Source organism: Haemorhous mexicanus, chromosome 19, assembly GCF_027477595.1.
Source record: "Haemorhous mexicanus isolate bHaeMex1 chromosome 19, bHaeMex1.pri, whole genome shotgun sequence".
Classification (NCBI taxonomy): Eukaryota; Metazoa; Chordata; class Aves; order Passeriformes; family Fringillidae; genus Haemorhous; species Haemorhous mexicanus.
This window is the reverse complement of record NC_082359.1, coordinates 2,550,810-2,661,382: the sequence shown is the minus strand read 5'-3', so window position 1 is coordinate 2,661,382 and position 110,573 is coordinate 2,550,810. Positions and strand designations below refer to the sequence as shown.

Sequence of the window (110,573 nt, the reverse complement as noted above, 5' to 3'; positions counted from 1 at the left end):
GTGAGAGCTAGATGATGCTTAAATCAGTCATGACTTTGACATACATGTTTGCTTCTATCATTTGACCCAAATGAGTGGCTTTTACCAAACATGCCCTGGGTGTGCTCTGGCTCCTTTTCCTGAGCTCTTACTGGTGGTGCTGCTTTAGGTGTGCAGCAAAGGCAGTGACTGTAAATGACCTCTAGTCACTGTGTTCCCTCTTGTTCCCTCAAGAGGCCAGTTTGGAGCCAAGCCTGTGTCCTCTTATTGCCAAACTAAGACTTTCACTTTTCTACTTTTTGTAATTCCACTTCTGGTGTTCCTCAGTGTCAGGCTGGAATTGGGACTAGCTGAGTTCTTTCTTGGCTAGGTGTGACCTGGGAAATAAAGAAAATTGCTGCACAGCAAAGTAAGCTTATTGGAATGAATCTTACAGTCACTAGAGTTAGTCCAAAACTGGAAGGAAATGGATTTCTGGGAAGTGCCTGATAACAATCCTGATTTCTGATACAGCTCTGAGTGGCTGCTGCTGGGCTGCACCTAATGGTTTGTGGTGCAGCAGTTGTTCTTATGTTCCTGAATTTCCTCTTGCTAGTCAGAAAATTCCCCTATTATTTATAACCTGTGTTAAAAAGCTTCCCCTGTGGAAAGCTTAAAACACTCCTAGTTACAACTGTTATAAATGCATTTGAATTCTTGACTCTGCAGAAGTTGCTCTATTTGGTTGTTTTTTAGCAGTAGAAAAAACAAAGGAAGGAATAGGAAGGATTTGTTAAACTGGGCTACAGCTTGCACTTACTCCTTGTGTTTTTAAAAAGCTGTGGATACTTGTGCAAGCTGTAGTTCTCTGCATCTCATTTGGACATATCTGTACATGGAGCAGGCACTTCTGCCACCTGCTTGGACATCACATCCCACTACTCACCCTATGCTGGGGCTGTCTGTGCATCAGCAGCCAGATGTCAGGCAGTGGTTCCTGCTGTAAAACCTCCAACTGCACCCTCCAGGCTGCTCAGTTTATGGGATGTTTCAGCTGCAGGGAAAATCTTCTGGATAGGATGAGAAAGAATGACTTTAAACTGAAAGAGGGTACATTTAGCTTACATATTAAGATTATATTCTTGACTGTGACAGCAGTGAGGCCCTGGCAGAGTCTATCCAGAGAAACTCTGGCTGTGCCATGCCTGGAAATGTTCAAGGACAGGTTGGATGGCACTTGGATAAACTGGGTTTAGTGAGTGACATCCCTGCCCATGACAGGAGGGTCAGAACAAGATGGTCCCTGAGGTCCCTCATCATTCCATGTCCCACCTTTTGAATGCAACCTTCTGGCCCTGCTCCTGGGTGCACACAGTGTGTCAATGTGGGCTGCCTGTCCTGGTGCAGGGCAGGGAGAACAGGACACATTCCATGACTGATTCCAGCTGATGTGAAAGGAAGCTGTACCATTAAAAGGCAATTCAGATCAGGAGCTGGAGGATTCACCTCTTGCCCCTATTCTTCAGTCTGACATTAGTACAAGTTTCTTTTGGCAACCATCCAGCCTCTTCAAGGGAACAAAACTCAGCTGTGAGAGACAAGTGGCACGAGCTGCACTGTTCCTCAGCTTCTCCAGCAGCATATGAGACTCCAGAGTGAACAACTGTTACTGCTGGAAACACCTGCATGGAGTCCTCTGTGCTTGTGTGATGGGGTAGGTAACAGGTTTGGAGGAGAAAATCCCAGACAGGTTTAAAAACACTTTATTAAAAGTATAACTTAAAGACTTCATTAGAAAATAGAGCAGCCTCTGTACAATGATGCTTTTAAAGTCCATGTATGTTGATTTCAGTACAAAAATAATGCTCTCTTGTTGGGAGGAGCAGGAATGTGGAGAGACCAAACTGAGAGGCTCTTGACCCAAACAGATTTCAGCAGCAGTGAGGAAGTGGCAGGGCAAGAGCAGAGGTGCCAAAGCAGGTACAATCTCAGCTTCACCAGGTATTCTGCTAGGAAGGACTGCAGGACTGGAAGTCTCTGCTGTGCTGAGAGATCTGCACTCCCATTCCCTTCTGTCTGGCAAATTAAATCTGTGATGGGTTTTTAAACTGCTTCACTGGCTCCCTTGCAAAGCTAATAGCAAAGCACTTAAACTGCAGTGAGTACTGAGCTAAAGATAATATTCCCATGTCTTCGTGGTGGGAAGTAGCTGTGATACTGCTGCACTGGAAAGGTGATAAGCTGGAGTGCTGCAGGGTGCCTCACCCTAAGCTGTGTCAGAAGCAAAGGTAATGGAAGACTTTGTTAATTGGTGACTCGGGTTTTCTGCAGTGAAACATGATGGAGAGGGACCAGAACACAGCTGAAGGAGGCCCTAAGAGGAAAGCTGGGAGTGCTCTCCCTGTCTCCAGCCAGTGCCACTCTCAGTTGCTGCTTGTAAACTCCCAGCTCAGTGGGGTTAGCTGGAAATAACCCCGGATCTTGCCAGAGACAGCATCTGGTCTGGGCTGTGTCTGGTGCTGCAGACGGTGTCTGGCGCCTGTCAGTGCTTTCCCTTCTGTCAGCTGCTATTCCTGACGCCACCACCGATGCACCCGGGAGCTGCCAGCTGGGACAAGGGAGTTAATCAAGGCAGAAAACTTCAGCAAATTAGGTGGATTTTGTTTCTTTGGTGGTCAGAGTCAATGTAAGCCCATGCAAGTGAACATAAAAACTGCCCCTCGACAGCTTTAGGGACTGTTTCCCATTCACCAGCACTGTGATGCTGCCTCTCAGGGTGCCAGACCACTTCCACAGTGTGAGTGAGGAGCTCTGATGGAGAAATCAGCAGTTCTTGCTGAACTGGGGGATTTAAGATGAATTCCACTTGGACAAGGAGGGAGCAGGCAGTGCATGGAGCTGGCTCCATCCATGAGTAACTTGATTTCCAGCTGCTGATTGAGTGCTTGTGCTTAGGATCTGGTAACTCATCAATCATCCACTGCTACAGCAGGGTCGTGCTGCAGTCCTTGGGGTACAACTTCTGAAGGAAAACACATGTCTGGCCTGGGCAGCTTCACTCCCACCATCACTAAAATGCAAGTGAAGGCTGAGATTGCAGGAAATGGATGGCTTTATTGGACAGGCTTTGTGGGTAAAAACATCGGCGTAAAATCTAGCTGGCCTTGTTTTAATTTGTGTTTTTTAATAGTGTGTGCTTGTTATGATGTTTACAGAGGGATTCTAATTGTTGGAAAACTAGGAGTCTCATGGGCTCTGTGTGTGAGGGGGAGGGCTCTGCTAGTGCCTGGCTCTGGTTTCTTTCTCTTTCAGACACACACACAACACTGTGCCCATAGGGCAATCAGGCTCAGAAGCTTTCAGAAAATGGAATTTTGGAGGATTCTGGGAATTTGACCCTTCATATTTGAAGAACTTTGGGGATTTTCTGGGTTTTGGGTTTTCTTTTCATAAATGTTTGATTCTCTTTTTGAGAATCATTCTCAATTCTGCCATTTTGAGCAGGGCAAGGCTATGGAATAACTGCAAAAGACCTTTTGCATCCAGGTGCAAAATCCAGGACCTTTTGCATTCAGGTCTCTTCTCCAAAGTTTTCTCATTCTGTGATAGTTCTTAGAGTCCTACAATGCCCTCCATGTGGTCTGAAGGGAACACTAGAGACAACAGGCTGTGGTAAACAGGGATTTGGAGCATGTAGGATATGGGAGAATTCTGCTAACTCCTGATAATGCTGCATCACTTCTCAGCAGTCCTGGTGGTTGCCTGGCCAGGCTGAGCTCAGGGCTGCAAATGACATCTCCTGATCATGTATACTTTGCAGTTTGAAGAAAGTTTCCAAAAGCAGCATTTCCACTGCCTCCCTGACCTGCCTTCCCAAAGACTGATGTACCAGTGTTGAGGAGGGAGAACTGGCACAGACTGGGACCCATCTCACCACAGGGAGAGGCACTTTCAGGGAGCTCAGCTGAAGCCTGTTGGTCCCAGGAGCAGGGAAATCACATGCCCCCATGGGAGGCTATTCTCAGAGCCACTGTGTGCAGGGCTGGAGGGAGTGTTGGTGCAGTTACCCTGAGCTTGTGGTTGGGTGAGCTTTGCACCCCCAAGGCAGAGAGCAGCAGGCAGGGCAGCACTTGTGCCATGGTGTGATTTCATCTGCCACCTTGGGGAAAAGCTGGGCTTCTTTGGATGGGAAAAACAGAGGGAGAGTGTGGAATTTTGATCTCTTCCCTTTCCAAATCCATACTCTAAGCCTGAATGCTTCAGATTTTAAAATCCTGACCCTACAGATGCTCCTTGTTCGTGGCTATAATAGTTACATATTTCACATTGCTGAGCCCCAGCAATAAGCTTATTGTGGAACAGCCTGAAAGAAACTGAGATTCCATCAGGAATGGAAGATGCAGCTGGGCCATTTCACAGTGATCTCAGTGGGGCTTGGACCAAGTTTCCTTTCCCATTTTGTATTCTCTCATTCTGAGTATTTGATGTGCTCAAGAAATATGTTCTCTGTGTATCACATAAGTAATGAAAGGTGTAGCTCTAAACAAGGCTGGCTGACCTCTCCTTGAGGGTGACCTGCAGTCTGCTGGAATTAGATGTAATCACAGGCTGTGCCCATGCTCCAGGAGACATCCTGATGGGAACAGGAAATTATGGGCATATCCAAGCAAAGCATGTTCTGAATCTCCTGTGGCTTTGTGGATGGTGATGGCATTTCACACTAATATCCAGCTGACTTCCCCAGCTTTCTTTTATCAGAGTAAGCAGAGATGCACTTTCCTTCCTTGGAAATTCCCTGTACAACATTCATTGCAAATTTATCTTTCTTCTCTTTATGTCCTCTTCCCAGTAGGCCAGCCCTAACCTCCTGTGGGGGGAGAGAAGAGGAAATTGAGTGAATGGGGCAAGGGCCTGAGATCTTAACATTGCCAGGTGTGAAACTGTAGGATGTGTGTGGAGCCTGGTTGAGGAATTGAGGTTTAAACAAGAAGGAGGTGAGCCAGAGGTAAAATAAAGATTACCCAGGAGAGTTACAGAAGCAATCTGCTCCCCACCAAGGCCACTCACCTTACTGAAAGACTCCTCAAATAGGACACTGTCACCCTGGGTGTGCATGACAGGAGCTGAAATGGCGTGTTCCAAGTCATAACCAAACCAGAGCTTGTTTATAATTGCCTGCAATAAAACAAATCCCACACTGCCCAGCTGGACATGAAACCTGGGCTGTCCAACCCAGGCTGCACTGAGCCAGACCCACAGTCCTACCAGCCTGGTGTCCTGCTTTTGTGGTGACCAATACTAGATGTTTGGGGCAAGTAAAAGAATAGGATGAGCATGTAATACTTCCCAGAATGCCTTCCCTGGCCTAAAGTCTCAGCCTTCAGTGACTTCTAAATTGCAAATTAACAAAAGCACTGAGGAGTCAAGATCCAAGGAGAGGTGAGTAGGGACTACCATGGCTAGAAATCTGGGAGGGCTGAAAAAACTGGCAACTTGCTGTGGGTTTCACTTACCATGGTGGTAGCACTGATAATCCAGCTCCCCCCAGCTCCTCCAATCACCAGCATGTCTCCTGACTTGGAGATGAGGATGGAAGGCACCATTGCTGAGGGAGGCTTCTCTCCTAGAGCAGAAGCAGAGATATTATTCTTTCCATGTGGCTCCAAACAGGGTAGGAGGAACACAGGTCCATCTACCTTGCCTTTCTTTTGTCTCCCACAGATAAAAGCGACTCCTTCCTCAAGATGCTCAAGATTTCCAGAAAATTTTCCTTGTACTGAAAGCCCATCTCCCAAGAAACTGGGACCTCTCTTGCACAAGCTAAACAAGCCTCTCTTGATGCAGGACAGGGCATCCTACAAGTATTCAGGACTTGCTGCAGCTCATCCAACCAGATGAGGAAGCCTTAGCAGAAATTCTGCCACAGCAGCACTGGTATCCTCTCCCAGCAGGGAGCAGGGACAGCATATGGCACAGAGCCATGTCTGCACCAACCCTGCTGTGTCACAGAGCTCGGTGCAAGCCTGTAGCAGCTCTATACTCAGGATCAGAGATGAGCCTAAAATATCAGCAGGCTTTTTTTAGCAGTAGTTTCTCCACTTCTTCCCTCCCCTTCCCATCAGCCAGTGATCAGCTTCAGCATTTTTTTTTAACCACTGATTTCTCTGGTTAGAAACCAAAACTCCTGTATTTCCATACAAGGAGATATGTGGGTAGACACAGACACACTATAGGGCTATATCCTCTTTGAAATAAACTGAAATAAACTTGCTCTCATCCAGGCCTAGGAAAGGAAAGAGTACCTGTAAGTTTACAGGTTGTCCCTGCCCACTTGCACACAGCCTGTGCATCCATCCCCTGGCCCTGTGCTTTATTCTGAGGATGAGGATGCTCACCTGGCTTAATGCTTCTGTTTGCTATGCAGAAGTCAGCAAGTTCATTATTTAAAATTATCCCAGTTTGGTTAGAATACACAAAGGAGCCAAACCTGCAGGGAGGAAAGATGAAGCCTTTTAGTGCCCAGGGTTCTCCTGTTGTGGATGACATTTACTGCTGTGAGTAACTTCTCTCTCCTCCCAGCCTGCAAGTGTCTCACTGAAGGTGTCCAAAAGGAATTTGTGCTGCTGCTGGTGACAGAGATAAGTTCCCTGTTACTGGTACCACAGAAATTCAGCAAGAGCCTCAGCAAGTTCTTGCATCCTCCTGAATTATGACAGCCCTTGGAGCTGATGCTCACAGATCTTGGCTGTCACATGGAAAAGGCACTCCCAGCTCAGAAGCTGCCTAAACCAGTGAAACCCACGGGTTTTGTTTTGCTGGTAGCCAGCCCCCACAGCTCCCCTGTGAAGCTGGCACGTGGCCTGTGTGACTGTCCCCACCCTGGGCTACTCACGGGAAGTTGATGGTGCTGGTGGCCGACACGGCGCTGCCGTCTGCAGCGAGCACAGAGATTTGGCTCGTGCCCAGGCTCCTGTGCTGGTCCTTGTGGAGGGACTCCAGCAGGCTGTAGTAGCTCACTGGGTGGTCACCACGAGCATCTATCCTCTGCCTGGCAGACTCAGCAAACTGGTCAGACAACAGGGTCCCCACAGGCACCTGCCAGCACAGCAAGGACATGGAGCTGGTCACCAAAGCACAAGCCTGTCTTTGGGCTCAGCAACTGAGCCCCAACAGTCAGAGCTTGGGGTGGCAGCATTCAGCCCCAGGCCACTCTCATCCCAGAAAATGGACCAAGCTCAGCACTGAGGCACCTCAACATGGGCAGGAGCATGTGCACACCCTTTGTCAGGCAAGTGAGTATCAGCCTACAGCTGAAGCTGCAGAGTAAACAGCCTGATCCTGCCTCTGCCTTGGCCAACTCAGCTCTTCAGTAGCAGCCTAAAGTATTTTCTTTCCTTCCAGGCTGCAAAGAACGAGCATGTCAGAGCATTGCTCAGTGCTGTAGCATTGTACCCACACACCATGGAGCTCACCTGAGCTTCAGAGAAGGCTGGGTCACTCATGTAGGGTCTTAGCATGTTGCCAAACTTCAGGGCCTCTGCAATGTGATGATAGGTTTCTACCTTCTCCTCAGGTGTGGCCAGTGATGCTTTATGGAATTTATACTCTGTGGAGCAGGATGAAATAATTTTGTAAATAGACCAGAGGCATTGTTTTTTCAAGAAGTGTTAAAAAAAAAAGGCTGAAAGAAGGCTCCTCTTCCCACCCCACTTCTATCAGGTTTCCCCTCTGCTTTAGCAGGATGTGGATGCAGAAACAACCAAGTACTAATTTCCACTGTGACTTTAATTTCTTTTGAAGCATTGGGAAAGCCATGCATCCTTTGGCCTTTGCAGCAGATGTGGTGATGCTGGCCCACTGTACAAGTGAACCAGTTCTTCCTCTTGCTGCATAGCATGGTCACACTGCTGCTTTGGGCCCCATTCTGGCTCCAAAACTCCATTTCTGCCCATTGCATTTTATCACTCTGGAGCAATGCTCTCTGAAAACCTCTTGCTGACCCCTTTCCATTAGGAATTTACCTTCCAATACCTTGAGGATGAACATGAGCACTGCACCTCCCATGGGTGGTCCTGGAGCAAATACTTTGGTGTGGTTGTTCAGGGTGATGTTCAGAGCTGAGGACACCTCTGCTTTGTATGCCTGAAGGTCCTCCAATGAGAGACTGGACCCTTCAACAGAGACCCAGGAGCTGCCATTAGCACAGCAGCTTAGACCTGCCTGCGTCAGAGCCTTGGTAAAGCTTGTGAAGACCCATCCCTGTACAGCCCAAATTCCTTGCACCCAGCACAGCACTGCCCTCACACATCCTCATGTGCTGCCAAACCCCAGGATGTCACAAAGCCTAAAGGAGTAAGAGGGGCGAGTGCATGAGCACAGCGGGCAAAGGCCAGAGCAGTGGGTGGTCTCAGCCCTGCTTCTGGGCCTAAGATATGGGAACTGGGGGAAGGTGGCCTCTTCCCATGCCAGGTACCACCCCAAGTGACAAGCAAATGGCATGGGTTGGCTTTCCCCTGGTACAGGCTCACTGTGAGCCGATGGCTGGGAGAAAGGCCAGGTTGTACTTGTATCTGGACTCCCTGTAGCTGTTACTCACCAGCCTTCCTGATGTCCTCCACCAGGGCCCTTCCTATCTCTCCCTCATAAAACGCTGCAGCTCCGTGTTCCGCCACAGCTCGCAGCGTTTGCTGCAGCGCTGGCCACCGGAAAGTCTCGCCAAGATTCAGAAATCTGTCACCAGCACACAGCAGTGGGCTGTTCAAGAAGAACATTCATCAGTTTTACAGCATGAGCTTGTTCTTGCCCAAGGCCAATGGCCTCTTTTTCCTACCAAGAGCTGTTCTGGATTACGGATGCTGCGTACTTTCCAGTGTCAGAGAAAGTGTCTGAAGCCGAGGGAACAGTGGCCCTCACGCTGCAGTTTCATTCATGGGTCTTACCAAAGGCTTTTTCCTGGTTCAGAGAAGGCTGGGTGACGGAAAATTTTTGCCAGAACTGGAGAAATGACCAGTGGCTCTGAAAGCAGCTTGATGGTTGGTTCAAACAGGGCTTTCCATGGTAAGCGGCCGTGGCGCTTATGGGCTTCCTCGTAGCCACGGAGCTCTCCAGGCACGCCAATCCAGCGGGGACCTGAGGAGCACAGCAGCACTGTCACACCAGACATCACTGGCCTGGGGCTGCCACCTCTCTAACAGCTCTCCAACCCAAGTCTGAGTTGGAAGAGGCAACCAAGGCTTCTAAAAGCAGGCTGGGTTTGTTTACTGCCTTTTCCTCCTTCATGTATTTCCCTGTTACTGAACATCAGGGGTGTGGAGAGGCTGGAGCCAGGCCTGAGGTGTGCTGAAAGTGTAACAGGCAACAGGCACGTGCTGCAGCAAGGGAGGTGGCAGCTGGACACTGGAGAAATGGCACTCATGGAGCCTGGGCAAACACCAGAACAAGGGAAGCAGTGAAATTCTCCATCCCTGAAGAAATTGAAAAACGTGACAGGACAAGACTCTGGGCAGCCTGAGCAACACCTGACATCACCCTGCTTTGAGCAGAACTCCAGCTGTCCCTTCCAACCAGAGTTGCTCCTGATTCCTCTTCAGGCTCTTCCAAGGATAAGAACATCTCCAGAATCTAGGGCACACCCCAAAAGATAATGTTCTAGGGAAGGAGAATGAACACAGCAGGAAATGTAGAAAGATCCAAGATGTGTTGGTAAAGCAAGAGTGTCTGAGCCCAGCAACCCCTGATGTGCCAACGTGCTTCCCCAATCTATGGACATGGCAAGCACATGAGATTGATTTCTTTTGCTTCCCAAGAGCTATTGATCTTATTTTTCTCTGTAAGAACTTCTGGGGAATGAGAGCTTTGGGAAATCCAGTCTTGAACTGCAGACTTCCTACAGAGAAGAGAAGTTACACTGTGATTTCTCCTCATGCTGGCTCCCCATTGCCTCGCAGGTCAGGTTGCCAGTGTTATTACCAAACAGGAATTTTTATGTTTATGGACCTAGACTTTTTAGTTATTTTTGCAAAAGGCAATCCAGGTAGAGAGTGTTAAACTAAATAGAACTCCAGATCAAGTCAGTGAGGTGCTCAGTTCCCCACCCTGAGCTCTGTGCACACCAGGAGGGCACACAGCTGTGTCCTTACCAATGGGGAAACCAGCACCACAGCCAGACAGCAAGTCGTGAGGAAACACTCGTGGGACTGTCTCACGGGCGTTGATCACCTCCACTGCTCCTGGAAAGAAGAGAAGGGAAATACATCATGTTGTCTTCCTGAAGCAGGTGATCACCCTTCAGTCAGCTGTAGCACTGCACGTGCTGCTGAGCTGCTCTGGAGCCTTTTGCCAGATATGCCAAGGGCACCTGCAGGGTCAAGTGTCAGCACAACTTGTCCTTGACTCCTGAGGTTTTATTTAGAGCAAACCAAGCAGTGCCTACCTAAAGGTACTGAAAGCACAGGGAGAAGGCCAGGGCTTGTCTCCAGGCAGCTAAGGTTCCCCCCAGGGTTCATGGGCTGGGACATGGGCTGGGATATGCTGCCTCACACCTGCAGGTTCCTGCACTTCTTCTACAGATGGGACATGTCAGAGGCATAATGTGAGCCTCATGCTCCTGGAAGGGCCATTTACCAAATGATGATGAGGCAAGTCCATCATATTTGAAGCCCTCTATATACCAGGGAGCTTGAAAGGACAAAAACAAACCCAAACCCCCAGTTGCATACACTCCTTTTTCAGATCTAGTCTATCACTTTACTCCTTCTCTGCCTTGTATCTATCTGTCCCTGTCACAGTCCACAGAGCCAGCTGTGCTGCAGGACCCCACAGTGCTCCCAAGCTCCTGAGCTGTGCACAGCCAAGGGCAGCTCTGTGCAGCAGCATAACTCAGGTAGCAGAGGAGGATTGTTATCAGGAAACAAAGTTCCATGGCTTTGCCAAAAGGAAAAAAGAAGAAAAATATAGATGGTCTGCCAAAAGGAAAAAAGAAGAAAAATATAGGTGTTCTGCCAAATTAAGCTCTTGCATAAGATACAGCCAAACTGTTCCAGATTTGTGACTCTGTGAAACTACTTGGCAGGGATTTTAAAACTATTATATTGTTACAGTGTTCATTGTTGATATTACTATTAGATATATAAGCTCTGGGGGTTTTTGGAAGCCAAGACTTAGAAACTCCCACACTGAAGACACAAAAGCAAGAAAACAACAGCAAAGTTTAAGCCAAACACAGAAAGGCTCCCCAGCAGACACTGAACATTGCTAGGTTTAGATTTCTGAAGTGGGACAGGAAGTGTCACCACTGCTTTGGGGAGTCACAGCAGCACTGGTGCCAGCAGTGTGAGACAGCTCCAGTGCCCAGCAGGCACTGCCAGAGCTGCTGGGGCAGCACAAGTGCCATCCCAAGGGCTCAGCTGGCACTGCCAGCCCAACACTGCCAGCACACCCCTCCTGCCTGCTTCACTCAGCCACTCACACCTGGCTGCAGTCAGCTGTGTGACTTTGGAATGTACACTGGGATTGCTTTGGAGGGGGAAGGAGAGGCAAACTCAGCCCATTTTCTATCAAAGCTCTTTCCTCCACACACACATTCCTGCTGTGAAATGACAATCACAGCTCCTGGGCTGGATGCTTTGGATTAAGAGCACAAGTGTGCTTTGTGATGTAGCTTTTATATTCAAAATATTGCTGTGAGAGAACAGGCAGGATTCTGATTTGTCCACAGCAGTTGTGTGTCTGCAGAGGGACAAGGCACCATGGAGAGGCCATACCTGTGCTGGCATTATAGATGGTAAATATGACCCCACCACCCAGGCCTGAACTCTGAGGGCTCATCACTGAACTGCAGATCAAGCCAGCAATGGCAGCATCCACAGCTGTGCCTCCACTTTTCAGGATGTTCCTGTGGAGGGAAGGGAAGAAAAAAAGACACTGTTAAAATCCAGAAATGTCAGAATGGAGGAACCACATGAAAATGCCTCCTTGGGACCCCTGCAATACAACACCCTGCAACTTGAGGAGAGCAGCTGGAGAAATGTAGTGGCAGCAGTGTGGGGTGTGAGGGGCACCTTCCTCTGCTAGAGTGAGAAGGAACAGTTAGAAGGAAAGAAAGGAGAGTCCACAGGAGGAAAGAGCAACCAGGGCCAGACCTGTGGGAGGCTGGACTTGCCCTGGGCAAAGAGTTATGGGAGATGGACAACTGCTACTGCTCACAAATGCTGTGGACTAAAAGGGACAGCAAGGAGTCCCAAGACATGGAGAAGGATGCTCTGAGCACAGAAGAGGCTTTCCACCTACTAGGAACCAACCAACTGATCTCTAGCTTCCCAAACACCATTCCTAGTAAAGGCATATGCTGGTCAACTGGACAGGAGCACTGAAGTGGGCAAACTCCAGAGAAAACATGTCAATTAGCTTCATTGTTCCTACAACGTGACTTCCTGGGCTTATTAGCTCAAAAATGCCCCAGCCTGCTCCCTGCATTCCCAAAGATAAAACCAACAAAGAAACAAAATAAACCCTAACAGGAAACAAACCCTCAACTGCTTTTACCAAGGCACAGGCATTAAGGCAGCCTCTTGCTGCTGAGAGCAACGAGGTTCTGTCAGTCTGTCAGAGAAACATGTCTCAACAAATGCTTCCCTCGAGAACATCTGAAAACCATCATTTCCTTGCAGTGGAAATGGGGTGGCATTTCCTGCACAGCTTGCCAGCAGCCAGTGCTGGTGTTTGCTAGGAAGGTTCCTAACTGCTTCATTGGGTTATTGCTCAGATAAGGCAAAGCCAGAGGGGAGACTGGAGTAGTTCAGTAGTTGCTGTGCAGCTGATCCCAGAGTTTGCATGGGAACACAGAGCACACATGGAGACTGGTGTTTATTTTCCATCCACAGACATGGCTGGGACCTGCTGGGTCCAGGAACAGGATGCTGCCAGCAGGCACACTGGCTGTGGCTTTCCTTTGTTTCCCCAAGTGCCTCGGAACCACTGCCTGTAAGGAAATGACACGTGGACAAGTGGGAAGAAAAGGAACAGTAGGGAATATCAGGCTTTCTGTTTGGGATCTGCATGGCTTTTGGCCTCCTGGGAGCTCCCTGGCTGTAAATAAGCAAAGAGCAGATTTAATTGAAATTCAGTCAAGACAGTAGAAGTATAAAAGACTTTTTTACACCACTTGGAAAGAAAGATGTAGGTTAAAAAAGTTCTCAAAATGTCCAGGCTATACACCCTCCGTTTGTGTAACATTTGTCTCTCAAACATTTTGGCTCCCATGTTATTATTTTACTGTTCTTTCAATTATTAAATGCCCGTATCCATGAAAGCAGAAGGATGGAAGTTTACATGCCTGTAAAAAAAGCATCTGAACATGCAGACTGAGGCTCAGGCTCACCCACCCAGCTCCTTGCAGCACAGGACGGACTCACCACACCAATGGCCCTGGGAGGTGTTTGTCTGAAACTGAAGCTGTTAATTGCTGACCACAGAAAGGACATGAGGGCTTCCTAAAAAACTTGGTCACCTCTGCAGAAGATCCAGAAAGTGGTAGAAAGTTGGAAAAAGAGGGAAGAAGGACTGCTACACTGAGCCAGGACAGTGCTCCCCAGAGCCCCTGGAGTGTGGGCTGTGAGGGAACACATGTACAAAGCCTGGTGGCAGGGAAAGGCATGGCTCTGGCAGGGAAAAACAGCTTTGAAAAGAAGCTTGGAGATGGTATTGTGCACATTTCAATGCAATGTATTAAGACCTTAACATGGAACATCAGGATCATTTCCCAAAGCCTGAAAAGCCAGTCTCACCCAAACTCTCAGCACATTCACATTGGCCTCCAGCCTTGAGCCTTTCCCCCCAGGCTCTCCAGAGACTGAAACTCAACAGAAAATACACTGAGCTGGCTCTTGGCGTGTCACACGTGACTCCCTGTGCATGGCTCACTCATTTCCAGTCACAGACCTGCCCCATCCCTGGGAGTGATGCCTGGGGAATTTAGGGCCACTACATATAGCAAAACCACATCTGGATTTATGTCCCATTACTTGGCTCCCTTTAGATGGATCTCTGCTGCAATGAGCTTAGTTATAATGCAAAGTCCTTGATCAAATTGTGGCACCTCACCAGGTCTCCCTAGAGATACCAGCGCTGCAGCTGACACGATCTGATAAACAATGCTTTGTCCCATATCCTTCCTGCCAATTAGCACTGGGGTTTAGTCATTAATGAAGTTTCCTTGTGATAAGGAGCAGAAGAGGGTGTTAACAACCAAGTCCCATTCCAGCAGCAGCAAACAGGGATTCACCTTCCTTGGAAAGGGTGAATGATGGCACTTTGCTCACAGCAATGATGGCACTTTGCTCACAGGGCTGTGCTGGACTGCAGACCAAGACCTCTGCTCTGCCCTAGGCTAGAGGGAGCCCTGAAGCCCCTTTAAACACACTGGAAATGCTAATGTATCAAATTGTATTGAGGTTTTTTTTCTGCTAAAGGCTGGGGACTGGGAGACCACCCATAACACAGCATCTGCCTCCTTAGGACTTATGAAGACCAAAAGCAACAACTGCTTCTATAAAAAAGGGCCAGTTACCAAATTTAAAATGTACAAGAAGGGAAACCAAATCCTTTGAGACGTAAACATTCTTCAGAAATCTGCTGGGCCATCACTGAAAAGGATTTTTGCATCAGATTCTCTGGTTAGAACTGAGCTTCCCAGGGCTGCAGATGTTTTCTGACTGTTAAAGTCTCACCATTCTCACCCTCCCCACCACCCTGCTCCCCCGGGGGTGTTGATTTCGAAGAAGGCTGGTTCCCAGGGTTTGTGCTAGGCTACACTGGAGAAGTGGGATCAGAGATGGCTGCTGGGCCAGGCCAGGCCAGCTCGCCTTGCTGCAGTGATTCCCACCACTGGGAATGAACATTTTTCCTAAATATGTCCTTGTCCTTATGCTTGCTCTTGCTTCTGCCATTTGGGAAACAAAAGAATGCAGAGCAATGAACGACAGAGCTCAAACAGCACACTGGTGGGGAATATAGAGCTTTTTTGCATGCTTGATGAAGAGAGCCTCTTCCAGGAGGGAACAAGTAGTTCAGAGTTGGAGGTGAAGTTTGAGTACTTCTTACTGTCACAGGGCAATCATCTCCTGTCTCCTCAGGGCTCTTGACATGAGGAGAAATTAGTGAGGTGAACTGTGGTACCAAATCCATATCCTTAGATAAAAACTGCTCTGATTCTCCTTTTAGCCTCCCACCCCTCTTCATCAAAGCATTTCACTTCATTCAGGCACAAGTTTTCTCCCGGGGCAGGATCTTAGTCTGGGCCAGACAGCTGTACAAGGTTGTTTTCAGCTCCCAGTTTCCAGCAGAACAAACACAGCATGAGACCCAACCTTGCTGAGCACTGGGAGCTGGGCACTGATGGCTAAGGGGAGGTTTAGCTCAGGACTTGCCAGCATGGATGGTGATAGGCTGAAGGCTCACTGAGATTGCTCACTTTCTGCAGGGACCCAAAGAGTTGCATAAAGATTTCAGAAATCCAGAGTACATGAACACAATCTCCAGAGCTGGAGAACACATGGGCCCTGAGGAGTTTTCCCCAACCCACCATCCCACTCATTGAAATACAAGATTCCTCCTTGAGCAAGAGGCTTAGTTCAGTTATTCTCAGTAAATTCAATTAACAATTCTACTAGGAACACACAAAGACTCCCAAATGGAAGAGTCTTAAACCAAGAGAGTAAAATGTAATTTCATTCCTGACAACTCACAGAGCATTTTGTTTGAGTTTATCTTTAAAATAAACAAGATTTTAAATTAAAGAATAAAATCTGTGAGTAAGTCAGACATTAGGGGCTGCTTTTAGATTCCAAGGCTTCAGGCACCAGAGCAGTTCTCTGAGCATCCCCCACATGGATTCCTGTGAGCTCAGAAGGAATTTGCAGGACGAAAGGGATGGCTGTGGGGTCACAGCAGGAGAGAGGGTCTGCAAGGTCAGTGAGGAAGGGCAGGGACAAACCAGCCCTGTAGTGTGTCTAGGGCTGCCTGGCTTTGCCCTGCTCTCACCTCGCTGCTGAAGTGAAGTGTCACATGAACTGCCAGTTCACAAGTGGGGACAGCAGGCCCTGATGGCCAAGACTGCTCTCAGAAATTGGATTTTATTGCTATTGCTGTAACAGAATTCTTATGGATGCTAAAATCTTATTCAGCAAAGATGAAGCAGGAAGCAGCTGTATGCTTATCATCTCAGGGTGCCCCCATCAGGGACCCTGAGTCAGCCTTGAGGAAGCACTCACCCTGCAGAGTCACACAGGATGACACAGAGCAGAGCAGATGGCTCCGAAAGGCTGAGCCCCTGCCAGAGCCCCTCTGCTGTGGCATCCTCACAGTGTCACTGCCATGTGACACTTCCCCACTAGTGAAAGAATGCCATTTTCTCACCTGGCAGTTTGCTCTGAGAACTAATTTAGTGCTGAGAGCACTAAAGAGCATCATGTGCTAAGAGCTGAGGGCTTAAAAAGTGACATACAGGTATAACAGCACAGAAATGCCTGGGAGAAAATGAACAGGATCACAGAGCATGCAAGGAGCTTCCCAGAGAGAAAAATGTCCCACTGTGGGCTAGTGGGACAGAGAAAGAAATCTGACAACAAGGAAAAGGGCAAATATAATACAAAGCTTCTGGTCCCAAGCTCTCTTGCAGAGGAACATTTTTCTAAACAACTTTACTTTTATTATGTCTCTACAAGGACATGCACAGAAGAAGCTGGGAGAACACAGTGGGTTGTCTCGTTCCGAGTCTAAGGACAGCGTGAAACGAGCACAAAGATTTCCAAGAATGGCTGGAGGCAAAAGATACCAGGAAAAGCAGCAGCAATCATGCAGCAGCAGGGGAGTAGGGCTGACCACTAGGCAGAGGGTGAGCAGTGCAGAGCCCAGGCAAAGGGGGAGAGTAGCCACAGCTGGAAAGGTCCCAGAGGCTTGGCAGGGCTGGAGGAGAGAGCAGGACCTGATGTGCAGATGCCCCAGGATGGGCAAAAGGGGAAAAAAATGAGATGGGAAGGTGAAGCAAGGGCAGGATTTTGTGGGGATCATTGGCAGACTATTTGTAGGAAATTTAATTTGGTCCATCAGAGTGGAGGGACAGCACAGACCTGTCAGCAAGTGTGCTGGAGGTGCAGCTGCAGAAGTGAGGGAGGCTGGGGAAGCCTGTGGAGCTTCTTGCTGAGAGAAGGGGGGGAAACAAGGGAGAGCCCAGCAGCAGAGTAGCCAACTAGACAAAGCTGCTCAGTTGTCCACTGGCCACAGATTTCTGTGGGTCTCATTTCAATGTCTTCCAGTTGATTCTACACTACATCAAGTTAAAGTTTACAATAGCTGCAAAAACAAAAGCAGTGGTTTTCCCCAGCAGATTCTTTGGGCAATCCACTTATGTATTTTCCCCTTTTTCCATTAATAGTGATTTTAAAAATACTTCTGCTTTCTGAAGAACATGTGGCTTCACACAAAAACCCCATCTCACTGCTTGACATACGTGCAGCCACAGTATATTTTCTCCAGCTACTCACAAATGCTGTGCCAGCAGCATTTGTCATTGCCAGAATCAGAGGTGAGACATGGCAAAGTGTGGTATTATGGCACCACATCTCATTTCACTCCCCCAGCCACGAGGCAGAGCACACAGCTCCAGCATCCAGCATCACATGTAAACTTCCATCCTTCTGCTTTCATGGATACAGGCATTTAATAATTGAAAGAACAGTAAAATAATAACATGGGAGCCAAAATGTTTCAGAGACAAGTTTTACACAAACTGAGGGTGTACAGCCTGGACATTTTGAGAACCTTTTCAACCTACATCTTTCTTTCCAAGTGGTGTAAATATGTCTTTTATACTTCTACCGAATTGAGTGAATTTCAATTAAACCTGCTCTTTGCATTTTTCTTCATAGCAGACACGCTTGCTGCAGGCTACAGTCCAGAAACAGACCCCCAAGAGGCAGGGATACCAGTCCCCCTTCCCCTGCCTTCCCTTCCTTGTCTCTGTTGAAGCCTGGCTGCAGCTCTCTGCAATCTCCTCGAACTTTTTAATTTATTCTAAATCACTCATCCGACAGATCTACCATGCCATAATAAGTAAATTTCTTCCTTCCCCACTTAAAACCAGCATTATACTTGTATACTACAAATATTTATACTATCCAAAAGGCCAAGGGTTTGCACAAATTGCAAACTTTTGGGACTTTGCAATGAAAGTAAGCATCATCCGCGGAGGCGGAGGCTCCGTCCCGGCTGGAGCGAGCCCGGGAGCGGCACGGGAGCGGAGCCAGGGCCGTGCTGGGAGCGGGTCCCGTCCGTGAGCCCGAGGCACGCCACGCGAGGAGCCGAGCTCCTGCCGTGCACCTACCGGCCGATGAGGGAGCAGCTCTCGGTGTCGGCAGCCACGGCCCCGTGCAGGTGCTGCTGCGGAGCGCACCTGGGCTGGCTCAGGATGACCACGAGCGTCACGGCCACCGCCAGCACAGCCAGGGTCAGCAGCACCAGGCAGCAGATCTTGCCCGTGGACATGGCTGCTCCTGTGCCCGAGCGGCCGCAGGGCTCTCGCTCCTGCCGAGGAGGCGCCTGTCCAGCTCGGGGGAAGTGGATATATCCCGAGCTGAGAGGGAGGTCCCGCTGCAGTGGGCTCTGCCCCCAGCGATCACATTCTTTCTAGCATTAAAAGCTGCTAAAAAGAGAGCGATGTCCTCTCTTTCCTATTCTCTTTTATAAACTTTTCTTGTAGATCCACAATCCGCCTTTTTTGTGTGTGTCTCTCTGATGAAAACATTTAACACATTCACTCCTGAATGTGTTCACTCTCCACACCACTCCCGCTTCTCACAGCCTCTCTGCCTTCCCATTCTTGACACACAGATTACCTAAAAAAGGTGGCCTATGTGAATCACTGGGAAAATTCCCTCAGCCCTACACTGTAAACTTGGGGTGTTTTGTTCCTCTAAAACTACTCAAACACACTGTACAAAGCTAGAACCTCCATATATACTATTAGTTTACCTTATAGGTTATTATAATCTTGTTTACTTTTTTCAGATGTGCATATTGCCGGTCCACAGCAAACATGTTCTGTAAATGAGCACAAGAGAACAACTGGAATAAAGCAGCACTTTGCAAATGTTGGTGCCAGAGCACCAAGATCTCAGGGGTCCAGCCTGTGCACGGCTGCTCACTGGGACAGACCTGATCCCTCACAGAGCAGTGATGAGCAGCAGGAATTGCTGCCCAAACAGCCTCTTAATTACACAGTTCTCCTTGCACTCGAGAAGGTAGATAGGGCTCCACATCTGCCTGCTGTCTTTCTAAAAGGTGTTACCTGTGATCCTTTCCCTGCTAGATCTGGGAGAAGGGGAATTCACCTCTAGGGCAGATTTACACTTGTATTTCAGAGGAGATTTTGAATTTGTCCCACTAAACTTTATCTTATAACTAAGCAATACTACTTCACAGGTCATATCTCAATAAATGAATTTGATAGGCTAAAATGTCTTTTTTGTGATTGTAGCTTCTCATAAGGTTACCTTGAGGAACTGAAAATAGTTCAAGAAAAAGTTGGCATGTGTAAACAAGCCTCCTCAGCTCTAATGTGACTCTTCACTCCAATTGCTGATTTTGTAGTTTCTCAATCCCTATGTGACTTTGATGTTTCATTTTTGACAAATTACAGTATCACACTTAAAGAATCATCATCCTGATGTTTCTGGGAAAGCTCTTCCCTTTAAACTCATAGCAGGGCCGACCACTCGGTACCAGTAAGACAAGTGGATTTTGCCTATTCACTTTCAACAAATGCTGTGAAGAATTCAACTGCAGTCTCTCCAATTTCTCTTAGTTTCCAGATTTGGGGTTTAACTCAGCACATCAAACCTCTGCATCTGGAAAATTATCATTGTGCAATCAAGGAGGAGACCTGGAAGAGGCAAGAATAAAGGAGTGTCATCTCTCAGACCAAGGGAGAGGCCAAGGATGGCCTGGGAAGGCCAAGACATAGTTATGACTATCCCAACCAACTGCTGCCTCTCACAGGAAAATCCATTTTTCTTTTTGTATGGAAATGAAGACTCAGCCTCTTTGTCTCTTTCATCTTGTAACCTTTACAGTCTTGGTGCAACATTCAACTTTGACCATATGATATTACAAGCTCTGCACTGACCCTCCCATGTCAGAAGATGCTTAGCAGTTCACATGCTGGAATTCAGGACTTTGACCTCTATATTTCTGTTTGTTTGTTTGTTTGTTTGTTTGTCAAAACTTTCACACTTGCCATCGTTGTCCAGGAGCACAGTTTGCCTTGGCAGAAATCTCCATACATAGTCTGCCTTCTCTGGTCTTCTGCTGCCAGGGTGAAGGGCTTTGTATGCTGCTTGAAAGGGGACTCAGGTATTTAAAGACCCTTACAGGCCAAGATACACTCAGGGAAATTTTAACTAGAATTTTAATTATTAACAGAATCATTATTCATTAACTTATAAAAAGGCAGAGTATCTTTAAACTGTCCTTTACATTGTTGGGGTCCTGCTACATCTCTGTCCAAATCTGCAATCAAGAGATCAAATCTGAATGTTACGTAATATTTGGAGTACAGGCATTGCTAAGGTTGATATGAAGACCACAGCTGCCCTTTGTAGGGTAAGAAATTGTCCAAGGGTGTAAATCCTCAGATTTATTTCCCTCTCAGGTTATTACAGAGCTGTTGAAGAGTCTCAGCCCTTGGGCTGAGTTGCTGGGGAGAGTACAGGGAGTCATCTACTGACCAAAGGGACCAGGGCAGGCTTTGGAGGCACCAGGAGCTTCTCCTTCAGCCTTGCTGGGGACCTTGTGCACCTTGGTTAGTGTCTTGCACTAAGCCAATGTAATTTCACCTCAAGCTCCAACATGTCTTGACACACAGAGCTGACATCTGTAGTCACTGCTGCTCTGACTGCAAAACTGGTTTGGGATGATCATCAGCCATGTTTGAGGAGAAGAAAGCTGATTGCTGGTTGAAAAACACCCCTCATAACCAGCCTTGGGAGCCTGGAGGTGAGGAGACAATCCCAAAGAGCCCCAGCATCTACACAAGCTGTAAGCACGCTTTTCATTTGGCAAAATGAGCCTGGAGATGCAAATCAAGGAGCCACCTTCGGGGAAGATGGAGACCTCTGTGTTGAAGTAGGATTCATGACAGTCCAGGACCAGACACAGAAAAAAGAGGCTGCAGCTTTGTGTGCAGCAAAAGAGTAGGTTTGTGGCAAGAATGACATTTCAAGCATTGCATTTTGCCTCCTTTTCTTTAGTGCTGCTTTCCATTGGTTGAGGGAAAGTAAAGAACAGACAGAAAGTCAGGTATTTGTACTCAACAAAGAAAAGCTAAGATATTGACACTCAATTCATCACTCTTCGTCTCATCTTTTAAAAATATAAATTTAAAGAACCCTAAATGCACACCAAGCTCATGAGCCATTCTCACACTAATGTCCTCAATAACCTCATTTGCCTTGGTCTCCACACTGTCCAAATTATTTTGCAACATACTCAGGGGGATGCCTCTTTCTGCTGGTGTTTGTTTGCAGAGCATTGTCTACAGTCATCAAGCTCTTACTGTAATTAATAAGAAGTGCATTTTGTATTTCCCAAAATTAGGTTTCAACCATTGGACAAGAGTCTAGAAAATCTTCCAAGATCTTGCAACCAAAAGCCAAATTGGATGTATTTCACACACTGCTTGTCCCCTACTTCAGTCATGTTTATTTATAACCCAGGAATATCAATTAATTCTATATGATATTCCAATAACCCAATAATAGGCAATATTTAGGGAGTTTATGGTCCAGATTTTCTAAGGGACATGGCTGTGAGCTCCACAGTTGGTGCTCATGATCCATTTATCTCAGTACTCAGTCCATTTGTTGTCAGAAACTGCTACACACTAAACTTTGCACATTGTTTTCCTTCGCACACAAACAAGTTCACTTTCTAGAGGGTCATGGGTCTGCTCCCAAAAAAATCAAGAGTTTCATGCATCTGGAAAAACAGATACTTGGAATCAGGAAATTCTGATACTCAAGAATTTCTTATTCATATTTCTCTTCCCTCTGTTATTCCTCAGAATTCAGGATGATAGTTAAACCCATAAACTGCCCTGATTCAGGAAAGCCAAATGATCTTTCTTTTGTTATTGAAATCAGAAAAGGGAAATATATTCCTAATTTACTCATAGGTTTATGCTTTGCTGAGATTAACATTTAAGTACCTTCTGAATCAAGTTTTTTTTGGTTTTCCTTTTAATTGGAAAGCACACTAGGGAATAACTCTCACACTTTAAGCTGAGAATCTTGGCAGTACCTCACCTCAAGTCTTGAAAACACACTTCTGGCTCCAATGTAATGGCTAAACAGATTCATCCAACAAAGCCTTGAAGGGCTGGAGGGCGATCACAAGCATTCCATGTTTTAGAAGCAGAGCAGCAGGGCAGTGACAGATGACTGGAGAGGACAAACCTACATCTTGAGGACAGCAAGTATCAACAGTTCAATACTACTCTGGCACTCTTTTCCTCAACCACACTGTCCTTCAGTTTCCCACTTAAAGAATGTCTCTTTGTGGGCTGTAAGCATGAGCAAAGGGAAAGCACTTGAATGGGACATCACAGGACACACACCATTTCTCACACCACTGAAAGCCTGAAGGGACCTGCAGAATGTCAGGGACTCCTCTGTCTTTGTTGAATTTTTCAAGGTTAAAGGCAGAGCTGCTGCCTCCTTCTTCCTTTCCTGCTGGTTACAAAGTAATGCCTGCTGGAAATGCTCTGTGGAACCCAAACCAGAACAATCTCTATTTCACAGTGACACTGGCCCAGTGAAAGTCAACTTTTGCACAGCTCAGTGGGACACATGGCACAAACCACTGCCCAAGGAAAACTCTTCTCCATTTATTTTATTCCATGAGGATATCCAGGCACAGCTTACTGCAAACATCAGCACTTTATTCTTTCTGTAACACTGCAGCTATGCTCAATATTAGATTAACAGGGAAACCTTCTGATTCAGTCCTTAACTCTTGAGTGCCCTTCTGGACCAAATCCAGCAGTTTTCTTAAAGACTAAACCTCATTAGTACAATTACTATAACAGCTGAAAATATTGGCAGGAGAAAACAAAAGGGAGCTTTGTGTGCATCCAAAGACACCAACAGCAAACTCTGCCTGAACCCTCTTTTGTCTAAAATAGGCTGGAGTATTACATTAGTGACCCCAAAGGATATCTGTGGAGGGTTTTAACCCACATGGAAGTACTAAATAGAATATATTTATAGTATAGTGTGTGTGTATCTCTATGTAACTACCTACTTTGTATGACCTCAGTGAGCCCCAGCCAGTGAGTACTGGTTCACTGCCATGCTCACCCAGGAGCTGCCTGGATCAGTTTGCTCTCTGAGTCCTGTGCAGGCTGGAGCTCCCTTGGTCTCCCCAGAGCCCAGCACAGGGCAACAAGAGCCACTCTGAACACACGAGGGAAGCACAACAGCTGAGGAAGCTGAGGAGGGATTTTTGCCAGGGATCTTCACAGAGAGAAGTAATATATTCAAATCCTGAACTCTTTAATACCAAAAGCCTTAGAAAGATGTCCAGAAAGAGGAGTGCTGTTGAAATTCAGTTTGGAAGTCAAAAAGGGAATCAAAGGGAATGTGGATGAAAACGCAACACCAGCAAATCTCTGGCTTGGACTAAATTAAGGGGAATGGCTGAAAGGGAGCAGAGCATCACCCACAGGGACCTCGTTGAACTTGAACAGAAACCTCATGAAGTTTGGTACAGAGCAGGACAGAGGTCTGCATGCAGGCAGAGTAAGGTGCTCAGCACAGGCTCTCTCATGGGCTGCTCTCCCTGTTGGAGTGGGATCCAGGTAAATGGCTATTTAAATGCTGGCAAAACCCATAAGCTTGACTGTGCTTCTCCAGCCTCTAACACTCTGGTTTCCAACTCCACAAAGCAGGGACTATCCCCCACCAAGCAATCCCACTCCTCCCTCCCCTGCCATCCCCACACTCAGGGTGCCTGGTCCATGTTCTGGCCCCACATGGTCAGTCAAGGCAAGCGCACACCATGCAGGAGATGAGGGCAAATTCTCCATGGGCTGCTCATACTGAGCCCCAGGCAGAGGGGATGTGATGTCTCATTAGGCTCTTCGTGCAGCTGCTACACCATTTTTCTTTTCACTTTTTACTTTTGTTTTTAAGTTTCTGGTGTTAAGGGTATATAAAAACAATAGGGACTTTTATCTTAAGAGATCATCTGAAAACAACTTCATCCTCTCTGAAAAAGGATCAAGGATGACAAATATTTTCTAAAAAATACCCCTAAATGAGAACTGAGGCTTTTGTGGGATTCCCAGGTAAATGACAGAGCTGCACTGCTGTGCAGAGAGAGGCTTTCCAAAGTGCTTAATCACTGCAATTTCTGAGTCAGGAATCAAGACCAGGACTAGCATCTGGATTTCATCTCCTCTCCAAAATGAGCAGGACTGCTGAAATGGAGCCAAACAGATTGTACTTTCCTGTGAAGTCAGCAGGCCCCACCTCTGCCTAAGCCTGCAGCCCTTCCTGAGAAATGAAGCATCCACACAGCACCCCCACTGGAGTCCTGCACTTTCCCACCATTTCTCTGGAATCCAGTGACATCCATCAGCATCAGAGTGCAGAAAGGGAGAGCAAGGGAGGACATGTGCAGCTGGTGCAGGAAGGATAGGAAGGGAGCAGGATAGGAAGGATAGGCTCTGGGAAGCCACAAGCTGCTGAGGAGACTCCCTCACACCTGCCTCAGGCTCTGCCCTCATGAATCCCACCTTAAACACAGCCTAAGAACTCTGCACCGCTGCCCTCTCCGTGCTGCACCTCCAGCTCTTTGGGAAGGATAAATTCCTGGGAACAGAAGCCAGATGTGTGAGTGCTGCAGGTCAAGAAGGGAGCCAGCACTCAGGGAAAACTAGAGCAAGCTCAGCTTCTTTGCAAGGGAATGGGGGACGAGCAGGTTCTTTACTGCCCTTAGGATCCTCATGCACTTCCCAAGCAAAGCCTCAGAGAGGCTGACAGCAGCATAAACCCAGCTCCATAAACAGCCTTGCCATGTCCTGGGGCAAAAAAATGAATGCCAATGGTACTGTGCAACTACAGATGTAGGCTCCCAGCTCTGTCTTGGCTCCAGGGATAACAGCATTGCTTCACAATAACTTCCTTTCCTCCTGAATGGCCCTGGGAGCTCATGGGAGGTAACCCTTTCCTTGTGCAAGAGCACAAGAAACTGTTTGCTTTCTTCCCTAGAAAGTGGAAGAGCAGCATGCAGGAAAAGAGAAAATCAGTCTTGTAGAGTTTGTTTTCTTTACTTTTCTTTTTCCATGCTTATGTTTCACTGCTGTTTTACTTTGGAAATTCCCTGGTATTCAAATATGGTGTTTCCAGGCTGTTGCACAATTCCCTTTGGAGCTTCTCATTAGCCACTTTCCCACACTGTGATCATTGTAAATGTCTCCTTCCTCCCTTCAAAATTTTACACTCTTTCCTCTAGGGACATGCTGATATTATAGTCCCAAAATTTACTCAGCTGGAGCATGGGGTAGAAAATGCAAGAAGTCAAATTCTGATCATTCATGAGGATGAACAATGGGAATGGAAAAAATCCCTGCTTTCCCACATTCAGAATTTGAATACTCATCTTCATCAGTGTTAAATATATAGTGAAAGAACACCTGAACTGAGATGCCTGAGTAATACATATTTTTATTGTAACAGAAAATAAGCTATTTTCAGAATTTCATGCATATCCCCCCCTTCTTTTCCACCTTGCATATTTAATTTTAAGACCTTTCTTTGTCCAACAGCTGGTTAAGTTTCTTATCATATTGAAGTAAGACATTTTCAGCTTATCAGATGGAAAATGCAAGTAAGTTATTGTTAGCAATGCATTCTAGTTCTCAGCCATAACGTGGTCCTTTCCAGATCATGTGGCAGTAGCTGTACCAGCACAGTACATTTCACAAACCTGCTCTGGATCCAAACCCTAAACCAGTACAGTAATTTCCACAGAAACCATCAGAAGAGAGGCAATTGCATGAGGAAAAAGGTTGACTTAAGAAAACCTTGAGGGTTTGTGAGGGGCTGTCTGGGGTTGGATTTGGTTTGGTTTTTTTACTGTTTGCATTTTTGGGGGTTGCTTGTTTTGATTTGGGGTTGTTTTGGTTTGGTTTGGGGTTTTTTTGGTTTTTGTGATTTTTCCAAAAAAGCAGAGCTGCTGGTCTCCATACCAAAAGGCAGATGGAAGGAGCAGCATTTAACAAAAAAGAAACAATTTCTACATGGCACACTAGGGTCATGTAGAAAGGACAAAATAAATAACAAACACAGAAACATCTGGGGTTTGTCTGCAACAGATTAAAGGACTTCCAGCAGTGACTGGACAGACTGTCCTAGTTTAATGAAAATTAAATTAATTTGAAAGCTTTTGGAACACAGAAACTGGATCACAATGTGCATCTCCAGAGCTCCATGCTAGCAGGCAGAATGGAAAATGGTCCTTCAGCCACACACATCACTCTCTCTGAAATTCAGGAAACCAAAACCTAGCTCCAGGTGCCACAGCCATGAGGCTGATGGCATCTTGGCTTCCCTTCTGGCCCTCTTCTCCTTTCTGTATGCACCAGCAATTTTCACAGTGCTTCCACTTTCACTGCTAGTTCAGGCAGAGTCTTTTGGATGCTGTTCATGAGCAGGGACCAAACTTTCTGTCACTTCAGGCCCCTGGATGAGTTACTGAAATCCACAGCTCTGCTAGCAGGTGACTGCAGGTATTTCCATCACATTATCCCATCAGCATCTATCCTCCTGCCTGCTGCTTTCTTCTCTGAGATCTGCTTCCTGCCCACACAGCTTTCCCAGCTGGCAGTTCCTGGTGCAGCCTCTTGAGTGCTGCACAGCCATAAAGTATTCCACACCCAAACCATGTGGAATTCATAATCGGGTACAGAAATCCTCTGGGCTGCCCAAGAGCATGGAGAGTGCCTTATTACTGAAACTTCACCCCTGTCCTTTCTGGGACAGTTGGTGCCTGGGGCTGCTCTCTCCCTGACAGTTCCCTCCTGACATGGCCATGCCTCCACCACAGGGACAATTCTTTTCTTTCAGCAGCTCTGCCCAGCATCTATCACCTCCTGGACTGGGAAAACCTCATCCTTCCAATCAAGCAGCCATCACCAAGGCCCAAAAAACCAATTTTCCAGATTTAACCCTCAGCAGGCCCTTGGCTCCTGCCAAAAAGATACCAGCACTTCTTCCTTCCTTTGCTTATTCCCATTTCCCACTGCCTGGGACAAGTGAAAGCCAGCTCCTGAATGTCAGTCTCTGTTTCATGTCCCGTGCTAAAATGGTGCCACATCTGTCTTGGAGCCAGCCTGGACTTCCCCTCCTTTGCTCCCTCCCCAAGGTCTGAAACCTGCTGAAGAATCAAGGGCAGATCTGTGCTGGATTCCAAAAAGCTGCCAAGCCTGGACTCTCAGCAGACTGTACAGGTTTTATATTGCCTTGCCTGACATGAAATTCAGTCAGTCTGAACAGAGTTGGACACACACATGAACACACTCATCACACACACATTAGTGGCCAAGATTACCCAACACCATATTTTGGAGGCTTGTTTATTCAAGATTAACCAGAGAGCCATTTTGAAACATAAACACAATAAAAACAAAAGTGTTTATATTGAGAAAATGTTACTATTCTCCATATATTGTTTAGAAAGAGAAAAAAATTCTAAAACCCCCTGAAACAGTTCAATGCTCAAATGTAATATTTCTGTATAATGTGTGTGTGTGTGTATATATGACTATATATATTTAATATGTCTATATAATGTCTGTATATATATATATATATGCAGACATTATATGCATTTTTATATATATAATAGTCTGTATATGTATATATAGTCTGTATATATATGTCTATATAATGTCTGTATATATATAACACCTATACATATATATGCCTGTATATATGTCTGTAATAATGCCTATACAGCAGAAATCTGTCCTGGTTTCATGGTCACAGATATTGTTTCATCTAAAGAAAATTTGTCTCATTTGCTTACATTTTCATCCTTCCTAAACAATAGGCTTAGATGTTGACTATATTTATATTAGAACAAAAAAACAGGCAGGTGGGTAAAACTGAGAGCTCCACAGCTCCTGTCTCTGACAGCAGCCAGCACTGGATGCCCAAGGAAGACTACAGCAGGACGAGTACAACTATAATTGTGTAGTGATTCTTTCTTAAATGATCTCTCAGCCTCCAAATACTTGAAATTCAGAAACTTCCTGAGCCACAAGTGCCTCTTTGTATCTGGTACCCCTTGATAATTTAGTTTAATGGATTTTTCCAATGTCATCCAGCTTCTGATGTACAGGATAATAAAAGTTTTCAGAGGAAAACACATCTTCACTGTGCTGCTTCCCTTCAGGCTCATCACTCTCGATCCCCCAGACTGCTGTTACTCCAGCTGTGCAATAACAGGGGTGAGTCCCTGCTTTAGAAAAACAGGACTTGCCAGAGCAGCTCTATCTGACCCAAGGAAACACTGTCACTGCACCCCTGGAGAGGACTCAGTGCTGCCTGGCCTGTCACCTACTGCTGCCCCTCCAGTGAGCCCAGAGCACTGAGGTGACCTGGAAAGAGCCACTCTCAAAGCAGCAGCTTCTGAAACCCACTGTGAATCGTGTCCCCTTTGCCACCCTCCTGACTGCAGCACCTGGAGCCACGGAGTTGCAGGAATACATGCAACAAGCCAGAAAAGAGGCTTTGGGAACATTACCCTAAATGAGCAATCAGAGGGAAAGAAACCCACTGGGTCTGAGTCTGAGAGAGCTGCCTGTCCTCTGACCCTTTGGGCAACTGAGCCAACTTCTCAGGGCTTTTCTGAAAAGCAGGCTGAAGTACAGTCACAGCACAGCAGGAGTCCTAGAATGTGAGCTATAAAGGGATTCATAACAAGAAAGAAAAAGGGAGATTTAAGTAACTTCTTACTCTGTAAAAAAGCCACAGGCTTTATCCATTTAGCCACAACCCTGCACCTACAGCCAATGTTTATCTCATGCCTCATGGATGTGTTGGACAGTTAAACAGGATCTTGTGATAAATGCAAATACGTTGTGACAGAGAAGTTCAAGACAAACCCAAAACCACCTCTTATCATAGCTTACAAATTATAAACTTCATTTCCCACGACCCACTAGAAACCCAAAAGCAAGTTCCTATCCTGATTGTATTTATGCTGACACATGAAGTCACCTGAGATTCAAGGTTTAACTGTCAAAGCAACAATCACAACATAGGCAGTAACAACTCTCTGAGAACATGTGGTAGACTGGAAATAATTTCCAACAGAGAACATGACAGAGAGTAATACTTACATCAGACTACAGTTAAGAGCTATTCTCCATAATAGCCAGTTTCCACTAGAAATTAAAGATGGAACTTGCTTTTGAGTCCAAGCAGTTCCATTGGAGGCTCCCCAGTGACTCAGAAAAGTGAGGATTAATGGAGACTACTTGCTGCAGAGGACAGGTGTCTACATTTCTGAAACTAACAGTACCCCACTGTCACTGTCATTGTCACTGTCACTGTCAATAACAAGGCTGGATGTTGGAAGTAGCCCTCAGGCACCTCCTTGCTCCAAGCTGATGCCTGCTCCTCTGTGACAGCACAGCAAGAATTCTCATCCTGCAAATATAGCTCCTGTGAGAGAACCAAAGTTTTGTTCTTCTTGAGGTTGTGACTTGACATTTCTGATCAGCCATATAATGTTGGTAACAGTAAAATGATGTAAAAGTTGGTGTTTAGTCATTGCCTTTTACTAGAAGTAAGAGGAATGTCAAATCCAAACACTCAGAGAACAGAGAGAGCAGTATGAAATGGACAGCAATAGGCAGGGAATTGCACAGCTGCAGCTCCATGATGGTGGGGAAGCAATGTGAATGCCTAGAGGTTAAACTATCATGGACAGGAAGTAAGGAAGTATGGAGCTGGAATCTCTCAGCATGCAAGAAATATGAGATATGAATTCTAAGGGTCGAAAAACTGAACACATTTCTGGGAAATAGAGAAGAGTTTTTTTTTAAAAAGATACAGTCTTGGAAACAAAGTTCATTAGTGAAACCAGGAACTCTGCCCTCTCCCCAGACCTCTGCACAATTCTAAACACAATTTGATAGTAGGTCCTTTAGAAGGATGCAATGAACTTAATCTCTGTTTACATAGGAGAGTAGCTCTGTCCCAAGAAAAATAAGAGTGTGTTGAGGGTGATTGTGTTAACCCTGGCTGTGCTAAGGAAAAGTTCATGGCACGGTTCTTTTCCTCTCTGGCAGTGACAGCCCCAGTGCTTTCAGCATGAGTGGATGCCCTGCTGAGGGCTGCTGTGCAAAACCTCTGCTTCTGTTCCCTCCTGGTGGCCTGCAGTGCCTGGATGGGGCTGGTGTGGGCACCACCCCCACTGAGCCCAGCAAATACAGCTCAGACAGAGGCAGAGGGGAGCAAGGCTCAGGCTGAGAAGCAGTGCTGGGTTAATTGCTGGACCTGATGATTTTAAAAGCCTTTTCCACTTTCATGACTCTGTGGCCTCAATGTGTCTGCCTAAGAGCCACTAGACCCCATCCCTCACCTACCCCTAAGATGTCCCTTATCCATGGGGCACTCCAGTCCCCAGTCAAAGGATCACCCAAGTAAAAACTCTCATTTTATTGTGGTATCACCTCTGAACTCCCCTCCTGCCATATGGCTGAATTTCTCATCACCACAGCCATAATCTTGACTCTGAACCTTGACTGGGCTCTAAGCCAGGACCACAGTCATGCTCCCAGGGCACATGGTGAACCCTATCAACAGTCTTCCCACTGTTTTGACAACCCCTCTTGAGTGTCCCTGTCTCACTCCACAAGTAGATCTCTCTTTCTTTGTTCCTAACTCTTAACTCCATGTCTGTACTGACACTTACACAGTGGGATTCACTGCAAAACTTGGGAAGGTTTAGGTGGGAATAGACCCAACTGTGCCCAGTGGCAGAGCTACTGCTGTTGTCCGGTGATGCTTTGATGAGCACACTGTCCTATCAGGTGGGCTGAATTTTGGGAAACATCTGTGCAGGATCAATCAGTGCCTCAGGGCATTTGGAAACTAATATACAATTTAGTGAATAGATTGGGATATGAGGACACCTACAGGAAAAAGGATCTTCCCCAGGCTGTTCCTGAAGCATTGCTTCAATAACAGTCTTGACATGACATCATGTTTTGTGCTACACAAAACAGCTGATAGATCTGGAGATGACTGACAGGGCTCCAGGTTCAGCAATAGCTCTGCTGGCATTGATAGAGGTCATTTTTAAACCCCTGGATTTGACAAACACTCAGAAATTTCTAGGTTTTTCTGCTTATGCATTTCAATAACTTTCAGACAACATCACTTTAGATACCATAAGGTTGCCAATGTCTTTTTCTCCTCTGTTGTGGCTTGTTCAGCAACTCCTAAACTTCTGAACATGAAGGATAGAGGAACAGGATATGGGGCCATAAGGTACCTGCCACACAATCTGAACTCTATCCTTGAATGACAGCCCAGTCCAGGCACAATTCCTACTCTCAGTCAGTCTCTGAGCTCTCTAGAACAGGAACTGTTGATAGTTAAGCCACATACTTATATAGCACAACAGAAATAACCCCACACATGGCGCTTGTCTGAATCCCTTCCTCTTTGTGCAAGAAACTGTATTTCATTTTACCCAACAGCAATCCTACAAATCACATTCATTTCCCACCAAGGCAGCAATAAAAATTTATATTTCCCCTCAGGCAAATATTTTACTTACCCTCCAAACTTGCATGATTTATGGGCACCTATTGTGAAATTTGCTATTCAGTATTTCATATTTAGAAGCAAGATTATAAAGTTTTATTATTTTGGAGAACAGAACAATGTGGTGTTCTGTTTTTTATGGTAGTCCTGTAAGCCCTTATGTACTATCCAGCACTAGCTAAGATCCCACTGTCCTCACTACAGGTATTACAGGCTGACACACAATGAAGGACTGTAGGGCTGATTTTAAATCCAATCTCATGATACAAAATAAACTTCAACCCAGGAAATCTGGCAACTGAGAATTTCCCATGCATAGGATGAATTGTAGGTTGGTAATCTATCTGCTGTGTGCCCTGCTGTCACACACAGCAGGCATCAGCCTGGAGCCCCTGCACACAGTTTGCTTTAGGTTGGCTCTAACACCCCAGGGAGAAGGGCAATAGGGCCTGTACTACTGGGTCCCAAATTTTAGTTCTGGGCCCATTTCTCAGTTCTGTTCAGTACTGCTGGAAATACACCAAGAAATCTGGTTCAGGATAAGAACAGGCTGTTCAAGACAGTTTCTCTCATTTCAACATTTCAAATGCTTTTGAACACTTGGCTCGGCATCCAAAGCAGAAACTCTTAATTCCACCGTTAATTCCATCCCCTGTATCTCTGGGAAATTTTATCATGACAAATTTGGTTACAGAATTGGGCACTTGGAATGAGAAATAAAATTAAAGAAGCAAATATTGGTTTGTGGTAAATCTGTTGCATTCAAAATAGTGTTACATTAGAAAAGCAATTTCAGCTCTTGTACTGCAAGGAAACAAATCCAGCTCCCATCTTCAAGGAACAAGAAAGTGCCAGCTTCTGAGAAGTTAAAAATCATATCAATCCAAACTATATTTAAAAGTGTGTTTGACTAAATACAAATGTCAATACCATGTCTGTAAGCATCTCCATGAATACCTGTGGCCTCCCACATTGTTAAGCCAAATTAAGAAAAGAAGGTGGACAATAAATGCAAGTAAAAGATTTGAAAGGTGAATCTACACCAGAAATTGTTCAGTATTCACAGAAGTTTCTTACATGAGCCCCTACTTTCTGCCTCAGGAGATCTTATGTTTTTGTTCTTTTTTATAGTCTTTTCTGAGGTCCTGTGACTGATCCTCCTTCATGGCTCCATGCAGTTCCCCATTCATGCACACTTCATTATTCTTGTCAGGCTGAAGCAGCCAATATTCAAGGCTTTCAAGTTTCACCTCCTGGTCACTCACCCCAGCAATCTACATTGATTTCTCTCTTCTTGACTGCCAGGAGCTAAAAACAACATGCTCTGAGAGCAAATTATTCACATGGGTAGAAGGCTGCAGAATCAGAAAGGATAAAGATGAAAGCCAGTTGGCAGACAGCCATTAGTGGGAGAGACATTCTGCTTCTAAAATATGGCTTTCAAAAGGAAAGCAGAGATTATTAAAGGTATCATTAAACTGATTCTGTGCTCTTTAAGGGTGGCAGTATCTGGTTTTAACTGGAAGGATAAAAATAACGTTAAATACTGTATCAATTACAAAACCAACCAGCTACAGCTTATTCCATTCATATTAAAGCTCTGAACTGCCTCCCTTCCTTGGGCTATTATTTCTTCTTTATTATATTTCATTTTATTAAGCAGCTTAGAGCTGTATTTACTTGGGGGTTTTTGAGTACTGGGGTTGTAAAAGGACCTAGATGCCAAACTAAGGACAAACCAAGGACCTCTTGCCATGATGATAGCTCAGCAGGTTCCTTGGGAATAGTCACCTACCACAAATCTTGTAGCTAGAGAAGCTGCCTTTCAGGGACTCAGAAAGGGTGACACAGTCACAGGTACCCAGCACTGTGGAGCAAGGACTATCACTGTCCCTCTGCAGGAGGACAGATACTTTTCCACCACACTGGTGGATATCCTGCAGTTGGGAAAACAATGGAAATGTGTAGGAGCACAAAGAGGTCTGTGCTCTAAGTGAGAACAGGAATTACCTGAGAAATAAAGATTCTCTCTGGAAGGCCCAGATTGCACAGCTGGAAATGCATAGGATTTAGAGGCTGATTCAGGGCTCTGTAGCAAATTCCAGAGACAGAGGAACATTTAATCAGGAGCCCACTCCTCCCCTCAGGCTGTGTGGAGCACTGTGCACACCCAGGGTAGGATGCAGGTGCAGCCAAAGGCAGCCCCCTCCTGCACAGTGCCCTGTCCTACAGCCCCAGGGGCAGAACTTCAGCTCATCAGGAGAAGGTGACTCTGCTGTCAGTGGCACTTTGCAGAAATCTGGTGAGCTGAGAAACAGGAACATCAATTTGGCAAAGTATAAATAGCAAGCAGAGCTCCTACTGCATGCTTCAAGTATTAGTTAAAGCTGAGCAATTCATCCTTATACTTGCTGCAACAAGATCTTGTTTAAGAAACAGACAAATTTCTGGAAATGAAAGCAGTTATCAGCTTGAAGCACTATTTCCTTCAAAATCAACAGGAAAAGCTTCTCAGAAATGGCACAAAGCATTTTCTTGCCCAGGCTAATCTTACTTAAAAATAGATTATGGACCACCAGTAACTAGAATGGAAAATGGAACCTTAAGAGTGGTTTTACTTTTCAAAGCTCAATCCCAGACCTCAACCTCAATAATAAAAAAGCAAAACTCAGTGATGGTCACCATATGCAGCTTCCTCAGACTCTTGATCCAAGAGTAGCTTTATCCCCCTGCATAATGCATTATGTTCACACTCTCTGCCACCAGTACTCATATGTTATCCCAAGTGTTGAAATACTGAGATTACTTATGCCTCAAGCTCCTGGATTCATGTGAGTATGCAAGAAATCCAATTTTAATTAAAACCAAATTTCTAGCGCTTCATATGGAGAAGAAAATCTTCCAAATGGGACTGCCAAAGTTTGAAAACTCCAAGTACCCATAAACAGGCACAAAAGACACTACTTATTAAATCAGACTATTCTTAAGGTACTTTCTAGACTGTGGGAGGCAAGCAGGAGCTGGAGTTCCTGATACCATGCTGCCATGCAATATCTTAAGCAATTTCTGCCGGCAGAAACCAGGCAAAAATATAACAAATTTGTAGAAATCGTTAGGAAAAATGACAATGGATGTCCAAAGAGCTGCACACACTCAAACTGGGGGGAGATGGGGATGCCTCACCCTGCAATGCTTCAATGCTGCTAACATTTCCCTCACAAGAGAAGCCATCACAGGCACTGGGTGAGTTAATGTTTTCTCAGACTACACAGAAAGTCTCATCTCCAGCCATGTGGAACTCTGACTGACAGCCTTAGCAGGCCTCTGCACGTCAGGAACAGTATAAAGTTGGTGTCTTCATGAACTGAACAGCTTTGGAGACAGAAGTTACTTTAGTTGGGCTAGACATAATGACAGTTCTGAAAATTCCCCTTTTCTCCCCACCTATATGAATCCAGGCCCTGTTCCAGATGATTTCTCATTAACTGGTAGTCTGGTTTTGTTCCCATCACAGCTGAACACCCTGGATGTTTTCTAATCATTTTACCCATCCCTGACATATCAACACCCAAACAATTCTCCAGCCAAAAAACCACATTTGACAGATCTCCCCTGTTAGAACACTCTAACCTGTACTTACAGGAAGAGACTAAATTATTTCAGCAAAAGCAACAAGGTCTGACTATGTTATCAGGTGCCTATGCTATTTCTCTAAATTAGATTATTTCTAATTTGCCTTTTCCTTTCATTAATCAGCAAAATCAGGTTACAGTTACAGTCACGTGTTCCCATCTTGGACTTGTTTGCTGCATCTGAGTCAGACTTGAAGAGAAGCTGGAGAGTCCCAAAGCTCCTGTTTCTCCCTCTGATGTTCACCAGCTCTATAAAAGATGGCATCTCTCACTACAAACACTTCATTTTGAAGGAGAAAAGTCACTTCCTAAAGCCTTGATATAACACTCCTGAACCCAACTTCTCATCAAAGCCTGTGGATGGTGCACTGGATGCCCCATATGGGTTAATTCAAAGGTTTTTAGTATTGCTTTCAGAAAAAAAGTCTGTATTAGCTCCAGAGCCAGCACTGTGAGCACCAGAACCACACAGTCTGGTTCTTTACTTGTCCCAAATGTTTAACCTGAGCATCAGCAACAGTGCAAACTGGCATTGCAGGATTTAGAGACTCTTTTCTTCATGGATTTTTCTGGTAACTGAGTGTTGCATTAACTCAATATTCTATGCACAAATTTAGTTATTCATCTTTATGACAATTACATTAACCTAATTACCTCTGTACAATTTGATTGATGCTCTAGTGATTACACCAAGGTGGCAAAATGTGAGGCTACCCAGGAGAGCTCTTGGTATGGCTGGTTAGTCACTTCTTTGGCTGTCAGAAACCTCTGACACTGAATGATAAAAAGATAAAACCCAAAAGCCCAAAACCACAGAATCCATACTTGTAGAAAACAGCTCACCCTCCAACTCCCTCAGGTATACTTCTCTCAGGAAAAACATACCAACAACAGAAAGAAGCCTTTCTTGTTGCTGTGGCTTCAAGGTAGCTAAAATTTGGGAGGAAGGAAAAAAGAAAACCTAAATTAGTGGCATATCAGAGGAAACTTAGGTAAAGTGACTTTTCTGTACTTTGGTCTTCGCATCTGCAAAATGGGAAAAAATACATCTACAATCTTGATATATACATGTGAAATTGCTCTGTGTAAGGGGGATAATGAACCTATAGCATCGATTTTAGCAGGCTCCAGAGCACACCAAACTGTCCTTCCACAGGTCTCCTCAGCAGTCCCATTAGTGCTTCAAATAATTGGATACATTTCTCCCATGAAGCTCTGTTTAAACAGGCATCACTCACCCTTCCCCACAGAGCACCTCCAGTGTTGTGTTTCCACATTTTCACCCAATTCTTTATTTCCTCTTGCATTCTTTCTCCGGTCCAATCACCTGTGGCATTCATACTCTCTGAAATGAGAGAGACATAATTCTCTCTCTCAGCGTTTTTTTCCTGGAGAAGCACAGAGAGAAGAAGAGAAAAACAATTCTTATCTCTACCTGTTGCTCCTGTTGTTTTGCACATGTAGAATGTGTAAGGAAGATTGTTTACCTAAAGGGATTTGTCAGTTGGATTCTGCTGAAGATTGTTTTGTTTCCTTGGCAATTACTCAAAGCTGTGTCCTGGCTAGAGACAGTCATGAGTTTTCTCTAATATCTTTTAGTATTCTTTAGTATTCTATGTAGTATAGTATCTCTTTAATATAGTACAGTATAATGTAATATAGTATAGAGTAATAAAGCAATTGTTCAGCCTTCTGAATCAATAGAATCAGATTCCTCACATCGGAGATTCCCTATTTCACTATAATCACCCTCTGAAAACACACCAGCTCTATGTTTCCTTAATTCCTGACACTCACACATAGAACTTTCACAGCCGAATAAACACCCCGCAGAATCCTTGCCATCAAGTCCCAGCAGTTTTTCTGGAGCTAAAGCAGCTCGTTATCCCCACCTGGAGGATGGACAGACCCCTGGAGGAGTGGTGAGCTTTCACTCACAGCCAGTCTGTGTCTGCAAAGGGACGTGTAGGACACGGCAGGAATCCCAACAGGACACATCACACCCAGCACAGGACACACGTGAAAAATGCATATTTTATGATTGGCTGTTAGCAAATATTAAAATGAATATTATATGTGCTATGTTAGAAAGTGACGCTGTATTAATTTTCTTAAGTAGTGTGTTAAATATAGTTTTAGGTTATAACATAATGTTAAAATAGAAACTATGCTATGTAAGATGCTTTTTTAAAGAGGGGACTCACACCAAGACAGCAGCCACAGGACACCTCACTCTTTCAGAGAAAGAGAATTTATTGCTCTCTTATCGAGTTCTTCCCGCCTCACTCAGCCCTGAAGAGCCGTCAGGATTCAGAGGAAGAAGCTGACACTGCCCAGACAGAATCCTGGGTTTGAATGGAATTTCTGCATCATGGATGAGGTGTATGAATATGCAACAGGCTGATGCTTTTAAGGGTTAATCCTCTGTTAATGTGGGTTCTTTTTCGGGCTTATTTTGCCCAGAAAGAGGTACCCGAACTGTCTGTAACTCTTTGTTTTTATTGTCTCCTGTTGTTCTAAATCCTAATTGTCCAAATTTTTATTACTCTAATTATATTACTATTTTTCTAACCATTTTATTACTATTAAACTTTTAAATTTTTAAAAACAAGTGACTGGCATTTTTCTCAATACACACACACATGAGCACTATAGTTTGGACAGAGCTGTCCTTTTGAGCAGTGAGTGCTGCTGTCAGTGAGGTCTGCCTTCGCCCTTGTTGTGGTTTAACATTTAGGGAGGTGACAGAAAGTTTCTAACTACTAGAAAGCTCGACACACAGCTTTTAAACCTACTTTACCTTTCTCCTAATCCTATCTCACAACAAAAAGTAAGCACTCTAGTAATTAACCAACACCAAACCCACCACACTCGTTATTACATTAACCAAGAAATCTCAACATTAATAAAATCTCAAGTTAGTGAACCAAAACTGCTACACAAAATTAGTGTTTCTACCCAGTTTCAAAACCACCCCAGCCCTCATGGCTGTTAATTTGCTCACACAGTGCTGATCCCATGGCAGGATCAGCACTCAGGGGCCTCGCAGGACAGCGGGAGTGCTTCACAGATGGCTGTGAAAGAAAGCCCCAAACACTCCCCGAGGGCAGAGAGCCCTGCAGAGGGACTTCAGTAAAGCAAAGGGCTGGGCAATCACCCACCCTATGGAATTTAACAAGAGGGATGGATTCTGCACCTAGGACAGGGCAGTCCTGGCTGTGTGTATGGACTGGGGAATGATGAATGGATGAGATCCTTGCTAACTAAATGTTCCAGATTGCAAGGCAAGATGTATTCTATTACCATCTGCATGGCAGTTGTCTTCCTCAAGTGGGCAGTTTGCCTTATCTCTTCCACAATCACTCCTCCCTCAGGAGGGGACATCTGCTGATAACAGGCTATTGAATGTCAGTGCAGGGCTGATAAGAACTACAGCATCCCATTGGGAGATGTGAGCCCAGGGGGAGGAGCCAAGCATTCCTGCCTGGATATAATCTGGAGATTCTGAAACACCAGCACAGCATCTCCACTGGATTTCCCAGAGGAACAGCAGCTGCCTCTTCTTCCACTGGATCTTCAGAGGAAGACTTCACCCTTTTCTACAGGATCCCTGCTCCAGCAGAACCACCCCTGACACTGCAGGAGGGCTGAGCCACAATTCCAATGGGACTGCTGCCAACACCCTGACCCACAGGGTGCCAGATTCTACTCTGACTCTGTCAGTGTTGTTCTAGTATACTGCTGTTCTGGATTGCAAGGCAGGATGTATTCTATTACCATCTGTATGGCAGTTGTCTAGGTGTTAAGTGGGCAATTTCCCCTTATCTCTCTCCCTGCGAGATCACAATCACTCCTCCCTCAGCAGGGGGCATCCCGTGATAAGAGGCTATTGAATGTCACTGCATGGCTGATAAGAACTGTAACATCCCATTGTGAGATGCTCCGCCCAGAGGGAGGAGCCGAGCATTGCTATCCAGATATAATCAGGAGATTCTGACACACCAGCACAGCTTCTCCACTGGATTCACCAGAGGAACAGCAGCTGCTTCTTCTTCCACGGATCTGCGGAGGAAGAATCACCCTTTTTCTACAGGACCCCCTGCTCCAACAGAACCACACCTGACACCTCAGGAGGACTGCAGCCACTTTTCCAACTGGACTGCTGCCAGCACCCTGACCAACAGGGTGTCAGGTTGAGTTCTGACTCTGTCATTTTAGTGTACTGCATTGTTTTTATTTTATCATTTTATGGTTTTTCCCCCCTTCCCTATTAAAGAACTGTTATTTCCTGCTCCCGTATTTTTTTTGCCTGAGAGCCCCTTAATTTAAAATTCATAGCAATTTGGAGGGGTGGGGAGGGTTTGCATTCTCCATTTCAGGGGAAGCTCCTGCCTTCTTTAGCAGGCACCTGTCTTATCCAAACCAAGACAGATTTTTGGCGCCCAACGTGGGGCTCGAGGGCAAATAAACAAAAAGGGAATAACAGTTCTTGAGTAATCTAATTTTTGTGTGGCTATACAAACCTCATCAAGTGACACCATGTGGTCCAGTTTACCCTGGTTTGGGTGGCACGTGATCATGGCTGTATTTCTCCCATTTGTAGGCCCTTATCTTAACATGGGTCCTATAACCAAGGCTACTGTGGCTATTATCCGGTTTGTTTTATGGGTGAATAAGGTGAGGAATTCATGGATTTTTAACTTCCTCTGGAAGGCAGGCACATGGATTCACAGCTATCACACCTTAACTATGTGTTTTTGGGGTTACTTTAATAATGGCACCTGCTGTAAGGAAATTACACCAGGGGAAATTTTCTCCCAACCCTTTAATCACCTCTTTGGGTCCACCCCACCAGTTTTTGAAGGGTTCAGATCCAATCTAAACATTAATGATATCATACAGTGGCTGGTGTTGCTGATAGGCCTGTTCTATTTAGCATTTAGAGAGAGAGAGAGACTAACCTGGATAACTACCCTGACACCTGCATCAGAACCTAACACGCCACCAGAGTCCAGGGATGCTGTTGCCCCAGAGCCTACTCCTACCCCACAGCCCGTGCCAGATGTGAACTACCCAGATTGGGTGGGGGGTCTGGTGAAGGAGATGCGTGAGATAGGCCAGATCCTGAAGGAGTACACTTCCCCAGCTGGTGCAGAGCCCTCCCCCTGCTTTGAAGAGAGAGAATCTAATAGTGCAGCAGCAGAACCCACAGATGTTACAACTGTCCAGGTTCCAGCTGAACTGCAGAGGCAGTCACAGCCAGCAGCAGTTGCCCCTGTAGAAACAAGGAGATCTAAAACAAAAGCAGAGCACCCAGATAGGGGAGGGCCCTCACAACCCACAGGGGAGCCAGAGGTTGCAATCATCACCGAGTCCCTGACTTACGAAAGTCTCCGTAATCTACACAAAGACATTGTACGACGGGGACGTGAGGCTTATACAACCTGGCTACTTCGGGTCTGGGACCTTATGGGTACAGGTGTGCAACTGGATGGTGGTGAGGCAAGGAATCTGGGACCCTTAACTCAGGACTCCGGTATCAATCAGATTTTTGTAAGGGAGCCAGGGTCCCTTTCCCTCTGGGAGCGGCTTTTAACAAGTGTCAGAGAGAGATTTGTCCACAGGGAAAGAATGCAGGAGCAGCACCACAGAATGCGCTGGAAGACTCTTGAGGAAGGGATCCAACAGCTGAGGGAAGTGGCAGTATTGGAGGTACTCTTTGGGAGAGATGGACAGCATGATAATGACCCCGACCAGGTCAGGTGCACAGGGCAGATGCTGTGGAGTCTGGCAAATCTGGGGCCATCTCAATACACCACTTTCATTGCAACGATCAATGCTGATACCAACCGAGAGACAGTGGGTTCTGTGGCAAACAAACTTAGAAATTATGAAAGTATGATCAATGGCCCCATGCAAGCTCATGTCTCTGCCGTGGTCCAAGAACTCAGAGAGGAGATGAGGGAGATGAGGGAGGCGGTGAGAAGGAACAATTCCCATATTGCACCAGTGCGAGTCACAGGCCCCAGAGTTAGAGCCCAACATTTTCCACCTAGAGAGAGAGGGTACACCCCACGGGCTGACTTGTGGTTCTTTCTGAGGGACCATGGGGAAGACATGGGAAAGTGGGATGGAAAACCCACTTCAGTCCTGGCAGCAAGGGTGCGTCAACTCAAGGAGGGAAACACTAACCGAGAGAACTCCAGTAAAGTGAAGGTAGCCTCAACCTCCCATGACCGAGCTGCTGAGTATGATCCGTCAGATCCCCTTGAGGGTACCTCTACCATGTATGCCCAGGGAAGAAATAATAACCAGGGTTAGGGGGGCCCTGCCTCTAGCCAGGGAGAGGCACGGGAAAATCGGATTTTCTGGACGGTGTGGATCCGATGGCCTGGCACATCAGAACCACAAAGGTACGATGCTTTAGTGGATACTGGTGCACAGTGTACCCTGATACCATCGGGACATGTGGGGGCCGAACCTGTTTCCATTGCCGGGGTGACGGGGGGATCACAGCAATTGACCCTTTTGGAAGCTGAGATGAGCCTGACTGGGAAAGACTGGAAGAAACATCCTATTGTGACTGGCCCAGAGGCCCCATGTATTCTAGGCATAGACTTCCTCCGGAATGGCTATTACAAAGACCCAAAAGGACTCAGATGGGCTTTTGGCATAGCTGCTGTAGAGGCAGAGAACATTAAGCAGTTGAACACCTTGCCTGGACTGTCAGAAAACCCATCCGCAGTAGGACTCTTGAATGTGGAAGAGCAACGAGTGCCAATCGCCACCTCGACGGTGCACCGCCGGCAGTATCGGACGAATCGAGACGCCGTGATCCCCATCCACAAAATGATCCGTGAGCTGGAGAGCCAAGGGGTGGTCAGCAAGACTCACTCACCCTTTAACAGTCCCATCTGGCCTGTGCGCAAGTCTGACAAAGAATGGAGATTGACTGTGGACTATCGTGGCTTGAATGAAGTGACTCCACCACTGAGTGCTGCTGTGCCAGACATGCTGGAACTCCAGTACGAGCTGGAGTCCAAGGCAGCAAAGTGGTATGCCACCATTGACATTGCTAACGCGTTTTTCTCCATTCCTCTGGCAGCAGAGTGCAGGCCTCAGTTTGCTTTCACCTGGAGGGGCGTGCAGTACACCTGGAACCGACTGCCCCAGGGGTGGAAGCACAGCCCCACCATCTGCCATGGACTGATCCAGACTGCACTGGAAAAGGGTGAGGCCCCAGAACATCTGCAATACATCGATGACATCATTGTGTGGGGGAACACGGCAGTGGAAGTATTTGAGAAAGGAAAGAAAATCATCCAGATTCTGCTAGAAGCCGGTTGCGCCATCAAGAAGAACAAAGTCAAGGGACCTGCTCGAGAGATCCAGTTCCTGGGAGTAAAGTGGCAAGATGGACGGCGTCAGATTCCCATTGAGGTCATCAACAAGATCACAGCAATGTCTCCACCAACTAGCAAGAAGGAAACACAAGCTTTCCTGGGTGCCATAGGCTTTTGGAGGATGCACATTCCCGAGTACAGTCAGATCGTGAGCCCTCTTTACCTGGTCACCCGCAAGAAGAACGAGTTCCACTGGGGCCCTGAGCAGCAACAAGCTTTTGCCCAGATTAAGCAAGAAATTGCTCATGCTGTTGCCCTTGGCCCAGTCAGGATGGGACCAGAGGTAAAGAACGTACTCTACTCTGCAGCCGGGAACCATGGTTTGTCCTGGAGCCTTTGGCAGAAGGTGCCTGGGGAGACTCGAGGCCGACCACTGGGATTCTGGAGTCGAAGCTTCAGAGGGTCCGAAGCCAATTACACTCCCACAGAAAAGGAAATCTTGGCTGCCTACGAAGGAGTTCAAGCTGCCTCAGAGGTGATTGGCACGGAAGCACAACTCCTCCTGGCACCCCGACTACCGGTGCTGGGGTGGATGTTCAAAGGAAAGGCTCCCACCACCCACCATGCCACTGATGCTACATGGAGTAAATGGATTGCCCTCATCACACAGCGCACCCGTATTGGAAACCTGAATCGCCCTGGGATTTTAGAGATAATTACAAACTGGCCGGAAGGTGAAGATTTTGGTCTTTCTGATGAAGAGGAACAAGAGCAAGTAACACGTGCCGAAGAAGCTCCACCATACAACCAACTCCCAGCAGAGGAAACACGCTACGCTCTTTTCACTGACGGTTCCTGTCGCATCGTAGGGTTGAACCGGAAGTGGAAAGCAGCCGTATGGAGTCCCACACGACAGGTTGCTCAGGCTATCGAAGGAGAAGGTGGATCAAGTCAACTTGCTGAACTCAAAGCTGTTCAGCTAGCCCTGGACATTGCTGAGAGAGAGAAATGGCCAAGGCTCTATCTTTATACTGATTCGTGGATGGTAGCCAATGCTCTGTGGGGCTGGCTGGAAAGGTGGAAAAAGGCCAACTGGCAGCGTAAGGGAAAACCAATCTGGGCTGCTGAGGAATGGAAAGAAATTGCCGCTCGGTTGGAGAACCTACCTGTGAAAGTCCGCCACGTAGATGCCCACATCCCCAAGAGCCGGGCTAATGAGGAACATCGAAACAACGAACAGGTAGATCAGGCAGCAAAAATAGAGGTGTCGAAGATAGACTTAGATTGGCAACATAAGGGGGAGTTGTTCCTAGCTCGATGGGCCCACGATGCCTCAGGTCATCAAGGTAGAGATGCCACCTATAGGTGGGCACGAGACCGAGGAGTAGATTTAACCAAAGACAGTATTTCTCAGGTTATCCATGACTGTGAAACGTGTGCTGCCATCAAGCACGCCAAGAGAGTGAAGCCCCTGTGGTATGGTGGGCGGTGGTCCAAGTACAAGTATGGGGAGGCCTGGCAGATCGACTACATCACACTGCCCCAGACACGCCAAGGCAAGCGCTACGTGCTGACCATGGTGGAAGCCACCACGGGATGGTTGGAGACCCACCCTGTGCCTCACGCCACTGCCCGGAACACCATCCTGGGCCTGGAAAAGCAAGTGCTGTGGAGACATGGAACCCCTGAGAGAATTGAGTCGGACAATGGGACCCATTTCAAGAACGGCCTTATCAACACCTGGGCCAGGGAACATGGTATTGAATGGATATACCATATCCCCTACCATGCACCAGCTGCCGGGAAAGTTGAACGGTGCAATGGACTACTCAAGACTACCCTGAAGGCACTTGGTGGGGGGACTTTTAGAAATTGGGAGATGAACTTAGCAAAGGCCACCTGGATGGTCAACACCAGAGGGTCTATCAATCGAGCTGGTCCTGCCCAGTCTGAACCCCTGCACACTGTAGATGGAGATAAAGTCCCTGTTGTACACATGAAAGGTATTTTAGGAAAGACTGTTTGGATTACTCCCACCTCAGGCAAAGACAAACCCATCCGTGGAATTGTTTTTGCTCAAGGACCTGGTTACACTTGGTGGGTAATGCAGAAAGATGGAGAAAGCCGTTGTGTACCACAGGGAAACCTAGTCTTAAGTGAGAACTGTGTGTAAGGATTCATTGTGATGCAGATGGAAATAGAATAAGGGGTGGATTATGTTCTGGATTGCAAGGCAGGATGTATTCTATTACCATCTGTATGGCAGTTGTCTAGGTGTTAAGTGGGCAATTTCCCCTTATCTCTCTCCCTGCGAGATCACAATCACTCCTCCCTCAGCAGGGGGCATCCCGTGATAAGAGGCTATTGAATGTCACTGCATGGCTGATAAGAACTGTAACATCCCATTGTGAGATGCTCCGCCCAGAGGGAGGAGCCGAGCATTGCTATCCAGATATAATCAGGAGATTCTGACACACCAGCACAGCTTCTCCACTGGATTCACCAGAGGAACAGCAGCTGCTTCTTCTTCCACGGATCTGTGGAGGAAGAATCACCCTTTTTCTACAGGACCCCCTGCTCCAACAGAACCACACCTGACACCTCAGGAGGACTGCAGCCACTTTTCCAACTGGACTGCTGCCAGCACCCTGACCAACAGGGTGTCAGGTTGAGTTCTGACTCTGTCATTTTAGTGTACTGCATTGTTTTTATTTTATCATTTTATGGTTTTTCCCCCCTTCCCTATTAAAGAACTGTTATTTCCTGCTCCCGTATTTTTTTTGCCTGAGAGCCCCTTAATTTAAAATTCATAGCAATTTGGAGGGGTGGGGAGGGTTTGCATTCTCCATTTCAGGGGAAGCTCCTGCCTTCTTTAGCAGGCACCTGTCTTATCCAAACCAAGACAACTGCATTGTTTATTTTATCCTTTTATTTTCTTCCCTATTAAAGAACTGTTATTTCCTGCTCCCACATTTTTTGCCTGAGAGCCCCTTAATTTCAAATTTATAGCAATTTGGAGGGGTGGGGAGGGTTTACACTTTTCATTTCAGGGGAGGCTCCTGCCTTCCTTAGCAGACTCCTGTCTTTCCAAACCGAGACACTAAATTGTAACTCTATCAATATTTCAGAAAATAATTGTTGTAAAATAAAAAGGAAAAGTGTGTGTGATTAGTGTTACAAAGCAGATGGGTTTCTTTGCAGATATCACACGTGAAAAACAGGATATAGAATGTAATATTGACATAAGCAAAATCCCAAAACAGAATGGGCCTTGGGATGAGCTGAGTTGGGATGATTCCAGATTTAGAGTCTAAAGTAGTGGCTTTATCTATGAAATATTAAGGCTTCTTTGGAGCATAATGCTTACTTACATTACACAAAGCTTAATGCACATATGCAGCCTGTAAGGTTATTCAGGGGACAGCAAGGAAGATGGTGAGCCTTCCTCTGAAAAGACCACCAAAAGGCAAAAGACCCCTTAGTAACAAATGGAGCATGCACTATGCAGTGTAGTGATGCACATTTCAAGAATCAAAAATAGGAGATTTATGGGAAATATTGATGAATATGTATTAGCACACAGTATATAAGCTGTGTTTGGATTCCTTTGTTTTGTACATGAGGCAGGGTGAAAAGCCCTCCCTGAACCCCAGCTAGTTTTGTTTATGCTTTATACAAACCTTAATCATACTTAATTAATCACTGCCAAATTTTTGTATTGTATTCATTTGAATAAAATTGCTGCTGAATTAAAATTGCTCCTAAATTCAATTTTGTTGTTTATTAATTAGACATACAGAACTTCATTCATAGCAGAAGGGACCTGGGGGTCCTGGAAAGTTGGATGTGAGTCACCATTGCCCTGGCAGCTGGGAGGGACAACATGTCCTGGGGACATCAGAATGGCCAGCAGGGCAAGGGAGGGAATTGTCCCACTCTGCTCTGCACTGGGGTGGCCTCGCCTTGAATGTTGTGTGCTGCATTGGGCACCACAGTGTAAAGATGACCTTAAGCTATTAGAGAGCATCCAGATGAGGGATGGGGAAAGGTCTGGCAGGGAAGCCTCATGAGGAGCGGCTGAGGGCCCTTCGTTCACCTTGGAGAAGACTGAGGGGAAACCTCACTGTGGTCTTCAAAATCCTCACAGGGGGCAGTGCAGGGGCAGGCACTGATCTCATCTCTGGTGACCAAGGACAGAACTCGGGGAAATGGCACAAAGCTGAGTCAGGGGAGGTTTAGGCTGGATATCGGGAAAAGGTTCTAACCCAGAGGGTGGCTGAGCACTGGAAGAGGCTCCCCAGGACAAACTTGACGTATTTCAAGGAATGTTTGGATAACGCTCTCAGGCAGGCAGGCACAGGGTGGGATTGCTGGGGTAGCCTGTGCCCTCGGTGATCCCGGAGGGTCGCTCCCAGCTCGGGACATCCCCCGGCTCTGCCCGCCCTCAGCGCGGGGCCGTCTCCATGGCAACGCCGCGGTGACGTCATCAGCGCGGGCCGTGACGCGCAAGGGCCGCGCGGGCGCGGGGCGCGAGCGGCGGCCGCGCTGAGGGCCGGGAGCGGAGCGGAGCGGCGGCATGGCCGGGCCGCACCTGCAGCAGCCCAGCTTCCTGCTGGTGGGTGCGGGGACACGGTCTCCTCCTGCTGGGGGAATGCAGCGGGAACGGGCCGGGCCGGGCCGGGCGGGCAGCGGAGCGGTGTCTCGGTACACGGTGTTGTCCCGGCTCCTGCAGCCTCGGGTGTGGCCGGAATGCTGAGGGGGGATTCTCGCGGTCATGGCCGCCGTAAGTGCTGTCCTGGCCGGCAGCCGTGATCGGATTTCCCTTGTGGTTTGTACCAGGCCACGCTGAAGGCGGATTGTGTCAACAAACCGTTCGCGCAGAGGTGTCGCGATCTGGAGACGGTCATCGAGGAGCTGCCTGCCAAGGTGAGCAGCCCCTGCTTCTCCAGAGCCTCGCTGCTCGGCAAGCTGCAGGGGAGTTGGTTTTTTGTATTACTGCTTAGATTGTTCCTCTTTGTCTTATCAAGACAATCTGTCTGGAACGGGCTGCCCGGACAGGTGGTGGGGCCCCGTGGGGGTGTTCAGGGAAGTGGCACTCAGTGCCAGGGTCTGGTCACAGGATGGACTCGATGACCTCAGTTCTTTTCCATCTAACCGGTTCTGTGATTCTGAGTTTTGGGGGCCTCCAGTGAAACAGTGGGAATGCAGTGTTGCCAAGAATTAAGAACCTTTTCTAGTCATTAAGGGGTTGTTTCATTAATACCGTTCAGCCCCAGTTTACAAAGAAAATTTTTCTTTTAAAATGTGGCAGATAACTGCAAGTGATGCTGATGAGCACTGTTGTAACTTCAGTAGGATCAGAAATCAGGATAGGTCTCCCATGATTGCCATGTTATAGTGCAATGTTTTGAATGGATGACATGCCCTGTGATAACCCAGAAACAGACATAAATTAATGGCTGACATATCTCTGTGTGTTCTAGTACATGCAGGAGAGATTGTCCAAGTCAGGAATTGTGCACATTAATTCTTTGTGTCTGTTTTCCCTGCAGGAACTACATGGCATCTTCCCGTGGCTGGTGGAGAGCATTTTTGGCAGCCTGGATGGCATCATCGTGGGCTGGAACCTTCGCTGCCTGCAAGGAAGAACAAACCCTAATGAATATTCTGTGGCTTTGGACTTCCTGGATCCCAGGTAAACTCATTCATTTCAGCACAGATTGAGAAATGGATAGATGAACAAATGACCAGTGTTTGGCCTTTTTCCACTGTGCAAACCTGAGCTCACAGAAGTGAGGCAGCAGAGGGTGTTCACCATGGGATTCACTTTCTGGTGCTTGTTTGCAGTGGCCCAATGATGAAGCTGGTTTACAAACTCCAAGCAGAAGAGTACAGATATGATTTCCCAGTCTCATATCTTCCAGTGAGTAACTGAGTAGTTTGTTTAAGAAATAAGAAGGGAATGTAGTTGTTGTGGCAGCTGTTGGAGCTTTGCATGCACTTTGTACCTACATTTCAGTGTAGGCCAAAGTGTAGCCTCAGTGCTCCAGGTTTGGAGCAGACCCATTTCTTGAAATGGCTCTTGAATGGAGGAGGAGAGTTCCCAGCCATAAAATCTCTAGGAGATTGTGGTTCTCAGCAGCTGGATGTGTGTGTTCAGCCAAGAAAGCTGCACTGTGATTGTTATTCTGTCCCCAGAGAGAGTTGTGTGGGTCTTGGTAGTTGCAGGATTGAAAGTAGTTTTCTAAGTTTGTCACAGAGCAGTGCTTTCCCTGCCTGTGCTGTGTGCCTGTGTGTTTGAAGTCTGACTGCTGTCCTGGATGTAAAGTGTCACATTTCCAGCAAAAGTGTTCATCTGCAGAACTGCTTTGTTTCTTCTATTGCAACCACCTACATGCTCCCTAGCAGTTGGTTCAGATAGTCCTACAGGCTTTGACAAAAGGAAACCTCATTTAAGTATATGGTAATTGCTGGCCCACAGCTCAGTTACCTGGACAAAACCAGCAGCCAAACACCAATACTCTGCTGCTCCCACTCCAAGTGGGAAAGTTACTGTAAAGGCTTTTTAAAAAAATACTGCATTTAAATTTAAAAAATACTGAATACTGATTTTCAGAGAGAAAGTTGAGAATTCTCTAAAGACCCTGCATTTGGACACAGAACTACTGCTGTGCAGTAAAATCACTGAGCTGAATGTAGAGAACACCCCAGAATGCTGGAATGCAGAATCTCACTATCTAAAACATGCTTTGCAAGATGCTGAGTACCAGATTAATATTTCATTCCTCTGTCTTTCAGGGCCCTGTGAAGGCTTCAATACAAGAGCAAGTTCTACCAGAATGCTCTTTATACCACAACAAAGTCCAGTTTCCTTCATCTGGTGGTTTAGGTTTGAATTTGGCTCTTAGTATCCTTTTAATTGTTGAGTATCTAATTGGTTTTTTTTTTTTTTTTTAATATCTAAAACTGAGAGATCATGAGTGTTTCTGTTAAACATTTCTTATCTATGTGGGGTAAATCGTGGTCATGCTGAAGAGTTTGGGCTGATTAGAAATGTTTAGATTACAATTTAAAATAAGCATGCCCTCATATGAACCCTTCTTGGAGGAATTTCTGGCCTTAATCAAATCAACAATAAAATTCCCAGTGTTTCTCAGCAGAGCCTGTATTTCACAATTTTTGTTTCTGTAACTGCTTGTAGTTTATGCAATATGGTAGGAAAAGGGCACGTTCACTTTGCAGCTAGAGTACTTTTGGAAGCAGTGTAGCTGCAGCTGAGCTGGTTTCAGTTTGAAATAGTCAGATGTGCCAAGAGTAGCACAAACACACTTGGTCACACAGAGAACACCTCAATCACCAATGTTTCAGCCAGCTGGAGAGCAAGAAGCCAAGGCTGAATTTGCTCAAAAGCTCTAGCAAGGTACATTAGCATTGGCAAAGTGCAAATGTAGTGTCTATTAACCTCCTCCAATATCCAGCAGCTGTACCTGGTTTTTATTATGTGATCCTTAACTCTGTCCTTCCAGATCCGTTTGAATACTACATGTTTTACTTTGCAATTAGTTTGATTACACAGAAGGTTAGTACCTTTCACATTTTTTGCCTTAAAATAGTACTGGCCTTTCTCCATAATACTCTGAGAGCCTGCTGGGGTGCTGTTTAGCTAAATTAACAGCAGTTTCATCTGTTCTGTTGGAATTTGTTATTGCTTTGGTTCACTTGGTGATCCAAGACTGGATGATAAACAAAATACCCACCTTGGATTCACCAGTAAGCAGTCATGGCAGCAAGGAGCAGGCAGTGAATTCCAAATGGTTTCTCTCCCCCTGCACCCAGTAAGGGTTTCTCTACAGTCAGAAGCACAGCTTGGTGCTGTGGGCTGTGGTTATTTGGTTCCTCTGCCTGTTGTTACCTCTCTTCTGCTTGGTTACAGTCATTGCTGCAGCAGCCCTTCTCTCACAGCTCATTTTCCTTTGCTCCCAGGGGTCTTTGCTGCCAGTTCACCCTTTCTAACCACTGAGCTTCTGCTTTTTTATGCTGAGGGGGTCTGACATCACCCCCCAGCACTGGCTAAAAGCAGCAGTGTTTAACCCCAGGTACATCCTGTGTGTCTCTTGCAGAACTCACCTGTCACCCATCATGTCAGCCCTTCCAACAGTGCTTATTTCATCCTGGTGGACACCTACCTCAAGTGTTTCCTGCCCACAGAAGGAAGTGTCCTTCCCCCACCTTCTTCAAATCCTGGGGGAGCCATCCCTTCCCCTACACCCAGGTAATGGCTCCAGTGTCAGGGGCAAATTGTGGGAACAGTGCAGGCAAAATGTGGCTTGTTGGAACAAAGCCAGACAAGCAGAAAATACCTCCCCACTCGCTCTGTATGTACTTATTACACAGGAACAGTGCTGCAGTGTTTGGTTAGAGTTGAAGTGATTGGTAATTGCAGGAAGTTGCAGAAGTTTGAAATGTGTAATCAATTGTGCAGTTTGAAAGACTGTTTTAAAGTTTATAAAATACTGATTCAAACAGTGATGCATTCCTTCATCCCCCTGTGCTGCACCAAGCCCTCCTGACTTGTGTCATTCCATGCATTTGTCCTCCAGGTCCCCAGCAGTGCCTTTCTCCTCCTATGGCATGCACCACACCAGCCTGCTGAAGAGGCACATTGCCCACCAGCCCTCTGTGAACGCTGACCCAGCCTCCCAGGAGATCTGGAGATCAGAAACACTGCTTCAGGTACCTGGCATTTAAGGAAGGAGATGCCCCCCTCACTGAGGGATCTCTTCTCTTTAAAGCAGAGGCAGATGGGCCAGTTTGCTTTAGCTTGGTTTTGGAATTGAGCAGTGCAGCTATTGCTTCCTGTTAATGCAACAAAGAACCACTGGGAGGCTGTTAAGTTGTAGCTTGGAAAGGCACTTAATACCTTTTCTTAGACTAAGGATCTAACAACTGATCTCAGGCATTTCAGTATTTTTTTCTGGAAAACTTTCTGCATCTCATTTTCTTTCTTAAGTATTACATCAATTCTATGCTCTTTTGCAAAGGCAAAGGTTGAACACAGCCAAGTTGGTTTGTTCATTATCAAGGGAAGGAAAAGAAAATGTGGATTTAGCAGTTGTTCTGAAACAAGTTCCTGTCATGTTGCTGAGCTGACTAGTTGATACCTGGCAGGTGCTGAGAGTTTGTCATCTCAGCCATTGGCATAACCTGGCACATCTTGAATAGGTGCTGCCTATTTACCAGCACAGCTTAGTTTTCAAGCCATATACTGTGGTCTTCCTTATGTTATCTTCTGACTGGCAGTGTGGGATAACTTCTCTTTCCCTAGCTGAGAAAATACTTGTTTTGCAGATCTTTGTTGAAATGTGGCTTCATCATTACTCACTGGAAATGTATCAGAAAATGCAGTCCCCTCACGTCAAGGTAATAGTTTGTACTGCACTCCTGAACATCACCTGGTGGTTGAGCTCTTACCTTGGGGTAAATCTCCCGTTCTGTGCAGAATTTATTTTTGTGTGTTGGTCCAAAGGAAAGAAATCTCTTACCAGAGTATCTACCTAAGTGTGCCAGAATTGATAATCCAATTACAAAGAATGTTGTGAATAAGTGTGTCATCCAGATTTGCCTTCATTGCAGAAGCTGTGTTAGTTTTGTTCTGGTTTTTGTTTCTTTTTTTTTTTGTTCAAGATGAGTTTGTGGGATGGTCACAACAATCTGAACATCAATATCAAAGTACTAATGATTGAGAAGATGCCACTCTAAAACCATTGTGTTAAATCCCACTGGGGCAACATCACTGCTAAAAATAGCCCAAATTGAATGCCAGCAGAGATAGCAACTGTTCCTGAAATATCAATTAGTAATTTATAACATCCATAACCATTTTTAGCCCAAATCCAAATTTTAAAAAAATCTTTCTAAAGTGTTATTGTTTCATGTTCCAAAATATGCTTTTCACCATAATGGTGTCAGGAGCAGTTCTGTAGCTGCAGAATTTGGATTATCTGACATGCTCTTGCTCAGATAATACACTCTTGTAAGCAGTTTGTGGTGGCCTGTTCAGTAGCAAACTACTGCATGTAAGAAGTAAGTAAGTGTTGGGGAGGCTAAGATTGAAGGCATTATAAATGTAAAGGGAATTTGAAGGAGAAAATATTGATCCTCTGAATTCCCTCTGGGTCACAGTGGGACTTTCATAGAAGGGGAGAGAAATAATAAAAGCTATCAGGATTTATTCCTGTGTGGAAGTTGCAATATGGGAGTTGACTGAAAAATTCTAATCCTTCACTCCACAGGATATGAAATAAAACACATTTATATTTTGCTAGGGAAAAACATTGGAGAGCTGAAATGTGATGGGTTTTGTCTTTTATTCTCAAAGTTGAGGTCAAAATGCAAACTCACTAATGTTGCAAAGTCTCCACTTGGGACTCCCAGCAGCATGGCTGTGCACCTGTGATGGAAAGGCTTTGCTTGAAGTACCTTTGGTCTGTCTGTCTGTCCAGTCTCTGTGCATCAAGCGCTGTGCTTAGGCCAGAAATGATGATTGCTTTAAACTTCTCTCCTCTGTTCACCCTCTGTATTTCAGATGCTTTCTTCTAGCACTAGGGAGCAGCAGTTGCAGACAATGACTCTCCACGTTATGGTGGAGTAGGGCCTAGGTAGAGCTTACAGTTCTCTGAAATCAGCACTTCAGGATCCTCCACAAGGTGTGTTGAGCCACAACCTGAGGCCATAACTCCCTGATGGTATTTTAGTTTCATCTTTGATGGGAAGTAATCATGAACATGTGATATAGGAAGTCTTCCTCTTTGGGGGGGTGGAGCAGTGGAATGGGGGACTGGAATTCCCCATGAGATACATAATGGATGAAGGATCTCTCCTGCAGGACTGAGGAAAGGTTCCAGATCAGCTGGGGGCAGGACTGTTCATTAGCCTGTGATGCTTAAACTGAGCTTTGTAGACTGGGTGGGCTGAGGGAGAGCAGTCTGCCTTGTTCCTCAGATGAGGAAGTGGAACATCCAGAAGTGGAAGTTCTGTTTTAACACAGGCATTCAAGACCTTGACTGGAAACCCAAGATGGCCCTATACCATATTCTTAAAATGATTGGTAATTATGCAGGTTCACTTGATTGCATTTAGCCTTCTGTGTGCTTGGGAGGAAGGGGAATTAGTGACCATTCAGTGCTGGATCTAGAGCTGTTTGACCATCAGTGATTTGAAATGGCTGCATGTCTGTTTTGGAAGGTGGGATGAGGTTCTGCAGAACTTGCTCACTCTTTGTCCAGCAGCCAGATTTGTTTGCTTTCATGGGCCAAACAGATCTCAGATAAGTAACTTTCTTGAGGAGAGTCATGGATTTTTTTCTTAAGCCTTGGTAATGTCACCATAGACTTCCCTTTATAAGTAGAAGGCAGTGGAATGGGAATGAATAGTAAACAATTTCTTTTGAGAAGATACACATTACAGCTTTGAATTCTTCTTGGGTCTGCTGTGAGCCTGAGGTTGATGCTATTTGCTATGCTGTCATTGTTTTCCCTTTTAATTCAACTATTTTCCAATTCTTTTGTCTGTTTGTTTTTTCTCTCTCTGATGATCTAGAGTCCAAGTGTGCAGCAGCTTTTTTCCTATTCCCTTCTGCTGTTACAAGAAACACTTAAAAAGAAGTAGTTTGATAAAACTTTGTCATGCTTCCTGACCTTCCAATGCCAGGTGTTCAGCCCCCAGCACTGCATGTGGAACACCCATGAAAATCCAGGGGGCTGCAGGTTCCTGTGGCAGGGGAGTCAGTTTGGAAGCAGACAATCTGCCCAAGCTCTTGGGGAGAGCCTGCAGTAACAATCCTGCCACTCCAAGGGTGTGGAACCAAAAGCTGCCAAACTGACAGCAGAGGAGATGGGGTAGAGGCTGTTTAAAGACAGCAGAGGTGTGATCTGGAGAGTTAGTTTAGATGCCTGACAACAGTCATTGGGGTCTGTGTAGTGTACATTTTTTGTTTTATGTTTTTTCATTAATTTCATACATGTGTGTCACTGTTGCTACAGTATCCTCTTCACTGTCATAGTTAGAAAATACTGGTCAGGTTGTTCCTTCAAGAAGGGATCTGGCTGAGGCTTGCAGAGGCTTCAGTGTTATGGCAAGGTGCCTTTTGCATCAGCATATAGTACTATGCTGGGAATGTCTTTGCCTTTTTAGATGTGTAGTGTTTCCCTCGCAGCAAAAGTAATTTCCTTGTTTGAGGAAATTCACAAGAACTGCAGCCTTCCCAAATGGCTTTTAAGTAGAGAGAAGACACAGGATTTCTCTGGACAGGAAAGTCCAGTTTTAACTTCTTCCACATACAAACTGTGCTTCTCCAACAGAACAGGAAGAAATGACAAAGTTTTCGAAATAGATGTAAAAAAGCTTGCAGAATATTGCTCTCTTACTCCATTTTTAATGAACAGTGTGTAAATCCTTGTTGCTGCAGTTCAATTCACTTCTGAAATGGGGAATTTATTTGGCAAAAGTTTCATATCCCCAGTCCTTGCTGTGAGCTCAGCAAAGAGAACAGTCAATTTTTTGATACTTGCTCCCAGTTGTATTTCCAAGTGGATAAGAAATACTATGAATCAATCTAGTGAACACCAGAAAAAAGAGGATACTGTGGCTGCAGTTGTTATTGTGATATGTTGTCCCTGACTGTATTTGTGATGTTCATTTTTCCCCCCACCCTTCTTCCTTGGGCTCATTCTCACTTTTTTTTTCTCTTGCTCTCTTCTCTCCTTTTTTCCCTCCCCCCTTCCTTTTTGTTTCTGTTGTCTCAGCTGGAGGTTCTCCACTACCGACTCAGTATCTCCAGTAAACACCACGGTAGTCCTGCCCAATCCAGCTACCAGGCCCTCCACGCATACCAAGTATTACCATCTTTTCATTTGGTTTCCTTTTTAAGAATCTTGTTCCATCATATAATCTGCGAAGTGTATTGGTGCTGGCTGTACAGCAGCTCCTTCTGCCAAGGTGTGGTTTTATAATTTGAGAACATTGCATTGAAATGCAATGTTCTCAAATTGTTCAGTGAAACAGATTCTGAGAGATATTAGCGAAGGTCATGGAGAAAAGAGTTAAACTCTAGCATGTTATGAGGACTGATTGGAAACTCTGTTTCTAGAGATGCATTCTTGCAATGTAAGACTTACCAGCTATGCTGTTTTTTGGCACCAAAGCTGTCTCCACCAATGGCAGATTTCTGCCTCTCACACAGTAGTCATTTAAGCAAACCTTGCGTGGAAGAAAAGATCAGAATTTGCATGGCTGTCACCCAGATTAAGGTAGGTAACATCTGGGGGTTTTTAGCCAAGGAATTGTCATTGGATAATACCAAATTTGTGGTGGCAATGTCAATTTGGCTGTCCACTTTTGCAAAAGCACAAGTGGTACATTTGCAGATTGTTCAGGAAATGTGCATGCAAAAACATTCCTGTTGGAACAGATTGCTGATTCCTCTTTTCCTACTTCAGCCCTTTATTCATTGGGTCTTCATTTTGGGAATGGGGAGGGTTGAGCTTATGTACTGTAAAGCTCTTTAGCACTACATGGCATTTCCCTGCTCTTTAATCCTTTTTTTGTTTTGTTTTAAATAAGTGCTATGATATCTCAAGGTGCTGTTTAGAAAGGAACACAGAAAGTACTACTTTAAATATTTTTTACTGTTACATTCATTTAATTACTGCATTAAGAATTAACAATGGCACACATCCATTCTATACAAAAAGGTTTGACAGCAAAAACACTTGTGGGGAAAAGTAGTTTTAAACCAGTGACATTCACAATGGTGGTGATCCAGGCTAAGAGGAAATTGTAAGAACTGCTATGTGGAGAAACTACTAACATCCCCCAAAATGATGTATTGAAATAGGGTGGTTTTGTAAATTCCAAAGGTACCTTCGGGAGGGCTTGAGGTTTTTAAAACTGCACCCTTTCAAGGTCTGTAGCAGAGTACTCAGCCTCTCTAATTGCTGTGGAGATCCTGGTCTAAACTCCAAGGACCACACAACTTCTTAGAGTTCTACCTTCTTGCATAAACTCACCAGGAGTGTCGAAAATGTGCTGATCCAAGTTGGAGCTGTCAGAAACAAGCCCAGCCTTCGTTAGAAATGGTAAAGGTTTAACCCTCTCTTAGGAGAGTCCCAGGCCTGGCTGCACTGCAGGACTGTGTCTGTCATGGAGCCTGGAGTGAATGTCACAGTGTATTCAGAATCTCAGAGAGTGTAAAAAGGCATCTGCTTTGCCTCAGGCATTGCTGAGAGAGGACATAAACACAGACACTCACTCCCTCCCTGCCTCAAGCACTGAAAACTTCTTGCAGCCAATCCCATACGCCTTTCCAGCACTTTCCATTATATTTGCAGCTGTAACTTATATTTCCTGTACATTATCCTTCTCAACTTTTGTGAAACAGAATACAAATCTCAAAATCTGCCTTCAGTTTTGGATTGGTATTAGTTCACTACACTTGGAGCAGATGACAGTAGCAGCAAAGGAGTTTGTGTTTGAACCAGCACTTCTTTGCCTCGTTCACCTCCCTGCTGTGTCACACACTCACTCCTCATGAGTAACATCACTGTGGCTCACCACCACTCCTTGTGCTGCTCCCTCCCAGGCTGTTCTCCCCCTGAGGGTGTTGGAACCAGCAGGATCTCACAGGACTCCAAACAGTTCCTGTTCTTGCTGTAACTGTCTAGGATTATTCTCTCCTGTAAGGCCGATGAGTACCAGCATAGGAAGGAGAACTCAGTACAGCCAGCCTTGAGTATAAGCAAAGGACCTGCTGTGCTTCTGCAGCAAGGAACTTATAGCCATAATGAAAGGCTGAATGTTCTTTTTTCAGAAAAGGGTAAGTCAAAATCTACAAGTTATTCTGCTCTTTAAAGCTAGCCCAAAATTCAGTGCATCAGAGTACTGTAGACAGCTTTTCTTACAATCCAAATTTGCTGCTGTTTCTTAGTGAACTGATGGCAGAAGATTGATGCAGCATGTCCTGGGGAGCAAACCTGTCCAAAATCAGGTGGCACCAACCTATGGTGAAGGACCTAGAAGGAAAAGAGCATTTCCTGTATTTTGATCTGAGAATATAATTTTCCTGAATTCCCTGGACATTTAGCAAATGACACTCATTAGGTGCCTCTCTTTTGCTTTGGATCTAGGAGTCATTCAAGCCCACTGAAGAGCACGTGCTAGTGGTAAGACTGCTTGTGAAACATCTGCATGCTTTCAGCAACAGCCTGAAACCAGAGCCTCTCTCCCCTTCAACCCACTCCCACACAGCCAGCCCACTGGAGGAGTTTAAAAGGTTGGTACATGAGCCTGTCTCTGAAATGTATAGAACTGAAAAGCTGAGCTTTCTCCATGAAAATCTCAGCTTTCTTTGAGAGGTTGAATTGGGCTGTTTTGATGCTAAATACAGAAGTACATTATTAAAAGTGTATGAGAACTAATTGATTATGTTTCTCACATCCTCTGAGGGGGAGGGCAGCTTCAGCAGCAGCTATTGCACCAGTCTATAGAGGAAAGAAAATGCTTCCAGAGGATTCTGGCCAAAATTAGTTTAGCATTTGGTACTAAATAATTTGAGTTGAAATTCAGTGGCTTGAAGTAGTTTCAGGTAAAAAAGAACCAGCTTTGCTCAATTCTTTCTCTGTTTGCATTTGTGGAAGTTTGTTGGGTTGTTGGTTGGTAGGGTTGGTTTGTTTTGTTTTTAAAACTTGCTGCCAGTTTATACACGTGACAGTCCTTGAATCTCTTTGCAGGGTTGTGATTCCTCGGTTTGTCCAGGAGAAGCTTTATATCTTTTTGCAGCACTGTTTTGGCCACTGGCCTCTGGATGCCTCTTTCAGAGCAGTATGTACTTGCTTCTCCACGTAGTCTGTACTAACCAGAACTAGTTATTAGTTGCTAGAACTATTAACTAAGTTACTAGAACTGTTAACTAGTAACTAAGTTATTAGTTACTGCTCTTCAGCAGCTGTTTCTTGGTCTTTATCTCTCTCTTTTCTAGACCAGTAGAATTCTTTACATAACAAATAAAAAAATTAACAAAAAACCCTTCCTGCCTTCCTTTCCATGAAGTACTGGCACTCATGTGGGTTTGTGTGTGACTTTGCCCAGGTTCTTGAGATGTGGTTGAGTTACCTGCAGCCCTGGAGGTACGCGCCCGAGAAGCCCCCACAGAGCACAGAGCCTTTGCCTCGCAGTGTCTCAGAGAAATGGTGAGGAGGGGAGCAGCTGGGACTGATCTGAGCCAAACCTCGAGGAGATCCTGAGTAAACCAGCAGGATTTCAGGGGCTGTGCAGCAACCTGAGTTAAATTCCTATACAAGATTAGAGAAGGATTTCTTAGAACACCAGTTTTTGTTTTGAGAGTATTCTTTTGTCTCAGTGTAAATTGACCATCTTTCCAGAGATAGTATAAAACATTCCCTTAGTGGCTTTTTTGGTAGAAGACAAAATAACACTTCTTTAAATAGCTGTACTCACAAATCCTGCACTCACTTTGACAGGGCTGCCTTCATTCAAGAGAACCTGCTCATGTACACCAAGCTCTTTGTGGGATTTCTGAACAGAGCTCTTCGGACAGACTTGGTCAGTCCAAAGAATGCCCTCATGGTGTTCCGAGTAGCTAAGGTCTTTGCTCAGCCCAATCTAGCTGAAATGATCCTGAAAGGTAAAAGGATATTTTGACATCTTGTGTTGTCCTCTCTCAATCTTTCTTCACAATAGTTACATCTCATTAGCACTGAGGTGCACTTCTCTCCCATTTTTCATGCTATTCCCCCATTCAAAAGTCTGTCTTCCCTAATGTTTGTCAATTGGTTTGGTAAGCCTGTAGTTCTCTTCTAATCACCACAGATTGCATTTCACAATTTTTCTTTAAAGGATAAAGAACCCAATTCCAATTGTTAGTTTTTCTTATGCTTGTATTACTTCATTATGTACTTCAGGATTTAAACTTTATATATCTCTGAAAGTCTCTGTACTTAGTAAAAGTCATGCATGCATTTCAGGATAATTACGATATAGTGAATTTGGGAGTGGTGAGATTTGACAAGTATCAGTGTCTGAAGTATGTTTCTCCACTGCCTTTTGTTGAAAAATGTTACAAATTTAAAATGCTGCTTTGTATGGTGCATTTAATGCACACTGACATTTCCTGCTCTGGGCAGAGAGAAGTAAATAATGAACACTAATTAAGGCCTCCTTCCCCTTAGAACTCTCTCTCTAAATAAAGTTGCCCAGCAGCCTTAAGGCAGCTGGACCTTCCCCAGCAAGACCAGTATTATGCAACCATCTTGAGTGCTTTTTTCAAATTCTAGGAGAACAGTTATTCCTGGAGCCAGAACTTGTGATTCCCCACCGTCAACACCGACTTTTTATGAGCCCCACTCTTGGTGGGAGTTTTCTGTCATCACGGTCTCCAGCTGTTACAGATGCCTCATTTAAGGTGAAGAGTCATGTTTACAGCCTGGAAGGACAGGATTTCCAGTATAAACAGATGTTTGGCACAGAAGTCAGGAATTTGGTAAGCAGCAAGCTCCTTTGCACCTGCCTTTCTACTGTGACAGATGTTTCTCAGTGCTGAGCATCCATACCAGAAGTTAAAAGTAGAAAACTTCACACCCTGCATTACTGAATAATTTAGTTTGCTAATTTTAGTTTTCTTCTGGACTCTGAGGGGTCTCAGTCCAGCACAGATGTAAAAATCTGCTTCTCTTTGATAAATAATAAGGTAATGTAACAGCTTGCTGCCTTGGAGCAGGATATGGTATTTCCCCTCAGACATGCTTACTGTTATCTTCTGGTTCATCAGCACCTACCAGCAACTCAGACAAAAGCAGCAGGAAAAAAGAAAGCAGCTGAAGAACCTAAGCAGCTCTGAGGTTTCTTACGTGGTCCAACAGAGCTGCCTCTGCCCTATTGGAAATCCAGCTAAAAGCACAAATCCATGTGCACTAAGGGAGGGAGTTTGCTGGGATTGCTCTCGCTTTCAGCTCTCAAGGCACAGTTTTATCCATGTATTGATGTCAGTAGTCCTTTCTCTTTGTCCCACACCATTTTTGATTTTTGTTTTAGGTGTTAAAACTGGCCCAGTTAATTTGTCAGGCCCAGCAGACAGCAAAGTCCATATCAGACCATTCTGCAGAGACAATGGCCAGCCAGTCCTTCTTCTCGTGGTTTAGATTCACACCATCTGACGTGAATGGTTCCTACACAGGCAATGACCTTGATGAAATTGGGCAGGACAGCATCAGAAAAACAGATGAATATTTAGAGAAGGCACTGGAATATTTGTGCCAGATCTTTAAGGTAAGTAACATCTTTCTAAGAACTTGTGCAGCAAGAGTCAGGATTCATCAAATACACATCTGTGTCTCTTGTACTGTGGGAGCACAAAACTGTCCAGAGACCTTGCTAGTAAATTCTAACATCTTCTCAACTTTGCCTGCTTCAAAACCCATTTGCAGTGCAGATGGAATTAGGTGTTCTGAATTTTTAAGTATCAAACCTACTTTGTTTAAGTGATGACTCTTTTGGACTGTATAATTTATACCAAACCTGTTTATACCAAGCCTGTTCTCTTGTCAAACAGGCAGTTTTAAAAACTCTCTGTATCTTCTAAATGTAGAGCTGTAAAAATACAACTGCAGCTATGGATGAACTGTTAAACTTAAAAACATTTAATTTCTCTGCAGCCACACTCCCTTGTACAGAATTGCCCTAGGAGACAGCTCTTTGATTCTCCTTGGGAGCTGAGGGAGATATAAGCCAGAGCACTAATCTAGAATTGGACAAGCACAAACAAATCTGGAGAGGTTTATCTCATTTCAGTGTCTAACTGAGGTGCTATTAAGCATTTCTTGGTATCTGATCTGGCTGTCCAAGACTTCCAAGGCTAATGAGTTTGTGAAGTGAGAAATAAATTAAATAGGGAATGGATCAAACACCTACTTTAGAACTGTGTTATTCTTGCATAGCTGAGTGAAGCCCAGCTGACCCAGATGATGATGAAGTGTGGGACAGCTCAAGATGAAAATGGAAAAAAACAGCTTCCAGACTGCATTGCAAGTGAGAATGGCCTCATCCTCACACCCCTTGGCAGGTACCAGGTGAGAGAAAAACGATTCCATATCGCTGCCTAGGCTCTTCTTGACAAAACAAGTTCTCCTTCTATGACAACGAGAGATGCAGCTTACCTGGGGCTAACAGAGGTGCCAGTAAAAAGGTGTTTCAGGTGGGAGCTGCAAGATGAGGTGTTTCTTTTCCCACTTCTAGATCATAAATGGCTTACGAAGGTTTGAGCTGCAGTATCAGGGGGACACTGAGCTCCAGCCCATCCGCAGCTACGAGAACGCGGCTCTGGTGCGGCTCCTGTTCCGCTTGTCCTCAGCGCTCAACGAGAGGGTGAGCACAGCCCTGCCCCTGCCCCTGCTCCTGCTCCTGGCCTTCCTGCACATCCTGCTCCACCCCACCTGTACCTGTGGGACTGCCCCTCCTCCTCCTGGCCTTCCTGCACATCCTGCTCTACCCCACCTGTCCTGTGGGACTGCCCCTCCTCCTCCTCACCTTCCCCCTGCACATCCTGCTCCACCCCACCTGTACCTGTGGGACTGCCCCTCCTCCTCCTGGCCTTCCTGCACATTCCTGCTCCACCCCACCTGTACCTGTGGGACTGCCCCTCCTCCTCCTGGCCTTCCTGCACATCCTGCTCTACCCCACCTGTCCTGTGGGACTGCCCCTCCTCCTCCTGGCCTTCCTGCACATCCTGCTCCACCCCACCTGTACCTGTGGGACTGCCCCTCCTCCTCCTGGCCTTCCTGCACATCCTGCTCCACCCCACCTGTACCTGTGGGACTGCCCCTCCTCCTGGCCTTCCCCCTGCACATCCTGCTCCACCCCACCTGTACCTGTGGGACTGCCCCTCCTCCTCCTCACCTTCCCCCTGCACATCCTGCTCTACCCCACCTGTACCTGTGGGACTGCCCCTCCTCCTCCTCACCTTCCCCCTGCACATCCTGCTCCACCCCACCTGTACCTGTGGGACTGCCCCTCCTCCTCCTCACCTTCCCCCTGCACATCCTGCTCTACCCCACCTGTACCTGTGGGACTGCCCCTCCTCCTCCTGGCCTTCCCCCTGCACATTCCTGCTGCACCCCACCTGTACCTGTGGGACACTTGGTTTGTTCTTACTCCATCTTCTTCACTGTGGTCTAGATGGGTATTTTCTAGTAGCATGAGCCTGCTTCTCTACCTGTCATTCTGCTTTTCCTACACAAAGCATTGCATTGTGATTTATTAAGGGACTCATGGTTGATGAACACGGCAGTAACGTTCAGAGTGAATGCTTCTAAACAGGAAAAGCAAATTCTTTTCTTAGTGCAGACTTCCCTTGTGTTTTCATATCTAAGACATTTCTGCTGTTTAAAAGTGCAGTTTGATCCCTATAATCTTCATTGTCTATATTAAGAAAATCGTAAAATAACTTACTTTATGACAGCATTTGCAGGAAGACACTCACTTTTAAATGCCTCTTCCCTCAGTTTGCTGATCAGATGGAAGTGCTTTGCTCCAGGGAGGATTTTGTTGGCAGACTCTGTCGCTATCACCTGACCAACCCCCAGCTCATACAGAAAATCAGGTACAGCCCCGTGGTGAGGGACAGAACGAGCCAGAACTGGGGACCCAGGATCAGCCTGAGGTTTCTGGCCAGCTACAGGACTCTGATCTCTTTGCTGATGATCTACTTCCTTGCATCCTGGTTTTATGTTGGGCCAGTTGGCTGCACATTCATTATCCTAATTGGATATTTTCTTTATGCTGTAATAATGACTTTTTTCTTCGAAGGATGGAAACCACATGAACACTAGATTCCTCTTCCTGGCTTGTAGAAATAAATGTTTTAAGGATGAGCCTGAGATTCCATGACTAAAATGTTTTAATTATATCAGCTCTTCCTAAAATATTTTTTAATACTAAAGTTAATGAAGTTTTATAAACATTGATGTGGCCTTGTAGAGATAATCAATGTAAATTTTATTTTTATAAAGTCTTCCTGTAGACATGAGTGAATATGTTGTTTGGGTTTGGTTTGTTTTGTTTTGTTTTGAGGGGGGAAGAATGAGCTATGAGTATTTATAAAGCTGCAGTCATGCCACAGGTGCATCCCATCACTGACCTCTTGACCAGTTCTTCCAGTTCACTGAGGACAGGAAGGATGTGGTGCATGAGACACAGAGCCATTGTGATTTTTGTCCCCTAACCTTCACAGCCTGTGAGTTTTCACTTCCCACAGCACACAGCAACCCTCATCCCATGGTATCCTAACAGGGGAGGAGCAGCACAATGTTAGCATCCAACACAGGAATAATAATAAATTTATTACAGTAGAAACAAACAGGTACTGCATTAGCCCATGTACAAAATACTGACAGCATTCTGCTGCCTCAGTCAGTGCTTACTAAAGTACCCACATTAAAAACATCCTAAAACTGATGACACCACATGGATTTACAGAGGTCACAGCACTTTCTTGACACTACTGTAAGAGAGCCCAGCTACTCTTTAAGGTTTGCTGCACAATACAGAGAGATGGGCAGGATATAATTGGAACATCTCATATTTGAAATTCTCCTGCAGCAGGAACTCAAGAAGGAGCAACTTAGACACATGGGGAAGTATGAAAAATGCATTAAATTAGAGTTACTTGTGGTCAATGTTTTCATTCCAGGTGCCAGCACTAAGGCAGCTGTGACTGATCTGAGTGCCCATCACTGTTGAAGGCACGATGGATTAGTTGTCAGTTCTACTCCTGAGATGTTGCTTTTTGCCTTTTTTGTTTAAACAAACTGATGTAGTATAGAAACATTTTCAGTGCCCTGCATTAACTCCCACTGGAACCCAGGTGCCTCAGAAAGACTCTGAAAAGAAGAAATTTAGCTACAAACCTGCTGGACTGATTTGTGCCCCTTGGCATTTATACTGTTGGTTCCCCCCATCTTTATGTACACATTTACTGAATTTACAGAGGAAGTCAGTGTGCACATCAGTGTCTCTTATTTCTCACCAGCCTTACTCAGCTGGAGTGAGAAACCTGGTCCATGCTAACCAAAAACCATTTATACAAAGTTGCATTTAAAATAGGCTATAAAAGGTTTTTTAAAATGAAACCTTTTTTGCTCTGTTTGGTTCCACATCCCCACCCCCAAGTATAATTATGGAGATTTATCTCCCATATTTGAGGGATGCCTTAAAAGGATGTAATTAATCCCATCTCTGGACAAAGCTAATAGTCAAAAAGATTTCCTGCACCCACTGGCAAGTTTGCAAGCACATTTGAGTTGCAGCTCATTTATTTCTGGGGCAGTGTCAGGTCACAAAACATACAGTGTGAAAGAAATACTGGCACTGAGCAAATTTTGAAGCAAATTAGGACATTTTTCCCTACCCCCTCTTATACCAGACTCCCTGATGGAAGTCCACAAATAATTTCTTCTCTAAGAAGACAATAAAAAACTCATCCTAAATACAGTCTTGAGAACCATATATACACATGTTGTATATCTGAAAATGCTGGCAAAAGTCCACAGAGGCAGAAGAGAGAAAGCACGAGAGCTAAGTCTAACATCAGGTTCTCTACTGAACCTGCCAACCTAGAAACAAAACAACATAAGGTTTCTTTCTTCTGAAGTAACCTCCCCAGGCTGTGGTTTTCCAGGGGCATGTGGAAGAGGCCAGCTGTTGAGGGTTCCTTCCTGGCTCCATGCTGCAGGTGAGCTGTTATGCAGCAGAGAGACAGGCCTGACGAATGCTTTGTGCCCAGGTGTTCAGGAGAGCTGTGACTGAATGCTTGTCTGGCAGCTGCAGCAGTTTGGAAGTCATGTATCTATACACTGACTGCAAAAAGGGATTGGCTGCTGGAGGAAAAAGAGGGAACAGATAAAGGAAGTTGTTTTAAAATATTATTAAAGCACTAAAATACAAGAAGTGTTCGCACTTCCCCTGCTGCCCCAGACACATGCCCAACCAATGTCATACCATACTGCCTGGGGTTCTTTATCCACAGAGGGCTCTGATCTGGATAGTCTGCTGGGACACTGAGCTGGAGTGGTGGGACATTGGGAAGATTCTTGTCATCTGAAAGGCGAACACATTTCCATCAGAGCCGGGCATTTCTTGCCAGACAGGAGGCTTTTAGTGCATAACTGAGCTTGATTTCTAGCCTGTGAACCCCACGGAGGAACAAGACCGCACACCTCCCCCTTCTTCTTACCTAGCTTGCATATGAGATGAACTGTGCCATTATTACTGCAGTGTGAAGGGTCCAGGTTCACCAGGAATTTAGGATTTAATCTTGCAACTTCTCCTTGTAGGACATTTGGGATGGTCTGTCTTTCATCCTCTTCATATTTCCGCTTCCGAGGGGAAGCAACGGGGGCCCTGCGTACAACACAGCCCACAAAGGGACTCCTTAAATATTCCACGGGGGAAAACAGGTACAGGTCCCCCCCAGCCCTAAACCCATGTGCTGTTGGAAGGAGTGCTGCAGAGGGACTCCCCTGGCAGGAGGAGCGGGCGGTACGTACGCGATGGGCTGCCCGTGGATGGCCGTCATGGCCGGCATGAAGGTGCGGTACAGGGAGTGGTTGAACACCGGGGAGCGGATGTTGGCCAGGACAGCATCCAGGAGGGGCTGGCACAGGTACTGCTGCTTGGTGGGGGGCACGGGGGGAGGGGGCGGGGTTGGCTGAAACACAACAGAAGCCCCTTTAATCGTCACCAAAAATAGATCTGCTGTTGAGTCTGAAAACTTTTATAGCAGTAAACTTCCAAATGATTCTCAGAACTGCACATAGTAACATTAAGGGAGGAAGTAAAGAAAAAAAAAAACATAGTTTTGGTTTAGGGAGGCTGTCCTGAAATTAGCCACAGTCCATAGAAAGAATTACTCCAGTCTTTGCACAGAGCACAAGAAATTGAAAGTTCAGTTAAAAGACACACACAGGGAACTGTTGTCTTAGATGGCACGAGTTCTAATGTCATTATAGTGCAAGGATTTCATATCTCCAGAGCTCCATACCTCCTCGATGGTTCTCACAGGCAGCTCCTCTAAGCACTGCCTGTTCCTGGTCCTTGCAGCAGCCACCTGACTCCAGCTCCCACCAATCCACTCTTTTATACCACTTGTTCTTATTGGCTGCAGGTGTGCCCTGTTAAGATCAAGCCTGCTTCTAATCTTTAGAAACTGGTCCAGCTGCAACTCACTGGGGGATAAGATTACCTTCTATGCCACCTTCATTCACCCACACTGTATCCCCCTACAGGTAACTTACATAACTTGCCCACTTTTTCTGTTTTCTTATTTTGTCCAACCTTTACTTGAAGTTTTAACACCATGAGTAATAAAAACTGCAAAAATGATCCTGCCAAGTCTTAAGACCTTTTGGAATGAGTTGCTTATCTCTGCTGCCACAAAGCATTACATACCACAGCCATATCATTTTTCAGCTTCTCCAGAGCAATTTCACATTTCTGCAGCGTCTTCAGGGGGCATCTGTGGAAGAGGGGAAATTTCAGCCACATCACCCACCAAATGACACCTCAGCTGGAATGTTTCTGCTGTCTGAGCCCCAGAGACAGCCTCAGTGGCAACAGGGCTGGGGGCCAAGCACAGATTTCTGGAACAGCTGGGAAAACTGACAGGAAAAGTTACCGTTTTGAAGGGTCAGTCAGGATATCCAAGAGACTCTTCATTTTACTCAGGTCCTTCTTCCTGTCTGAAACAGTGTGAGAAACAAACACTGACTACAAGAAAAGCTTCCATTCTTGAAGACAGAAACACAGCACACTGTCAAAAATGAAAACATGAGCCAGTAATAAAGAAAGCAGTGAGGATTAAAGATCTTTCATCTAATCCTAAATATATCCAAAGCATGACCTCTACATGTTTCAACTGATGAGAATTTAAGGATAAGGGTTTTGACCATTCCTATCACTGAAGTCTTTCAACTGATGAGAATTTAAGGATAAGGGTTTTGCCCATTCCTATCACTGAAGTCTTTAGAAGCAAGAAAGAACAGCTCTGACATTTTAAATCCCTGGAAAAGAAGTCACCACAAAAGGCAAAGTATTGCTTCTTCCAGCAGATAAGAGAGCTGACACAGATAACTGCAGGGCCAAACACAGGAAACCTCACCTTCATTTTTATCTATTTTATTGATCATCCTCCGGAGTGGCTCGATGTATTTTGATAGTTGTTTGAGTTTTTCCAGATACTGTTGCTCTTCTGACTGACCAGAACTGGCTGGACTCATGACAGAATTTGGATTTCCTGGCAAAAAGGAAGACTGCATGTCACAGGGTGATGAAAGATACTGCAGAACATTATTCTTAATTAATCTTGATCTGAAATGTGGCACTCTCAAAGTGTAGCTCACATCAAATATCCAAATCCACAACTGGATGCCCTCCATAGTTTAGGTGCTTGCCCAGTCTCTAGTTTTTGTATGGAAACAGCATATTCTAGGGGCAGAACAGCAATTCCCACTGAATACATGTTTTTCTGCAAAGTTCCACATACCCATTTTCTAGGTCTTTATTTTGCCTTCACTCTGATGCTTTAAACACAAAATAAACAGAATAAAGTGGGTCCTTTCCTATCTGCAAAGCACACACACTGGTCTGAGAAGGAGCCAGTTTGTGATGCTGTGAATGGAGGTGACAAACTGCTTCTTCTGACTGGGAGGGAAGTGCAAAGTGCCAGAGAACACCTGGGAAGGTGTTCTGGAGCAGAGCAGCCTGCTGCCTGGGGTGAAGTGGTTGTGTCCTTTACAACTGCACAGTGTCACTAAGGGTTCCCTCCTGCTGGAACTAAGGAATCATCATGCCTTGCTCCATTACATTATCATTCTTCTTTTCAAAGACTGGGGAAGTTAGGAAAACCCATGAGATAGTGCAGGAATGAGGAAAGAGGTTTCAGTGGATTTGGATTTGGGAATCCAAGCTGCTGTGTTACGTGGTGTCTGTGATGTGTTCACTACCTGCAATGCCAGCTGCTACCTAGAGCTCTAGGAAGTTCACACTGTGCCAAAAAGAACAGGTTTCCACGGAATTATTACAGTTCCCAAAACACAGCCCAAGCCCTGGGTGCAGCTCAGCTCTCAGATCATTTACCTGGAGTGTTGAGAGGACCTGGGGATGGCACACTGAAGTTCTGAGGTGTTCGTGCAGCTGCTGGGCTCTGTGATGGCTGTGGAGAGGGACTGGGGAGAAAACTGCTGGGTGATGGAGCAGGGCCAGAGCTGGAAAATAAAACAAACACACAATTAAAGCTGCCAGAACCTGACAAGGAAGGATCATCAGCCTGTAAGCAGATAGGATTTTAGTAAGCATCATTATGGCAGTTTGTAGTTCTGCCCTGGTGAGATTTCCTGCACAGATTTTTCATGTAAAATGTGAGTTCTCAGAGTGAATTCAGCACAGTCTCACCTGTGCTCCCAGTGGGGCTGGTATTAACATTCATTCACTTCAATGGAAACAGAGAAAGGTTATGGAATGCTTCTGAAAACCTCCCACCTAAGGCATTACCAGAAGTGCTCAGAGGGTGCAGTGGGGCTCACCTGACATTTGAGTTGGGCTGAGACGTTGGCTGGCCTGGCTGAGGAGATGGCTGGGGCTGTGGTGGTGGAGGCATGGACTGGGGAGTCTGAGCCTGCTGGACAGGAGATGGGGATGACATCATGGTGATATTGTTCTGGCTGACCTGGAAGGTGGGAAAAGACACCATCACTAATAACAGAAGGGAGCAGAGCATGGGAACCTAACTAAAAGGCTTTACCTGTGGAGAGAAGTGTTCCTCAGGCCTACAAGAAATGAAAGCATTAGTTTCCCTTCCCCCCCACAAGGACACTCCCACCTGTACCACTCTTGAAGCTCTCAGGGCAGTAAATCTTACCAACTTCAGCAGAAATGACCATTAAATCTGCACAAAAATTGAATTAACTGCATAATAATTATTTTTCACTGCCCAAACCATCATGTTGCAATTAAAATGTTGAAGTGCCATGTGAGAAGCCTGTACTTTATTAGAACTAAAGAAGAGCAGGAAGAAAAGACATTTCCCCCTTGATAATTAAGAGTCAAAACCCCTCCTTATTTAGACATTTTAATTACAGTCTTCAAAGGTCTGTCAGACTCAGCTGCAGCTTCTCAACTGGTTTTCTTTAGGAAGAAGGAAGAAAAAAAATTAAGAAAGCTAAATCACCAACATCTTGTTTAAATATTGAGTTCTGAAAATCTGGGTGGAGATAGAAACTCCAAAGTGAACAGCTGGGTGGGAAAAAAAATGAAGTAGCTTTCTGACCTTTGGAGAATGATGAGGTGTGCCTACAGGACAAAAAGGCAAGTAAGAGCATTCCAGAACAGCACCAAACAACCAGGTTTATTCTGTACACTCTACAGTGCCAGAGCCAGATGACACCAAAATTTGAGCAACTTCTCCCATTTGTTCTAATTGACATTTTTCCCCTTAATCACTTAACACCAAACAAGAAAACCTGTGCACTGGCAGAGGCATGGGACAGTAATGCAGGTACTGAGTGATCACATTTGTTTGAGGAACATGCAGAGAGTTCTTATGACTTGAGGCTATAAATAAGGACATACAAAGATAAATGGAATTAGCCTGCAGAGGCCACAGATTGTGGCTCATTAACCCAAGTGTCCATTCTGTAAGTCACTGATTGACATCTTTGAATCAACAACTCTTTCCCTCAGTCTAAACCATTCTTAAGGGAAGGTTCCAGTAAATCCACAGGTCCCAGGCACATCACAGGCACTGCAAGTGGGTGTTGCCCTTCACTCTCTTGTCAAATAACCCAGCTGTATACAGAGGAAATGATATTTAGCACACTGAAAAGTATGGCATTGTCTACTTCTGCATGGACACACTGACTGCAGCAGGAGCTGCTCTGCTTGGTACATCACATAGCAGCCATGCAAAAGGTCACATTCCCCCCCAAAAAGCAGAAACAACCCCCAGCCCAGTGCAAAACTACTCATCTTGAAGATCCCAGTTTATCACCCACCACAGAACAGTTCAAAACCAAATGCAGCCTGACATACTATGATTTTTTTTCCATCTTCAAAAACCCCAGCACCTGTGCAACCTTGGTGACCTCTCACACAAAGTTAACACATGGAACAAGTGAGGCTGCAATGAAATTATCTTCCTTTTCTCCATAATCAACAACTATAGAGCCTGGGCTTATGTTCCCCAAAGGAGGTGGGTTTTTACCAGCATGTCTCTCCTCAACAGCTGGAAAAGCATTTCTGAGGTTGGAAAGCACAGTTTGCCTCCTGCAGACACCATGTGTGGAAGGAAGCAGGATGGACACTGCAAAGAGCACTCCCTGATCCTTCACAAGAGTATCTAATGTGCTATGAGACAGCAAGTGGTTTGGAGCTTACCCATGTGCATACTGCACCCATTTTTCATCAAGTCAGACTAACACCACTTGGAGTGGTTCATCTCTTCCTGAAAATCAGGCCCCTGTTAAGGGTCTCAAGTTGGCTACAAAAAGGACTTCTGAACACTTAAATCCTTCTGTTTGGGGAAGGAAGGAGAAATATCTCATTAGGTTTTCTGCCAGACTTAAGTTGCTGTGTGTAATTCAGCACCAAGGATATTATTTACATTAATTTACAAATGCTGCAGAAAGGTGAAGAAAAGGATATGCAGCATTTACTGTGCACACAAGCACTGGATGAACTGAACTTTTTTGCACTACCCCTCCTCATTCAAATACTTGCACAGGCAAACAGATTTCTCCTTGCCAGGTTTGCTCTCTGCCACCCTCATTTCAGAACAGCAAAGGCCAGTGCCTAACAGTAAGCAAAACTGTGACATTTTCAAAAGCATGCATTCAGAATGTGCAGTTCTGAACCTATTGCCTTGGTTTTCTTTGACAGCTGTTCATTTGCTACTTCATTTCACAACAGGTTTAAAGATGATTTCAGATTTAGATTTCTACATTAGTTGTAGGATAAAGTTTAAGATTGTAACAATTTAATAAACTTCAACTCCTAGGGAATGCTCCTTGCAGCTGACTCTGAGTAAAAAGAAGGCTTAAAAAATAAATAAAACCAAACAAACACACAACAAAAGTAGCTATGAACCCAAAAGACAAAATCCCCCTCCTCCAGAGTTTTAAGTGCACTGAATTAATTCAGCTCCAGAGTTAGGCCATGGTTACTGATCAGTGGTACACCCTGCATCTCCAGCACACACAGGGAAACCCAAGTACATCTTTTTTCACTGAGGGATGTGAATTTCTGCACATAAAGCATGTCCATGGACAGCCACTACAGCCCACTGAGCATGAATCTGCTCTGTGCCTCTGCAGTGACCTGATCATGACACCACACTCTCATTTTCTGAGATCTTGCCCATAAGGCACTTAGGCTTGCATGATAAAAGTTTTAATTTACATCCACTAAACCAAAACTTAGAGCTCAGAGCACTGTGCTGGAAGATAAACCCAGCTATGAGTTCCAGTTTGCTGAGTCTCAGGCACAGAAGAGCTCTCAGGAGATAAGGCTGGTAAGGGCTCTCAGTTCTGACTCTGTTGCAAATCAAAACACCAGGTGATTGTGGAATAAAACCTCTTATCAGTAATTTTTTGGTATTGTTTGAAAAGACTGTAAGAAGCAAAAAAAACCTGACCAAACAAATGAACTCCCTGGAGAATCCAATGAGAATTGTGATAAAAAAGGACAGACTGTTTTGTCTGATGGGGCAAAAACAAATAGCCACAAGGTATTGATATCATATCTGCTCCTTCTGTTGAAAAGCATTCTTCAGTGCAACACCAAGATTCTTTTCTAAGGAGAAAATACACCCTGAACTACCTATGACCACATCTAAATGGATTTAGGACATGCTCTTAAATGAGTGATTAATAACCACAGATCTGCTACAGCCCTTCACTCCTGCTGTCAACACCTGCAAGGGCTCAGATGAGCAGGATTATACCCACCAGAGAGCAGCAGTTCAGCATTTTATAAGATTAAGAGATGTAAAAGACAGCATTTCTTATTTCTAATCTACCTAGAACCTGAACAAAATGTTTTGGCAGACAATGCCAGAGATCCATGCTGGTCCAGAGCTGTCAATTATAGGGCAGGCCAGGACAAAACCTGTCTCCAGCCACCAGTAAACCATGACTCACTCACTCACCCCAGCACCTGCTTCAGAGCCATTTTCACTACAATCACTGCTCATGAAAACTTTCTCCTCTTCTTCTGCTTTGGTCAGTTGTTCAGCTTCTACATCACCTTCCACTGCCTGGCATGCTGAGGGCACTTCTGATGAGCAGCTCGTGCCAGGAGTCAAAGCTCCCCAGTAACAGTGGCAGAGCCCAAAGATCACCCCATGGCACTGAATGCCTGAACTAGAAGCCTTTTGCTATCAGTCAAGTATAAATAGAAGCAAAACTAATACTTAAATATCCACGAGAAAGCCTCAAATACGGTGGGTATTTCAAATGGGAGCTGATTATCTCAGTCAGTATTAACTGCTACAGTGACCAAAGCACAAATTCCCCTCTGGCTCCACAGCTATGGCTGGGGTTTATGCCAGTTAACACATAAACACTGTCCTGGATTGAAATGACCATCCATCTTCAACCAGAAATGACCACAGATGTGTCTGCCTAGGGCTGCAGAATCTCTCTGGTCACTGTCTCTGCCTCTGCAAACCCCTGAGAAGAGATGAAGAGCTGTGACCTGGTGCATTTTCCAGCACCAGCTGGACAGGGTTAGGGTCAGCCTGCCTACACAGCATCTTCTCTGATGCAGGTACAAGTGGAATCCTGCTGGCAGTTTCTCCTACATAGCCATGAAAGAAAAGAACAGCTCCAATTTTTCTGGGTCCCTGATACCATGCCAAGCAGCTGCTCAAACTGCAACGAGCCAGGTTCACTAACAACACAAGAAGCACCTGTGCAGAGCAGGAACACAGGCCAAGCAAGGTGCTGGGCACAACTCAGCCAGCTACACTGCAGTGCTGACCTGCAACACTCAGAAATGCACACCCATGGAGTGTGGACCTTTAATTTGAGTCTTGAATCAATGCTGAACAATCTCGGGTTTCTGTGGCTGACATGACCCCCAAGGTATTAAAAAGTCTTTTTTATCCAGCCCCACAACCAAAGAAGTTGAGATTTGTGGGTTCTGCTTCTCAAGGTTGTTTATTTTCCCTTATCTGTTACATTCCTTCTCTGCCCTGCTGAGGTCTGTCCAGCAGGTCGGGTTGTGGCACAGTCCCTGCCCTTGGGCTGGTGTTGGCTTTTTATACTAAGAACTACGTGTGCTTTATTTACAATAATTTCCCAACACCTATCACCTGTGTCAGACAGTCTGTCTCTGCTCTAAACCAATCCAGAAGTGCCACCATCCCAGCAGAAGATGGAGGACAAGAAGGAGAAGAAGGACAGGACATGCCCAGATTCCTCATCTTGCCTCTTGACCCCCCATTCTAAATCCCCAAAATTCTACTTTTTCACCTGTGACAAATTCACTGTCATTTTACTCAAACCCTTGTGGCTTGTAACTCCTCACACGAAGTTGGTAACTGTTTCCATGGGCTAAAATCAAAGGCACAGGTGGTTTTGACTCCATGCCAAGATCTCTGAGCCCCTTGCCAGGGTCTCAGATCACCCAGGGCAGCCAGAGGAATGTCCTGGGTTCCAACAGGCAAAGTTTTAAATGTTAAAATAAAGATCTACCCCGCTTTAAAAACGCTTTACTTGATATCCCAAGAAAACCTCGTACTTAAAACCAAAAAGGATCCATAAAAACCACACCAACACGCTGAGTTTCAGCAGCAAGTTCATTGTTTGATGCCCAAGTGATCAGTCCCGTTGCCTGAGAGGCAGCAGGCAGGCAGGGGAGCTCTGCCCGAGGCTGACACGAAGGCTGTGACCCAGTAAATACCTGTGGCATTTGCTGTCCGCCCAAGGGCACGGAGCTCGGAGGTGCGGCCGGCACCGCGGGGGCAGGCGGGAACCGTGGTCTGATTTGCATCCCACCTCGGGCCATGGGTGCGCTGATCATCTTTGAGGACAGAGGGACAACAGACAAAAGTAATCGCAAAACAAGAAATGCAGTGCACTGGCAGGATGAGAAGCACATGCAGCCTCCAGGAACTGGGGAGGGGGAGCAGGGAGGGAAGGTTAGTGAGCTTTTCTCTAAAGGTTCACCTGAGAAATCCAACTGCCTTTTATACTCCTCCTCTCCATCTTCAGAGAGCACCTCATGGACTCTGGTACCCTGACAGAGCCCATGGACAGCCTCAGACTGTGGGTCACGGGTTGACTATCCTGTCATTTCCATCAGGGGCCTTTCCTAAATTTCTCCTGACATCTTGAAGTTCTCCAATTCTTGGAAATGAGCTCTGTGCTGTCAGGAGAGCTCCATCTAAGAAGTTCTACAATGCCACAGGTTCCTGATGTGCTTTCCCCACTGTGGGCTCCAAGGGCTCAGCAGTGCTGGCCATGTCCCTCTGTTACAAAGGACATTCTGTCCAACAGTCCAACAGCACTGTCAGTGCACTGCCCCACAGTGAGCAAATTTCACACCAGCCCAACCTGTGCCAGTATAACAATGCCAAAGACAATTAAAAGGACTTCCAGCTTTGAAAAATCTATTTCCTTCCTTTTATAACCCACACAATAGGTCAAGTATACTTTTTTCATTACCATCATTTTGACAAATACCTATTCTTCTACCACTAAGGTGTGCTAAATTTTTCTGAGTCCATGATCTTCCTCAAGCTTTTTGATTCTCCAGCTGTATAGAATCAGCACACCCTAAAGTACAATCATTTAGGGTAAATGATAAAGGTGAGCATTAGAATCAATTTTTATTTTAAAATAGTATTGGGACTATGCTGCTCTGCAGTGTCTAAAAGTACCTTTCAGAACCATCAGCCTGCATGAGCCACAGAGATTTCATTTTTTATATCTGTATAGCCCTCTGCTACTTAAAATTTGATATTACCCCACATACTGAGAATTTCCAACAAATACAGCAGATATTTGAGGTAGCATTCAGGCAGCTTTGGCAGATTCACTTATCAGTAAAAGAGTTTCTGTTTGGGACTTCACAGATCTACAGTAAAGTTCTCTGGGCCACTTTTTTTTCCTGGCTTACATGTTGCCAAGGGACCTACACAATCCTGACTAGCCTAAGAGGTAATGCAGTCTCCTTTCCTGTAAATGGTTTGGGGCACTCCTGCTGGGTGTTTATGTAAATGGACTGAAGCAGCCAGCAACACATCTCTAGAGAGTCAAAGAATGCATGTGCTTACAATTGTTAAAAATAAATAAAATTAAATACAACATAGCAAGACTGAAAAAAGAAAGCAATAACTGATAAAGAAAATAGTGTCAAATTCAGCACAGCTGTTAGTTCACAACATCAGAGCAATGCAGTCCCTTTCCATCCAGGCAAAGAGGGATGGTCAGAGACAGGATTTCAAAGGGGAACAAAGGGGGGTGCCTCAGACACACACACACATGCACACGTGCACACACAGCATGCAGCAGCTGCAGAGCAAACACAACAACCCAGCACTGCCACGGAGCACAGGGGGATGCCAGGGAGTGCAGTGAAGAGCTACAGTATCAACATGAGAGCTGGTGAAGCAACATAACCCTAACAAAACCAACAAAAAAAAAGGGGAAATTGCTGGGCTGGGAGGGGATATCCTTTCAGGCACAATCACCCCATCTTAGACCCTGGTGAATGCACACAGATCTCTGGAGCTGTGCAATCCCAGGCATGTTGTGGTGACCCTCAGGTCCCATCTTGGCCATGTTTCTGAAGCCACACCACCAAAAAGTGAAGATTCAGATTACTTCCACTGAGGTAAAGGAAATTAGAAGAATATTCACAGGTTAAGTGTCTGGCAAACCACTGAACACCAGCATGACAAACTCCACTCCAAAGGCTTTCAGCTGTTTGTAGTATTGTGCTTGGTCAAATGAGTGCACAAGCTTACAACCTTGGGTTAGGATTTTTTGTATATTTTTAAATGTGTGCTTTGGAAAGGAAATACATATATAAAATGACACCAATTCCACACTCTTAACAAAAGCAATCTGTTCTCCCCCATTCTCCAGCTCATTTATATTTACAAAACCCATGACCCTTCGATAAAGGAGTCAGGAAAGGGGGTTCCAAAGCAACACGTCCATAAAGGAGTTACTCTTCTCATAAAATAAGAACACAACCAGAAATGTTTAAGTACTTTTGAGAAAGATTTTAACTGAACACATATCTTCCTCCACAAGTGAAATTGAATTCTTACAAGATAAAATTCCAGACCCTGTAAACTGAGATAAATCAGAGAGCAAGAAGAGAATCTCCCTCCAAAGTAAGCTACAAACCCCATTATTTGATAAAAATGAATTGGAATAGAACAAATAGAATCCAGAACCTGCAACTTTCTTTTATCTAACATCCACTCAGCAGCCCATAAAAACACAGCTTCTGGTGAGCACAGGTATTACAGAGCCACTGCACCACAGGCAGCTCAGGTTCTCAGTCAGTCAGCATCAGCCTCTCTGCCATCTGAGCACCTGAAGGAACTGCACCACAACAGTGACTTTACTCATCCTCAGCTTTAACTTTACTCATATTTCACTTTAACTCTACTCATACTTAACTGCAGTCGATTACAGATCTTTCTCCTTGGTGCTGCAAGTATTTTGTGTAGCTCTCTGGTTGCCAGGACACTGCTGCTGTGAGCTCCCCTGGGAGTGACATGCTCACAAGGACTGGAGCAGGGTAACACTGACCTGTGTGGTGTCTTCAACATTTCAAAGAATTTCTCACATGAATCCACGTTTAAACCTGGGACTGTTTTAACTTTTATGTAAGAAGGATTTACAGAAACTTTATGGAAAAGGAAAAATGCAGCCATGGCAAGCAAAACTCCCAGTCTGAAAGCCCTTAAAGACTAAGTTTAAATGTAACAAGCAAAGATTAGGATAGGGTCTGTTTCTAAAAAAAGCTTCCCTGAACCAAATAAAGAAATCAAGGCAGATTTATTAAAAATGCTGATGCTACTGAAAAAATGTACTAAATAGAAAGCAAAAATCTAGCCTTAAAAGAGACTTCTTATAAAGAAAAGGAAATCCTTACACAGTCTCCACACTGAAGCTGCATTGTAATATTATATACAGCCACAATCTTAAACCTAGTATATACAGAAAATATTTAGACAAGAAACCCATTTAGTTATTGGACTTCCTAGTGGTAGGTGAATTTTAGCAGACTCATCTTGCACTGGCATGAGCATCAGTGGAGCAAAGCCTGTGTGTGGAACATTCCAGACTCCACGTGTGGTAGATAAAGAGCAACCCCCACCCAGGACTGGATAAAGCTGCAATACAAAACTGGCTGTCAACCATGTCATCACCCAAAGCTTTTCAAATGCACTGTGCTGTTAAGCCACTGGCACATGAAGTCACTAAAGGGACAAGAATTCAGTTGACTCTACATGAACACAATCCATCTGTTCAGAGTGGAAAAGAGCACCACTAAAGTTAGCAACAAGAAAAAAAGTCAGTGTCTCCTCCCAGTCAGCCTAAGTCCCTGCAGCTCCCACCTGGAAATTAGTTAAGAAACAAACAAGTTTTAATTCACATTTCAACTGTATGAAGAGAATTCTGCATTGCTGCCAGCACTGTCCCAACTGTACTTACCACTGCCCAGCTTTTACATCCTGTGTTACATTGACACAAGCCAAAGGAGCAATTCAGAAACACAACTTGGCCACGCCAGCAAGGATGTGGCCAGCTGAGAGTTACCATGGTACAAGACACTGTCCCTGATACAAGTCTGGGAGATGTTCACTGGAGAATCACAGTCCACATAAAAAACTCCTTCCTGAATCTCTAAAATTACTTGTGCACTGAATGGAAAATGGTGCTTGAAAAACATGGAATGGCTGGGAATACAAAAAGAATTCTGCCATTAGTCCTAGTCAGCCTCATTTCATCTGTCTGCCTCTCTCCTCATCTACAGAGTGGTGATACTTGTACTTACCCATGTCTGTAAAATGCCTCAATATGAAACACTACACAGGTAAGCCACAAAAGACTTCCATATTCTTGTGGAAAATGGGATAAGAGGTTCAGCTCAAGCCATTCCCCATTTTTTCCCCATGTCTCCTTCATACCAGACACACATCAAGAAACAACCACTGGGGCTGCAGGTGTATTGCAGGATAAAAAAACCATGTTAGACAACAAGCTTTCACCCAGCACTTTTCTTTTTTTAATGTAACTCTGCACGTGTGACACACACCATTTGTTCTTCACAATTCACATCCAGAACAAGAGCATCTAGATCTACTGCCCATCTCACTCAGAAGAAGAATGAAAGATGAAAGGACTGAAAGGGGAGTGCAGAGATTTCATCATCTATACTATTTTTTTCTAGTCAATACATGAAGATGGAAGGTAAATCACATGTGATTAAAGATAGCAGGCAAAGATTCACAGTACAGAAATCAGTTTACACAACAAAGCAGTCACCTAGGAGAGTTTAATGAAAGAAGAGGTGATACACTCCAGGTACCAACAGTCAGACTCCTAGTGTGCCCACAGGAGACCATCTTACTCATGTGCATTCCTGTGTCAGTACAGGCAACACTCGTACCTACTGGGGACAGAGAGCATGCACAGAGAGGTTGGCAATGAAATCCTGCCTCTGACTCCAGGCAAAGGAGAAACAGCAGAGAAGAGCACATCCCCTTCCCACAGGGGATGAGCAGTGCCAGCCCCCTCACCAGGATCCACCAGGAACCCAACTCCATGCTCATCTCTAGCATGCACTTGCCCCAGGCTGTGACCTGTGGCACTGGCCCCTGGGCCCTTACCTGCCCTGAGGCTCCCATCTGAGCAGCCTGGGCCTGAGCTGCCTGCACTGCTGCTGCTGCTGCCTGCTGCTGCTGCTGCTGCACCAGCTGAGCTCTTACCTGGGCAATGAGAACAAAACCCAAAGTAAAATACATACCTGAGCAGGGTATGACACTTCTGTTTCAACTGCATTGACTGGGCTCATTAAAAGGGGTATGGAGACTAAGACCAGCCTCACCAACTGAAGTTTTTTGGGCTTTTTTTCTGAAAACAAGTTCACATGTTTAAAACATTTAGAATAGTTTTCCCACAGACTGCACAGCCAGTTCAACAACTTCTTGCACATCTTACCTCTACTGTCAGGTCTTATAAATAAAAATAATAGGCACTTAAATTTTTTGCAAGCCTACCAATGACCAGCATTTCAAATATTTATAAATACATTACATCTGTCACTGTGACAATGATGACATTTAACTACTGCTAGCTCAGCTGGTAGGAGCACAAAGTGGAGATACCAACTCATCCATTTCTGAAGTGTGGCTGACATCCATTCCTCCCCAGTAAGGCCCAAAGAGAAACAGGTCTGAGCTTGGGCTCAACAGTAACCTCTGCAGCCCAGGTAAAAATGACTAACACTTCAAAAAGCTGCAGCATTAAGAGGATGACCCAGCAAGAGATTCAACAGAGCAGAACTATTGTCTTGCCCACCTTCTCTTCAAGGCAGGAACAACCAGCACATTAAACTGTGACCAAAACCTCCCAACATGGCAGCAGAAGCAAAGCCAGCGTGGCAGAGAGCCAGCCCTGGCTGCAGTCTAGAACACTTCAGAGTACTTGCTCATGTTTTAGAAAAGCAAACTGCATGGAGGTAATTTTTCTTTAACCAGAGTATGTTTCTTTTTCTTTTTTTCACTTGTCCATTCAAGACTGAGACAAGAAATTGTTTTTTAAATATCAGCTGCATGAATGGTTTTCACAGATTTTCAGAACTCTTCCTCTTAGGTACAAAACTGTTCTCTACTGGCAGGCCCAGATGTCAACCTTTAACCACCCTGTACTCATAACCTGCTAACTGCAGAGCTCTTAATAAGTTAGGGTTTTCCTGCTTCATTATTAGCAAGAGTCAGATATATGTTTTATTTCTCCAGATGGACAGCTGGTCACTAGCCCTTACCTGCATAGCTTTTAACTGCTGTGGTGTGAGGGTGACAGGCATAACCTGGCTGGGGATTTGTCCTGAGATTGCCTGAGGCTGAGACACCATGGGCTGGGGCTGGGGCTGGGACTGTGGTGGAAGCTGAGATTGCTGTGCCTGAGCAACCTGCTGTTGCTGCTGTTGCTGCTGCTGCTGCTGTTGTTGCTGCTGCTGCATCTGTTGCATCTGCTGTTGCATGACTTGCTGAGGTGGCTGCTGCTGTATCTGTTGTTGTGGTATCTGCTGCTGCTGTTGCTGCTGCTGCTGCTGTGCCTGCATGACCTGTGCTGCCTGCAGCTGCTGCATTTGAGCAATCCGCTGCAGCTGCTGCTGCTGCTGCTGCTGCTGCATCTGGAAAGCAGGAAAAGCCAGGATGTTAAAGCTTCCAGCAATGCACAAGGAGACTTTTATAGCATAAACCAAAAGTAAACAGAATCCTAATACATCAGATTGATGCTTTAAGCCCAAAGGGAAAGCCTAACCTTTTAATCCACTCATCCCTCGGATATCTCAACCCTCCATGGTTAAACAGCCTGTATCTCCATATTTCCACATGAAAGGCTTGCCTGTAACTTTTAAAAGCAAAGGTGAAGTCCATCAGCTTCTCCTGTACAAATGGGCTCAGATACAGTTTTTCAAATGTAATCACCCCTTAACAAAAACTGCACAAGAATATGACAGCTGAAGTTCTCTCCTCTGTTTTTGTACCTAAGAATGATTAACATATATGTATATATACATATATATATAGACATGTGTATACATACACGTATTTTTAAAGTGGCAACACATCATTCACACAATGACAAAACAACCACTATTGCTAGAGTAATTCAAGTGCTGTTCTTTCCCAGTTTCTGTCAGAATGAAAGATTATCCTGACAGTTATAAAAAAAAAGACAAAGATTTTAATTCCCTATTGCTATGACAGAAGAAAGCAACAAAACATCTGTAAAGCCTTTCCTCTAGCATGTAACATACTGCTGTCAGTTAACCTGCCAATCTAACCTGAAGCCCTACCCTAAAGTGGAAATGTGTTAGAAACAGGCAGAGCTGACACTTCCACACAAGCCAAGCCTCACCTGACAAGTAACTGATTGTCTTAGGGTACAATGCAAGATGTAACCAAATGTTTGTATTCTATTACCATCTGTTAAAACCAGGTAGGGCAGTGCTCTTTATGTCTTCCATGACCCACCCTCTTTCCAGAGGGATCTCTTCTGTCCATGGCCATTGAGTGTCCCTGCATGGCTGATCCAATCCCACCATCCCATGGGGAGATGCTCTGCCCAGGGGAGGAGCCAAGCATTCCTACCTGGATCCAATCTGACCTGGGAACAGCACAGCAGCCTTTGCCCACTGCATTCCCAGAGGAGCAGCTTTCTCCTGCCCTGCATTCCCAGAGGGAGAGCAGGCCCATCTCCAGCAGCCCTGGAGCTCCAGAGGAAAACTCCTGCCTTGTGCAGGATCCCTGCTCCAGCAGCACCACAGCTGGCACTGCAGGAGGGCTGAGCCCCCTGGGATGGGACTGTGCCACCACCCTGAGCCCCCCTGGGATGGGACTGTGCCACCACCCTGAGCCCCCCTGGGATGGGACTGTGCCACCACCCTGAGCCCCCCTGGGATGGGGCTGTGCCACCACCCTGACACACAGGGCACCAGGTCATTTCTTACTCTGGCAGTGGTTTTGTACTACTGCATTTTATTTTAATTTCCCCATTAAACTGTAGTTCTGACTTGGGATCTCCCACCAGTTTCCTCTCAAACCAGCACATCCATCACCACATTTGCCATGGGAGCTGTTTCTCATCACCTGCTGTTGGTTTTGCTGCTGCTGCATCTGCAGTTTGAGCATGTGCTGCTGCTGCTGCTGGACAGCCTGCAACTGCTGCTGCTGCTGCTGCTGCTGCGCCACGGCAGCGGCCGCCGCCTGCTGCTGCTGCACCTGGAACTGCTGCTGCATGGCTGACTGCTGGGCCTGGAACTGCTGCTGCTGCTGCAGGGCCACCTGCTGCTGCTGGAACTGCTGCTGCTGCTGCTGCTGCTGCTGAGCTATCTGCTGAAGCTGAAGCTGGGCTGAAGAGAAGACAGACAGTACTTAAAACACAATACCCAAATAATGTGAGATTAATTAATGTCCTTCCTTAGCAGTATAAACTTTTGCTTCCTCAAATGGATGGGGCACATTAAGAGCAGAATTAATTACACTTTGTACTACCAACTTGTAATTCACTCTCCCTCCACTGAGAGTAAGTAAAGAGTAAAAATGTGCAAGAAGAAATGTGCACCGAGGTCACAGCAGGAAGCACCATACTGTGGAAAACCTGTTTGAGCTGTACAAAACCAATGCTCTCAAGCTGACATGATGAAGCAATTTGCTCATACAACAGCTACACAGTGTTGGCTATATTAAGGAAGACACTTATCCAATAAGGTAGCAGTACTTGAAATCAATTATTTCTGAGTTCACTTGGCTGATTTAGCCAGAAGTATGACATCTAGTATGACACTTAGTATGACATCTCTTCAGCACCCTGTCCCTAGGGAAAGGCCTTATTACTGAAAAGCTGATCCAACAACTTCAGAGGCTGAAGCAAACTGAACACTTACTCTGCTGAGTAGCTGTAGAAACACCAGGCATCCCATGAGGGGCCATTGCTGAGGTTCCAGGAGGCTGCTGCTGCCCTGGGAGACTCATCTGCTGTGCCATTGGACCAAGGCCTGTCATGCCACTCATTGGTGCCCCCTGAGCTCGGGAAGCCATGCCCATGCCAGGTGCCCCTGCTGCAGGACCCCCAGTTAGATTCTGCAGGGCATTCATTGGATCTGCAAAGGAAACAGACACTGCTATGCAGCCAGCCATGCAATTCTGTAGAATCCCCTGCTCTCCATCATCCACTCTCTGATCTGGCAACTTCAGACCACGACTAGATCCAACGCCCTGACAAACTCAGATGCACTGCCCTGCCTGTGAGGCTTCTAGCACATCTCTGACTCTCTGTAAAGACAGAGAGATGATTTAAAGTGCTCCAGTGTCGTGAAGTTCCACACAGATTTTAAATACATCAGAGAAAAAACTTATTAGCCATCTCCAACTTGATACACAAGTCAAAACAAGCTGCCAACAAAACTCCATGAGGATACAAAGCTTTTAACTTCAAAAACCAAGAGAGTCCCTCTGTGGATCTTCCTCCTCAAGTCAGAGAAGCAGTGCTCAGAGCAGAGGATGTACTTTGCTACACAGTTCTCCCTCTAACATCACTGTTATTATGCATTGAATAAATTCAGTGCCTTTCAAGACAGTGTTCATCATCTGAATCCTGGGCACACAGAGAAGTGAAATTAAAGAGAGAAAGACAATTCAAGAGACCCAAACACAACAGAGGGTGTATGAACCAGGTACAGAACACACACCACCTCTTTCTTAAGAATACTTATAAAATAATTTCCAGCAGGCCAGACTGCATGTTAATTAACCACAGACTGCATATTTGCCCTGCAGAGGGATAAAAGCACAGCACCACACTCTGTCCCTAACATCCCTAACAGTGAGAATGAGCACAGAGGCAGAAGCCAGGATCAGATCTAAGCTCACCAAATGGCCCCACAAATATTTCTGCCTCTGCTGCAACACCTGGGGAGCCACAGCTGGCAACAGGCAGGAACCTGGGCTGCTCAGCAGGAGATCATTTTCAATCACTCTGGTGCCTTCATGAACCTGATTGCTGTGAGCTAAGAGGGGCACAAACAAGCCTGCTGTGTGACATCCAAAGCACTGGCCAAACCTCTCACCCTCAACACTGAACAACTCCAAGACTGTCATGCTCCCCTTCCTTTGCTCCAGCAGCATTTCATATCCCAGCTAGGGAATCCACAGATGCTTTATTCTTAGTAACCACAACCCTGATGTCTAAGCTGCTCTATTCAGAAATGGACAGTATGGGGGAAGGAAGAAAACAACAACAAAAAAGGAACTCTTACCACTGACTGAGGCTTGAGATTTCTTATTGTCTGCAAAGAAAAAATGATGAATCATCTTTGTTAATACTGTCACATTGACCTTCTGGATATACTGTCTACATAATTGTTAAAATAAATTTTAAAAACCCACTATCTACTGAAGCTGTAATAACATACATTAACCTAGGCCAATTTGGTAGCCAGAATGCTATAGAAAAATATGAAAGAAGCAAAGACACAGAAAAAATTAGGAAGTAGGAAAAGAAGCAAGTTTAAATAATTTCTCAAATACTTCTCAATTATAGATGATGTGTAAAAGAAATAGGATTTATAAATTATGCATGCATACTACAGGAAGATTATTAAAGCAACTTTTTAAGAATCCCTTGCAGAATCACACACAGAAGCCCTAAAATTTACTTTTCTTTTATGATGATTCAATGAGAAACCACAATTGAGAAGAAAGTAAAACCAAAAGTAAAAAATTACTTACGAATATCTCGGAAATGGATAATGAGCCTGGCCACAAGAGAAAGATACTCCTCCTGGAGGTGAAAAATGAGTATTTTAGCATAAGAAATGAAACCAGAATAACCATTACTTTCTGGTTCTTCAGTATTCTTCCTCAACATACTGGATTTTACTCTACAATGTGTGTGGGCTTTTCAGAGCAGCTCACTTCCAGGAACAGCCTGTTTATGAATTGGAATGTTTTCACCAACACGTCACTGTGGTTGATGGTACAAGAACACCAAGAAACCACAAAATTCACAGGAAAGAACCTCCCTGACAGCCACACTAACAGCACCACAGTATGCAAATATTATAAACCAACATACATTTTCCACTCCTTATCCACTATAATTCCTTTTTTGTAAGGACAGAACCTGCCTACTTTGCACACTGAATTATTTAAGTCCTTGAATTATGTCACATTTGTACTACAGTAACTCTTTTTAAAGCTGAATTCATATTACAAATACAAATAAATTAATAACTTGGACAACTAACATGACAGAAGTGTCAGAAGTGAAAAGACAAATATTCTTTGAAATATTTCTCAGTGTGCTTCATAATTTGTAGGAAGTCTTCCTGCCCATAAAACAACTCATCAGGAGGATGCCAACAGTGGGTGCAGATTTATGGCATCAGCATTGTAACATTTTCACCAAGACAAGTTCTATTTCAAACATAGAACTTGTTTGGAGACAGCATCACTATCCAATTTCTCCTAACACAGCTCCAGGGAAGAAGTTTATGATTTGGTAAGAGTGCAGAACTGTACACTACAGCCAGGCTTTCACAGAGACCGTGGCTCTTCCCTTGGGGTCACTCTTGACAGAGCCTTTCCATTGATACCCAAGGTTTTTCTGACCACCAAACTGGAATGGTGCTACACTGTAGACAAAGGAAATTCCACACATTCAGGTAGGAAAAGTGTGGTTCCACATGTGCATGAAACACTGCAGCATCAGCAAAGCTGCCTTGCATTAAAGCCAGTCTGATGCATCTGTTGGATGCAGAACTCCTCACTTCCCCTCCAGGTAAAAGAAGCAGCACATACAAATCAAAATTTCACATAACTCTGTATTCTGAAGCGCACTGGCTTTGCTATTTCTGCAATTCACTACAAACTTCTTTTGACACCAAATAACTTCTAGAAGCAAATAGATTTACCCTTGTTTTGGCCTTCATAAACACATGGCTCTCCATATCTTTGCTAGACTTGTTATGGGCAACACCAGCTTTCCTCATGGCTTCATCACTGAAAAACAAAAGAGGAAAAAAACAAGGCTGGATTTTAATTGAGGGTATTACAAATACTTCCTGTAGTTAGAAAGGTCTGTGAAACAGCTTTTTACCCCTCTCTTATTTATAGATTAAAAACAAACAACCCAAATATCCACCACAAAAAAACCCAAACCAAATCACCACCACGTATTATTTAAAACTGCCACCCTATAAAGTTTCTTCAAATAAATAATGGAGAAAAAAGCCAACTAATTTCTAAAAGGCAACACAAATATTCTTTGCAGAAATTCAAGACCAACTGCTAAACAAGCCATTATTTTACTGCCTGATGCATTATTTTGACAGAATACCAGCACTTGTTTATTTGAGAAAAACTGAATGACAGGATTAATGTAATCCACATTTGGCAAACAATGAGGCTGAGCTTCCTAGCATGAGGATTTTCCAAAAAGAATTCTCTACACAAAAGGTGGAGGAATAAAACAAAAAATGTTGTCTAAAGGCACAGAGGCTTAACCAGTGAGTGAGGACAATGAGTGGGAGCCTGGGTTAGGGACACAGGAGGACAGAGGTGCAGCAGGGGCAGGGTGGGAGGGGACATGAGTGGAAAAGAAGGGACATTCTCAGCACATCAAAGAGCAGCAACCAGTCCAGCTATGGAACATGCAAAGAAAGGCATCCTAAAACAAGGAGTTCAGCCAGGTGAGGCCCTGTTGCAATCCTCTAGGCACTGTCATTCTCAGAAACTTCCCTGCCAAACCTGTTCTTTTCTGAAGCAGCCTGGCAGTTACAGTCTAAATTCCACACACGAGTGATCAGGAAACACTTTCACTTCATAATTAACGTATCAGAAAGTTATTTCTTGGTGACTGCCTTGCACCAGCAGCTACCCTGCACTAAATGCAGGTCAGGGCAGTGAACCCTGGAAGTTTCAGCCACTCTGAAGAGACACTACTGTTTTATTTCCCCTGAATTTCCATGACTTCCCATGCAGCAGGAATGGTGCTTGGACAAGAAGTAAATGGGTTAAACTTTCTGAACTAACCCAATGACAGGCTGAGGGGAGAAAAGCAGATGCTACAGCCTTAAAATGCAGGAGCTTAGGCTGCCACAACTCACAGCCTTACCTGCAAAGCAGCAGCAGAACACAGAGGAACACTGTACCTGCTGCAAGGGAACCTGTTTGTGGGGCCTGGCAGCCACCAAAACAATGCTGCTTATGTATGAATCCTCCTTCAACTGCAGCAGAATGTGAGCACAATGCAGAGTAACTATTCCTCCATGAGCAAACAAGCCTTGAAGGGAACTGCTCATAAAGGAGCTCTGCTGTGGAGGAAGAAGCTATACCCAATTCTCCTTTTTCACACATTTTCCTTTTTGGAAAGGCTGTCTCTAAATTCACACTACCCTGAATCCTCCTTAACTTTCCTGTGACAATGACAATGCCTTTCATGTTGAGAGCACTGAAAAGTGAGCAGACAAAAAGAGAAGACAAAGATTGCACAGAGGCAAGTAAAGAAAGTAACACGTAAGTAGCACTGAGGGGATGTGATAGAGACAGTGCTCAATATGGTATCAGGAACCTGAAAAAAATCCACAGCAAAGAAATTATCTGCTTTTATATGAATCATTTCCGCTTGACATTATAGAACATGGAAGGTTATGTGATGATTATGATGTCAAGATTATATCTTGGCATTATAGAACATGGAAGATGTATTATTGTGACTACATCTGCATCACTGAAAATGCCAATCCAAGCTCTCCATGTCCTGTCTGTTAGCATTCCAATAGAGGTTTAGACTGGGAAGAAACAAACCCACACAACTTGTTCCTTGTTCACATATTTAACTGCAATCAACATAAAAATAGTTACATTCAAAGACCAGGGAAGTCAGCTAAAAAAGAGTCAGCTTTAGCACAGAGCACATTCCTTGCAGAGCTCCCAACTCTACAAAACTTTGGGAATGAGATGGCACCAACCAATTCAACCTCCATCTGCTTAGTAAATGCAGCATCAGTAAATGTGTAGATGTGCACTAAAACTCTGATTTCATGCAGAACACTCAGAGCTGTGGTTTCACAAGAGGCAGCACCAACACCAGCTTCAGGAATTCCCCCTCCACTCTCAAGAAGCTTCTTTCCAGCCCAAATATGTGCAACCTCTCACTCAGGCTAGCTGGTCTAACAGAAAAATCTTGCAGAATGTGTTCTCCTTCAACAGTGCCCCAGCTCCCTCCCCAGCCAGTGCACAGCAGGACTGGGTGAATCTGCTGCTGCAGTGAACCACCAGGACAAGGAGATGCAGGGCCAGCACCTGCCAGAGTCAGGGACCATCAGAGTTACATCAGAGCACAACTCCCTGCTCACACAGCCTCCAAGAAGCTCAGAGCAGGAACCAGACACAGCCACAGAGTGAGTTTACAGCCCAGATCAGACCTGTCCTTCAGACAGTACCAACATCTAAACACATTTTAAGGAAAGCCCTTTAGAAGGAAGGCTCCCAAGGCACCAGGGTGTACTGGAGCTATGTAAGGGCCAGAATAAAGTGGTGCCCTGCAAGCAGAAGTATTTATCCACACTTCTACATCACTGCTGACTCCTGGAACACCCTGGGAGAAGCCAAAGCTGCCTCTCAGCCTCAGTCACTGGAGCTCAGGCTTTCTCAGTCTCGCTCCAGTATGGAAGTTCTGCTCAGCCCTGCAGTCCCACAGCACCCAGCACTGGACTCAGGACATGAAAAGCACAATTGTCCCAAATGTCCACAACCAAATCATGCACCTGGAGCACTGAGACACTCCTCAGGATACCCACTGCCCACACTGAAATGGTCACTCACAACATCACTCCTGAAAGACAAAGGCAAAGCCCAGAAAACTTCAAATCAGTGTTGGAATGAAAACCCAAGAATGGAATTGTTACAAATGGAGACACCCACAGCCAGAAGCTCTAATGGGCCAAACTCAAAAACTATTCAGATAACTCAAAATGAGTTATGTGACTGGTTCATGCTTTTAATGTTGAAGACCAAGGGTTAACATTTATCTTGACAAGTATCACCTCTTGCTTGCAGGATGAGCTGGAAGATGCACACACATTTCAGACTGTATTTCCCTAAGTGCTCAGAACAACCTTCCCACAGATTACAAAAACTTCCAGGTGATTCATCAGATATTTAATCACCTCCCTCTTCCACCTACCACATCAGCCTCTAAGGACAAAGCTGGGAGCTGCTGGAAAGAAATAGGAACTTGCTGCATGGAGAGCTCCAGCTTTTAGCAAGTACATTGCTTTTATTTCTCATTCTGCTTATCCCAAGTGCCACACGGAGCCAGGCCAGGCTGTTTGGGATATCTAACACACAATAACTGCTTAGAAAAGTCTGCTGCAGTCACTGTCACAACTCATCCCAGCCATCCCAGTAACAGTTTTGCTTGCTTTTCAAACAGGGCCATGAATGCAAATATCTGATCCATCCTGTAAAACTGGAAGTGACAAAAAAAGGCTGTCACTACATCTAATAAAAAGCACATGAATCATGCAGAGACATCTGTGCACTTGTGTAAAAGAAAATAAATAGAGGGCATGTATTAAAAGTTTAGGATTAGTGTCATCTCTTCATTTGGCATTAAAGATTTTTTGGTCAGTAGCAGTAATTCTTTAATCCCTTGCTGTGCACTTCCACGGAAAGATTTTAGAGCATTGTCTGCTGCTTAGAGAAACCCCATTACAGTCTGCAGGGCAAACAAACTCCAAGTTTGATTGGGTTGGGTTTGCAAGTGCTTACTCACGTTTATTTCCTCAAAGCAGAGCATTCAGGGCACTTCTGTTTGCTTGTTTTGACAAAGCAGCAGAACAGGAGAGGAAGTTAGGGATTAATCTAACAAGATTAATAACTTGACAGAAAGTTTAGAAAGAGAAACATCCCTTGTGAGCAGTAAGAAGTCTGGCTGGCTCTGACAGACAAACACCATCCCACTCCTTCAATGAATACTGCAACAGTTTAATTCTGGAACAGCACCCTAACTGTAGGAGACCCACAAACACACTACTCAGATGCCATAGAAAACCACTCCAGGTTTAGGTAGTAATTGTTAAAATCAACTAGGGAATATCAAGCTTTCCAAAATACATGAATTAGCACTGCAGCATTACTTTAGAAAGAATGAACAGTGCTTGCACTTCTGTGCTCACCACCCTGCTCAGGGTAGAAGAGCCTTTCAAAACCAGAAAAAGCCAGCAAAGCAGCAAAATAACTCACGGAAAGCAATAGTTTCAGAAAGGAACACTAAAAAGGCAACAAGCTGAAGTTCACATTGAACCACCTGCATTTTTATTTCATATTTGCCCCCAAAAGTCAGTCACAAACCCATAACAGTGATTTTCATAGGGCTCAATATGCCAAATTTCACAACATCGTAGACACTGGCAAAATCACAGCCCTAAACCAGACGGTGTCGAGCAGGGCAGGAAATGGGTATTGCTGGAGGAGGGGAAAGTGAAGGAGAAGGAGGATCGGGAAAATCAAGTCAAAGACCAGTCCCGGTTACCCCGCACAGGGTCTGGGCAAATCCTGGCAACGAGGCCCCTCAGGAGAGGGCCACGCTTGGCAGAGGAAACAGCGGGGAGCGGGCACGAACCCAGCCGGCCAGGGCAGGCCCGGAAAGCCCTGCAGAGGAGCGGGTCCGGGCGGGACACGGGCGGGACCGGCCCCGCCGGCGGCCCGGGGGCGGCAGCAGCCGAGGCCCGAGCGCGGCCTACCCAGCACCGAGCCCGCGGCTCTCACTCACATCTGGCTGACGAGCTTCTGGCGGAAGTTGGTGCTGCGCCAGTCGGTCTCGGGCCCGGTCACGTCCATGGCGGCCACCGGGAGCACGTCCCGCCGCCTCCCGCCGCTGCCCTAGGCCTCCGCCGCGGAACCGCCGCGCCGCCGCTTCCGGCGCGCGAGGGATCCCGGGAAATGGAGTCCCGAAGCGAGTCCCGCCAACTCTCGCGGGATCTGCCTGCTCGATGTCAGGCTCGCTGGGAAATGTAGTCCGGCCCAGGAGCGCTACTCGTCGGTGGTGGCCCGGGCGCGCCCCGCACTGGCCCCGAGAGTCGCGGCCACGGCAGCCCCGGGTTCCCCGCGGCCGTGACCGGCCCGGCGCTCACCGGGCACAGCCGCGGCACCCGCCCGGGCGGTGCTGGGGCCGCCCACGCCGCCCGCCCCGGTTCCGGCCGCCGCCGCCCCTCCCTCGCCCGGTGGGTTCCGGGTCGCACATGAAGGCGGAGGCGCCGCCGCCGCTCTCGGTAGGTGCTGCGGCGGGGGCGAGGGAGCGCGGGCCCCGGCCGGCCCGCCCGGCGCTCCGCTGCCGGCCCCGGCGCTGCCGTTCCGGGGGGCCGCGCGTGGGAGCGTGTCCCGGGCCGACCCCCGGGCGAGGCCGCGTCCCCCGCCCAGGGCTGCCCGCGGGCACCGCGGCTCGGGAGGGAGCTCCGCGGCCGGGGCCGCTGCCGGGGCGGTGGCTGCGGCCGGGGAGCGTCTGCCGGCGGCGCGACCCGCCCGGGCCGGGCAGCACCAGCCCCGGCCCCGGCAGCCGGGCAGCGCTGCCCGCACCGAGGGGCGGCCCCGGCGGGTGTCAGCGCCTGCAAGGGCAATGTCAGCCCGGCGGGAGAAAGTAAAACCGTGACTGTGCTTGACCTGGCTTTGACCTCCTGGTCAGGGCGGTCTGGAGCCAGGCTGCCTCAGGGAGGGGTGTGCAGCTCCGGGTCACCTTCCCCCGCAGAGAAAACTGCTCGTTCTCTGGCACTGCTGAGAGATGGCCAAGCCGTGGGTCAGAACCCCCAGACGCCTGCCAGGACAAAATTAATGTGGTGAATAATATGAAAAAATTCATGTTCATGAGAAATTGGAGCTGGAAAGTGCTGGAAGAGGCCCTTGCTCTCTTCCAGGTCATTTCCGTGTTGTGTTTGGCTTAGAAATAATTACTTAATAACTTTTTTCCTCCTTGTTTTTAGAATACTTAGAAACTCATGATGTGATTTAAGTAATTCGGTAAATCAGATTCACGTCTTGGCAGCTACCTGAGTTTCTCAAAATTCTTTGAGCCGATTGCCTGATATATAAATTACACAACAGGAAACATTACAGTTCTATGAATGTGGGTAAGTTGCAACACTGAAGATACAGGTAAGATAAAACACTCAAATTAGAAAGCTCATGTTCTTTAGGTTGTTAGTACAACCTAAATAACATGGGTTTTCTAATTTGAGTGTTTTACCTTATCTGTATCTTGAGGGAAGAAAAAATATTTAAATTTTAAAAATTATTCACAGGAGGAAAAAATATTTTAAAATATCCATTTATTTAAATATAGATATACTCCATGGTGGTGTTATATACATTTTAAATGAGGTGCTTTATTCTGGATATGTCTTAGAAATAACTTGTAATGAGTTTGGAGGGGGAAAAAAAAGGCAAAACCCCTCAGGTGTTTGCTGAAAGGAATGAATGCCAGCGTTTGTGAGACAGCAACATTTGCAAAAGCTGTTTCCCAAGCCACACCTTTTGGTTTCCTCCCACTCTTCAAGTATACTACTAATGCTAGAAACTGAAAATGGCTCAGAAAGTCAATTCAGAGTGTGTTTTCTGCTTATTCCCATTAGTGATGTAAGGGAGGACTGTGTGTACAGACCAGGCAAAAGCACGTCATCATTTGAGTGCTCAAAAATAATGCTGAGATATAATACAATACCAAATATCCTCCTTTCTTTCTTTTTTCTTTTCTTTTCTCAGTCAAAAGGAGTTGTTTGGGTTGTTCCTTGTATTTGTAGGAGGTTCCTGAAATTGAGGATTTTAGAATATTTATTTTTGCACAGCTGTGAATGCATAAAGGGATTCTGAAAGAAGAATTACTGATAAAAGCTTCTGCCTTCCCTTTTCCTTGAAAAACCCTGAAACTGCTTAAGTTTTATCTACACATAACATGAACTCAGTTGGCTTCTTTGTAGCAAGTGCCCATTACACATTATCACACAGCTGGTGAATTATTCTGCTATTTGCACTCCAGGCAGAATGAACAATCGTTTTGCTTTTCATTTTACATTGTTTGTGGCATCACATTTGTTTTCCCAACTACTTTGGCAGGCACCCAGCTGCCTCCCTTCCTGCACACTCCCCGAGTTAGCTGATGTGTGTTTGTGTGTTCTCTGCCCTGTTAGAGCTCTGCTCCACTGCTGGCTCCTGCCTGCAGATCTGCAGCCCCCAGGGCTCAGCACTTTGCTCCTGGAGCTTGTCTTGTCAGGCTTGCAGCTGAAGCCTGCTTTAAATCCTAATCCTTGTTACTCCCTAGGGAGAGATGAAGGTGTGGGCAGCCTTAGGGCACAGATTTTCAAATTCCTCCAATGCATTAAGACTTTTAAGTGCCTAATGTGTTTGGATCCCAAGCAGCACACCACACTGGCTGTTGTGTGTCAGGGAAAAGCTCTGATGAATATGGCCTGCAAGAGGGGACCAAGAGGAGCTACATCACTTTTAACAGCAAAAGCGAAGTCATGCTGGGTGAGAGTAACTCCAGATATCCCAGCAGGCAGGAGACAAGCCTGGCTGCATGGCAGCTTTGGAAGGAGAGACCCTGGGGGTCCTGATGAGCAGCTAGGTGAATGTGAATTCTCCAGTGGGGCCCAGCTTCATACTGGGCTGTGTTAGCAAGAGTACAGCCAGTAGGTCATGTGAATTGTTATTTCCCACTCTGTTAAGCACTCATAATCCCCCAAAAATTGGAATACTGTGCCCAGTTTTGAGCTCTCTACTGAAAGAAAAAGCTGAGAATTCAGTGGAGGAGCCATACAGGGCAGGAGCACTTCCAAGATACAAGCACCTGCAAGGCGAGAACACTGAATTTTGTTCAGTGCAGGGCAAAAAGAAAAAGGGAAGAGCCAGCTGACATTTTTTAAGCTACCTAATGGGCACAGAACAATGTAGAGCCAAACTCTCCTTTGTGGTACAGCATGCCAGGGATGAGGGGCACGTGTCACAAATTGCAGGGAAAAAATTCACACAGCTATAGAAGAAAATAAATCTGCTGGTTAAACAATCAGTTTTCTGACTACTGACAAGGATGGAGATTTTGCACTTGACTAGACAAGGCTCTGCACATCCTGACCCAGTTGTGAAGGTTTCCCTGCTTTGAGCAGATTGGACTAGAGACCTCCCAAGTTTCTTTTCCAGTCTAAATAATTCCACATTTCTAAGAAAGCAAGGGACCCCCACCAAGCTGGAGCCACCTGTCCATATGGCAGTGAGCTAAACAGATTTGGATACCTGACACCAGCAAGCCTGAGTTTATTTTGGGCACAGCTGATGCACAAGAAAATATCACTGTCTGCGTAAAACACCTCTTTGTAGTGATGTAACTGACAGCCACGAGCTCTTGAATACACAAATGTCTGAGTTTCCATAGAAACTAACTTGGTTAATCCTTCCTGCATCCAGCCATTTCTCCACAGTCGAGAATCAAGGCTGTCAGCACAACTTTACAAAAAGACACCCCCAAACCCACACATGCACCTGGCATTGGGGCATCTCTGTGAGCTGAATGCTGCTCATCCAAGGGGTGAATACTTGGCCAGCTGTGTATCATACATACCACTCACTACCAGCAACAGGCTTCAGCACTGTAACTGATCTATACCATGTTAAAGCACAGCATCCCTCCCCAGAAAAAGAGAGGCTGAGTTAGTTCCTGTAATGGCAGCACAGGAACACCATGTGTGACAATGGATCTGTGGTGAAAAATATCATTAGGACAGACATTGCATTCTTCTCTACCTTATCTATCTTGCCATGCCTTTAACTTTTCCCTTCCCCTCTGCTTGTAGTTGAGTTACTCCATTCCTAGACCTGGTGTTCTTGAAAGGATAAGGATTTTCAGTGAGCACAAGAGCAATCAGCATACCAGTTTGTCACCATTTTGCCATTGATCAAACTACAGTGCATTCCCTAAATTCCTCCTGTCCCAGGGCCAGCTTCCTCAGTCATAAGCCACATACCTGTATTATGAAAGCAAGTATTCTGTTGTTGATCAGAGAGGGGATTTTGTTTTAAAAAATTACCATGACTCTTTTCATGGGTAGTCAATGAGTTATTTCAGTTGAATAATCAGAAGCCTAAGACCTCTACTTTTCTTCATGCCAGTAACCTGCAGAAGCATGGAGTAGAATTTGAATACAAGACAACCACAGAGTTATCTCCAGGTCACTGAGACATTTAGCTTTCACTGTGTCCACAGCTTCTTCCCAGGGACCACTGGTGATCCAGTGAACTTTGTGTATAATACAGGAAAGAGAAGGGACTACTCAAGTTCTTTCATGCTCCTTCCACTGCAAGGCATGGCTGCCTTCTCTTGGTTCCCAGATGGAACCCAGACACAGAATGTAGAAGATTTCAGTCTAGTGAAAAAGAGCAGTCTTGTGCTTCTAGGTATCCCTGAGGGTTTTTTCTGTTTATGGGGGATTTTTCTGTCTGTTGTAATTTTTTTTAACTCCTTAATTCAAAGTGACCAAACAGCCAACATCTTTCTACACTTGCCTGCAGACATGCACATGCATTTACTGATCCCATATGCTGTCTTCTTTATGTACTGGAAACTCAGTTGTAATACCATAAAATTAATCCCCACATCAACCCACGTCCTCTAAAATCCAAATACAAACTAACACAACTGCAGGCTCGAATACATTGTGCAGCCAGCAAAGAAAATGTCTAGCCTGATTTTCTCTGTAGTTTCAAAGTGGTCAGAACAAGGACTTCCCTGTTTCTGCAGACAACACCCCACAGCACATGAGACAATACTTATATAATAGTATCTTTGCTACTGTTAAAGAAGCCAGTGAACTCAAAGAATTCCTCCTCTTTCCCACCTGCAGGGTTAGTTCTGCAGTACTCAGCCACTGAAGCCCACTGCTAACAGCTGACCACTTAGAAACTTTCTCAAGAAGAAAAGGGAAAGAAAACATATTACTGAAATTTCTAAGAGCTTGTCTCAGTCACAGAGCTGTTTTCACAATAACAGAAATAAGAGCAGAGAAGCCTTAGGTACATCCTCTGAGCAAGAAGCTGACAGTAGAGAAGCTCAGGATGGAGGAACAAACCTGTTCTGTCTGTCTATCCAGAACTGTCCTACTTACATCACTTTTAGGCAGCTTTGGGTTGGTTTTGGGCTTTTTTAAATAAAGATTTAGGAAAATAGATTTTTAGACAGCAACAAAGGCACGGAGCACGCTGGTCAGACCACACAGTTTGAGAAGCAGGGTGCTGTGCTAACAGCAGCATCCCTCCTCAGCAATTTTGTAATCAGCATTTAGAGCAATACCCAAAGAAATACACAAAATGATCAATCAACTCAGCAAACACACTGCATTTAATCCAGAAAACCCAAATACCAAATCCATCCCACTTCTCCTTCAAAGAAGCCCACAACACAACCCCACCAGCACTGCCTCAGCAGCTGCTCTTGTACCTTCCTGCCCACCCCAGCTGCTCCTGGTGCAGCTGTTGCAGAGCTGAGCACACTCAGCTGAGGGAATCCTGCTGGCCACATCCCCCACAGGCAGCCTGTGGTCCTCTGCCCTCCTTGGGCTTACACCTCTTTTCTAGCAGCTCCTGAAACTACCCAGGCAGGAGTTGAGAGGCTTTTGGCTCAAGGAAGGTTTAACCACATCTGTCAGTCAGACTTTATAGATTAATACTACAAATGTTCACCTTAAATTTTTTAGGCTGGGAGCAGTTCCTTAGGATGATGTACAAGCATGAGTGATCACCCTGAGGGACAGTCCAGCTCACCAGTGACAGCTGAGGTACAGCCCAGGGACAGGAGTTGCAAACAGGAGGTCGGGACTGCCAGAATTCAGGAAGCAAAGCGTAGCAAAAAATCTGTAGGTTCAGCTGTTAACCAGCCAAAAATAAGCTGTGGAGGATGGTTCAGCTGCACTCCCAGCATCTCTTCTTGGCCACACTGGGTGGTCACAGCAGAGCTGATTTGTTCAGCTCTTGATAATGGTTGTGGCATAATTGAAGTCTCTATCTACTCAAACTAAGTGTGAGATAAACTCCCTGCAGATCTCCAAGACAGCCCCCACTTGTCACTGAGAGCTATTCAGATACTAATGCTCATGCTGGCTACAGAATCACTGAATAATTTATCCTTTTAATGTATTTCTATTTTCTCTCTTTCATAATACCATTTAATCTTCCTGGTTCCAGTTACCACATTTGTAAGATCAGATCTCTTCTGGGGCTGTACTTGCTGAAAGCCTCATCCTCTTTCTGTTACTTTTTCAGATTATTCAAATAGGGAATATATTCTGAACAGTAACTATCTCCAGTCATATTAAATAAAATTAAATAAATAAAGGCTTGCATTATTATATGGGTTTTCCACTCCACCCTGCATGTATCTCTGTAACCTGCTTCTCCTACAATACATTTATTTGCTAACACTTATTACAGGGCTTCAGTGGCCCCTGTGGTTTTATCTCTCACTTACCTTGCCTTGGCCTCTCTCCCACCAATGACTGCAGTATATGATACACTATAAGATTGTATCAAAGGTCATGGTGCTTCCCCTAATCCTGAAATGTCCTTGGATTCAGAAAATAGTTCATTTGTTGCTTTTACATCTGCTTCTTGATATAATGATTTTACTTCCATAGGGACTTCTTTTGATACAGCTCTCTAAGAAGAGGAAGAGATAGAACCTGTTTTGGAGCCTTAACCACATTAAATCACATTAACAGAGTTAATCAGTTCCTCATTTGATTTTGCTGCATTTATTTCCTTTTGGTGAAATGGGAACTTTCTGATCAACATTATGTAACACTCACTATTTCACTTGCCTTTCTTACTACATTATTTCCCTTGCCTCAATCCATCACTCTCAGTGTTCCCCAGGAGCAAATGCAATGATACACTAATGTTTTGTCTGCTTTCATTTGATTTCTAGGAAAAGCATCAACCTGTCATGAAAAATAAGCCATTACTCATCTCTTCAGCTGATGATGGATAGTTTTCCCTCTCTAATCGACCTGAGTGCTCCCCAGAAGGCTGTTTTGTCAGAGCTCCTCTTCTGAGCTGCTGTCTTGGCTTTGCTGGCAAAGAGCAGATGAACATTAATACACTTTCTCAGGGTATTTTCCATCCCATTCACCATGCAGCACCACCTTCCTTTTGTTTTGGGCAGTGTAGGGTAACTTCCTCAGGCAGAACAATAAACATTCTCATATTTCTTGGTGTCATCTGGGCAGCTCCTTCCTCGCTGCCACACCCAGAATACCTGCAGTGTTTTGAGATCTCCAGGGCTGCCCTCACTGTCTGTGGCTGGCACAGTGAAACAATGGTTCCATTTCTTCACTCTTTGTTTGGATTTGCTGGGTTTGTTCTCTTCTGCTTCCCTGACTGCTGCTAACCCCTTGTGACTGTCCCTTGTGGCACTAAGCTATTTCCCAGGCTGCTGAAGAGAGGCTCTTCTGAATGTGTTAGCAGCCATATCAGCTCACTTACTTCCTTTTGCTAATGGGGGGTGGTTTTTTAATGTGTGCTGACAACTGGATAGAGTCTATAAGCCCTGACTGCCACAACTTCTGACATTCTTCAAAGACAATGGGCAGGGTAAATTACAGGATGGTAGAAGAGGACTCATGAGATTTTAATTGCTTAACCATAGACATGAAACACAATCACTTGCAGATAGCTTTTTACAGGTGTTTCCCAATGTGCCATAGGGGACCTTCCCAGTGTGTCAGTGGCAGCCCTAGAAAAAGGTTCAGGATAGCCTTGGACAGTGCCCATTCTGGAGGAAATACCTGCTCTCTGCAGGGAGTCACAGGGAAGTGGAGAGTAGCTGTGCATGCTAGCTTGAAATTGCCAAAATAAAGAAACTCACTTTGAAGCCTGCAGTTTTGTACAGTATTTTGCACAATTAAGGTTGGAAATGTGCTTAGGTACAGAAAATGCAAAAAACAAACACAGGGAGAGAGAAGAGAGGAGATGCTGTGGTAAAATATTAAGAGAAAGATGGAAGGTGCAGTTTATACTGCTGAAAAGTTACCTGAGAATATTAGGCAATTTGGAATTTGGCAAAATTTTGGCCCATTTTTCGTTGCAGATGATGCAGAAATACCAAAGAAACAAGGGGTTTGGTAATGGATTGGGAAGTGAAATTCTTGCTGAGAAAAACAAATACCCATGTGTCACATACTCTGATACTGGTGTGAAAACCCAGGAGTCAGAATACCTGTTTTTGGAAAACCTTATTCTACCACTTTGGTGTGCTGATGTTCATCTGTGTGTTTTCAGTATCATTTGGGATCATTTGTCCAGGACAGAAGTGTCTCTCCATTGCCTGAAGAGTGGCTTTATTTTCTGTGACGGCCAAGGGTCAGAGCACCGTTTGTAAATCAAAAAGCACAAACCTCTGCCGATTCTGTTGTCTCACAGATTTCATTCTGCTGCAGCTGGTGGCTGAGCATTTCTGCCTGGGATGGCGGAGGAGCAGGAGCTGACTCAGGCACCCAGAGCTGCCCTGGAGCCGCCGGCGCAGCAGCGCAGCAGCAGCACTTACCGCAGCGCGGAGCACTCGCAGGCGCTGCTCAGCGGGCTGCTCTCCCTCAGGGACAGCAGCATCCTCTTCGATGTGGTGCTGGTGGTGGAGGACAAACCCATCGAGGCCCATCGCATCCTCCTGGCTGCCTCCTGTGACTACTTCAGGTACGCTGCTGTCGCCCTGCTTTTTGAAGTTTTTCTGATGTTTGCATTCTTTGTCACGCACTTTGTGTAGATAACTTCTTGGTTTGCATTCTTTTATGGAAAAAGTGAAATGTGATGGGCTGTTGCTTTGTCCAGTGTCATTGGAGGGGTGGCACTGTCATTCTCCAATCCGCTGTCACTTTTGGAAATCTATAAATGCTTTATAAATCTACCCTCTTTTATACCTTAGAAGGTCTGCTGTGATGGTGTCTGCAGGGGTCTTAGGACGAGGGAAGAGATGAGAATCTTGACTCTATGTTTCAGAAGGTTGATTTATTATTTTATGATATATATTATTTTAAAAGAAAATGATATATTAAAACTTATTAAAGGAGTAGAAGAAAGGATTTCATCAGAAGGTTAGCAAGGAATGGAAAGGAATGATAACAAAAGCTCGTGGCTCTCAGAGGGTCCGAGCCAGCTGACTGTGACTGGCCATCAATTAGAAACAACCACATGAGACCAATCAAAGATGCACCTGTTGCATTCCACAGCAGCAGATAATTATTGTTTACATTTTGTTTCTGAGGCCTCTCAGCTTCTCAGGAGAAAAATCCTAGCAAAAAGATTTTTCATAAAATATGTCTGCGACAGTCTGCATCATTTTATTTCGTGTCCTAGAGCGACACGTGGCAGCAACGGGCATGTGTGTGGTGTTGTTGTGGGTCTTAGGACCAGGTGAGAGATGAGAATTGACTCCCAGTTCTCAGAAGGCTGATTTATTCTTCTATGATATTATATTAAAAGAAAATTATATATTAAAACGATACGAAAGAAAAAGAAAGGAGACATCAGAAGGCTTGAAAAGAATTAATAAAAAAACTCGTGACTGACTCAGAGAGTCTGACACAGCTGGACTGGGATTGGTTATTAAGTAAAAGCAATTCACATGTTCGGTAAACAATTCTCCAAATCACATTCCAAAGTAGCAAAACATGGAAAAGTTGAAGCTTCTCAGGAGAAAAAACAGGCACGTGTCTGGCTGTTAGTCACAGCTGTGACAGCCAAAGCTTCTGGCTGGGCAGACTCCTTCTGAATGGAAAATCAGACCTGTAAGATGGAGCTGAGGCTGTTGTAGCCACATTTCTTCTCACAGAGAAAAGCAAGGCAATCTTCCCAAGAATATTTCTGGGATTCACATTCTCTGAACCTCAGAGAATGATCAAAACATTTCTTATCTCATTTGCTGTGCCTGTGTGTGCAGAAGTAGAATGCAATGTGGAGATTGTTTACCCAAAGTGAGGGTGTTTTGTTTCCTTGGCCTATCAGGGCCAGGTGTGTGTGTCAGGACGGATTCTGGGCAGTGGAGTGCAGTTGAGTGCTTGGCAGGTTCAGTTTAGATATAATGTAATAAAGTATAATGAAGTAATTAATTAGCCTTCTTTTGCTCTTTCTGCAATACTGCCTCCCACCTGTTCCTGTGTCATTCTCAGTGCAAGAATGACAGGCTGTTTCAAAATACTAACTATGGCTTTATTCATCTCTCTGTTATTTCTCTGCAGAAATAAAGGTCTTGTTCCTGCACACTGAGCTTACCTCCCCTAAATTCACTGTGGTACTTGGAGGTTTATAAAGAGGAGAGACTATCTGAACTGGTGTCTTCTGCTTAAGTGCACTCTAAGTGGCTTTTAACATATCCTTAGCATTGTTAGACTTTGCCTGTGGTGGTGATCATTTCATAATACACAAAAACTCACTGGAGCTGGGTCACTGTTGTGTGCCTATAGGGTGACTCACTGGCCATTAAACCAGGCAGTCCCCAGGCAATTTGGTGAGCAGTTCCTTTGTTTTCATAAAGCAAACAGCAAAGTCAATCCAGACAAACTTCTAACTGAAGGAAGAACTGCTATACCTTGGAAAAAAATTCCCACTGTCCCGAGTTCCTCTGTGTTTCCTCTTCCCCCACACCCAGAGTATCTGCCTTTGACCATTGACTGTCCATAGATACTGGGTGTGTATTGAAGTCCTTCACCTGTGAACTGTACCTTCTAGGTTGCCCCTGCTGTTTTCCTGCACAATGAAGTGTTACTTCCTTAGGACCTAAAGGCCTGTACTCTTAACTTAGAGGAGAGGTAATCACATTAAAGTGTCCAGCTAGGTTTTTGTATTTCCGAATATTTTTTATGTTCCCAGGACAACATAAGATGAGCAAACTGGAAATAGCTTCAATGCAAATCTGCCATAGCATGTGCCATTGTCTGTTTTGCAGAGGAATGTTTGCAGGAGGATTGAGAGAGATGGAACAAGAAGAAGTTCATATTCATGGCATCTCCTACAATGCAATGTGTAAAATCTTGAACTTCATTTACACTTCTGAGCTGGAACTCAGTGTGAACAGTGTACAGGAAACCTTAGCTGCAGCCTGTCAGCTTCAGGTGAGGTACTGGAAGATGTGACAAAAAAGAAACAAGAAACAAAAGTAATGATGAAAGAAACAGAAAACATGGATATCTGGTTAGAGGGAGGGTTAAGAGGGGAGCATGGATGGGCATGGTAAGAAGGATTTCTGGGATGTTGTATCCACTGGAACTAACTGTGAAAGGGTAGGAACAATGAATGGGTACTTGCACATCTCATTTGTGCCAATGGTTTAATTAGTTAAAACATTATCCATTTCATCTGGAGGAGTATTTTATGTAGCATTCACTTTCACTGATCTGTTCGTGAAAGCTTCCCTGAAACAGAATATCCCTGGCCTGTGGTCAGGAACAGGGTTTGCTGCTCAGAAATTGTGCTGCTCAAGGTGAGTCCACAGGCACATGACCTCTCCTGACCCCATCACTACAGGAAATCCTGCCACTATGGTTTGCACTAAGTGCAGGGGTCATGTGCTTTTAAGACAAGTTTTTTTTTTTCTCTAATTTCCCCTGCAGCTAACTGCTGCACAAGGCTTTGGTACTAAATCTTTGTGAGTGCTTGCTTTGGTTGGTTTTTACACACTTTGTTAGCAGAGGGGCTCCTGGACAGCAGTTAGTTCTTTGTTTCTCCTGCCAGATACAACTTCAAATTGTGTTCAGAAGACAACACTAAAAACTCATTTTCCTTTCCAATGGTTTCCTATGTTCTTGAGTGAAACATTTGTTACAGATACAATCTTTGATATAGTATGTCTCTAGTGCTCTGGAAAAACAAGCAGAGGGTGACTAATCACCATGGCCTGTGTCTGTTTTCCTGGCTGCTCCCAGGCAGGCTGCAGAGCAGGCAGTGCCCAGTGTCCCACATGTCCCACAAGGCACATTGCTGCTGCACCTGAAGCCAAACTTAAGTCTTGCAGTAGAGCACGGCTGGAAGAGCTGTGTTATATTCATCCACATACCCATGCTGAGTTCTCTTTCTCTGGGGAAAGGTGAATAGGGCACAAGTGACCATGGTGGTCAGACTGTGAGGAGAGCAGGGATTTCATGGACAATTTCCTTGCAGTCATCCCAGGCTTCAGTCCTGTCTCTCAAGTGTGGGGCAGGTGGTGTCTGAAATGAAAAACCTCTCTCTCTCTTGCAGATTCCAGAAGTCATTAAGTTCTGTTGTGATTTCCTCATGTCCTGGGTAGATGAAGAGAACATCCTTGATGTCTACAGACTAGCTGACCACTATGACTTAAAGCATTTGAGCGAGCAGCTGGACTCCTACATTCTGAAGAACTTCACAGCTTTCTCAAGGACACAAGTGTACCGACAGCTGCCCCTGCAGAAGGTCTACTCCCTTCTCAGCAGCAACCGTTTGGAGGTTAACTATGAGTTTGAAGTTTATGATGGAGCACTTTTTTATCATTATTCTCCAGAGGAACTGGAGACAGATCAGGTCTCCCTGATGGAGCCCCTTAAGCTACTTGAGACAGTTCGTTTTCCTCTGATGGAACCCCAGATCCTGCAAAGACTTCATGACAAATTAAGTCCATGTCCTTTAAAAGATACAGTTGCAGATGCATTAATGTACCACAAGAATGAATGTCTTCAGCCAATGCTTCAGAGCTCCCAGACACAGCTGAGATCAGAGTTCCAGTGTGTAGTGGGATTTGGAGGGATGCATTCTATTCCATCCATTGTCCTCAGCGATCAAGCCAAGTATCTGAACCCCTTGTTGGGGGAGTGGAGGCACTTTACAGCTGCACTAGCCCCCAGAATGTCCAACCAAGGGATTGCTGTTCTCAATAATTTTGTATATTTGATTGGTGGAGACAACAATGTAAGTGGTTTTCGAGCAGAGTCAAGGTGTTGGAGGTAAGATAAGGACAATCTTGCTATTAATTTTACTGTCACCCTGATGCCCATTTCTGAGTCAGTAAGCCAGCAGACAGTCAGCACACTTGCCAGCCAAAGATCAGGAACTGAGCAGGAGCCTCACTGAAAGAAAACACAAGAAATGAGCTTCATAGTAACAGGAAGCTCCCAGCAGTGCTTATGAGACAAAGCTGAGCCTGACAGTGTAGAAACAGCTACTCATTCAAGAGTATTACTTGTGCTTCTTTCTGCCTTGTTGGAGGAGGGAAGTATTAAAGGTGTGGGAAGCAGTAATGAGCCTGAACTCTAGGCTGTCTAGATATTCTCTTACTAGCATTTTCTGGAAGTCTTCTATGTGTAGTTTTTGTCCCAGTACAAAAGGATTTTAAATAAAATGCTATTACTAACAGATTTTCAAAAATCTGTGTGCACAATAGCAGCATTCCAGACAGGGAAGAGCAGGAGGAAGGAACAGGTTTAGACCTTCATGCCCATTACGTTGCAAAAACAGATATAAACCCTTCTGTCTTTTTATTGTGCTCAGTTTTACAAGTCTTAGCTGAGATGCTCTTATTTTATGGCATGCATAGTTTCAATTCTCAACCAGTTTTCTCTGTAACTAAAATTTCCAGATAAGAGAGATAGTTAGACATGAAAGTGAATAATGAGATTCACTTTGAGCAGCAGATATTTGGGGAAAAGAATCAAAGAACCCACCATATATTTATGTCCTTCTTGGATACTTGAAGATCCAGATTTAGTCTTTGTGCTATTTTTAGACTGTGTTACCTTGTAGAATGGCTTTGTGCAAACAGAGATTGTGATATGTAACCTGACAGCAGTGTACAAGATAATGGAAAACCTAGGCTTTGATAGCATGATTATGTCAGCCAAAGTACATCTTCTATAAATAGAATAAAACAACTTTGCTAATAATAAAATGCTGACAAGGCCAAATTTCACCTCACTTAGAGATGAGCTCAATTTCAGCTGAAGCCAGTGCAGTAACCCACATCCACGGAGCTGTCTGGTATTCCTGCAGTGATTCTGCAGCTGCAGGAATAACTTTCTTTGATCCCATTCTTTTCCAAGGTATGACCCACGACACAACAGATGGTTCCAGATCCAGTCCCTGCAGCAAGAGCACGCTGACCTCAGTGTTTGTGTCGTGGACAACTATATTTATGCCGTCGCAGGCCGAGATTACCATGAAGACCTGAGGGAAGTGGAGAGGTATGACCCTAAAACCAACACTTGGGAATATGTGACACCTCTGAAGAAGGAGGTAAGGAGTGCATTAGCCACACACACTACTACAGTCCCCCAATTCCTGATTTAAGCTTGCTAGATGTTTTTCTCAGGTGTAACTTTTAATTTGCTGATATTCAGATGGAAAGCAGTAAACTCTGTATATGGAGTAAATGAATGACAAGAAAATTAAATAATAGCATATGTAAATTACATTTTCCAGTTAAATGCTTGTTTTTCCTGTTTCTTGTTGATTTTGCCTGCACCTTTATTGTGTTAATTATTAAAACTGTTAATAAAACAAATAATAAATGTGTGTCACTGCTGAAAATATAAAAAGCCTGAATTGAGTGCTACTAAGTAGAATAACTTGCATTCCTGATAACACTGCTTCTGTAAGAAAAATCACCAATAAAAAGGCTTCCAAGTAGATTAGGGAGTAAAGTTATAGTATGAAGGAACAATAAAGACAGAGAATGCTGCTGTTCTGGAACTTTTAGAAATTCTAGTGTGTTTCATTCAGAAATTCACCATTATAATATCTTAGAAAGAACTGTCCATAAGCAAATCCTTTCTGCTTTTGATCTCCGCATAACTCATGACCAATGTCACTCCCTTCATGTCTATTTCCTGCTTCAAAACCGGGAGAAATACACAAATGCAGAGCTGAAGCTCTTGCTTTGCCACGGTGTGCTGTGCAGGTGTACGCCCACGCGGGAGCGGCGCTGGATGGGAAGATGTACATCACGTGTGGCAGGAGAGGAGAGGATTACCTGAAGGAGCTGCAGTGCTATGACCCCAGGACGGACCGCTGGGACGTGCTGGCAGACGGCCCCGTGCGGCGCGCCTGGCACGGCATGGCCGCGCTGCTGGGCAAGCTCTACGTCATCGGCGGCAGCAACAACGACTCTGGCTACAGGAGGGACGTTCACCAGGTGAGACCAGGTCACACCCGGGTCTTTTCTTGGCTTCTTGTGGATGCTGGCACTTAGCTGTAACGTCTGTCTCCTCCTAAGTATGCAGATAAAATTGTCTGCTCAGCTAGACGAGCGCTCCCCCACTCACCTGCAGAGCTGGCAATGATTTATTTACTGTTGTCTTCTTGAACACTCCGCCTCACCCACAAAGCATTAAAGCTCTAGCACTTGGAATTCTTACCAACTTTAAAACATCTCTGATGGATAACTTCATTGGCATGCATATGCCCAGTAAGCAGCACATCAGTTAAATTTGCTTTAGGCTGTCTTCACAGTCATTGTTTGTAAGTGGAGAATTTTTGAATTACCAATGTGTAATTGCAGGGCAGAGCTGTTAAGGATATGTTGTGTAATGCAATTAAAATGTACAGTATGGTAAGGGGCTTCTGGAGAGAATTCTCTTCAACCTTATTCCAGCTTCTAGAACTGCTAGACTTGAAAAGAAGAAAGAATGCAGTAAGGTCCTGCATATTCCCCCTACTTGGGGGTATGTAGGATGGCAGTTGTATAATGCAATTAAAATGTACAGTATGGTAAGAGACATCTCGAGAGAACCTTATTCCAGCTTCTAAAACTGCCAAAGACTTGAAAAGAAGAAGAAATGCAGAGAAATGCAGTGAGTTCCTGCATATTCACCCTACCTGGGGGTATGCTGGATAGCAATTGTATAATGCAATTAAAATGTACATATCTGATGGTAAGGGACACCTGGAGAGAATTCTCTTCACACTTATTCCAGCTTCTAGAATGCAAGGGACTGGAAAAGAAGACACAAAAAGTAACTGGTTTCATAGAGCCAGTGGAGATGGCAGAATTAAATCTAGCTGAAGAGTGTGTCTGAATGATAAGAAGGTGCCTACAAATGAAAGCAGTTAGCCAAGTAGGTACCCAATGAAATCTGAAGCTCTCCAACATGTGGCACAGAGGCAGCTTAGCAGATTTGTCATATTTGTATGTTCCAGCATTTCTTCTCTAATGCAAACAAGTGAATTACTTGGCTTATATTAGCACGTGTCCCCATCTCTTTCAGTTTTGTAGACATTTTTGGAATGACATAAAGCTGTTACTCCAGCAGCAGGGTCAGAACTTGTGATTTCAAAGCTATGTGGCAACTGTGCACAATTTTCTGCTGAGCACTGTACTTGTATTAGATAGTCACATGCTGTCTCCATTAACACACTGTCAAAGGACTGATGATATTCCTTCCTAAATTGTTTACCTTATGGCCAGGCTACAAGTTTATGGCCGAGGATAAACTGGCTAAGCATAAAAATATGGCCAAGGATACAAGTCCAGTTTTGCCTTCTCTCTTTTCTTTTTTGTTTTCCAGGTTGCCTGCTATAAGCCAAGCACTGATCAGTGGACAAACGTATGCCCACTTCCTGCAGGACATGGAGAGCCAGGCATTGCAGTCTTAGACAACAGGATTTATGTCTTGGGAGGCAGATCCCACAACAGGGGAATCCGCATGGACTATGTGCACATTTATGATGCAGAGAGAGACTGTTGGGAGGAAGGACCCCAGCTGGAGGATGACATTTCTGGCATGGCTGCCTGTGTCCTCACGTTGCCCAGGGCTGTTTTAATGGAAACAGAGAAGTGGCTCTCAGAATGGCAGGCAGACCGAATGAAGCATCACCTTGACTTTCCACCAGAAGTTATGAGTGTATCAGACTGGGAGGAATTTGACAACTCAAGTGAAGATTAGAAAACTTTTTTTCTTTTTTTCTTTTTTTTTTTTTTTGCCAGTGGATGAAGAAATGAAGGCTTGGGGAAAGTACTTGAGAGATTTTATATGTCTTTCTTATATCATAAAAGTATTTAAAGGTTTTAAAAATAAGTGTTCCGCACAAAATGCCATTCACAGTCAATACCTACCCATCTGCAAGTGTCCTGCACAAAATGCACTTACAGTCATACTGCCCACCTGCCAGAAAGCAGCGTTTTTACAGTAACCACACAACTGCCATTTCCCCCCGTTGTATAGAGGTTCTTGTACTTTGAAGGAGGCTTTTCTCAGCCTTCAGCATGGACAGAAAAAAAGCACAGAAGGCTCAGCTTGACTAGCTTCTTTCCTTCCAGCTTTTAGCTCAAAATAGCTTATTGAGATTTTTTTTTCCTTTTCTTTTTGGTAATAAAATTTCCTAGCCAGCTTAATACAGGAAGGTAACACCTAGTGCTGCCCTCCTGTGCCAGGTGTCAGACAGCTTGATTAGTTTTTCAGCAAGAGTGAACATACAGAAACAGGAAGAGTAGCAAGTCTGAATCTTCATCTCATCTGGGCATGCAGCCATCCTTGTAACTGGCTGAGAGTCTGTGAACTGACACCCACTCCTGAACTTCTAAACTGCAAGTTCTGTCAACACAGTGGAAAGAAGATTTCTAGAAAAATCTCTCTGTACAAAATATGGCAATCTCATCATTTCAGTGTCAGACACATTTCGTTGTTCTCAACCATAAATGAATAAATTCTTGTCAGAACTTTTTTAACTGCTGCCTCCGTTTTATTAACAGTGATGTGGTGGCTGAAAGTGTCATTATATCCTACAGCAGGATTGGCAGAGTTACTCCAGCCAGGGAGATGGGCAATTTTTTCATTCTTTTATTATATGCTTTACAAGAGAATAAAGAGAGCAGACATTGGTTTGCCACTGCAAAAGAAAAAAAATGAGATAACAAGAAGTATGGAAGATTACACTGGTCCAAGACCCTGCAGTAGCTGAACTGATGCCAGGAACTACAGCTGAGAAAGATAAGGCACAGTAAATCCTTCCTTCACGAGGCCTTAAAATAATTGGTTCTTGACTCCCATCTTGCTTAACATTAGGTTAGAAGCTGATTTAAAGTCTGAACCAATGTGATACTGAACACTATGAGATCCTTCCTCTTGGAGGGGTGGAGTAATCAGTGCACCAGAAAATCCTGAAAACCTCCCAAAAGCTTTTAAATCTTACAGCAATAATGGGCTTGCAGAAAGGCAAATCCAGTGACAATCAGAATGGCATGGGACTAGGCAAGTGTCATCACACTGTGACAAACACTGCATGTGGATGTGCTACTTCAGAGAAATGCAGGAAGTTCCTGCATATTCCCCCTGCTTGGGGGTATTGGTTATGGAGGCAAAGATGATTTCAAAACAGACCTCAATTACTCTGCTTTAGTAGACTGGGCTGCTGGAAAAAGATTCAAGAGTATTTGCACATTTGTTTAAATAAGTTCAATAGCTTTTTCTTGGTGAGAGGGGCATTTGTTGGACTTCAGCACTGTCAGTTTTCTCCAGCACTTCTTTCACTGTCTTTTCTTCAGTACTGTCAATTTTCAGCTCCATCTCTGAACCTTTGCCAATTGGCAGATAAAACAAAAGACTTGCAGAAAACCCTGATTATGAGCTTTTTCAGAAAATACCTTTTAGATAGTGAACTCTGGACTGCACACAGGGTCTGGAAATACAGACGTTATTACACTGCAATATTAGAGACTGATAAATATTCCTTTTTTGCCTACACAGTTACTTGTAACATGTAGGAATTAAATGTAGCCTGCAGATGTGAGGACATACCTGTCTGACCTGGGTATCACTAGAACCACTCCTTCCAGACTGCAGGTGGCAATTTGTTTCCTCTACAAACAGTGATTAAAGTGTTGTTTCTGACTGACATT

General features: G+C 45.2%; 4 protein-coding genes and 1 long non-coding RNA gene across 9 annotated transcripts; 2 read left to right on the top strand and 3 right to left on the bottom strand.

Annotated features, from left to right (window-relative positions):
* Positions 1 to 1,705: 1,705 nt before the first annotated feature.
* GGT5 (gamma-glutamyltransferase 5) lies at positions 1,706 to 18,625 on the bottom strand. The gene is made up of 12 exons (XM_059863951.1): positions 18,338 to 18,625; positions 11,721 to 11,851; positions 10,098 to 10,187; positions 8,898 to 9,087; positions 8,555 to 8,712; positions 7,980 to 8,129; positions 7,431 to 7,564; positions 6,851 to 7,053; positions 6,354 to 6,445; positions 5,472 to 5,581; positions 5,026 to 5,133; positions 1,706 to 4,825 (listed from the first exon to the last, which is right to left on the bottom strand). The coding sequence occupies exons 1-12, from the start codon at positions 18,496 to 18,498 to the stop codon at positions 4,679 to 4,681; spliced, it is 1,674 nt and encodes a 557-aa protein (XP_059719934.1). The 5' UTR covers positions 18,499 to 18,625; the 3' UTR covers positions 1,706 to 4,678.
* A 28,701-nt stretch (positions 18,626 to 47,326) lies between these two features.
* Positions 47,327 to 63,927, top strand: SMPD4 (sphingomyelin phosphodiesterase 4). Of its 2 annotated transcripts, XM_059863783.1 has the most exons (19): positions 47,327 to 47,443; positions 47,668 to 47,754; positions 48,381 to 48,523; positions 48,676 to 48,751; positions 49,627 to 49,735; positions 50,355 to 50,407; positions 50,949 to 51,100; positions 51,429 to 51,561; positions 52,177 to 52,248; positions 55,632 to 55,721; positions 58,011 to 58,156; positions 58,614 to 58,704; positions 58,972 to 59,072; positions 59,364 to 59,527; positions 60,177 to 60,382; positions 60,934 to 61,167; positions 61,836 to 61,967; positions 62,134 to 62,262; positions 63,399 to 63,927. In XM_059863783.1, the coding sequence occupies exons 1-19, from the start codon at positions 47,405 to 47,407 to the stop codon at positions 63,723 to 63,725; spliced, it is 2,484 nt and encodes an 827-aa protein (XP_059719766.1). In that variant the 5' UTR covers positions 47,327 to 47,404; the 3' UTR covers positions 63,726 to 63,927. The 2 variants fall into 2 exon arrangements, with proteins under 2 accessions (XP_059719766.1, XP_059719767.1); XM_059863784.1 differs by lacking the exon at positions 55,632 to 55,721 and having other exon boundaries at positions 47,371 to 47,443.
* LOC132336373 (uncharacterized) lies at positions 48,199 to 62,196 on the bottom strand. Its single transcript, XR_009488861.1, has 2 exons — positions 62,055 to 62,196; positions 48,199 to 48,464 (listed from the first exon to the last, which is right to left on the bottom strand). It is a non-coding gene; the product is annotated as an uncharacterized LOC132336373 (long non-coding RNA).
* Positions 63,928 to 64,203: 276 nt separating the features above from the next.
* Positions 64,204 to 91,719, bottom strand: MED15 (mediator complex subunit 15). 3 transcript variants are annotated; one of them, XM_059863785.1, is made up of 18 exons: positions 91,482 to 91,719; positions 86,617 to 86,704; positions 85,433 to 85,484; positions 84,961 to 84,990; positions 83,590 to 83,805; positions 82,793 to 83,055; positions 80,959 to 81,330; positions 79,802 to 79,900; positions 74,848 to 74,967; positions 69,474 to 69,616; positions 69,028 to 69,155; positions 68,051 to 68,185; positions 67,568 to 67,631; positions 67,342 to 67,408; positions 66,441 to 66,601; positions 66,128 to 66,294; positions 65,893 to 65,991; positions 64,204 to 65,771 (listed from the first exon to the last, which is right to left on the bottom strand). In XM_059863785.1, exons 1-18 carry the CDS (start codon positions 91,547 to 91,549, stop codon positions 65,635 to 65,637), a joined length of 2,409 nt encoding a protein of 802 aa, XP_059719768.1. In that variant the 5' UTR covers positions 91,550 to 91,719; the 3' UTR covers positions 64,204 to 65,634. The 3 variants fall into 3 exon arrangements, with proteins under 3 accessions (XP_059719768.1, XP_059719769.1, XP_059719770.1); XM_059863786.1 differs by having other exon boundaries at positions 64,204 to 65,768; XM_059863787.1 differs by lacking the exon at positions 74,848 to 74,967.
* Positions 91,720 to 91,860: 141 nt separating this feature from the next.
* KLHL22 (kelch like family member 22) lies at positions 91,861 to 109,403 on the top strand. Of its 2 annotated transcripts, none has more exons than XM_059863788.1 (7): positions 91,861 to 91,980; positions 100,180 to 100,432; positions 102,681 to 102,846; positions 103,970 to 104,688; positions 105,781 to 105,973; positions 106,638 to 106,871; positions 108,244 to 109,403. In XM_059863788.1, the coding sequence occupies exons 2-7, from the start codon at positions 100,206 to 100,208 to the stop codon at positions 108,619 to 108,621; spliced, it is 1,917 nt and encodes a 638-aa protein (XP_059719771.1). In that variant the 5' UTR covers positions 91,861 to 91,980; positions 100,180 to 100,205; the 3' UTR covers positions 108,622 to 109,403. The 2 variants fall into 2 exon arrangements, with proteins under 2 accessions (XP_059719771.1, XP_059719772.1); XM_059863789.1 differs by having other exon boundaries at positions 91,881 to 91,980; positions 100,163 to 100,432.
* The last annotated feature ends 1,170 nt before the right edge of the window (positions 109,404 to 110,573 follow it).

What these genes read in the sequence shown, in the direction of transcription:
- GGT5 (XM_059863951.1), bottom strand. Translation starts at nt 18,498, where the DNA reads ATGTCCACGGGCAAGATCTGCTGCCTGGTGCTGCTGACCCTGGCTGTG. An exon ending in CATCTATAATGCCAGCACAG is followed by an intron (nt 10,188 to 11,720) that starts GTATGGCCTCTC and finishes TCTTCTTTCCAG; the next exon opens with GAGCAGTGGAGGTGATCAAC. An exon ending in TTGAGGAGTCTTTCAGTAAG is followed by an intron (nt 4,826 to 5,025) that starts GTGAGTGGCCTT and finishes CTCCCCCCACAG; the next exon opens with GAGGTTAGGGCTGGCCTACT.
- SMPD4 (XM_059863783.1), top strand. Translation starts at nt 47,405, where the DNA reads ATGGCCGGGCCGCACCTGCAGCAGCCCAGCTTCCTGCTG. An exon ending in GATCAGAAACACTGCTTCAG is followed by an intron (nt 51,562 to 52,176) that starts GTACCTGGCATT and finishes CTTGTTTTGCAG; the next exon opens with ATCTTTGTTGAAATGTGGCT. An exon ending in TGCAGTCCCCTCACGTCAAG is followed by an intron (nt 52,249 to 55,631) that starts GTAATAGTTTGT and finishes CTGTTGTCTCAG; the next exon opens with CTGGAGGTTCTCCACTACCG.
- MED15 (XM_059863785.1), bottom strand. Translation starts at nt 91,549, where the DNA reads ATGGACGTGACCGGGCCCGAGACCGACTGGCGCAGCACCAACTTCCGC. An exon ending in AGCAGCAAAACCAACAGCAG is followed by an intron (nt 81,331 to 82,792) that starts GTGATGAGAAAC and finishes CCTGCTTTCCAG; the next exon opens with ATGCAGCAGCAGCAGCAGCA. An exon ending in GCGGACAGCAAATGCCACAG is followed by an intron (nt 69,617 to 74,847) that starts GTATTTACTGGG and finishes CCCACCTTCCAG; the next exon opens with GTCAGCCAGAACAATATCAC.
- KLHL22 (XM_059863788.1), top strand. Translation starts at nt 100,206, where the DNA reads ATGGCGGAGGAGCAGGAGCTGACTCAGGCACCCAGAGCTGCCCTGGAG. An exon ending in CTGCAGCCTGTCAGCTTCAG is followed by an intron (nt 102,847 to 103,969) that starts GTGAGGTACTGG and finishes TCTCTCTTGCAG; the next exon opens with ATTCCAGAAGTCATTAAGTT. An exon ending in GCAGAGTCAAGGTGTTGGAG is followed by an intron (nt 104,689 to 105,780) that starts GTAAGATAAGGA and finishes TTCTTTTCCAAG; the next exon opens with GTATGACCCACGACACAACA.